A 144,179-nucleotide genomic window follows, 5' to 3' on the forward strand; every position below is an offset into this window, starting at 1 on the left:
TCTCTCTTGGTTGTTTTCAAGCTGTTTATGCTTTGTATCTCTTTTTGTTGTACTATGACCTTATTAATGTTACTAGCTATATTACTTACATCCTGTCTGTTTTATAGGATGGTTGTTTCTTGCATTACTCAATGTGTAACCAGGCCTCTGACAAAATTAATGATGACTAAACATCTTGAGGCAATTGATCACATTTATAGCTCTATATAAAATTAATTGTATGGGCTTCCCTGGTGGCACAGTGGTTAAGAATCTGCCTGCCAATGCAAGGGACACGGGTTCGAGCCCTGGTCCGGGAAGATCCCACGTGCCATGGAGCAGCTAAGCCCATGCGCCACAACTACTGAAGCCCATGCGCCTAGAGCCCGTGCTCTGCAACGAGAAGCCACTGCAGTGAGAAGCCACGCACTGCAAGGAAGAGTAGCCCGCGCTCGCCGCAACTAGAGAAAGTCCGTGCGCAGCAATGAAGACCCAGTGCAGCCAAAAATAAATAAATTAATAAATTAAAAAAAATTAATTGTAATAGTGCAACTGTAGATATGGGAAGAAGCAACAAGGGAAAACATTTCCTCGTTGATAATAGACTTGTAAGACGGATGATCCAGAGAATTTTAGGTTATTAACAGGGTCTAATCCAGATACAGCACATGAATAGCCTATCACCGAGATCCTCACCTGACCTAGCAATGAGCCTTTCTAGCACCAGGGGTCAAATTGGTCATGAAATGCCTCTCAAACCTCGATAAGATTTATGCCCAAGGGGCATTGTAAAGAAAAAATGTTTCCCGTGATTCCAGTTCTGCAAGGATCAAGCCATTAGCTTGAGTCACCCACCAACAGTACATCCTAAGGGGAATTCAGGATGGAGAAAAACAGGAAGCATTCTGTGCTTTGGATATACTGACCCTGGGATAGTTATGTTGCATATCTAAGAAAAATTTCAGTGACCCCAGATTCTTACGTCTTCCCATACATGGAAAAGCACTAAAATCAGTAACTTGAGATGTCTGTTCTTTGTGATTAGCAGTAATCTTTTTTTTTCTTTGGCCATACGGCACATCTTGCAGGATCTTAGTTCCCCGACCAGGGATTGAAGCCATGCCCCTGCAGTGGAAGCACGGAGTCCTAACCACTAGACCGCCAGGGAATTCCCGGCAGTAATTTTTTTATGTTTGACTACATGTTTTTTCCAGCAAAAAAAAATTCATATATATCCTGGCTGTGCCCTTACTCTTCAGAGCAGTTCCTCAGAGCTCTCTGAGAGGCTGTCTCCTGGGCTATAGTCTTCAGTAAGGCCCCCGAATAAAAGTTAACTCATAACTTCTACATTATGCATTTTTCTTTCGGTTGACAGGGCCTTGAATGATTTATATTCTTTGAGATGGTCAAAGTGCAGCCACAGGTGGAGACAGGAGAGGCTCAGGAAAAAAAAAAAAAAAGCATTTTATTATACTCACACTGTTCATGCTGGTCTCAGCCTATGGTAGTGATGCCAAAATTTGATCAGCCAGGAATGCCTGAGATACTCACCTAGGCTTGTACTGCTTGTGGCGACCTGATAGACAATTCCCCACCTGAGTCAGTGTGGTTGCTGGACAGGCCCTTGTGGTTCTATCATGATGGTAAGATGAATCTCAGCAACAACCATCAGGGTTATTGGAAAAAACAAGATTAATTACTAACAAGTTCTGGGACCAAGGGTTGTGGGTGGTAGTGGGGAGCACACCAGGAGACTCAGACTTTATTGGGGTCCAAGGGCAAGGTAGCTAGGGTTTCTGGGGTTCACCCATTATTGGAGAATTTAAAACATAAGAGCGAGAATTAAAGCCCAGGGTCGGGGGGACTTCCCTGGCAGCACAGTGGTTAAGAATCTGTCTGCCAAGGTAGGGGAGGTTCGAGCCCTGGTCTGGGAAGATCCCCCATGCCGTGGAGCAACTAAGCCCGTGCGCCAAAACTACAGAGCCCGTGCGCCAAAACTACAGAGCCTGTGCTCTAGAGCCCACAAGTCACAACACAACTGCTGAAGCCTGTGTGCCACAACAACTGAAGCCCGCACGCCTAGAGCCCATGCTCTGCAACAAGAGAAGCCCCTGCCCTGCAATGAGAAGCCCGTGCACCACAACGAAGAGTAGCCCCCACTCGCCGCAACTAGGGAAAGCCCGTGCGCAGCAACAAAGACCCATCGCAGCCCAAAGTAAATAAATACATACATACATACAAACCTTGAGTATATTGAAAAAAAAAAAGAAAACAGAAAAACCCAGGGTGGGAAAAGCTGGGTGACTCAAGCGGTCAGTTGCCTGGGTCACCCAGGGCTTTCTAGACAGGGAATTCATGGATGGTGCAGCCTGGCTCTATCTAGTTGTGTAGTTGGCAAGATGGATGTCTTTGAAATGGATGCCTCAGCAGTCAAAAGCTTAAAATCAGGCACTTACGTTACAGTCAAAAATGTGCCTTATTGTCGGGCAGTTACACTACACCCGTCCTAGAGACAGGAGGCATGGTGTGCCACACCATCCCGTGCGGGGCCATGTGGGAAAGATACCAGGGCAGTCAGGAGGCAGAAGTCTGGAGGGTGGGAGTGGATAGTGTTTAGGCTACAGCCTTTCTTGGGGGTTTCTCCAGCAAAAGCAAAGCAGGGCAGAGTGAACAGTTTAGGATTGGCTAGTTTGAATAATTTTGGTGGGCTTTGGACTACAGGGGTGGTACCTCGTTGCCTGGTACCTGGCCCGGGGATGATGCAGGCAAGGGAATATTGCTGGGGACGGGGTGAGGGGGTGGGTACAGGCCGGGCAGAGGAGGTCTGGCTCTGAATTCGTTAGTTTGTATATCAAAGGCATGCTCCCAGCTGGGCCCTTCGCTGCCTCTTAAATTGCCTCGCCTTGGAACAGGACAGTTTCTCCCCAGACAGAAAGGTTTTGTAAGATGTCAGAACATCATAATACGCAGAACATTTTAGATATTTACGACGCAGTTGGTCCTCTGATGCTTTGACATATTAAGGAAAGTTTGGGGTGATGATAGATTGGTAAAGATTTTAAGAGAGTAGGGCATAAGTGGCCCTAAACAGCATAGAAAATAATTTATTATGAGAGTAAAGGAGGAATACAACAGAAGTACAAGGAGTGACCTCAGGCCAGCCCATAATTAAGGTTCCCATTGTATGGCATTAGCTAAAATCAATCTGAAATTGTGTGTGTGTGGGGCTCTAATATATCTTGGTGGAGTTGTGAACTGTGCTTAGGAATATGCTTAGGTCAAATTATGTTGTTGAAGGTGTCGATGGAAATTATAAATAATCTATAATAAGAATAGAAAAGGGGCTTCCCTGGTGGCGCAGTGGTTAAGAATCCGCCTGCCAATGCAGGGGACACGGGTTTGATCCCTGGTCTGGGAAGATCCCACATGCCGCGGAGCAACTAAGCCCGTGCACCACAACTACTGAGCCTGCGCTCCAGAGCCTGCGAGCCACAACTACTGAGCCCATGTGCCACAACTACTGAAGCCCACGCGCCTAGAGCCCGTGCTCCACAAGAGAAGCCACCACAGTGAAAAGCTGTGCACCACAATGAAGAGTGGCCTCCACTCGCTGCAACTAGAGAAAGCCCATGTGCGGCAACAAGGACCCAATGCAGCCAAAAATAAATAAATTTATTAAAAATGTGAACATCCGGGCTTCCCTGGTGGCGCAGCGGTTGAGAATCTGCCTGCTGATGCAGGGGACACGGGTTCAAGCCCTGGTCTGGGAGGATCCCACATGCTGCAGAGCAACTACGCCCGTGAGCCACAACTACTGAGCCTGCGCGTCTGGAGCCTGTGCTCCGCAACAAGTGAGGCCGCGATAGTGAGAGGCCCGCGCACCGCGATGAAGAGTGGCCCCCCTTGCCACAACTAGAGAAAGCCCTCACACAGAAACGAAGACTCAGCACAGCAAAAATAAATTAATAAAACTCCTACCCCCAACATCTTCTAAAAAAATAAATAAATACTCAGTCTCTAAGTATCATTAAAAAAAAAATGTGAACATCCATTTAAAAAAAAAAAGAAAAGAGTTTTATTCAAGCCCAACTGAGGACTGTAGACCAGGAAACATCTCTCAGTAGCTCTGCGGGGACTGCCCCAAAGAGGTAGTGGAGGAGCCAGGATATATGTGAATTGTTTTGGCTGGGAAATACATGTAGACAAGCATACGTCTTGGTGAAAGATTACTGCTCATCACAAGGAACAGATATCTCAAGTTAATGGTTTTAGTGTTTTTCCATCTGTGGGGAGATGCAAGAATCTGGGGTCATTGAAACTCTTCCTTAGTACATATCTTAACTATCTAGGAGGCCATATATCCAAAGCACAAAATGCTTCATCCTTTATTCTTTAATAGTTTCTTTAATAGCTAAAGCAGATGTACATTGTATGTTTGACAGGCCCTAAGAGTATTGTAGTTAGCAAAAAGTTCAAGTTAAATCATGTATAAGCCAGAATGACTTCCCTATACCTCAGTATGTGAAACTTTCTTCCATTAGAGGGTATGAAATAAGTTAGTACGTGTAACTTCTGTAAAGATTAGTGGTATTTGTATGTAATTACAGGAAAGGAGTGGTTGTGGAGATCATGGTGGAAAGCTGGAGGAGAGGAGTAGAGGAAAGCACTGAGGAGTGAGTGGTTCTCTTACCAGGGGGTCCAGGGGTTGTCTGGTAAGAGGCAGGTGCCTCCTGGGGAAAGCAGTGGTCTCCATTAATTTTCAGGATGGTGCAGATAGTAGTAACCTTTGCCAGATTTCCCTTTAGGCATGGGCGTGTAAGGGGTGTCCATTTTAGCAGAGAGCAAGGAGTATACCAGGATCATGGGCTAAGCAGACAGTGAGCCCAGAAACATAACACAATTCTTAAACGAAAAAAAAAGCAATAAATGTCCTGTGTCCAATCTGTGCTTTAGGAGAGACAGTATATAGGGTCACTGAGGCAGAAGTTTTAGTGTCGGGATGAAGTTGTCTCCAGTGCAGGGGGTGAAGTCATTTCCAAAGGCAAGTCTTGGACAGGGGCAATGTCATTTGAGGCAGTGTCCTCTCCAGTGGTGACCTCTGTCAACCAAAAAATAATGCAGGAGGCTGCAAATAAGAAAAGAGTTTATTTGGTGTCTTAAGAATTGCAGTTCACGGACTTCCCTGGTGGCACAGTGGTTAAGAATCCGCCTGCCAACGCAGGGGACACGGGTTCGAGCCCTGGTCTGGGAAGATCCCACATGCCGCGGAGCAACTCAGCCCGTGCATCACAACTACTGAGCCTGCGCTCTAGAGCCCATGAGTCACAACTACTGAAGCCCGTGTGCCTAGAGCCTGTGCTCCGCAACAAGAGAAGCCATTGCAGTGAGAAACCCGTGCACCACAACAGAGTAGCCCCTGCTTGCCACAACTAGAGAAAGCCCGCGTGCAGCAACAAAGACCCAACGCAGCTGAAAACAAACAAAAAAAAGCAGTTCAGGAAGCACAGATTTGGGTAACCTCAAAACAATGTTCTGGAGAATAGAAAGAGTCAGGGACTTGCAAACACAAAAAGCCATGAGGCTGTTAAAAGTTCCTGGTGAGAACTGTGATTGACTCTGACTTGAAATTTCTGAGTCAGGATATATTTGTCCTGTTGCTATATTAATCAACAGGAATCACTAGTTATTTTAGGGTAGGGGTCTGATAAATATCTTGAGTTTCTGGCAGATGTTCTGGTGACTTCATTAGGACAATAAGTGGTCAAAAGGTCAGATTTCATCCAGACTGAGATGTGCATAAGTCACAGTGCCTTAATGGCCTCCCGCTTCCATTTTAGAGAGCAATACCAACTCCATTTTTATTTTCCTTTCACAACTCTGGGCTATGGTGATGTTGTCTGGGATATGGGACTGGAGTATCCCTTCCAAGTGGATCCCCACCAGTTGATACGTATCTTGACATTTGCCATGTTTAGTTGAAACAATGGCCACGTTTAGTTGTAGGCTCTGGACCTTCAGGTTGTAAACCAGTGAGAAAGCACCCAGACCAATAGTAATAAGGCCGATAGTCCATAGAATGGTGTGCAGCTGCACCTGACAGGGTGTTTTGTGTTTGTTTGTGAAGTCTAGGCTCAGATGGTTCCCATACCAGAGGAGTAACTGTCTGGCCCTTGGATAATTTATGGTTGATGGGTCCCAGGAGAGTGTGAGCCCTGGATCTGGCCTCCAGCCTTATGGAATGGGGGCAAGATTGAAAATTCATGAAGATGGGTTAAGGCCGGGTAGGGTATTTCTAAAGATGGGTTAAGGCCGGGTAGGGTATTTCTAAAGATGGGTTAAGGCCGGGTAGGGTATTTCTAAAGATGGGTTAAGGCCGGGTAGGGTATTTCTAAAGATGGGTTAAGGCCGGGTAGGGTATTTCTAAAGATGGGTTAAGGCCGGCTAGGGTATTTCTAAAGATGGGTTAAGGCCGGCTAGGGTATTTCTAAAGATGGGTTAAGGCCGGCTAGGGTATTTCTAAAGATGGGTTAAGGCCGGGTAGGGTATTTATAAAGATGGGTTAAGGCCGGCTAGGGTATTTCTAAAGATGGGTTAAGGCCGGCTAGGGTATTTATAAAGATGGGTTAAGGCCGGGTAGGGTATTTCTAAAGATGGGTTAAGGCCGGGTAGGGTATTTCTAAAGATGGGTTAAGGCCGGGTAGGGTATTTCTAAAGATGGGTTAAGGCCGGGTAGGGTATTTCTAAAGATGGGTTAAGGCCGGGTAGGGTATTTCTAAAGATGGGTTAAGGCCGGGTAGGGTATTTCTAAAGATGGGTTAAGGCCGGGTAGGGTATTTCTAAAGATGGGTTAAGGCCGGGTAGGGTATTTCTAAAGATGGGTTAAGGCCGGGTAGGGTATTTCTAAAGATGGGTTAAGGCCGGGTAGGGTATTTCTAAAGATGGGTTAAGGCCGGGTAGGGTATTTCTAAAGATGGGTTAAGGCCGGGTAGGGTATTTATAAAGATGGGTTAAAGCCAAGTCTGGCTCTGGATTGGTTGGCTTGCATATCAAAAGCATGCTTCTAGGTGGACCCTTTGCTATCTCAAGAAGTGGCTGACCCCAAGGGTCAGTCTCTCCCCAGCTAGAAAGACTGATGTCAAAACATCATAATATACAGGAAATTATAATTAGTTACAGTACGAAACCATTGTACAAAATCTACTTAGTGAAGGAGTAATTATCATTATCCCCAGTGCTTCTCCTTTGAACAGCCAGATTTGGCCTTTTCTTAAACCTGGAAAGAATGAATGACACCTCGCAGTGGATTGCTGCAAACTTGAGGCTCTGATCTCACCAAATAAGCCCCTATTCCCAGTCCCCAGCATTATGGACATTACTGACTCCATCCACTCAGCAACGGGTAAATATCCTGTTATCACAGATTTGTCTCAGTGTTCTGTTCAGTGCGTATTTCAGTGACTCTTAGATACACCTTTATCTGGTTACCCTCAGGGAACCTAAACGCCACTGCAGCCTCTGCAGGCAAGACTTGAACTACAGACACCTGCTCCAGGAGCAGAGGTGTGACATTACATTAATGACGTTCTCCTCTGAGGACATTCGTTTCACATTCACTCAGAACATAAAGATATTCGGAAAAGATATCCCTTGCCTTCTTTCTGATGTTACCAGGAGAAAGCTTCTAGTCTCTCATCAACTATGATGTTAGCTGCAAGTTTCTTATGGATGTTTCTCCTCAAGAAGAGAAAGTCCCCTCTATCCTACCTTGCTCTTATAAATGGATGTTGGTTTTTAAAAATACTTTTTCATTTTCATTAACCGCCCCCCCTTCCATTTCTAAGATTAGTAATTTCTGTCTTCCCTCTTTTTTCTCAGTTAGCTTGACTAGATGTTTATCAATATTATTAACCTCAAAGAACCAGCTTTTGGTTTTATTAATTATGCCTTTTGATTTCCCTCAATTACACTGTTTTCTAATTTTTTGGTATATGAATTTTATATTATTACTTTGGGTTTCGTGATATTTTTAACCACTTTATATATATATATAAAGTATATATGTAAAGACGCCATCATGTTTATGTTTTATCAGCCAACGTGTTTTGAGTTCTTTAGCAGATGGAGAGCACTGTTTTCCATAGATAAATCACCATCTTTGGTTGTACACACCTACTCTAAGAAAAACTGCACAGTAAGTTGAACACAGTCATATTTCATTATATCTTATGCCAGTTACTATTTTCCATGAAAGAAAAACAGAACCAAATCTCAATTATACTGTATTTTCTCCCCTCAACAGAGACTGTCTGCCTGTGGATCCAGACCCATCTCTCTGTGATTAGGTCACACAGTTATTAAATGCATGCCATTCTGGGCATTTTACCAATTGCTTTACATGGACCTTCTACCTGAATCCTTACACCACCACAATGAAATGGAATTATTATTATTAAAATTAGGTAAACGATGAAACGGAGGCATGTAGAAAGGTAAAGCAACATATAAATACACAGAACACATATTCTTTGAAAAATTTATCTGAAAATGTTGTTTGGTGGTTATAAGAAGGAAGAATAGGCAGGTACAGTAGTAACATATTGTAGATTAAAAAACTAAGGTTGATTGTGCATTCAGGATAAGAAATCCGACATTTCCTAGATCTTTGTACATACCGTGAAATATTTAATTTACCCCTCTAAACCACTTGAATATTTATAAACAGTGAAACCTACCTTATGTGACTGTTGTGAGGATAAATCAGAACACAAAGTATGAAGTATTTAATATGGTTCATCGAATCAAAAATATTTAGTTATATTGTTACTATTTCATTTATCCATTCATCCAACAAACATTATTGAGGTGCTACCATGTTGGAGATACTGCACACATGCTGGGGCCATAGGTGTGAATATCCCAATCGCTGTTATCACAGCTTCAAAGCCTTGCTTCTCAGAGAGTGGTTCATGGGTCATCAGCATTACCATCACTTGGAAACTTGATATAAATACAGAATATCAAGCCACATTCCAGACCCACTAAATCAGAATCTGCATTTTAACAAGGCACTAGTGTTCAGCGTAAACATTAAACTTTGAGAAGCACTGCTTTACAAGATGGGCAAATAGTGATACAAAGCAGCGCTGTCAGTTCTATGATATTTGAAATGTGTTTCTCTAAGAGGTGAGACAGAAAGTCACTGATGTATATCATAGCTGCCAGTCCTCAGATATACTTAAGCATAGGGAGATATTAGACTCTATCTAAAAGGAATTCCTTAATCAGAGAGAGATGGTCACAAAGGCTTGCCAGGTGATGATTTTCTTAGTGTACCTTGAGGAATATACGTGAAAATCAAGCAAAGGGACCAGAAATGGAGTAGGTTTAAGAATGGAGGAGGGGAACTTCCCTGGTGGCGCAGTGGTTAAAAATCTGCCTGCCAATTCAGGGGACATGGGTTCGATCCCTGGTCTGGGAAGATCCCACATGCCGCGGAGCAACTAAGCCCGTGCACCAACAACTACTAAGCCTGCGCTCTAGAGCCGAAGAGCCACAGCTACTGAAGCCCGTGCGCCTAGAGCCCATGCTCCGCAACAAGAGAAGCCACCACAATGAGAAGCCCGAGCACCACAACAAAGAGTAGCCCCCGCTCGCCGCAACTAGAGAAAGCCCGTGAGCAGCAACGAAGACCCAATGCAGTCAAAAATAAATAAATAAAAATAATTAAAAAAAAAAAAAAAGAATGGAGGAGGTTCATACGGGGGAGACAGTTGATGTGATAGATGTCAAATATAAAGGCATATTATATTATTTATCCATATTCCCTATATATGGATATACTAAGTATATATAGATATGTATATATCCAGACTAATGAGTATATGTGTATTAATATATATATACACATATAATCTATATAATGTACATACTATATAGTATACTAACAAGTATATATATGGGTATATATATTTCTACACAGGTTAACTGATACACACACATATGGATACACATATACAAAATAAGTATTCATATTGTAGTTTGGGATTTAAAATTCATGGTAGTGTTTGTGTCTAATAATGCTAAGAAAATGTGGTATTTATACACATCCTTTATTATTTATAATTAAGATTCCTTAAGATAATAATGCAATAGGGACTTCCCTGGTGGCGCAGTGGTTAAGAATCCGCCTGCAAATGCAGGGGATACGGGTTTGGGCCCTGGTCCAGGAAGATCCCACGTGCCATGGAGCAACCAAACCTCTGTGCCACAGGTACTGAGCCTGCACTCCACAACCACAACTACTGAAGCCCGCGCACCTAGAGGCCGTGCTCCACAACAAGAGAAGCCACCACAATGGGAAGCCCGCAAACTGCAACGAAGACCCAACACAGCCATAAATAAATAAATAAATAATAAAAAAATAATGCAATATATCTTATTAAAGGAAGACTAACAAATGATATGACTGTCATTTAAATTAATGTTCCTGCCCCTGATGAGTAAACCAGAGAACATATTGATTCTTCGGATTGTCTCCATTTTCAAAGAAGTTATAAACCTCTTAGGTAATTTTGTCTCTAATTGAAATTTGGATCATATCCCATAGGATTCTTCATAAATTATATTGGGATCTAAAAAGAACTGTATATTCCTTCTATAATTAATGAACTCACAAATGAATAATGTGAATAAATTTGAAAAATTGAGAAATATTGTTGGCATTCACTTGATATACAAAATAGAAGGGTTAATAAATATTTGAGAAAGAAAGCACTTTATTCAAATGTTATTATCTCTATATTTACCCTTACTCAGTGTTCTAATTCTTGACATGTAATGGAAAGTCTCACACAGGTTAACTAAGAGGATGAATCAAAAGACTATTCTACTTAAAACAGGTGTAAAAATTTGAAATTAAGTTAGGATATATTGTAATAGATGTATAAATTGGCAAGTTGCTTCTGTTTTAAATGATCTCTGTTGGTTTCCCACAATTACATTTTCTAATTTTTGTTATTTTTCCTGCATTTACTTAGATTTAATTCATTTTCTTTTTGTAGTTTCCTTAGGTAGACACTTACATTATTTTTTTTTATAAATTTATTCATTTATTTATTTTTGGCTGTGTTGGGTCTTAGTTGCTGAGCGCGGGCTTTCTCTAGTTGTGGCGAGTGGGGCCTACTCTTTGTTGCGGTGCACAGGCTTCTCATTGCGGTGGCTTCTCTCATTGCGGAGCATGGGCTCTACGTGCGTGGGCTCAGTAGTTGTGGCTCATGGGCTCTAGAGCGCTGGCTCAGTAGTTGCGCATGGGCTTAGTTGCTTCACGGCATGTGGGATCTTCCTGGACCAGGGCTCGAACCTGTGTCCCCTGCACTGTCAGGTGGATTCTTAACCACTGTGCCACCAGGGAAATCCAACCTTGTATTTTTAAAATTTATTTTATTCAGGTATAGTTGATGTACAATGTGTTAATTTCTGCTGTACAGCAGTTAGTTATACATATATATATATACATTCTTTTTCATAATCTTTTCCATTATGGTTTATCACAGGATATTGAATATAGTTCCCTGTGCTATACAGTAGGACGTTGTTGTTTATCCATTCTATATATAGTAGTTGGCATCTGCTAATCCCAAACTCCCAATCCATCCCTCCTCTACTCCCACTTCCCGCTTGGCAACCACAAGTCTGTTCTCTATGTCTGTGAGTTTGTTTCTGTTTCATAGATAAGTTTATTTGTGTCATATTTTAGATTCCACATATAAATGATATCATATGGTATTTGTCTTTCTCTTTCTGACTTACTTTGCTTAGTATGATAATCTCTAGGTACATCCATGTAGCTGCACATGGCATTATTTCATTCTTTTTTAATGCCTGAGTGTATTCCACTGTGTATATGTACCACATCTTCTTTATCCATTCATCTGTCGTTGGACATTTAGGTTGTTTCCATGTCTTGGCTATTGTGAATAGTGCTGCTATGAACATAGGGGTACATGTATCTTTTTGAATTAGAGTTTTATCTGGTTATATGCCCAGGATTAGGATTGCTTGGTCATATAACAGCTCTATTTTTAGTTTTGGGGTTTTTTTTTTTGGCAGTGCCGCACGGCATGCATGATCCTAGTGACACAACCAGGGATTGAACCCTCGCCCCTCACAGTGGAAGCGCGGAGTCCCAACCACTGGACTACCAGGGAAGTCCCTATTTTTAGTTTTTTGAGGAACCTCCATACTATTTTCCATAGTGGCTGCACCACTTTACATTCCCACCAACAGTGTAGGAGGGTCCCCTTTTCTCTACACCCTCTCCAGCATTTGTTATTTGTAGACTTTTTAATGATGGCCATTCTGACCGGTGTGAGGTGGTACCTCACTGTAGATTTGATTTGCATTTCTCTAATAATTTAGACGCTTACATTATTGATTATAGATCTTTTCTACTGTATGCATTCAGTGGTATAAATTTCCCTCTAGGTACTGAATTTGCTGTATCCCACAAAATTTGATAAGTTGTATTTTCATTTTTATTTAATTCAAAATAATGTTTAAAAAAAAATAATGTTTAATTGTTCTCAAGACTTCTTTGATTCATGTGTTGTTTAGAAGTGTGTTGTTTAATCTCCAAGTGTTTGGGGGTTTTCCACTGTCTTTCTGCGATTGATTTCTAGATTAATGCCAGTGTGGTCTGAGCATATTTTGTATGATTTTTCTTTTTTTTTTTTTCAAATCTATTACGGTGCATTTTATGTCCCAGAATGTGGTCTGTCTTGGTGAATGTTCCATGTGAACTTGAGAAGAATGTGTATTCTGCTGTTGTTGCCTGAAGTATTCCATAGATTACAATTAAGTCCAGTTGTTTCATCGTGCTGTTCAGTTCAACTTTGTCCTTCCTGGTTTTCTGCTTGCTGGAATTTATAATTCATGATAAGGGGGTGTTGAAGTCTACTGCTATAGTAGTGGATTCATTTCTCCTTGCAGGTCTATCAGTTTTTAAAAAAAATAATTGATATATTTATTTTGGCTGCACCAGGTCTTAGTTGTGGCATGTGGGATCTTTGTTGAGGCATGCAGGATCTTTTGGTTGCAGGACACAGGATCTTGTGGTTGTGGCACACAGACTTCTTAGCTGCGGCATTTGGGCTATTAGTTGCGGCATGAGGGCTTTTAATTGTGGCATGTGGGATCTTAGTTCCCCAGCCAGGGATCGAACCTGGGCCCCCTGCATTGAGAGTGCAGAGTCTTACCCAGTGGACCACCAGGGAAGTCCCTCTGCCCGTTTTTGCCTTGTATACTTTGCCCCTCTGTTGTTACACACATACACATGAAGGATTGCTATGTCTTCTTGGAGACGTGGCCCCTATATAATTATGTACTGCCCTTCCTCATTCCTGTGAGTTTTCATTGCTCTGCTGTCTGCTTTGTCTGAAATTAATATAGCTATGCCAGTTTTCTTTTGTTAGGTGTTGGCATGGTATATGTTTCTCCTTTTACTTTTATCTATCTCTGTGTTTATATTCAAAGTGTGCTTCTTGTAGACAACATATAATTAGGTCTTATTTTATTATCTACTATGACAGTTTGTGTCTTTCCATGTGGTGTTTAGACCATTGATGCTTAAAATGATCATTGATACAGTTGGATTAATATCTACCATATTTTTTACTATTTTCTTACTATTTCTTTATTTACTTTGGCTCCGCCAGGCCTTAGTTGCAGCATGAGGGATCTTTAGTTGTGGCATGTGAACTCTTAGTTGCAGCATGCATGTGGGATCTACTTCCCTGATCAGGGATCGAACCCAGGCCCCCTGCATTGGGAGTGTGGAGTCTTAGCCAGTGGACCACCAGGGAAGTCCTCACTTTAAAAATTTTATCCTGCTTGGTATTCTCTGAGCTTCCTGAATCTGTGCCTTTGGTGTCTATCATTAATTACGGGAAGATCTCATTAATTAACTGAGATCTTCAGTTATTTCTCCAGTTCCTTTCTGTCTTCTCCATCAGATATTTCCATTATGTTTATGTTACACCTTTTGTTAATTGTTCCAGAGTCTGTTCTTTTTGATCTTTATTTTCCCTTTGCATGTCATATTAGAAGATTTTATTGGCATTTCTTCAAGCTCACTGATTGTTTCCTCAGACATTTCCAGTCTACTGATGAACCCCTCAAAGGCACTCTTCATTTCTGTTACAGTGTTTTCTATTTATTGCATTCCCTTGTGATTCTTAGGGTTTTCACCTCAGTTTACATTACCCATCTGTTCTTTTTTTTTTTTTTTTTTTTTTTTTTTTTTTTTTGCGGTATGCGGGCCTCTCACTGTTGTGGCCTCTCCCGTTGCGGGGCATAGGCTCCGGACGCGCAGGCCCAGCGGCCATGGCTCACGGGCCCAGCCGCTCCGCGGCATGTGGGATCTTCCCGGTCCGGGGCACGAACCCGCGTCCCCTGCATCGGCAGGCGGACTCTCAACCACTGCGCCACCAGGGAAGCCCCTTTTTTTTTTTTAAACGTCTTTATTGGAGTATAATTGCTTTACAATGGTGTGTTAATTTATGCTTTATAACAAAGTGAATCAGTTATACATATACATATGTTTCCATATCTCTTCCCTCTTGCGTCTCCTTCCCTCCCACCCTCCCTATCCCACCCCTCTTAGGTGGTCACAAACCACCGAGCTGATCTCCCTGTGCTATGCAGCTGCTTCCCACTAGCTATCTATTTTACGTTTGGTAGTGTATATATGTCCATGCCACTTCTCACTTTGTCACAGCTTACCCTTCCCCCTCCCCATATCCTCAAGTCCATTCTCTAGTAGGTCTGTGTCTTTATTGCTGTCTTACCCCTAGGTTCTTCATGACCTTTTTTTCCCCCTTAGATTCCACATATCTGTGTTAGCATATGGTATTTGTTTTTCTCTTTCTGACTTACTTCACTCTGTATGAAAGAATCTAGGTCCATCCACCTCACTACAAATAACTCAATTTCATTTCCTTTTATGGCTGAGTAATATTCCATTGTATATATGTGCCACATCTTCTTTATCCATTCATCTGTTGCTGGACACTTAGGTTGCTTCTATGTCCTGGCTATTGTAAATAGAGCTGCAGTGAACATTTTGGTACATGACTCTTTTTGAATTACGGTTTTCTCAGGGTATATGTCCAGCAGTGGAATTGCTGGGTTTTATGGTAGTTCTATTTTTAGTTTTTTAAGGAACCTCCATACTGTTCTCCATAGTGGCTGTATCAATTTACATTCCCACCAGCAGTGCAAGAGTGTTCCCTTTTCTCCACACCCTCTCCAGCATTTATTGTTTGTAGATATTTTGATGATGGCCATTCTGACCGGTGTGAGATGATATCTCATTGTAGTTTTGATTTGCATTTCTCTAATGATTAATGATGTTGAGCATTCTTTGATGTGTTTGTTGGCAATCTGTATATCTTCTTTGGAGAAACGTCTGTTTAGGTCTTCTGCCCATTTTTGGATTTTTGCTTTTGGGTTGTTTGCTTTTTGTTATTGAGCTGCATGAACTGCTTGTAAATTTTGGAGATTAATCCTTTGTCAGTTGCTTCATTTGCAAATATTTTCGCCCATTCTGAGGGTTGTCTTTTGGTCTTGTTTATGGTTTGCTTTGCTGTGCAAAAGCTTTAAAGTTTCATTAGGTCCCATTTGTTTATTTTTGTTTTTATTTCCATTTCTCTAGGAGGCGGGTCAAAAAGGATCTTGCTGTGATTAATGTCATAGAATGTTCTGCCTATGTTTTCCACTAAGAGTTTGATAGTGTCTGGCCTTACATTTAGGTCTTTAATCCATTTTGAGTTTATTTTTGTGTATGGTGTTAGGGAGTGTTCTAATTTCATTCTTTTACACGTACCTGTCCAGTTTTCCCAGCACCACTTACTGAAGAGGCTGTCTTTTCTCCACTGTATATTTTTGCCTCCTTTATCAAAGATAAGGTGACCATATGTGCGTGGGTTTATCTCTGGGTTTCTATCCTATTCCATTGATCTATATTTCTGTTTTTGTGCCAGTACCATACTGTCTTGATTACTGTAGCTTTGTAGTATGGACTGAACTCAGGGAGCCTGATTCCTCCAGCTCCATTTTTCGTTCTCAAGATTGCTTTGTCTATTCGGGGTCTTTTGTGTTTCCATACAAATTGTGAAATTATTTGCTCTAGCGCTGTGAAAAATGCCAGTGGTAGTTTGATAGGGTTTGCATTGAATATGTAGATTGCTTTGGGTAGTAGAGTCATTTTCACAATGTTGATTCTTCCAATCCAAGAACATGGTATATCTTTCCATCTATTTGTATCATCTTTAATTTCTTTCATCAGTGTCTTTTAATTTTCTGCATACAGGTCTTTTGTCTCCTTAGGTAGGTTTATTCCTAGATATTTTATTCTTTTTGTTGCAGTGGTAAATGGGAGTGTTTTCTTAATTTCACTTTCAGATTTTTCATCATTAGTGTATAGGAATGCCAGAGATTTCTGTGCATTAATTTTGTATCCTGCTACTCTACCAAATTCATTGATTAACTCTAGTAGTTTTCTGGTAGCATCTTTAGGATTCTCTATGTATAGTATCACGTCATCCGCAAACAGTGACAGCTTTACTTCTTCTTTTCCGATTTGTATTCCTTTTATTTCTTTTTCTTCTCTGATTGCTGTGGCTAAAACTTCCAAAACTATGTTGAATAATAGTGGTGAGAGTGGGCAACCTTGTCTTGTTCCTGATCTTAGTGGATATGGTTTCAGTTTTTCACCATTGAGGATTATGTTGGCTGTGTGTTTGTCATATATGGCCTTTATTATATTGAGGAAAGTTCCCTCTGTGCCTACTTTCTGCAGGGTTTTTATCATAAATGGGTTTTGACTTTTGTCGAAAGCTTTCTCTGCATCTATTGAGATGATCATATGGTTTTTCAATTTGTTAATATGGTGTATCACGTTGATTGATATGCATATATTGAAGAATCCTTGCATTCCTGGAATAAACCCCACTTGATCATGTTGTATGATCCTTTTAATGTGCTGTTGGATTCTGTTTGCTAGTATTTTGTTGAGGATTTTTGCATCTGTGTTCATCAGTGATATTGGCCTGCAGTTTTCTTTGTGACATCTTTGTCTGGTTTTGGTATCAGGGTGATGGTGGCCTTGTAGAATGAGTTTGGAAGTGTTCCTCCCTCTGCTATATTTTGGAAGAGTTTGAGAAGGATAGGTGTTAGCTCTTCTCTAAATGTTTGATAGAATTTGCCTGTGAAGCCATCTGGTCCTGGGCTTTTGTTTGTTGGAAGATTTTTAATCACAGGTTCAATTTCAGTCGTTGTGATTGGTCTGTTCGTATTTTCTATTTCTTCCTGGTTCAGTCTCGGCAGGTTGTGCATTTCTAAGAATTTGTCCATTTCTTGCAGGTTGTCCATTTTACTGGCGTAGAGTTGCTTGTAGTAATCTCTCATGATCCTTTGTATTTCTGCAGTGTCAGTTGTTACTTCTCCTTTTTCATTTCTAATTCTATTGATTTGAGTCTTCTCCCTTTTTTTCTTGATGAGTCTGGCTAATGGTTTATCAATTTTGTTTATCCTTTCAAAGAGCCAGCTTTTAGTTTTATTGATCTTTGCTATCGTTTCCTTCATTTCTTTTTCATTTATTTCTGATCTGATTTTTATGATTTCTTTCCTTCTGCTAACTTTGGGGTTTTTTTGTTCTTCTTTCTCTAATTGCTTTAGGTGCAAGGTTAGGCTGTTTATTCGAGATGTTTCCTGTTTCTTAAGGTAGGATTGTATTGCTATGTATTGCTATAAACTTCCCTCTTAGAACTGCTGTTGCTGCATCCCATAGGTTTTCGGCCGTCGTGTCTCCATTGTCATTTGTTTCTAGGTATTTTTTGATTTCCTCTTTGATTTCTTCAGTGATCACTTGGTTATTAGGTAGTGTATTGTTCAGCTTCCATGTGTTTGTATTTTTTTTACAGATCTTTTCCTGTAATTTATATCTACTCTCATAGTGTTGTGGTTGGAAAAGATACTTTATACGATTTCAGTTTTCTTAAATTTACCAAGGCTTGACTTGTGACCCAAGATATGATCTATCCTGGAGAATGTTCCATGAGCACTTGAGAAAAATGTGTATTCTGTTGTTTTTGGATGGCATGTCCTATAAACATCAATTAAGTCCATCTTGTTTAATGTATCATTTAAAGCCTGTGTTTCCTTATTTATTTTCATTTTGGATGATCTGTCCATTGGTGAAAGTGGGGTGTTAAAGTCCCCTAATATGAATGTGTTACTGTCAATTTCCCCTTTTGTGGCTGTATTTGCTTTATGTATTGAGGTGCTCCTATGTTGGGTGCATAAATGTTTACAATTGTTATATCTTCTTCTTGGATCAATCCCTTGATCATTATGTAGTGTCCTTCTTTGTCTCTTCTAATAGTCTTTATTTTAAAGTCTATTTTGTCTGATACGAGAATTGCTACTCCAGCTTTCTTTTGATTTCCATTTGCATGGAATATCTTTTTCCATCCCCTCACTTTCAGTGTGTATGTGTCTGTAGGTCTGAAGAGGGTCTCTTGTAGACAGCATATACATGGGTCTTGTTTTTGTATCCATTCAGCCAGTCTGTGAGTTTTGGTGGGAGCATTTAATCCATTTACATTTTTTACAAGGTAATTATTGATATGTATGTTCCTATTCCCATTTTTCTTAATTGTTTTGGGTTTTTTATTGTAGGTCTTTTCCTTCTCTTGTGTTTCTTGCCTAGAGAAGTTCCTTTAGCAGTTGTTGTAAAGCTGGTTTGGTGGTGCTGAACTCTTTCAGCTTTTGCTTGTCTGTAAAGGTTTTAATTTCTCCATCAGGTCTGAGTGAGATCCTTGCTGGGTAGAGTAATCTTGGTTGTAGGTTTTTCTCCTTCATCACCTTAAATATGTCCTGCCAGTCCCTTCTGGCTTGCAGAGTTTCTGCTGGAAGATCAGCTGTTATCCTTATGGGGATTCCCTTGTGTGTTATTTGTTGTTTTTCCCTTGCTGCTTTTAATATATTTTCTTTGTATTTAATTTTTGATAGTTCGGTTAATATGTGTCTTGGCGTGTTTCTCCTTGGATTTATCCTGTATGGGACTCTCTGTGCTTCCTGGACTTGATGAACTATTTCCTTTCCCATATTAGGGAAGTTTTCAACTCTAATCTCTTCAAATATTTTCTCAGTCCCTTTCTTTTTCTCTTCTTCTTCTGGGACCCCTACAATTCGAATGTTGGTGCGTTTAATGTTGTCCCAGAGGTCTCTGAGACTGTCCTCAGTTTCTTTCATTCTTTTTTCTTTATTCTGCTCTGCAGTAATTTCCACTATTTTATCTTCCAGGTCACTTATCCGTTCTTCTGCCTCAGTTATTCTGCTATTGATCCCTTCTGGAGTTTTTTTTTTTGTGTGTGTGTGTTACGCGGGCCTCTCACTGTTGTGGCCTCTCCCGCTGCAGATCACAGGCTCTGGAGGTGCAGGCCCAGCGGCCATGGCCCATGGACCCAGCTGCTCTGGGGCATGTGGGATCTTCCCGGACTGGGGCATGAACCCGTGTACCCTGCATTGGCAGGAGGATTCCCAACCACTGCGCCACCAGGGAAGCCCCCTTCTAGAGTATTTTTAATTTCATTTATTGTGTTGTTCATCATTGCTTGTTTCCTCTTTAGTTCTTGTAGGTCTTTGTTAAATGTTTCTTGCATTTTGTCTATTCTATTTCCAAGATTTTGGATCATCTTTACTATCATTATTCTGAATTCTTTTTCAGGTAGACTGCGAATTTCCTCTTCATTTGTTAGGTCTGGTGGGTTTTTTATCTTGCTCCTTTATCTGCTTTCTGTTTTTCTGTCGTCTTATTTTGCTTATCTTACTGTGTTTGTGGTCTTCTTTTTGCAGGCTGCAGGTTCTTAGTTCCTGTTGTTTTTGGTGTCTGCCGCTAGTGGCTAAGGTTGGTTCAGTGGGTTGTGTAGGCTTTCTGGTGGAGGGGAGTAGTGCCTTTTTTCTGGTGGATGAGGCTGGATCTTGTGTTTCTGGTGGGCAGGTCCACATCTGGTGGTGTGTTTTGGGGTGTCTGTGGCCTTATTACGATTTTAGGCAGCCTCTCTGCTAATGGGTTGGGTTGTTTTCCTGTCTTGCTAGTTGTTTGGCATAGGGTGTCCAGCACTGTAACTTGCTGGTCGTTGAGTGAAGCTGGGTTTGGTGTTGAGATGGAGATCTCTGGGAGATTTTTGCCGTTTGAAATTATGTGGAGCTGGGAGGTCTCTTGTGGACCAGTGTCCTGAAGTTGGCTCTCCCACATCAGAGGCACAGCAGTGACTCCTGGCTGCAGCACCAAGAGCCTTTCATCCACACGGCAAAGCACCTGAAGGATACCAAGAAATAGGTGAAACTCAGAGGGTCCCTGCTTGTACAAAGCACTGGTTTGGGGTAGACTCCAGGTGTCCTCTGGTGGGTGTCTCTCATATCCTGTAGACTGCAAAGTAGGGAGTCAACCACGGAGGGAGCATCCAGAAAAGCAAGGCTCTGTGGTATAAGAAAAAAACGCCCTGGACGAGCGCCCCTCCTCAGACACTGGGGCGCAGACCGGGAGCGCTTGTCTCCGGCAGACATAACCACATGCAGGCACTGTGGTGCTTTCTCCGTTGGTCCAGGAGAAAAAAAAATCTCTTGACCTCAGGGAAGAATGGCCACTGAGCATGGCGGTGGGTTGCGCCCCATGACATGATTTCTGTCACTGCTTGTTCTGCCCTGTCAGCTCACAGCCACCTGGTGTTGCTGCAGAGAAATTTTCGAGTGGGACAGACCTGGATTTCTATAGATGCTTCCCACTCAGCAGACATAGTAGGTTTCAGGTGGGACTTAGAACTAGAAATACCCTCAAGATGGCCCTGGAAGACATGATACCGATGCCCAGGAAACAGTATGTCCCCAGGCAGAGCCCACTTGGGGAGAACTGTGGGGTAAACCTTTGTTTTAGACCCCTGCCTTCCCAGAGATCTGCCTGAAGAATCTTACTTAAAGTCAAAGGCAGATCCTGGGAGCCCTCTCACTTCTCTCCAGTTGTGTGTATAGGCAGTGGGCAGGTGCAGCCCTAGAGGGCATTTCCTAATTAAGATGGGATTGCAAGAAAGGCTTGTTGGGCACTAAGTCCTTCCTCTCCAGGTCTTCAATTCTTCATACTATTGTTAAGCATATTTATGAGTTTTCACAAATTTATACTAATACTACCTCCAAAAGATGGAGAATACTCTATTACCCCCAAAGAACACCCCTCTGGTGCCCATTTGTACTAACTCTGTCCACCTTTAATCCCTGATCTATTTTAGGTCCCTATAGGTTTGCCTCTGCCTTTTCCAGAATGCAGTATCAGTAGAACACCATGTCGTCACGTGAGCCCTGTTTGTAAACTTTGATTCCATTTGTAAAAGTGCACAATTGTGCACTGTTCTCCTGGGCATAAAAATTTTGACAGTGCCTAGTATGGCTGGTGGCACACATTAGGCCTTTAAGCTGAGATTCCATTATTATGAGCTCTGAGTTTGCTAAGACCCTGTTCTCCCTGTGTCTGACTTTCATTTGTAACACAGGAGGCCAAAAAAGACTGTGCTTCCACTTCAGGCAGCACAGGTTGGATGTGTGGTCGGGGAACCAAGATCCCACATGCTGCAAGGTGTGGCCAAAAAAAAAAAAGATGGGAGGAATACTTGGGGAAGGGGCGGAGCAACTGAGAAAAATAATTATGAAATCACATCTATACCATGCATAGAAGACATAAGTTAGTACTGAAAACATGGAGGAAGTTTAGACTTCTTTTGCTCTTTAATGAAACACAAAGCTGGTAATCCCTCCCCCTCTCTTTTTTTAAAAAATAAATTTATTTTTTAAATTTTTACTTATTTTTGGTTGCATTGGGTCTTTGTTGCTGCATGCGGGCTTTTTCTCTAGTTGCAGTGAGCAGGAGCTACTCTTCGTTGCAGTGAGCGGGGCTTCTCATTGCGGTGGCTTCTCTTGTTGCGGAGCATGGGCTCTAGAGCGCAGGCTCAGTAGTTGTGGCACACGGGCTTAGTTGCTCTGCGGCATGTGGGATCTTCCCTGAGCAGGGCTTGAACCCGTGTCCCCTGAGTTGGCAGGTGGATTCTTAACCACTGCACCACCAGGGAAGCCCCCCCTCCCTTTTCATAACATGTGCTGGAGGTCTAAAACTATAGGAATAACACCTATGAACAGCAAAATGGGCTTTGTAACTCTGTGGACCATTGAAACAAAAAGCTTCCAGTTCTCTTCTTATAAAAGGCATTAAAAACTTTCCATTTTGAGGATGTCAGACGTACCTCCTTTCCCACTAACTTGGGATATTACTGAAGAGGATAGCCCTCTGTCTGCAGCTCACTTCACTTATTCCTTGGATGACTGCCCCCTAAACATCCGTAGCTCTTTTTAGTGTTTCATGTTGGACTTGCACAGATATCACTCACAGGAAAACCCATGACTGGCTACAAGTGTGCAGATGACCAGAACCCTTCCTCAAACTTGGAGGACCAGAAAGGCTTCATGGAGTCACTCCTTCTGTGTAGCAACAAAATTATAATGGAAATATAAAAGGCAATTTATTTTTTTTACAATTTTTGGCCGTGCCCAATGTCATGTGGGATCTTAGTTCCCTGACCAGGGATTGAACCTGCATCCCCTGCATTGGAAGCTCAGAGTCTTAACCAGTGGACTGCCAGGGAAGTCCCTAAAAGGCAATTTAAATCTTTTCAAATGATGTTAAATACAAACATAAACACCAAAACTACTCATGGCCCAAAGTAATGGGAATGGGGAGTCTCAAGTCTTGGATAATCCATGTCCAAACTCATGATTACTATTACATGCAATAAAACTTTCAACTGTGGCAAAGATGAAGATGAACCATGTCTACATCTTTATGGGAAACCATTATGGTTGATCCCAGGAATGCAGGGATGTCTGTATTGCTCCCCAGTATTGCTCCCCACTTCTTATATCTGCACCCAAGCAGTTCCTCAAATAGTGTTTAAGACGCAAGATTGTGTAAATAAAAAGTGATCAGTGATGACATCCTCACTCATGAGGCCCTGACCTGCCACAGACACACAATTCCAGTCTCCCTATTACCTCATAGCATTGTTTACTTTCTTCAAAGCTCTTATTTCCATCTTATAAACCCAGATTGTGCTATTTGTTAATCACCTCTTCCCACAAAAATGTAAGAGCCAGGACTTGAAGAACTTGTTTCACACCTATATATCCAGAGTGTGTAGTGCCCTATTTATGCTAAATTGTGTATGATTTGAGTCTACAGTGCCTAGTAGAAGAGGGATGCTGAAAAATTAGCATCAAGAGTAGCTTCTGAGCAAGAAAGCCTTGCTTGGAATAGTAACCCTGTCTTTGTCCCTTGCCAGGTTTGTGTTCTTGACAATTTACCTAAACTCAAAGCCTCAGTTGATTGGAAAAGGAGGTACTACCTAACACAAGTCCAAATCCTGTAAGACCTTTTGGACAGTCTCTTACTGATATGACCCATTATCATTTATGGTTTGTGTTCATCCTTATTATGATTCGTTATGCCCCTCTATTTGTTGTTGTTGTTGTTTTTACATTGCTTTTTCTGATCCATTTTTCAAAAAAATTTTTTATTGTAGTTATGTACAATGTTGTGTTAGTTTTAGGTGTACAGCAAAGTGAGTTAGTTATACATACATTTACTCTTTAGATTCTTTTCCCATATAGGCCATTACAGAGTATTGAGTAGAGTTCCCTGTGCTATACAGTAGGTTCTCATTAGTTATCTATTTTATATACAGTAGTGTGTATATGTCAACCCCAGTCACCCAATTTATCCCTCCCCCACGCCCCTCTATTTGAATACAAGCGTGAACCTGGCAGTTTTGGGCAAGAAGGCAGTAACAAAACCATGATTTAAGTTTTTAATTAAGAACAAATGAGAAATCCGTTTCATGACAAAAATTCTAACTATGAAAAAAAAATTTGCCTGAGGAAGAATATACATGGTAATACTGAATCAAAATGTATGATGATTACCTTGAAAAAAAACCACAAAGTTGATCTAAAAATCCACAATTGCAATGGAATGTTTCAATACATCCTATTAGGAAATGGAAAAGATAATATTTGTTAGTATACAAGTTTTTTTGAAAGAGAAGCATTTGACAAAAAACCATTGTTTTCAATCACATACAATCAGTCATAACTGAAAATGTACTGAGGAATTATGTTCAATTGTGAGTGATTGGAAATATCCATAATCTATCCGATAAGAGGAAGGTGCTAATTCTCACATGGAAGGATTGGGCCACAGAAGTCACTGCACAGTGCAGTAGAGGAACTCACTACAGGACCACGTGCTTTCTTCTGACTGCACCACTGTAGCTGCTATAGTGGAATCAGGAACACAGAGTCCCTAGCAATATCAACAGAACAATGTGTTTACTACACAAATTAGACCTCATACAAATACAATATAGAGAAGAGGTGAGTCAGTGCTTCACAAAACGTTCTCAATCACAGCAGTCTAAATTTGTTGCCTGGTGGACACATGAGGACTTGCAGGAAAATCCAAACTGTGAGGGATCTTTGCTGTGGAACTTGTGGAGGCATCTGTGGAAACCAACAGGTCTGAGAAAATGGAAGTCATGTAGCTGGTGGTAATGAGGCTACTTTGGACTGGCAGGGCAAAGAATCAGGAAAATGGGCTAGAACCAGGTATATGTGAAACTCCTGTGTGGCTCAAGAACTAAGGCCTTCTTCACTTTGCCTTCCAAGTGTCATGCAAGGGAGGCTGGTGGTGAATTCTAACATGGAACCATGAAAAGAACAGGTTCTAGAAAATGTAGGTCACAACATATTACCCATGTTAACATAACACATTTCAGGAGAGCATCTCCAATTCTACATTTTCGTGTCCTGTAACAGGTCTCTTTTCTTTTTGCAAATATAAAGACTTATTGGTCCATTAACATACAAGGTTATTACAAAAATGAATCAGAGCTTAAATGTTAATAACATTTTAAATATAAACATCACATTTCTAGCTACTTTTTAATCTCACTGACTTGCAATGTGAGAGCAGTAACCACATCAGTTATGTTCACTGTTGTATTTACGGCACAGGCACATAGTAGGTGCTCAATATGAATGAAGGGATGGTAATACCACTAGTTGACTTCAGTGATATAATTATTCTAATTGCATTATGGGTAAAGAGACACTAACTGGTGATATCAGAATAATGTAGGAGAATTTTTAATGCATTGGTGGGGGAAAAAAATGTTGCTTCAGTGCAAAGGTATTGTAGCTATGAATTTAAAATAATTGCACTTGCAAACAATGTAAGGTTGCTTTGTTTAAGTATGCAGTTGATGTCAACATGGGTGTCTTAAAGTCTCTTACCCAAATCACAGTCAGATGGAATGACAAAGAGTAAAGAGAAAATGACAGAGTAAAGAGAAAAGATGTAAATACTAAGTCAAATGAGATTATACTCTGTGTTAAACTTCACATAATTACAAATTTATGCCAACTATTTATTAGCAAGGAAATGGAAGAAGGCTCTTCTGACAAAAGAAAAGCTTTCCTAATAAAAGAGGCATATTTACAATGGGTAAAAAATATCCAGTACCTGCCACATGAAGCCAATAGGAAAATCCCAACAACTACCACCAGAGTGTCATTAGTCCATGCCCCCTTTACTTACAGAACTTAAAAATTATATATTTTTGGCGCATTATATAATATTGGCACATTACAATTATATTCCAGTTCACTCATGGATCCCACAGATTTCAAAATGGAAAGACAAAAATTCTATAAGCTAATTTAAGGAAAAATACTACCTACTAAGCTTATATACTATTGCTTAAAGAGTACTTACAGAATTGTTTCAACTCAGTGTTGTGTTCATTTGCAAAATTAACAAGTAGAATCCATAATTAGAGATTGAGTTTCAGAATAAGCCACTGATAAAGATATATTTTTTAACTTTTAAAACATTTATTTCATGTTACGAATTTTTTGGAGCATTATGTGACTTAATCTACATCAGGCTTTCCCATATTATTTACATGTTATAGCATTTCTCTCCAGTAGAGTTTTCATATGACTTTGAATGTATTGGGTTGGCCAGAAAGTTCATTCTTCTGTAAGATGTTATGGAAAATCCCGAATGAACTCTTTGGCCAGCCCAGTATTTGTTAAGATAGGAAACTCTTGTATTTATCACTTATATCCAGTGTGCATTCTCATGACATGTTTATGTAAGGATGTGGGCCAATTGAAGGCTTTCCCACAATGCTTACATTCAAGTAGTTTCTCTCCAGTGTGAATTCTTTCATGGCTTCTGTATGAACTGGGTCGACTAAAGGCTTTCCCACAGTCTTTACACTTATACGGTTTCTCACCAGTGTGCATTCTCATGTGACCTCGAAAGGTTGTGCGGTAAATGAAGGCTTTCCCACATTCCTTGCATTCATAGGGTTTCTCTCCAGTATGAGTTCTTTCATGTACTTGAACATAACTGGAACAACTGAAGGCTTTACCACATATTTTACATTCATAGGGTTTCTCTCCTGTGTGAGTTCTTTCATGTATTCGAAATGAACTGGGACAATTAAATGCTTTCCCACATTCCTTACATTTATAAGGTCCATCTCCAGTGTGCGTCATCATGTGTCTTCGAAAGCTTGTGAGAGAAACAAATGCTTTCCCACATTTCTCACATTTATAGGGTTTCTCTCCAGTGTGAGTTCTTTCATGTATTTGCAAACCTAAAGGAGAACTGAAGGTTTTCCCACATTGCTTACATTCGTAGGGTTTCTCTGCAGTGTGAGTCCGTTCATGTCTTCGAAATGAAGTGGGACAACTGAGGGCTTTACCACACTGCTTACATATATAGGGTTTTTCACCAGTGTGAGTTCTCACATGGACTTGAAAAGTGGTGAGCCAATGGAAAGCTTTTCCACATTCCTTACATTGATAAGGTTTCTCTCCAGTGTGAGTTCTTTCATGTGTTCGAAAGGAACTGGAACAACTGAAGGCTCTACCACACTGTTTACATTCATAGGGTTTTTCTCCAGTGTGAGATCTTTCATGTATTCTATATGAACTGGGACAATTGAATGCTTTTCCACATTCTTTACATTTATAAGGTCCAACTCCAGTATGTGTTATCATGTGTCTTTGAAAGCTTCCAAGAGAAATGAAGGCTTTCCCACATTCCTTACAGTCATAAGGTTTCTCTCCTGTATGAGTTCTCTCATGTTTTCGAAGAGAACTGGGACAACTGAAGGCTTTACTACACTTTTTACATTCATAGGGTTTTTCTCCAGTATGAGTCCTTTCATGACTTCGAAAGGAACTTGGACAACTGAGGGCTTTACCACATTGCTTACATTCATAGGGTTTCTCCCCTGTGTGAGTTCTTTCATGCGTTTGAAAGGTTTGATGATATCGAAAGGCTTTCCCACATTGTTTACATTGATAGGGTTTTTCTCCAGTGTGAGTCCGTTCATGTTTTCGAACAGATTGGCGATATCTAAATGATTTCCCACATTCCTTACATTTATAGGATTTCTCTATACTATGATTACTTTCATGTTTCTGAAAAGGCTGGAGATAACTGAAGGCTTTTCCACATACCTTACATTTATAAGGCTTCTTTCCACATTCCTGATACCTGGATGGTTTGGGTGCAGTGTGAGATCTAACGTGCCTATTAAAGGATGAACGACTCATGAGGACTTTTCCACACACGCTGCACTCCCATGGTTTTACTGCAGTAGAATTCTTGTTCAGATTAAGATTTGGAATAAGGCTGATATTTTCGCCACACTGACTACCTTCTTCACTTTCACAGCATCTCCGTAATGTATGGCTTCTGTTAAAAAAAATTAGAAGCACACTGTTAATGATTTCTTTGTTAATGATTTTACAGTAAATATTAGTATTACATTTTTATCATTTATCAGGAAAGTGTTAGGTTTTTCTGCACCATGTAAATTGTTTGAAAGTGAATATACTGAATGATCTACAAGAAAGCTCAACCACTGCTATTTTCATAGTGATATTCATATATGCAGTCTCTGAATATGTTTTAAAGTAAACTATTTGGGAAACAACATCCATGACACACTTAAGAAAACATTTTTTTGGTAAAAATTTTCTGAGAATAAATAAATTTGAAGCTGGGCCCTTTTGTGTCTACTTGTTTCTAAATTTCATGACATAAGAAGATTCTGTGGGACACTGCTTTAAACTGAGAGTGCAACTCACCTCAGATTTATTCCCTGGTTTTTGTACTGATCTTCAGTGTTACGGTCTTCCCATTTTTCCCCTGAAATGCAGAACCAAAAAGATCAGTAAATTATAGGACAATTATTATTTCACAGGTCTATGATGACCTCAAACTATGATTTACTTACAAAGTATTCCCTTTCCCCATTCCACATCTTAGAACAACATTGATGGGCAGGAAACACTTGTTCTCTAATTGATTAAGTGAAAGAATGTCATCATCCTTACCTATTGAGGCCAGGTTCCTCAAGGTTTCCCGCATCACATCTCTGTAGAGTTTCTTCTGTGAAGGCCCCAGCAGAGCCCACTCCTCCAAGGTAAAGTTCACAGCCACATCCTCAAAGGCCACTGGGTCCTAAAACATCACAAATATGTGTACAGGAAGATGGGTGACATGGACAGTAGTGGGAATCTGTAGTCCATTCACAAGTTCACATATGATGCTGTTAGTTAAATATTTATTCTGTGACTTGATCATCAAAATCCTTATTCTCTATATGACCACTTCCTCATATTTAACAGCATCATGTACACATGGAAATCATTTTTACTATGATCACTTAAGTCTTATCATTCTCTAACAGTAGGATCCAGAGCATGCTGGAGAAATGTGAACTCCAAATGAAAGAAATATTTCCAGATCATCAACTCCTCGTAAGAAAAATCCATCTCCTTTAATACCCACCATATCTATCACATAGCACTCCATGAAACACAGGGTCACATTTACATGAAGTTTTTTTTTTTTTTTTAATAACTTAATTTTGGGCTGTGTCGGGTCTTCGTTGCTGCGTGCGGGCTTTCTCTAGTTGCGGCAAATGGGGGCTACTCTTTGTTGTGGTGTGCAGGCTTCTCATTGTGGTGGTTTCTCCTGTTGCAGAGCACGAGGCTCTAGGTGTGCGGGCTTCAGTAGTTGTGGCGCATGGGCTTAGCTGCTCTGTGGCATGTGGGATCTTCCTGGACCGGGGCTTGAACGCATGTCCCCTGCATTGGCAGGTAGATTCTTAACGACTGTGCCACCAGGGAAGCCCCTTGCATGAGGTTTTAATGGAAAAAAACACAGTGAACTGGAAGCTTTTTCTTCCATTCCCATCACCAAACGTGACAAGGACAGGAGACCTGTGGAAATTCAGCTTATCACTAGGCCCAGCTGGCCATATTGTCCTAAAGTACCCCAGGCTATCAGAAGTAGTCAGATGCAACTGGCTGAATAAAAATAATCTTGTGGAAAAGTATTAAGTTTAACTTGCCTGTAAAAATATGACAGATAGTTACTTTTTATCTCTGTCCTATTGCATGAGGCTAGGAAGCTATTCTGAAGTTAGTACTCAGGCATGAGAAAGAAGGCATGACAACTCAGACCTCCACAAAATCCCTATATTCGTGGGCCTCAGAGTGGCTTCTCACCATCTTTACCACATATATGTGCATATACTGAGAAGATAAATGCCAGAAGAGCATTTTCCGGCAAAACCATAACAGTGTACCCTGGACCTTGCTGACCTTGGGGAACTGAGTAAGAATTGCAGTTTGCACCAGAGTCCCCTGAAGACCACGATGGTTTGATGGTGAACGTGCCCATCATTATAAAACACAAAGGGTCCAGCAGTGCTTTCCTCTAAAAAACATAAAACTTCCCTTCTCCAATTACAGGAGGCAGTGATTCTCAACCAGCCACTTGAGAGGCTGCCTTTCCACTTCTCTCATTTCCATGCCTCCATGTGGTGCACAGAAACATGACAGCGCAACGTCTGGGCATAGGAACCCCTCAACCACATAACTTCCCTAAATGCTGGTCTCTGTAAAAGATCACTAACCTACTGATGTCCACATGCAGGGGACAGAGAAAAGGTTCCCCACACAGTAATTACAATGGTAGAATTTATCTATTCAGTTAAGGAACAGAAAAAGAAATCCCCAGTTCTTGAGAAGTTTTCTCACAGGAATCGATGGTCTTAAAATGGAAATATTTATTTGTATAGCATTTCTCTAATTTTTCCAATGTGCTCTGGACCCTACCATTAGAGAACAGTAAGACTTTTAAGTGATCATAGTAAAAATGTATAATTTCCACATGTTCACGATGCTGTTAAATTTGTGAGGAAGTAACCACTTCCTGCTTGAGCTACTTGCATCAGCTCTAATTACACTTTCTATGGTGTATCTGTAGCGCTTGCTCCTAACAATGTCTTACTATGAAGTGTGCAGAAGAGAGTTACTAGTAGGTCTGAGATCGCTGATTCTTAGGAATGCCTGCTCACCATGTTTGTCCTTTGTTGGTATCTGGGAACTGGGATTTATGAGTGACCCCACCAACCTGATAAGAGTGGCTCAGTGTGTCTAAACTGTTTATGGTACATTATAAACGCTTTTCATTATGAGCGTCTGAACTTTCATTACGCTTAGGCAGAGTTCCTATGTGATCTGCTCCCCAAAATCACTCTGGGTATTGAGGCTCTAATGAGCTTCTGTGGAAGACAATTATTTTATATGTATTGTCACAACCTGCTGCTTGTAGGCTTGAGCCCTTCCTATGTGATTACACTAGGAAAGACCATCTGGAAGTTTGCATCTGGCTCCCTCAAATTTAATTCGGTACTAAAGAAGAATGAACAAGATATTTAATGATCCTTATGGGAAAAATTTTAAATTTTTGTTGGGTAACATTAAAGGAGAATGAGATAAATGAAAATACAAAAGATGTTTTTAGAAATAACCCAACATCACTAAGATGTTACTTCTCCCCAAATATATCTCTAACAAAATGTTATCTAACTGGGAAAGACATTGTATTCCCCTGTATTCCACGGGCAATAAGCCAATTCATTATAGATTGAAACGTGAAAGAAAAAACTGGGACACTTCTAGAAGTCACAAGTAAATGCTTCATTGATCCAAAAATAGAATTTTCTCATTTAAGAGGAATAAGCCCTAGAAGCAAGAAGAACTACAATCCTGCAGCCTGTGGAACAAAAACCATATTCACAGAAAGACAAGATGAAAAGGCAGAGAGCTATGTACCAGATGAAAGAACAAGATAAAGCCCCAGAAAAACAACTAAATGAAATGGAGATAGGCTATCTTCCAGAAAAAGAATTCAGAATAATGATAGTGAAGATGATCCAGGACCTCGGAAAAAGAATGGAGGCAAAGATGGAGAAGATGCAAGAAATGTTTAACAAAGATCTAGAAAAATTAAAGAACAAACAGAGATGAACAATACAATAACTGAAATGAAAAATACACTAGAAGGAATCAATAGCAGAATACCCGAGGCAGAAGAATGGATAAGTGACCTGGAAGACAGAATGGTGGAATTCACTGCTGCAGAACAGAATAAAGAAAAAAGAATGAAAAGAAATGAAGACAGCCTAAGAGACCTCTGGCACAACATTCAACTCAACAACATTCGCATTATAGGGATCCCAGAAGGAGAAGAGAGAAAGGACCTGAGAAAATATTTGAAGAGATTATAGTCAAAAACTTCCCTAACATGGGAAAGGAAATAGCCACCCAAGCCCAGGAAGCACAGAGAGTCCCATACAGGACAAACCCAAGGAGAAACATGCCAAGACACATAGTAATCAAATTGGCAAAAATTGAAGACAAAAATTATTGAAAGCAGCAAGGGAAAAACGACAAAAAACATATAAGGGAACTCCCATAAAGTTAACAGCTGATTTCTCAGCAGAAACTCTACAAGCCAGAAAGGAGTGGCATGACATATTTAATGAAAGGGAAGAACCTACAACCAAGATTACCCAGCAAGGATCTCATTCACATTTGATGGAGAAATCAAAAGCCTTACAGACAAGCAAAAGCTAAGAGAACTCAGCACCACCAAACCAGCTGTACAATAAATGCTAAAGGAACTTCTCTAAGTGGGAAACACAAGAGAATAAAAGGACCTACAATAACAAACCCAAAACAATTAAGAAAATAGTAATAGGAAATACATATCGATAATTACCTTATACGTGAATGGATTAAATGCTCCAACCAAAAGACACAGGCTTGCTGAATGGATACAAAAACATGACCCATATATAGGCTGTCTACAAGAGACCCACTTCAGACCTAGGGACACATCAGACTGAAAATGAGGGGATGGAAAAAGATATTCCATGCAAATGGAAATCAAAAGAAATCTGGAGTAGCAATACTCAGATAAAATAGACTTTAAAGAATGTTACGAGAGACAAGGAAGGACACTACTTAATGATCAAGGGATCAATCCAAGAAGATGATGTAACAATTATATATTCACCCAACATAGGAGCACCTCAATACATAAGGCAACTGCTAACAGCTCTAGAAGAGGAAATTGACAGTAACACAGTAATAGTGGGGGACTTTAACACCTCACTTACACCAATGAACAGATCATCCAAACAGAAAATTAATAAACACAAGCTTTAAATGGCACAATAGACCAGATTTTTTTTTTTTTGCGGTACGTGGGCCTCTCACTGTTGTGGCCTCTCCCGTCGCGGAGCACAGGCTCCGGATGCGCAGGCTCAGCGGCCATGGCTCACGGGCCCAGCCACTCCGCGGCACGTGGGATCCTCCCAGACCAGGGCACGAACCCGTGTCCCCTGCATCGGCAGGCGGACTCTCAACCACTGCGCCACCAGGGAAGCCCGACCAGATAGATTTAATTGATATTTATAGAACATTCCATCCAAAACCAGTAGATTACACTTTCTTCTCAAGTGTGCATGGAACATTCTCCAGGATAGATCACATCTTAGGTCCACAAATGAAGCCTCAGTAAATTTAAGAAAATTGAAATCATATCAAGCATCTTTTCTGACCACAACGCTATGAGATTAGAAATCAATTACAGAGAAAAAAATGTAAAAAACACAAACACATGGAGGCTAAACGTAATTAAATAACCAAGAGATCACTAAAGAAATCAAAGAGAAAATCAAAAAAATACCTAGAGACAAATGACAATGAAAACACGATGACCCAAAACCTATGGGATGCAACAAAAGCAATTCTAAGAGGGAAGTTTATAGCTATACAAGCCTACCTCAAGAAACAAGAAAAATCTCAAATAAACAATCTAACCTTACACCTAAAGGAATTAGAGAAAGAAGAACAAACAAAATCCAAAGTTAGTAGAAGGAAAGAAATCATAAAGATCAGAGCAGAAATCAGTGAAATAGGAACAAAGAAAACAATAGCAAAGATCAATAAAACTAAAACCCGGTTCTTTGAGAAGATCAACAAAAGTGACAAACCATTAGCCAGACTCATCAAGGAAAAGAGGGAGGGATTCCCTGGTGGTGCAGTGGTTAAGAATCCACCTGCCAATGCATGGGACATGGGTTCGAGCCCTGGTCTGGGAAGATCCCACATGCTGCAGAGCAGCTGGGCACATGTGCCACAATTACTGAGGCCCAGGTGCCTAGAGCCCATGCTCCGCAACAAGAGAAGCCACTGCAATGAGAAGCTCACGCACCGCCACGAAGAGTAGCCCCTGCTCGCTGCAGCTAGAGAAAGCCCAACGCAGCAACGAAGACCCAAAGCAGCCAAAAATACCTAGAAATAAACCTCCCTAAGGAGACAAAACACCTGTATGCAGAAAACTATAAGACACTGATGAAAGAAATTAAAGATGATACAAACAGATGGAGAGATATACCATGTTCTTGGATTGGAAGAATCAACATTGTGAAAATGACTCTACTACCCAAAGCAATCTACAGATTCTGTGCAATCCCTATCAAATTACCAATGGCATTTTTCACAGAACTAGAACAAAAAAATTTCACAATTTGTATGGAAACACAAAAGACCCCGAATAGCCAAAGCAATCTTGAGAAAGAAAAACTTGAGAGAGAAGCTGGAGGAATCAGGCTCCCTGACTTCAGACTGTACTACAAAGCTACAGTAATCAAGACAGTATGATACTGGCACAAAAACATAAATACAGATCAATGGAACAGGATAGAAAGCCCAGAGATAAAGCCCACGCACCTATGGTCAACTAATCTATGACAAAGGAGACAAGGATATACAGTGGAGAAAAGACAGCCTCTTCAATAAGTGGTGCTGGGAAAACTGGACATCTACATGTAAAAGAATGAAATTAGAACACTCCCTAACAGCATACACAAAAGTAAACTCAAAATGGATTAGAGACCTAAATATAAGACCGGACACTACAAAACTCTTAGAGGAAAACATAGGAAGAACACTCTTTGACATAAATCACAGCAAGACCTTTTTTTGATTCACCTCCTAGAGTAATGGAAATAAAAACAAAAATAAACAAATGGGACCTAATGAATCTTAAAAGCTTTTGCACAGCAAAGAAAACCATAAACAAGACGAAAAGACAACCATCAGAATGGGAGAAAATATTTGCAAACAAATCATCTGACAAAGGATTAATCTCCAAAATATATAAACAGCTCATGCAGCTCAATGTTAAAAAAACTAACAACCCAATCCAAAAATGGGCAGAAGACCTAAATAGACATTTCTCCAAAGACATACAGATGGGCAAGAAGCACATGAAAAGCTGCTCAACATCACTAATTATTAGAGAAATGCAAATCAAAACTACAATGAGGTATCACCTCACACCAGTTAGAATGGGCATCATAAGAAAATCTACAAACAACAAATGCTGGAGAGGGTGTGGAGAAAAGGGAACCCTCTTGCCCTGTTGGTGGGAATGTAAATTGACACAGCCACTATGGAGAACAATATGGAGGTTCCTTAAAGAACTAAAAATAGAATTACCATATGACCCAGCAATCCCACTACTGGGCATATACCCTGAGAAAACCATAATTCAAAAAGACACACGCACCCCAATGTTCACTGCAGCACTATTTACAATAGCCAGGTCATGGAAGCAACCTAAATGCCCATCGACAGACGAATGGTTAAAGAAGATGTGGTACATATATATAATGGAATATTACTCAGCCATAAAGAGGAACGAAATTGGGTCATTTGTAGAGACGTGGACGCATCTAGAGACTCATAGAGTGAAGTAAGTCAGAAAGAGAAAAACAAATACCGTATATTAACACGTATATGTGTAACCTAGAAAATGGTACACATGAACTGGTTTGCTTAGCAGAAATTGAGACACAGAAGTAGAGAAAAAACGTATGGGCACCAAGGGGGGAAAGCAGCAAGGGATGGGGGTTGTGGTGTGATGAATTGGGAGTCTGGGATTGACATATATACACTGATGTGTATAAAATGGATGACTAACAACAAACAAAAATTAATTAAAACAATCCCCCACCAAAACAAAAAAAGAAGAAGCCCTAAAGCAAGAGCCTGACCAATTCAAACATATTAAAACTAAGGGAGTTATAAGACAAACAACAGGTGGAAAAAAATACATGCGATGTTAAAGGGTTAGTGTGTGAAGTAAGATGAACGGACACAATAATTAAGGGGGAAAAAAAAGGGAAAATAACCAAAACATGTTTAACAGAAGATGTGAGATCATGTATGAGAAAATATCTGTCTGATTGGTAATAGGAAGTAATGAAACAACATGTCAAGCAGATTACATTTCACACTGATTAGGACAAAAATTTAGTCAATTTAGTAATCCCAAGTGTTGATGACCATAGGTGACAAGTACGTAAATTATGCACGAATGGAGGAAGCATCAACTGATGCACTCCACTGCCATTTCCTGTACACTCGAACTTGATCACTATCTACAGCTTAGCAATTTTTCTCTAATGTCCAGAGGATTTATGTACTTGGAGACTAATGCAAGAATATAGAAAATGTATTTTTAAGGAGATTAAAAATTAAACTGGAGAGAATTCCCTGGAGGTCAAGTGGTTAGGACTCCGTGATTTCACTGCCAAGGGCCCAGGTTCAATCCCTAGTTGGGGAAGTAAGATCCCGTAAGTTGTGTGGCACGACCAAAAAAAATTTTTTTAACTGGAAAAAGCTGAACCCTATAACCACTGCGATGGATGAGTACCTTGACTGGCCCGTAGCCTCAGACCCTAGATGTGTATGAAACATACTTCTGCAAAGAACCAACCAGAGAACATTTTGACTGTAATTTCATTAATACTCATTTACTGAAAGGTCAAAACAGACAAAACTAAAACAACACTGTGTAGTGAAAAGAACAGATGGTAAAGGTATGAATAACTAAACAATCAACAGAGATCATCTACGGGGCAGCACAGAGATGAACAAGGGAGCAGAACATCATGAGACTCTAAAAACTGCCTAACGGCCCAGTTATGATTCTTGATGATTACAAAGATGTTTATGCTGTTATTATTACTAGATCTTCCAATAAAACATTTTGTATGGGCTTCCCTGGTGGCGCAGTGGTTAAGAATCCACCTGCCAATGCAGGGGACACGGGTTCGAGCCCTAGTCCGGGAAGATCCCACATGCCGCGAAACAACTAAGCCCATGAACCACAACTACTGAGCCTGCGCTCTAGAGCCCGAAAACCACAACTACTGAGCCTGCACTCTAGAGCCTGCGTGCCACAACTGCTGAAGCCCAGGCGCCTAGAGCCCTTGCTCCGCAACAAGAGAAACCACCGCAGTGAGAAGCCCGTGCACCACAATGAAGAGTAGCCCCTGCTCGCCGCAACCAGAGAAAGCCCGCACACAGCAACGAAGACCCAACATAGCCAAAAATAAAAAATAAAATTTATATTAAAAAACACTTTGTACATTCTTTTTTGAATATATGTGATGATAAAATAAATAAGGAATTAATGAAGTTTGGAGAAGGACATAATTTTACTATGTTTGCCCTGTGATGTGGTAACCTGAGTTTTAATTCACAGATTCTGGTAGCAAAAACTGGTAGCAAGACAAGTGTCTATTTTGAAAGAACTGGTTACATAATCTCACCCTCATATTCACTTTTTAAAAATAAAGGGTGAAGGGACTTACCTGGTGGTCCAGTAGTAAAGAATCCGCTTTCCAATGCAGGGTACGCAGGTTCGACCCCTGGTCAGGAAAGTAAGATCCCACACGCCACGGGGCAACTAAACCTGCATGCCACAACTACAGAGCCCACGCGCTCTGGAGCCCACATGCCACAACTACAGAGAAGCCCACACACCTAAACGAAAATCCCTGCACGCCACAATGAAAGATCCCGCATGCCGCAACTAAGACCTGACGCAGCTAAAAATAATAATTAAATTTTAAAAAAAGGGTGACATGAACTGGTATAAAAAGATGTGGAAGATTTTTCAATAGAATAATTTTTTTTAATTAATTTATTTTTTGGCTGCGTCGGGTCTTCGTTGCCATGCGCAGGCTTTCTCTTGTTGTGACGACAGGGGCTACTCTTTGTTGTGGTGTGCAGGCTTCTTTCTCACTGTGGTGGCTTCTCTTGTTGCAGAGCATGGGCTGTAGGTGCACGGGCTTCAGTAGTTGTGGCTCGCAGGCTCAACAGTTGTGGCGCACAGACTTAGTTGCTCCGCAGCATGTAGGATCTTCCCAGACCAGGGCTCGAACCCGTGTCCTCAGCATTGGCAGGTGGATTCTTAACCACTGCGCCACCAGGAAGTCCCTCAATAGAATAATTAAGCAGTGTGTTGCAATATACAGACCATGTTCCCTTTTCTTGTGGACCCCATCTGAGATTTGGCTCAGATGTGTAGGCTGACGACAGCACACACTCAATGCCAAGAGGGTATGAAGTTTTTTACTTCTATAATGGAAGTGTCTGGGGAGGGCAGGGCGGGCCTCTCAAGCAGGTGGGAAATGCCTTCAGAGAGCAAGGTAAGGAGCCTGGCTTGGGTTTTTTCATTGAGATTAGGGGGTGAGCTAGGGTGACAGTTTGCACACATGAGCAGGAACTTCCATGGACTTATTACTCTCTTACCAGCATCAAAGGAAGGAACACTCGGGCTTTCTTAGCGCTTTGTACAGATGTGGGGTACAAAGAGGAATAAGGAGGGATGAAAGTATTAAAGCTGTCAGCAGACAAAAATAAAAACTGAGGTCAGAGACTTCCGGTTCCTGATCTGGCATGTAAGGAGCTTAGAAGCTGGCATTAGCACCCTCATAGGAAAAAAACAACAAACTAAAAATTAACAATAGACCCATCAGAGAACTTAGGTCATGGGGAAACTGCTGTCTCCAAAATCAGCGAGACAAAAAAGTAGCCATGTCCAGAATACTCTGTTCTTAACAAGAATTGTCCTCAAAATAATCTATTTTGTAACAGTGCAACTGATCTGGGGCGTGCGTGTGTGTGTGTGGTGGAAACACCCACTTGAGACTCCTCTAGCCTCCCTGCTCTCCAAAGGTGGGGGTAGAGGACAGAAGCACTTGTGACAGTGTTTTCCCCTCCTTACGTCAAATATGTGGTGTCTTTTTAACACCACTGCTCCAACTCTGTCATCAAATATGTGTCAACCAGTTTGAGTCAATATGAATGCTACCTGGAGTTAGTGTCGGACCTCACAGATTAATAAACACTCACTCCCACAAGACTGCCCCCACTTCAGCTGCTGGCCACAAACAGGGTGCCTGGGCTACTGACATTTCTACCCAGCCTCCTACAAAGTCATGGATTGCCTTGACATTCCCTCAGGTTTGGTAATTTGCTAGAACAATTCTGAGAACTCAGGAAGACACTTGGCTTTACTATTACTGGTTTATGATAAAGGATACAACTCAGGAACAGCCAGATGGAAGAGATGCATAGGGAAAAATATGGAAGCAGGGAGTAAGGGGCTGGGGTCAAAGGAAACAAAAGCAAAAAGAAACAAATGGGACCTAATTAAATTTAAAAGGTTTTGCATATCTAAAGAAACCATTGACAGGCCTGGAGATTATCATACTAAGTGAAGTCAGACAGAGAAAGACAAATATCATAATATTGCTTATATGGGGAATCTAAAAAGACGTGATACAAATGAACTTATTTACAAAAGAGAAATAGGCTCACAGACTTAGAAAATAAACTTATGGTTACTAAAGGGGACAGGTGGTGGGAGGGAGGAATATATTGGGAGTTTGGGATTGACAGATACACACTACTATATTTAAAATAGATAACCAACAAGGACCTACTGCATAGCACAGGGGATTCTGCTCAATATTCTGTAACAACCCAAATGGGAAAAGAATTTGAAAAAGAATAGATACATGTATATATATAACTGAATCACTATGCTGTACATCTGAAACTAACACAACATTGTTAATCAACTATACAGTACTCCAATATAAAATAAAAAATTAAAAATTCTGTAAAAAAAAACTTGGTTAATACTACATTTAAAGTATTTTGTATGTCAATAAAATATCAATAAAAAGAAAAAATTTAAATACAGGCGAAAGTATGGAAAGGTATGTATACCAATAAACTTTTTGTGGTTAAAGAATAAGTAAATAAGCCATCGACAAAATGAGAAGACAGCACATCGAATGGGAGAAAATATTTGCAAATGATATGACTGATAAGGGGTTAATATCCAGAAGATATAAACAGCTCATATACCTCAGTATCAAAAAAAAAAACCTGATTAAAAAATGGATAGAAGACCTGAGTAGACATTTTTCCAAAGAAGACATAGAGACGGTCAAGTAGCATATGAAAAGATGCTCAACATCACTGCATCAGAGAAATGCAAGTCAAAACAACGAGGTATCACCTCAAACCTGTCTGAACATCTACCATCAAAAAGACCACAAATAACAAATGTTGGTGAGGATGTGGAGAAAAGGGAACCCCTGTACACTGTTGCTAAGAATGTAAATTAGTGCCAACTAATATGGAAAACAGTACTGAGATTTCTCAAAAAACTGAAAATAGAACTACCATATGATCCAGCAATTCCACTCCTGGGTATATATCTGAAGAAGATGAACACTATTTCAAACAGATACACACACCCCAATGTTCACAGCAGCATTATTTACAATAGCCAAGATATGGAGGCAACCTAAGTGTCCATCGACAGATGAATGGATAAAGAAGATGTGGTGCATACATACAATGGAATACTTCTTGGCCAGAAAAAAGAATGTAATTTTGCCATTGGCAACAACATGGGTAGATGAAGGGTATTATGCTCAGTAAAATAAGTCAACAGAGAAAGACAAATACTGTATGATTTCCCTTATATGGGGAATCTAAAAGAAACAAATGAATATAACAAAACAAAAACAGACTCACAGATAGAACAAACTAGCAGTTACAAATGGGGAGAGTGAAGTGGGGAGGGGAAAGACGGGTGGGAGATTAAGGCGTACAAACTACTATTTATAAAATAAAGCTACAAGCGTATATTGTATAGCACAAGGAATATAGCCAATATTTTGTAATAACTTTATATGGAGTATAATCTATAAAAATTTTGAATTATTAGGTCGTATACCTGAAACTGATATAATATTGTAAATCAACTATACCTATAAAAAGGTCAGTGGCCTAAAAATACAACAATTGAAGCCACATACTGTCATAGTGGATTTAAAAAAATTATATGTTGTCTGTAATAAAGCCGCATTCACAATAAAGACAGATGGATTAAGACTAAGGGATGGAAAAAGATGTTATCATGTTAACATTAAAAGATAAGTAGAATATCCATATTACTTTCTGACAAAGCACAGAGATAAAGAGGGGCAATGCATGAAGATAAAGGGGTCAAGTCTCCAAGAAGACAAAGTAATCCTTAGTGCTTACGTGTACAGCAACAACACAGTGGCAAAATACACTAGGGAAAAATGGATAGAATTACAAGGAGAAACAGACGACTCCACTATTACAGTTGGACTTCAACACCCCTCTAATAAATGATTACGAGAACCAGCAGGAAGAAATTCAGAAAAGCCACAGAGATGAATTGAACAGTGCCCTCAAACAACCGGACATAACTGAAAACTGTGTATTACTTCATCAAACAGTAGCAGAATACACATCCTTCTCAAGTTAACATGGGAAATTCATAAGGATAGAACACATTCTGGGGGAATTCCCTGGTGGTCCAGTGATTAGGACTGGGTGCTTTCACTGCCGTGGGGCCGGGTCTGATCCCTGGTTGGGGAACTAAGATCCTGCAAGCTGTGTGGCGTGGCCAAAACAAACAACACATTCTGGGACATAAAACACATATTAACTAATCTTAAGGGAAATCATACAAAATATACTCTCAGAACACAAAGGCGTTAACCTAGAAATCAATAATAGAAAGATATTTAAAAACATTCAAATACTTCAAGATTAAACAACACACTTTTAAATAACCCATGGATCAAAGAAAAAGTTTCAACAGCAATTAAAAATTACCTTGATTAAATAAAAATGAATGTACAATTTACCGAAACGTGTGGAATGCAGCAAAAATAGGGTGGGCGTAGAGGGAAATTTATGGCATTGAAGGCATATACTTGAAGAAAGAGATCTGTAATTAATGATCCTAAGCGTTTAGCCTTAAAAAGTAGAAAAAAGAAGAGGAAATTAAGCCCAAAGTAAGCACAGGAAGAGATGTAACAATTTGAGAAGAAATCAATGAAAGTACAAGAAATCATTGAGAAAAATCAACAAAACATCTGTTTTTTGAAGAGGTGAAATTCAGAAATGTCTATATAAGCTGAGAAAAAAAGAGAAAAGACATGGGAATTCCCTGGTGGTCCAGTGGTTAAGACTCTGTGCTTTCACTGCTGAGGGTTTGGGTTCAATCCCTGGTTGGGGAACTAAGATACTGCAAGCCACACAGCACGGCCAAAAAAAAAAAAGAAAGAAAGAAGAAAAGCCAAATTATTAATATGAGGAATGAAACAGGAAAAAATAAAAATGTAAAAGCATTTGAAAAAAATCCAAAATCCATTTATGATAGCACACTAGGAAGAGAGGAACTTCTTCTTGAGAAAGACCATCTACAAAAAACCTGCAGTTAACATCACACTTAATGGTGAGAAGCTAGATGCTTCCCTGGTAAGATCAGGAGGCAATGATGTCCCCTCTCTCACAAGTCCTAGTCAACACTGTACTGGAAGCTTACAGAATAAAAGGACATGTAAGGTATACAGAATGGAAAGTAAGAAATAAAACTGTCTTTTGTCATATATGACATGATTATGGAGAAAAAGAATCAACAACAACAAAGAAAACCCCTGAACTAATAAGAGAGTACAGTAAGACCAAAGGATAGTTAACATACAAAGTCAATGATTTCCTATAGATCCAAACAAATCTAGTCAATTCATCTTTGACAAAGGATCAAAGGCAATTTAATGAAGAAACGACAGCCTTTTCAACAAATAGTGCCAGGAAAACTAGATATCCACATTGAAAAAAAGAACGTCTAGACACAGATCCTACACCTCTTGCAAAAATTCACCCCAAATGGACCACAGATCTTACGTAAAAGGCAAAACTACAGAAATCCTAGGAGATAACACAGGAGAAAGTGAACCTATCTATGAAACAGAAACAGAATCATGGACATAGTGAACAGACTGGCGGCTGCCAAGGGGGAGGGGGTGGGGGAGGGATGGAGTGGGAGGCTGGGGTTAGCAGATGGAAGCTTTTATACATAGAATAGATGAACAACAAGGTCCTACTGTACAGCACGGAGAAACTATATTCAATATCCTATGATAAGCTATAATGGAAAAGAGTATTAAAAATGTATATATGTGTACAGCTGAATCACTGCTGTACAGCAGAAACTGACACAACACTGTAAATCAACTAGACTTCAAGTTTTTAAAATATTGAAGGAAAAAAGGTAACATAGGAGAGAATCTATATGACCTTGGGTTTGGTGATGAGTTTTTTGATTCAACGCACCAAAAGTAGGATTGAAGAAAGAAAAAAATTAGTAAATTGACTTCATTAAAATGACAGCTTGCTCTATGAAAGACAGGGTTAAGAGACTGAAAATAAGCCACAGACTGGGAGAAAATCTCTGCAAACCACTTATCTGATAAAGGACTACTATTTGAAATATCCAAAGAACTCAAAACTCAACGATAAGAAGACAGGCAACACTATTAAAAATGGACAAAATAAGACACATGGATGGTAAATAAGCATAAGAAAAGACACTCCACATCATATGTCATTAGGATTACAAATAAAAGAAGAATGAGATTATTACTAGATACTTATTAGAATACTAAAATTCAAAAAATTGAGAACAAACACCAAAGGACAGAGACAATGTACAGCAACAGGAACCCTGTTCCATTCTCAATGCTGGTGGGAATGGAAAACGGCATGTCTACTTTGGAAAACAGGCAGTTTCTTAAAATACTAAACCTATTCTTAACCATACAATCCAACAATCAGGCTCCTTTGTATTTTGCCACATTAGTTGAAAACTTATGTTCATAAAAAAAAACCTGTGCATGAATTTTTATAAAAGCTTTACTCGTGATTGCCAAGACTCAGAGGTAAACAAGATATCCTCAACAGGTGAATGGAAAAATCATCACTGGAACATCAATACAATGAAATATTTTTCAGTGTTAAAAGGACATGAGGGACCTTTTCCCTTCCTCTCCCCCGCCCCCCTCCCTGCCTTGCTATCCCGTCCCGACCCCTAAGGCCCTTTCGTGGGGTCTCCCTAGTCCCTGTCCTTCCCCCACCCCATCCCCATCCCACAGGATCCTGGCTCCCCAGCCGCAAGGGGTGCGCCTCTGCGAGCTGCGATGTTCGTCCTCTCAGAGCCTGTGGGCCTCCCTGCCTTCACTGCCCTCCGTTTCCTCCACACAGAAAAAAAAAAAAAAAAAAAAAGACATGAGGTATCAAACCAAAAAGACATGGAGAAACCTTAAATCATACTGCTAAGTGAAAGCAGCCAATATGACAAGGCTACACGCTATATTATTCCAACCATAGTTCTGGAAAGGAAAAAACTATGAGTAAGACCTTCAGCTGCCAGGGGTTTCGGGTGGGAGGGAGGAATGAATGAATAGGTGGAGCACAGGGGCCTTTTAGAGCATGAAAGAAGAATACATGATACAGAAATGATGGACACAACTCATTTTATGTTGCCAAAGCCCACAGACTGTCTAACATAAGAGTCAACGCTATTGTAAATTGCAGACTTTAATGCATCAGTATTGGTTCATCAAATGTAACAAATGTACCACAGTAATACTAGATATAAAAAATAGGGCAGGGACCTCCCTGGGGGTCCAGTGGTTAGGACTCCCTGCTTCCACTGCAGGGGGCGTGGGTCCAGTCCCTGGTGGGGGAACTAAGATCCCGCATGCCCTGTGGCATGGCCAAAAAAAAAAAAATACAGGGCAAACTATATGAAGGCAGAGGGGTTAAGTGGGAACTCTGTAATCAAGTTTTCTATAAACCTAAAACTGCTATAGAGAGAGAGAAAGTGTTATTAGAAAAAAAAAAGATGAAGTCAGATGCCTTAATATTCATCTCAGATGACTGATGGCTGAAAGAGGTCATCTTTCAATCAACTGATCTGAAGTTATTTCAATGAGCCATTTTGGTGCTTTTATGAGGCCTAGACTCTGAGACTTACAAGAGAGGGTTAAACTACACTGAATGCTGTGTTCCACAGTGCAGCACTGGATATTCTGAGAAGTGAAATGAGTGCCTTGGTTACTTTTAGCAGCGCCTGGAACTCTGACATGGACAGACGAGTGTTACCTTAATTTTTGTGTGTGTGGCTGCTCGGCATGTGGGATCTTAGTTTGCTGACCAGGGACTGAACCGGTGCCCTCTGCAGTGGAAGCACAGAGTCTTAACCACTGGATCACCAGGGAAATCCCTACCTTGATTTATATCGTGGGTATCTGTTAGGCAAGAGAGTCTCAGAATTCTTTTACCACAAAGGAGCAACTCTTAGACAACCATCCAGGGGTCTATAAACACATGCTGATAAAGTCAGTTGCTGATCAGGGCTCAGACGACAGCCTGATGTTTCGTCAGTTGTGCACCCTTGAGTCCCATCCTTCATCAGAATGTCCCAAATAAGGGATGAAAAGCAGCAACTCTGCCTGAGCTGGATCATGTATGATTGTGGTGATGCTGTCTCTAATGCCTAAAACTCCCACTGCTTTTCACTCAGAGAATCCTAAGGAGCTCCCCAAGGAGCCTAGGGGTCTGGGAAGGGGGTGACCTTCTTCAGAAAGGGACTGAAGAGAGGGTAGGCCACCCCTCCTGCAGGTAGGTTATGGCAGGGGGCCCAGGTTTAGCTGTATCTTGCCTGAAGGGGGTCTCCATAGCTGAGCTGAGCTCTTGGGGTGCTGTTCACAGGTCCCAAATCACAACGGGAATCTGGGTGAAGGGTCACATCCTCAGGGCTATCTGTGTTTAGCACAGCTCTGTCAGAAGGGATAACTGCAGCTCGAATGGCGTGGAGCCTAGGGCAGTTACTGATGGCAACTCCAGGGGCAGGAGACGAGGTCACTGAAGCCTCTACCGTGAATCAGTGTCTGATGGCACTAAGGGAAGTGCCTGTCATCTGGCAGTTCGACCTGAGTCCAGAGCCTTTTTGTTTTTTGTAGGGGGAATATTCAAGGTGGGTCGATGTACAAGTAATAGTATAAATGGGCTCAAGTAAAATTCATAAACAAGGTATAACATGCCTCCAGAACACCAGAAGAATCTAGACAAGGTTGTGGGTACAGAGAGGGACAACAGTTATTTCTTCACTGTGTCAGGGAGAGCGGGCCCCAGGTTACCAAATAATTGTTAGGGATTTAAGCTAGGTGGCAGGAACCTCACATCATATACCAGCAATGGCCTGTCTACTGTTTAGGAGCTCTTTTTGTCAATACTTTTATGTTCTGATGTCCTCAGAAAGAGGATGTCGTTGGTGTAATGTCACACCTGTGCTTCTGGACCAAGGTGGCTACGGTTCAGATCCTGCCTGCAGAGACTGTGCGTGGTCACAGTGGTGTTGAGGTTCCCTGAGGGTAAACAGGTAAAGGTGTACCATGCCCCTTCGAGGTGAAGGCCAACTGCAGCTGAGAAGCTGCTGAAATAGACACTGAACAGAACAGACTTAGCCAAATCTGTGGGAGCAGGATATTTACATTGCTGAGTGGATGGAGCCAGTAATTTCCATTATGTTGGGGGCTGGGAATTGGGGCTTATTTGGTGAAATCACAGCCTCAAGGTTGCTGTAATCCAGTGTGAGGTGTCATTCATTTTTTCCAGGGTTGAGAAGAGACCAAATAAGGCTATTAAAAGGAGAAGCACAGGGGGTTAATCACCTCCTCCCTATACAGATTTGTACAATGTTTTTCAATCTTTCAAAACCCTGTTAAATTTACACTGGGCCATATTTAACTAGGGGGTAAGGTCAGTGGTGTCTCATTTATCAATATAATTTGAAAGTGGCAAAGACTAAATTAAAATTTCATTTATAATTCACTGGATCAGACCGTCCTTGCTGGGTGTGGCTATTTTAGGACAGTGGGTGATAAGACCACAGGGAATTTAGGTAAGATGACACTTCTCAAAGTTAAGGCGAAATATACCTATTAGTCTTCTATATGATATCTAGTAACTCCCCGAAATTTATCAGAATATACCTATTAGTCTTCTATATGATATCTAGTAACTCCCCGAAATTTATCAGAATATACCTATTAGTGTTCTATATGATATCTAGTAACTCCCCGAAATTTATCAGAATATACCTATTAGTGTTCTATATGATATCTAGTAACTCCCCGAAATTTATCAGAATATACCTATTAGTGTTCTATATGATATCTAGTAACTCCCCGAAATTTATCAGAATATACCTATTAGTCTTCTATATGGTATCTAGTAACTCCCCGAAATTTATCAGAATATACCTATTAGTCTTCTATATGATATCTAGTAACTCCCCGAAATTTATCAGAATATACCTATTAGTCTTCTGTATGATATCTAGTAACTCCCCAAAATTTATCAGGGGTACCTTGCTTAAATTTAGTGGGATCCCAGGTATAACTGTAATTTGAGCCCTAGTATTTATTATTTGCATGAAAGTTTGAGAATTAGTGCCGCACAACAGATGGCAAAATTACTTCATAAACTATGTTGTTGAGGCACCAAAGCAAGTAGTGCCCTTTCATCTTTTTCATTGTGTAAATTCTGTATATTTTGGATTTCCAATTGGGTCAAATTGTGGACCTTTGTTTCATTATTTTTTTCATTTGTCCTCTCCCTCTTGTCCCCCCCGCTTTTGCTTTTTTTAATCACTGGTTATATTGAATACTTCGGGGGAGGGGGTATCCTCTGGTATTTATAAACTCTACTTCTGGAGAGCCTCACACATCAGTGCTATCAGGGTCACAGGCCTCCTCTATGACATCTGGCTGCTTTATAAAGTATAAGGAACTTGGGCTTAAATCAGGTTTGAAGGAAGCCCTTGGTTGTGCCACATGGGTGCCATGGTGTTGTCCCCTGTAACCCTGAAGGTCAGGATCTCTGTTGCAATAAAGGCAGCAGCAGAACTCAAGGGTCCTGGGGAATTCTCTGGAATTACGAGTGGGGACTCAGCCACCATCTAATGATTGCCTTTCCCCCTCTATTTTCTCTCCAGTAACTGCTCTGTCAGGAACTACCACCCAACTAGCCCAGCTCTTGCACAGGCTATTGTCTCTCTTTCCCACCTCTGCCTTACATGTTAAATCCCAGCAAACACACTGGCCCAAGACTAATTTAAGGAGAGCTCCAATCCCATACTGCTGCTCCCAAATGCCTAGGAGTTCTTAAAACTGACAATTCTGCTCGGCTGAACACAGAACTGAGTCCTGGTATGGTCAGCAATGCAACACAGGGCAGCACAGCTCACAGCTTGAGCTCCCCAGCACCCAGCAGCCCACAGCGCCGGCTGCCATCAGACAGCAGAGCAGGTGAGTGAGTCAGAGCTGGAGAAGACAGACAGGTGGTGATCATGTGTGGCCATGCCGCTCACAGTGCCAGCTGCTATGGTCACCTGCAGAGGTGTGGCTGAGGCTGTCACTGGTGTAGTACACACCCACCAAGAGGATAAGAAAAGGGTGACGACTCATAGAAGAGAGGTCTCGTGGGGGAGAGCGGGCCTGGCCTCTCATGTAGCTCTGAAATGGCTTCACAAACCAAGAAAAGGAGCCTGGCCCTGGTGTTCACTGTGGGTGGAGGGTGGGACTGAGGCAAAAATTCTTGCCCAAGGGCAGAAGCTTGTGTGGCTGGAACCCCCTGCCACCTCTAGAAGGGAGGCCACCCAGACTTCTCATCAGCTTGTCCAGGTCAGGGCACAAGGGGAAGAGGGAGGTGTTAAAAAGAAACAGTAGGCCCCAAATGGCATCATTTGTGCTAAGCCCATGTCACCAAACCAACACTTAATACCTAACCTAACTGCAAATACGACCTCCCCTAGGAATGTCATCTTAACCAATCTGGAATTTTCTGGTCAACACCAACGAGGTAATCTACCACATAGGTTTTTCCTTTTTAAAAAAAATATATATTTATTTGGCTGCACTGGGTCTTAGTTGCAGCACGCCAGATCTTCGTTGCGGCATGTGAACTCTTAGTTGTGGCATGTGGGATCTAGTTCCCCGACCGGGGATTGAGCCCGGGGCCACTGCATTGGGAGCACTGAGTCTTAACTACTGGACCACCTGGGAAGTCCCCGCATAGGTCTTTTTCTGTCCCTCAAAGAAAGACGAGATAATCCACTCTTTCCTTACCTCTTCCCCCTTCTGCCCATCTAAGCCTTCCATCTGGACACCTCTCTACTTGCTAGATGCGATGCTGTCCAATTCACCACCAATCACTTAATAAAGCCAATAAGACCTTTAACATTTATTTAGTTGAATTCTTGTTATTTTAACAGATTGGTGAGGCTTTAACTGTGAGCAAACATCAAAAAATGCGGAGTCTGGGGACTTCCCTGGCAGTCCAGAGGTTAAGACTTCACGCTTCCACTGCAGGGGGGCACAGGTTCAATCCCTGTCGGGGAGCTAAGATCCCACAAGCCATGTGGTGTGGCCAAAAAACAGAAAGAAAGAAAGATATGCATTTGCAATTGCTTCCTTTTTGATAAAGAAAACACCAAATCAAGATGCTCAAGAAATGATCAGTACTGGTTATTGGGGGTGGCTGAACCAAGAGCACTTGAGGGGCCAGGGTGTTCTGGAGTGAGTCTACTTTAGATCTTATCTTTTTTCTTTTTTTTGGTACGCGGGCCTCTCACTGTTGTGGCCTCTCCCGTTGCGGAGCACAGGCTCCGGAAGCACAGGCTCAGCGGCCATGGCTCACGGGCCTAGCCACTCCGCGGCATGTGGGATCTTCCCGGACCGGGGCACGAACCCGTGTCCCCTGCATCGGCAGGCAGACTCTCAACCACTGCGCCACCAGGGAAGCCCTAGACCTTCTTAGCTTAACAGCCTTTTCCTAACCTTCGCATGATTATTTAAGATTAACTGAGTAATCTGCATAAACCGTATTTTTCTATTTAACAGGCTTTACTTTTAATTAACTTGCTTTTAATTTTTAAATTTTAACTTATTTTTTACTTTTCTATGGAGGAAACCATGCTAAGATTTACTCCTTTAAACATTTAACACTTATAAAAAGCATAAAAAGTGAAAAGTTTCATATCTCCTTCTAACTAAAATTACAAGAGAGGCATTATAGTTTCTCCTTATATCTCACTCTGGGGGTTATTTCAGAAATAAGTAATGTGTCATGCACTAGGAATTTGGGTCTAATCCATTAAATATACTAGGATTTTCAATGACTTAGCTAAGTTTTGAATAGTTTTCCTCATATCAATTAAAGGAATTCATTTGCTTCAGTAATATTGCAGCACTTAAAATTTCAAAGCTCTCTAAGGACATGCACATACAAAAACTGACTTACAAATGTAAAAACCATCTGAGAACTCAAATACACCCATCTCATATCTTGAGGATCTCTTGCCTAAAAGGAACAAATACTCTGTTTGGTTCCAAAATTCTTGGCCTTACTCCCACTGTCTCTCAATCAACATACATTTAAAGCCTGAGACCTATAAATATTATACACTCACACAGTAAATTATATCACAAACCATTAAGGGAAACTAGAGTTAAGAGCTGCAATAGTCAATATATAAACATATACAAGGAAAGAAATGCAAATATTTCAATCAGTGAGATAAGCAGCCTGTTTCCCTACAGTTCAGAAGGAAACCCAGATTTCCAAGCTTGAGGTCCAGACTCCCCCAGTGGGGATACAACCCCTAGAGTGGGTCAGTCCCTGGTGATGGAGGGTAAGGACACCTGAGCAGCCATAGAAATAAACTCTGGAGGCTCCAACATAATGCAAATGCTCCCTTCTCAGGCTTCAATTCTTACAAGTGAGAAAACTCTTGGCCAGATTCAATTTAAAGTTCTAACTGAAATGCACTCCAAAACTCATAAACTCTTGTCCAGGAGACAGAACACATGACCTTCACAGACTTTCTCAATGTACTCATATTACTCTGAGTGCACCTACACTGCAAAAGCGACTCAAACCTGTATCTCAAAACAGGCACCAAGAAAATCAGTTACAGCTTCAAAAAGGGCATCACTCCCCATCCCCAACCCACCATCACAGGTGCATCCCCAGCTTTCCAGGGGTCTGTATCTTCTTACTATAAAGACTCCTTCCACAGTGGGTGCAAGCAGGTAGGACACTTACAGGGGGAGGCTCCCCAGCAAGAACAACTGGTCCTCTGAGTACTTCCCTTTGCAGGCTTAAGGGGGCCTGAGCTTAGAAATACTGACCACAGGTCTCGGTTCCCCACTGTTGTTGCCTTGGACACCACTGATATTTTAAATGACACAAACCCAGTGTTTGAATAATCCAGCACAACCATTTTCTAAACCAGGATTTACGTGTAAAGGAAGGAAGAAAATTGTAAGGCATTTTTCTAGTTCAAGAACAAAACACACAAATGTCTGTTCCTTTCTGAAAATAAATGTCAGTTAATTATTATTTCCATGGCAAGGAACTGTTTGGAAATAATCATAATTGAAGAAAAGAAAAAAACAGATCTCCGAATGTTACACACAGTCACTCATGGGACCAAAAAAAAAAAAAAAAAAAGAAAAATTTTAACTAATGGAATGGTATAATAGAATATTTTGTTTTATTTTTTCTGAAATTCACCTCTTTCTTCCCCTTTGGAAATATTTTATACTCTCTTTCAAGATCTATTGATTAAATACATTTACAGTTACCAAAAACCGAGACTTAAAGTGAATAAAGTCACAAACTCAGGGAGGGGCAAGGCTGACCTGGAACTATGATAAAAAGATTACCCAGGGGGCTTCCCTGGTGGCGCAGTGGTTGGGAGTCCGCCTGCCGATGCAGGGGATGAGGGTTCGCGCCCCGGTGTGGGAAGATCCCACATGCCGTGGAGCGGCTGGGCCCGTGAGCCATGGCTGCTGAGCCTGCGCGTCCGGAGCCTGTGCTCCGCAACGGGAGAGGCCACAACAGTGAGAGGCCCGCGTACCGCAAAAAAAAAAAAAAAAAAAAAAAAAAAGATTACCCAGGAGTCTCCAAAGAGGAACCTCCACCCAAAGGGCTCAAACAGGATGTCTGTGCCCAGCAAAAGTACTGGGGGGGAAGCGCAAGACTTATACAATGTAGTTCCAGGTAGTTAGTCTCTGATTTCTTCTCATGGAAAATATACACAGACAAAAAAATGTATCTTTAAAAAAAGCCATTCATGGCTCTGTGGAGAAATGATACAATTAAAATACTGCGTAGTCTGAAATGCACCGCGGAAGACAAATAGTTAATGATGAAGCTATGCACTGGAGAGGGGAAGATGGCGTTTGGGAACGTGGGGAAAGATCTGGAAATCTAGGCATTTACTGCCTGCCCTGGGAAGATCTAGGGTACAAGAACAGGGTCGTGGATTTGTGACCATGTTTCTCAAAAGTTGGGAAAGTGAGGGGGAAATGAGTCCCCCCACCCCGGGGAGAAAGGAGGGACTGGGGACCCCAAAGACCACAGCTCCTCCAACGCAGGAACCCCGGATACTGAGTCACGATTGTCCCCTGATCACCCTCCCCGTGGACACCACACAATCTGGAGTAGACCCGGCCACTGCAGTGAGCGGAGAGGCCGCCCTGGGTCCCGACTGCCGGCCGAGCCCCAACGCTGCCTGCCGCGCCGGCTGTGGACTCGGGTCCGCAGGTCCGGAGTTGACCGCGGGGAGGCCCGGGTCCCACAACGGCCAGTTCCAACTGGTCCCTCCGCCCCCGTCTCCCAACACCAGGCTCCCCAACTCACCATTTTTCGGTTTCTCGGCTTCCCTGTCGTCCACCCCACAACTGCCGCGGCAAGTGCAGGTCTCAGCGACAGAGGATGCCGCGGAGCCACCGGAGCCCTTTAAGGGCATCGAGAGGGGACGTGCTGCGCAGGGGGAGCAAATGAGAGTGAGCAAGCAGTCCACGCCACACACGCACGTCACTGGAGCATCGCCCACTGGCGCCCACACGTACGTAACCAGCGACTCTCCTGATTGGACAGTTCGCAAGGCCCCGCCTCCCGTGCCTGAGTGACAGGAGGCCGGAGTTCTTGTCTTTGCGCCGACCTTGTCCTGGCAGGGGCCCAGAACTGTCCCCTCCACGGACACTGCACTGAACCATGAGGCCGCGAGGCCCTCACGGAACTGTGACACTTCTTCACAGACACGGAGACTTAAAAGTGACCTCACCATATTAAATGAGTCTGGCTCCACTTTTATCTTTGACCATTTCCTGTGAGAGACGCCCATCCATCCCTACCTACCCCCACTCATTTGGTACTTTAAAAGCCCGCCGGCCTCAGGGGCACTTGGCTCTGGTGGGAGTATGAACCCCGCAGTCCTAGACCAGCCCTGAAACCTCAAACACTAGCATGTGTGAAACACTGAGAAAGAGAAACCACCGGAAAACCTTTTCAGTGTAATTCCTTGTTTGTTGAAAGGTCAAAGGAGGCAAAACTGAAAGACCCCTGCTGAGTGAAAACTGACAGATAGCGAAGGTATGAAGGATAAACAAAGAATCACAACCACCGTCATGTATGGGGCAGGACCGAGATGACTGAGGGATGGGAACGTCAGGACACTCACCACTGCCCACAGGCCATTTATGAATCTTCATGAAGATTCCAAAGATGTTTCAATTATCACTAAATCTTGCCACAAAACATTTTGTATATTCTTTTCTGAATAAATTTGCTGATAAAAATTTCAAGCAGTAATTAAGTTTGGAAACAAACATAATTTTTGTATGTTAGTTTGTCCTATAATGTGGCAATCTGAGTTTTCACTCACGGTTTTGGCAGAAAAATCAGCAAGAAGCCAACTGTCTGTTGAAAAAGAATGGGTTCCATAAATGCATCATCATATGTAGTTTTTAAAAACAAAAGGTATTGCTATGAAAAGATCTGGAGGATTTATCAATAGAGCAAATAAGTGCAGTGTATTGCAATATATATACCATGTTACCTTTTCTATAACCTTCGGAGACAGGTGGACCCTCGACACCACCCCCCCCACACCCCAACTGCAAGCGTTGGTTGAGTAGTGGAGACTAACACACACCTACCAAGAATATACGAAAGGGTTAGTTACTTCTGAAACTGAGGTCTCTGGGGAGAGCAGGGCGGGCCTCTCAAGCCGGTGGGAAATGGATCGAGAACAAGGAAGGGAGCCTGGCCTGGGTTTTTTAAACTGAGGTCAGGGGCTGGGCTAAGGTGGAGGTTCACACACAGCCTTTCTTATCACCTTGTACAGATGTGGGGCACAAAGGGAAGAAGGAGGGGTAAGACTCTAAAGTTGTCAACTGTCAAATAATGGAAAATACATATACTGGTCTCTGCCCCTGGTTACTGGCACCCAGCTCCTAAAAGCTTGTAAATTCCTAAAGGATAAGAGCACTAGGAACAACTCTTGTTCCGCTGAAGCGACTCTGGGTGGGCTCCTGGACAGCTGCTGGGTGGGGGCTGGTCACCAGAAAGAGCAAGCCATGATCAGAAGCTTGGAATTTTCAGCCCAACACCCTCGTCCTCCAGAGAGGGAATAGGGCCTGGAAATGAAGTTAATAATCAATCATGCCTACGTGAGGAAACCTCCGTAAAATCCCAAGGGTATCCCAAGGGTATGGGGTTCGGAGAGCTTCCAGGTTGGTGAGCACATCCATATCGGGGAGGGTGATGCACCCCAACTTCACACGGACCCTCCAAGACCTCACCCTTTGTATCACTTCATCTGGCTCTTCACTTGTATCCTTCATCATATCATTTAATAAACTGGGAAATGTAAATTAAGTGTTTCTCTGAGTTCTGTGAGCCGCTCTAGCAAACAGAACCCAAGGAGGGGGTTGTGGGAACCCCTGATTTGTAGCCAAGTTAGACAGAAGTTGTGAGTAACCTGGGGACCTACTCCTTGTGATTGGCATCTGAAGTTGGGGGGCAGGAGTGGCTGCCTTGTGGGACTTAGCCCTTAACCTGTGTAATCTGATGCCGTCTCCAGGCAGACAGTGATAGGATTCAGTTAAGCTGTAGGACACCCCACTGGTGTCACAGAGAATGTACTTATTGTGGGGGGAGGCCCTCACATATTTGGTGACCAAAAGTGTCAGGAGTGAAGTGTTCTGGGTAAAAGTAAAGGAGAAACACAGGCAGGAAGAACTGGATTTTCTCTACTCAGGAAAAATACTGAGTTTTCCCAACATATCAGCAGTCAAACATTAAAAGATGGAGTCAGAGACCTCTGATCTGGCAGATAAGGAGCTTAAAAGGTAACAGTCCCATCCTCAACAAACTTTTTGTAAAAAGCAAACTGAAAAAATCAATGACTCTTCTTATATCTATCAAAGAACTGAGGTCACAGGGCAAAGTGCTGTCTCCAAAATTCAGAGAGACTGAAAAATAGCCATTTTGAAATATGCCCACAAAATTCCACTCTTCTTAACAAGTCCTGTCCTCAAAAGAATCTGCTTCATTAGAGGCTAACCAACTGGGATTCTACCAGTGCCTAAATGACATGAGGGGTGGGAAATAGGCAACTTGAGTCCCCTCTAGCCTTTCTGCCTGACCTCTCAGCAAATACTTGGTATGTTTTCCAAAACTATGCCAACTCTCCAGCACCAACTGGGTGTCCTGCAATTCAATTCAAGTCTAACACAAACTAATCCGAGTTAACATCAGACTCCACAGTTTACAGGTTCAATCCTGTAAGACTGCCCCCATGTCAGATGCCAGCTGCAAACAGGGCAGTGGGCAGGTTACACACATTTCTGCATGGCCCGCTACAAATTCAGAGGTTCCCTGGACAATACCTCATCTTCGTTAATTGGCTAGAAGAGCTATCAGAAAAGCACTACTTATTATTACCAGTTTACTGTAAAAGATACAAGTCAGGAATAGCCAAATGTGAAGGGTGCACAGGGCAAAGTGGTGGTCGGGGGGTAGGGAGCTTCCATGCCCTCTCCTGGCATGACAGCCTCCCAGCATGGTGATGTGTTCACCAACTCAGATTTCTCTGAATCCCGAGGTTTAGGGGTTTCGATGGAGTTCCCTCATGTCGACCACTGGTGAATAACTCAATCTCCAGTCCCTCTTTCCTCCCCAGAGGCTGGGAACTGGGCTGAACATTCTAAGCCTCTAATCAAAGCTTGGTCTTCCTGGTGACCGACCCATACCCTGAAGCCATCTTAGGGGCCTGGAAGCAGTTGCCTCATTACAACATAAGATGCTCTCATCACTCAGAAAGTCCAAGGGCCTTAGGGGATCTTTGATAAGATCTATGGACAAAGACCAAACATTTTTATCATACCACAGAAGGTCACAGCCCAAGGACACACGCTCATTAAAATACTGAGACCAAATCACGGGACGCTAGAACATTTCCTCTCCACCCACAACATGCCACTACACCAAGCAGACTCCTGTTTCATCACAGTGGGAAACACGGAAAGAACAGTATGTTTCAGAACTTATTTACAAGTCTCTACAGTACCCCAGAGGTGACATGGGAGACAAAAGCAAGGACACCTGAGGAGAGTTTACCCCTGACAGCTACAACAAATAGTCGACACAGCCTAAGGCTAGTCAGATAAACAAAAAGCCTCACATTAAGGTCTATTTACCTCAGTTCCTTTTCACACTACATCACTTCCAGTATTCAACAAAAAATTCAAAGGCACAAGAAAAGACTTAAAAAACACACCTTCAGGAGACAGTGTAAGCAGCTCTTTGCAGGAAACGGCCCTCAGCAGGAAGTCCCTTTCCTTGTCACTTTAGCAAAGTTGTAATGTAACTAACTTTTAAACCAGGCACCCCCATGCTCTACTCATCTCCCGCCCAAGCACACCTTTCAAATCTTTTCATCACACAACACCTTGCCTAGCCTGTTGGTTCAAAGAAGTAGAAATGAGTAAGTAGAATAAGTAATTAACAGATGACCAGATCTCTTCCCTAGCTTCCCTTTCAGTAACCTCGTGAACAAACTGTGTGATTAACATCTGGAGGAAGATCACAAGTTGACGAGCCTGCATGCAGTGGGGGGCAGTGATGACTGTGACCCCCTATTTCAATGATTGAGATTACTTCCCTCTTTCCCTTTAAAACTTTCATGGCCGAGCAGGCCCTTGGGAGGTGGTTTTTTGGGTCCACCATCTTCCTGGATTGCCCGCACTCTGATTAATCAAAGACAACTTTCCTTTCTATCAACATTTGTGAATTTGATTTTGTAAGCTGCGAGCAGCGGGCCCTGATTTGATAACAATAGGACAAGGAAAAGAAACTGATTCAGATGTAGTGGGTATGCTGGAATTATCAGACCAGAAATTTGAAGCAACCATGATGAATATGCTAAGGACTCGAACAGAAATAGTGGATGAGGGACTTCCCTGGTGGTCTGGTGATTAAGACTCCACGCTCCCAATGCAGGGGGTGCAGGTTCGATCCCTGGCCGGGGAGCTACGATCCCACATGCTGCAGGGCATGGCCAAAATAATAATAAAAAAAAAGAAATAGTGGGTGGCGTGCAAGTACAGATAGGTCACGTACGCGAATATGGAAACACTTGAGAAAAAACCAAAAGGGAAATACAAGAAATAAAAAACAAAAGCACAGAAATGAATTATTCCTTTGGCAGGATGGGGGTGAGGGCACATCAACACAATGGAAACATGTGAGGAAAGAATCACTGAGTTTGAGGAAACGTCAAGAGAACCTTCCAAAACTAAAATGCAAAGAGATGAAAAGAACAAAAAAGGGAACAGAAATCCATGAACTTTGAGACAATTATAAAAAGTGTAACATACACATGATGGGAATACACGAAAGAGAAGAAAGAAGGGCACAGAATAAGTGAAGCTTATGGGGACTGAGATTTTCCCCAAATTAATGACAGTCACCAAACCACAGATCCAGAAAGCTCAGAGAAATGAGATTAAAAACTGAAAAACGCACATCTAGAAATACCATATTCAAACTTGAGAAAAATCAAAGACAAAGAGAACATCTTAAAAGAAGGTAGAGTGAGAAAATATTAGGTATAGAAAAACGAGGATAAGAATGAAATCAAACTTCTTTTCAGAAACCATGTAAGCAGGAAGAGAGTTTCATGAAATAAAGTGCTGAAAGAAAAACCACCCAACTAGAATTCTGTGTCAAGCGAAATTATCCTTCCAAAGTGAGAGAGAAATCAAGACTTTCTGAGACAAACAAAGATCAAGGGAATTTGTTATCAGCACACCTGCTTTGCAAAAACTGTTAAAAGAAATTTGTCAGGGACTTTCCTGGGGGTCCAGTGGTTAAGAACTCCATGCTCCCAATGCAGGGGGCCCGGGGTTCGATCCCTGGTCTGGGAACTAGATCCCACATGCTGCAACTAAAGATCCTGCATGCCACAATGAAGATCCCACATGCCGCAACTAAGACCCAGTGCAGCCAAATAAATAAATAAACATTAAAAACAATTTTGTCAGGAAGAAGGTAATGATGAAGAAAGGAAGAGTGTTAGAGAAGGAATAAATGAAGGTAAAATAAAATGATTTATTTCTGTTATTTTTATGTATTCTGACAGAAAACACTTTGTTCAAAATCATAACAGCAACTATATAATTATAGCTTATAGCAAGTAATTATAGCTTATGGTTAAATGAAATGAATGATAGCAATGGTACAAGGGCAGGGAGGAGGAATTGGAATACTCTGTTATGAGAAAACTGCACATCCATTTAAGTGATGGTATACTGTTACTTCAGACAGGACAAGGTTAGTTGTAAATGTATATTGCAAACTCATGGGCAACTACTGAAAAATGTATAATAGTAAGCTAAAAGAGGAGAAAAAATGGAACCACATAAAATGCTCATTAAAAGGTAGAGAAAGAAGAAAGGTGGAAGAGAATGAAGAAACAAAGAACAAAGGTAACAAATAGAAAAGAGTAGAAATATGGTAGATATTGATCCACTCTATCAATAATCACCTTAAACATCAATGGTCTAAATACAAGAAATGAAAGACAGAAATTGTCAAGTGAATAACAAAATAACAATTATATGTTGTCTGCAAGAATCAGTTTAGATATAAAGACACAGATAAATTAAAAGTAAGGACCTTCTTTAAGATCCTCTCTGGTCGTCCAGTGGGTAAGACTCTGTGCTCCCAGTGCAGGGGACCTGGGTTCGATCCCTAGTCAGGGAACTAGATCCCGCATCCCATGCTGCAGTGAAGAAGCCCATGTGGCGCAGCTAAGAGCCCGCATGCTGCAACTAAAGATCAAGCATGCCACAGCTAAGATCCAGTGCAGCCAAAAAGAAAAAAAAAAGTAAAGGGTGGAGAAGGATATACCACGCCAACACTAAACAAAAGAGAACTGGCATAGCCACATATATATTTCTTTTAATTTTACTGAAGTATATAGTCGATTTAGAGCGCTGTGTTTAATTTCTGCTGTACAGCAAAGTGACTCAGTTATACATATATATTCTTTTTCATATTCTTTTCCATTATGGTTTATTACAGGATTTTGAATATAGTTTCCTATGCTATACAGTAGGACCTTGTTGTTTATCTATCCTATATATAATAGTTTGCATCTGCTAATCCCAAACTCCCAATCCTTCCTTCCCACCGACCCCCCGGCAACCAGTCTGTTCTCTGTATCTGTGAGTCTGTTTTTGTTTAGTATGTTCATTTGTGTCATATTTTAGATTCCACATATAAGTGAGATCATATGGTATTTGTCTTTCTCTTTCTGACGTACTTCGCTTAGTATGATAATCTCTAGGTCCATCCATGTTGCTGCAAATGATATGGCATAGCTATATTAATTTCAGACAAAGCAGACTTCAGAGCAAGGAAAACTCACACTGATAACGAGGAACATTACGTAATGTTCAAAGTGTCGGGAATTCCCTGATGTTCCAGTGGTTAGGACTCGGCACTTCCACTGCTGTGGCCCCGGGTTCAATCCCTGGTCAGGGAACTAAGATCCCACAAGCCGCTTGCTGTGCCCACCCCCACCCTGCGAAAAAAAAACCAAAACAAAAAGCCCAAAGTGTCAATTTTCCAAGAGGACATAGCAATACTTAATGTCTACATGCATAACAACACAGGGCAAAATATACGAGGAAAAAAATACTAGAACGGCAAGGAGAAATAGATGAATTCACCATTATAGTTGGAGACTTCACATGCCCTCATCAGTAATTAAGAGTTCCAGCAGGAAGGACATATTTAAATTAAACAGCACAATCCAACAAGTGGATTTAATTGAAATCCATGCAATACTTCATCCAAACACAGCAGAATACACATTCTTCTCCAGATCATATGGAACATTCACCAAGACAGACCACATTCTGGGACACAAAATTCGCCTTAAATTTGAAAAGAGAGAGATCATACAAGATATGCTTGCAGACCACAATGGTATTAATCTAGAAATCAGTAACAGAGAGATAGTTGGAAAACTCCCAAATACTTGGAGATTAAACAACACGCTTTTAAATAACACTTGGGTCCATAAGAGAGTGACATCAGCAGGATGGTGGAAGAGGAATTTTCTACTGTCATCTCCCCACAGTGTACTGATTTTGACAACCAGTCAAGGATGAGAGTACCTTTGTGGAAGTCAGGGAGCCCAGTGGAGAAGTTCCAGCACACCAGTGGAGCAAAAAAATCTGAGAACAGACACCACAAGAAAGGTACGAAGAACAGTCTCACTCCTCCCCAAAGGTGGCATAGCTCAATGCTAAGAGTTCTCCGTGGCCCAGGATTCCTCCCATGGGAAAGTGAGAGTGTAGTGACTGAGCACTTGGCTTCCCGAGTGGTGTGAGATGCTGCCCGAGAGGCTCAGTGATTTCTCATCTCACCAAGAATACTAAGGGAGTCAGGACAGCTAGAGGGCTGGGAGCAGGGAAGAGTTGCAAGGACCCACAGAAATCAAGGCTCAGAACACAACAAATGGCTGCAGATCCTACTAGTCCCTCACAGACTCCATCAGGAGGCTTGCATTTCGGCCACTTGGGATATGATGTCTGCAGACACTCCTGTCTGGTGCATGGGCACACCCAATGCTCTGCACACCTGACTCCCCCACCCTCCCACCCCATCCATAGCCAGCTCCATGTATGTACTCCAGACAGCGAGGGAAAGCCTCTCCCCTGTCTTGTAAGCACATGCATTCAGATGGCTCAACTCAGTGGCACTGGAAGAAGACAAGCATTTCAGGGGACTACATCTCAGGAAAACAAATGGGAGGCTCTCAGTACCCTGCCTGGTTGTGAGGGATCAAAAGAAGGCATACAGGGAATTCCCTGGTGATCCAGTGGTTAGGACTCCACGCTTCCACTGCAGGGGGCACAGGTTCAATCCCTGGCTGGGGAACTAAGATCCTGTATGCCGAGGGGTGCAGACAAGAAAAACAAAAAAACAAACGAAGGCATACAATCTTAAGAATTCCTGCTAAAGAGGGAACAAGAGGTGTGAGGCGGGTGCATTCATAGATAAGGTCTGACAGAATCACAGAATTCCCAGCTGGGCTGACTGGTGAAAAGTGTTTCTTTCCCAAAACCAGTCAGTGGAGGAATTGACTGCTCCTTCACATGTGAACACAGCAGTGCAAAACCTCAAGGAATGAACACACAAACACACACACACACAGAAAAATGACAACAAGGAAACTCAATAACTTTCTGGGAACCTATTCCACAGAAATGGAGGTCTAGAAATTGCCTAATGAAGAATTTAAGATAATTGTTCAAAGGAAGCTCAGGGAGCTTCATAAGAATACATACAGTCAACTCAACAAAATAAACAATACATGAACAAAAGGAGATGTTCGACCGATAGATAGAAATCACAAAGAACCAAACAGAAATTCTGGTGCTGAAGAATACAATAAATGAATTGAAAAATGAAATACAGCTTCGAGACCTGACTTGATCAATCAGATAAAAGAATCTGTGAACCTGAAGACTGTTCATTTGAAATTATTCAGTTAGAGGAGAAAAGAGGAAGAAAAAAAGATGAAAAGGAATGAAGAAAGCTTATGGGAATTAGGGGACACCAGCAAAAGAAATAATATACGCATATGGAATGTCTATAAGGAGAAGGGTAGAAAGCCTATTTAAAGAAATGATGACTGGAAACTTCCCAAATAATGGGAAAGATATGGACATCCAGGTACCTAAAGCTCAAATATCCCTAAACAGGTTAAACCCAAAGAAGACTTCATAAAGATGCATTATAATCGAATTATTAAAAATCAAAGAAAGAGAATTTTGAAAGTAACAGGAGGAAAGTGATACATCACATAAAGGGAACCCCAACAGACTATCAACAAATTTCTCAGCAGAAACCGTGAGGCCATAAGAGAGTGGCATGACGTATGCAAAGAGCTGAAAGAAAGAAACTGCCAACTGAGAAAGCTTTACTCACCAAAGCCGTCCTTCAGAAATGAAGGAAACAAAGACTTTGCAAACAAACAAAAGCTGAGGGAGTTCACCACCACACCTGCTTTACAAGAAATGCTATAGGGATTTCCTCAAACTGAAATGAAAGGATGCTAATTAGTAACGTGAAAACACATGAAAGTATAAAACTAGTCAAAGTAACTAAGAATTGGTTGTTTGAAAAGACAAACCATTAGCTAGACTAAGAAAAACAAGAAAAGATTCAAATTAATAAAATCAGAAATGAAACAGGATAAATTATATGGGGTACAACAGGAATATAAGGGATCATAAAAAATTACTATGAACAGTTATATGCTAATAAATTGGATAACCTAGAGCAGCGGTTCCCACCCTTTTTGGCACCAGGGACCGGTTTCATGGAAGACAATTTTTCCACGGGCTGGGGGCAGGGGGGGATGGTTTCAGGATGATTCAAGCGCATTACATTTATTGTGTACTTTATTTCTATTATTATTACATTGTAATACATAATGAAACAATTATACAACTCACCATAATGCGGACAGGAGGCAGAGCTCAGGCAGTAATGTGAGCGATGGGGAGCAGCTGTAAATACAGATGGAGCTTCGCTCGCTTGCCTGCCGCTCACCTCCTGCTGTGCGGCCCGGTTCCTAACAGGCCACGGACCCATATCAGTTCGTGGCCCGGGGGGTTGGGGATCCCTGATGTAGACATATTAGATAAATTCTTATAAACGTACAACCTACTGTGACTGGATCACAAAAACAGAAAATCTGAACCGCTAAATAAGGAGTAAGGTGGTTGAATCAGTAATCAAAAGCCTCGCAACAAAGAAAAGTCCAGGACCACACGGCTTCACTGCTGAATTATACCAAAGATTTAAAGAAGAATTAATACCAATTCTTCTCAAACTCTTGCAACAACCTGGAGAGAAGGGAACACTTCCAAACTCATTTTATGAGGCCAGCATCACCGATACCAAAGCCAGACAAGGACACTACAAGAATAGAAAATAACAAGCCAATACCCCTGATGAACATAGATGTAAAAATCCTCTACAAAATAAAAGAAACCAAATTCACAGCACACTAGAAGGCTTATACAACATGATCAAGTTGGATTTATCCCTGGGATGCAAGGATGGTTCCACATACGCAAATCAATAAATGTGTTACACCAAATTAACTAAATAAAGGGAAAAAATTATATGATCACCTCAACAGACGCAGAAAAAGCATTTGACAAAATTTAACATCCTTTCGTGATAAAAACTCGAAGCAACTTAGGTATAGAACGAATATACCTCAACATAATAAAAACCATACATGACAAACCTATAGGTAACATAGTGAATGGTGAAGAGACCTCTTCCAGAACGGTGGCATCTAGAAAGGGACTGAGGGGGTGGGTGCCCCCTCCTGAAGGCAGGCTGTGCCAGAGGGCTCAGGTTGCACTCTGCCGTCATGTCTCAAATCTCAGTAGACATGCTGAGCTCATGGGGGGCTGTTTTCAGGGTGGAGGGTCACATGCTCAGGTCCTGGGAGATCCTCTGTTTTCAGGAGAGCTCAGTACCTGGTGGTAGTTACAGCTCTAATGTCATAAAGTGTGGGCCAAGGAGGGGAGTTTCTTGCATAGAAGTAAAGTTTGTAAGGAAAGAATATGTTGCCTTCCAAGCACCAAAACAACCTAGGAGATGCTGTGAGTGCTAAGAGGGACAACAGCTATTTCTTCATGGTGTCAGGGAGAGAACAGTCCCTTGTTTACCATGTAATTCTTAAGAATGTAACCAGTGTCAGGGCCTTATTTATGGATGGGCTAATGACCCATCCACTTGCCAGGAGCTCCTTTTTTCAGTATCTGTATGTCCCCAAATGAACTTCCTCAGAGGAGAATGTCATTAATGTAATGTCATACCTGTGCTCCCAGAGCAAGGTCGATACAGCTCACATCCTGCCTGCAGAGACTGTGTGCAGTGACAATGGTGTTCAAGTTCCCTAAGGTTAACCAGTTAAAAGTGCATCACATCCCTTAAGAGGTGAAGGCCAACTGAAGCTGAGAGACTGTTGAAACAGGCACTGAACACAACAGACTTAACCAAATCTGTGAGAGCACGATATTTACCAGCTGCTGACTGGACAGAGTCAGTAATTTCCACAATGTTGGGGACTGGGTACAGGGGTTTGTGTGGTGAGACCACAAACTCAAAAGGTAATCCACTGTGAGGTGTCATTCATTCCTTTTTTTTTTTTTAATTTTACTGGAGTATAGTTGATTTACAACGTTGTGTTAGTTTCAGGTGTATAGCAAGGTGATTCAATTATACATATGATATATTCATTCTTTTTCAGATTCTTTTCTCATATAGGTTATCACACAATATTGAGTAGAGTTCCCTGTGCTCTACAGTAGGTCCTTGTTGGTTATCTGTCTTACATATAGAAGTGTATGTAAATCCCAAGCTCCAGATTTATCCCTCCCCCCAACGTTTCCCCTTTGGTAAACAAATTTGCTTTCAATATCTGTAAGTCTGTTTCTGTTTGGTAAATAAGTTCATTTGTATCATTTTTTTAAAAATTAGATTCCATTTGTATCATTTTTTAAAATAATGACATTTGTCTTTCTCTGTCTTACTTCACTTAGTATGATAATCTCTAGGTCCATGCATGTTGCTGCAAATGGCATTATTTCATTCTTTTTTTATGGCTAAGCAATATTCCATTGTATATATGTACCACATCTTCTTTATCCGTTCCTCTGTTGATAGACATTTAGATTGCTTCCATGGCTTGGCTACTGTAAATAGTGCTGCAATGAACACTGGGATGCACGTATCTTTCTGAATTATGATTTTCTCCAGATATGTGCCCAGGAATGGGGTTGCTGGATCATATGTTAGTTCTACTTTTAGTTTTTTAAGGAACCTCCATAATGTTTTCCACAGTGGTTGTACCAAGTGCTATTCCTTCTTTTCATGTTTTAGAACAGGCCAAATTCAGCTGTGTAAAGGAGAAGCACTGCAAGTAATCACCTCTTCACGAAATAATTTTTTGTAATGATTTTCAATTCTTCAAAGCCCTGTTTAGTTTACTTTGGCACACATTATTCACCTGGGGGATAAATCTGTGGGGTCCCATTTTGTCAAGCCAATTTGGAATTGACAAAAACATTATTTAAGGACTTCCCTGGTGGCGCAGTGGTTAAGAATCTGCCTGCCAATGCAGGGGACACGGGTTCAAGCCCTGGTCCAAGAAGATCCCACATGCCGTGGAGCAACTAAGCCCATGCACACAACTACTGAGCCTGCGTTCTAGAGCCCGCGAGCCACAAGTACTGAGCCCGCAAGCCACAAGTACTGAGCCAGCGTGGCACAACTACTGAGTCCGTGTGCCACAACTACCAAAGCCCATGTGCCTAGAGCCTGTGCTCCACAATGAGAGAAGCCACTGCAATGAGAAGCCCGCACACCACAATGAAGAGTAGTCCCCACTTGCTGCAACTAGAGAAAGCCCACGTGCAGCAACGAAGCCCCAAAGCAGTCAAAAATAAATAAATAAATTTATTTTAAAAAATTATTTAATTTTAAATTGTGAATCATTAGTTCAGAGCTTTCCTGTTCACTATAGCATACTTTAGGACAAATGAATCCTATGACCATGGGGTCTTTAGGCAAGTTGGCTGATGGTTAAGGTGAGACATGCTTATTTGTCTCCTATTTTATTTTTTTTATATTTATATTTTTGGAATAATGTTTTTATTGCAAAAAATACATAGAATTATAAAGGAAACAAATTATGTAGAAATACAGTTATCAAAATATTTTTAAAATGTGCGATATAGCACATGTAGTTTTTATTAACATAGTAAAGTTTACTGTCTATCGGTGGGTCTTATAGCTTTGATAATTTTTTTTTTTAAATATGGAAAGCTTCACGAATTTGCGTGTCATCCCTGCGCAGGGGCCATGTTAGTCTCTGTATCATTCCAATTTTAGTATATGTGCTGCTGAAGCAAGCACTGTCCCCTATTTTATATTCAGTAACTCCTCTAAGATTATTGGGAATCTTAGATCATCTTAGAGATTATCTTACCTTGCTTAAGTTTAGTGGGATCCTAATATAACTGTACCGTGAGACCCAGTATTATTATTATTATTTTTTGCGATATGCAGGCCTCTTACTGTTGTGGCCTCTCCCGTTGCGGAGCACAGGCTCCGGACGCGCAGACTCAGCGGCCATGGCTCACGGGCCCAGCCTCTCCGCGGCATGTGGGATCTTCCTGGATGGGGGCACGAACCTGTATCCCCTGCATCGGCAGGCGGACTCTCAACCACTGCGCCACCAGGGAAGCCCGAGACCCAGTATTATTTGCATGAAGGTTTGTGAATCAATGCAATATAGCAGATGACAAAATTAATTCAGAAACTATGTTGTAGAGGCCTCAGAAACCAAACAGTGCCCCTTTATCTTTTCTGTTGTGTAAATTCTTTTTACTATATTTTAGATTTCCAGTTGGGTTAAATTGTGGACCTTTGTTTCAGTATTTTTTCACTTATTTCTTCTCTCCTGTCCTTCCCTGTTTTAGTTTTTCAGTCACTGTATATACTTCGGGGGAGAGGGTGACCTCTCTACCCTGGTATTTATAAAATTTTTCCCTCCAGAGGGCCTCACATTAATGCCATGAGGAATAGGGGTCTCCTCCAGGACAACAGGTTGCTTTATAGGGTTTAAGGACCCCAGGTTTAGGTCCATTAGAACTAATCCCTTGGCTGTGCCACAAGGATGCCATGGGTGTTGCCCCCTGTAACTCTGACGGTCAGGAGCTTTGTTGCAGTAGAGACAGGGGCAGCAGCAGAGGTACTTAGGGGTCCTGGTGCGCCCCCTGGTATTAGGAGGGCGGATTCAGCCTGCCATCTATTGGCTGTCTTTCCCCCTCTTCTCGTTTTCTGTCTTTTTAAATGACTGTTCTTTCAAGAGCAACACTCAATGGAGCCACCTCTTGCACAGGGCATAGTCTCTCTCTCTCTCACCCTCACTGGGGTGTGTCGGGGCCAAGCCTGCCTCTGTCACAGCTTCACTCTAACACACAGATAAATCCTGGCAAAGATATCAACCCAGGACTAATACAAGGAGGGCGCCAATCCCATACTGCTGCTCCCCAAAGCCTAGGAATTCTTGAAACTGCCAACTCTCGTCTGCTGAATCTAAAACTGAGGCTTGGTATGGTCAGCAATGCAACACAGGCAGCACAGCTCACAGCACGAGGTCCCTGGCACCTAGCAGCCCACAGCCCCGGCTGCCATAAGACAACACAGCAGGTGGGCGAGTCAGAGCAAGAGAAGACAGACCCACAGGTGGTGGTCACGTCTGGCCAGGCTGCTCACCACACCAACTGTTCTTGCCACCTGCAGAGGTGTGATTTCCATGTTGAGACTGATGCTGGTGTGTCATGCAAACACACACACACTCAGGGTAGGAAAAAGCCTATGACCGGGACTTCCCTGGTGGTCCAGTGGCTAAGGCTCCGCTCTCCCAATGCAGGGGGCATAGGTTCGATCCCTGGTCAGGGAACTAGGATCCCGCATGCCACCCGGCGGGGCCAAAAAAAAAAGGTCTATGACCCACGTAATTGCACTCTTGGGGGGAGGGCAGGGCTGGCCTCTCAAGCAGCTCTGAGAAGGCTTCAGAAAGCAAGGAAAGGAGCCTGGCCTGGATTTTTATCATGGCTAGGGGATGTTAAAGGAAAAATATTCAGTGACACTTGTCAAAGAGGTAAAGCAGATTTTATCCAGAACCCCTGGGACAGGTACAGAGACCACTGCGATGGGATTTCACAGCCAGGGGGAAATGAGACTAGGCTCAACTCTGAATACAGCACGTGGAAGTGGGAATTCATGGCCAGAGAGCAGGGTGGGGGGCGTCAGTGGATGGAAAATTACTAAAAGAAAAACCAGGGATTGGTGGGTCTGGATAAACTGACCTAACAGGATTCTTACTGAAGGGCCAGGGTGATCACACATCACCTGAGCAATGGTGGGAGTGTAGGAACCCAATCAGATACAGAAGGCAATCAGACATGGGCAGCTGGGGAATTCGGTTTAACTGATGCAGCAGGGTTTCTGGTAAAACTGGATTTCACGAGGAACTACGCAGATAGGCCCAGGAGAAGGTTTAGGGTCAGAACCAACGATTCTCTGGTCAAGCAAAGAATCTTTGTCAGGGGTTGGGCCAGGATAAGAGTTCTGCACACAGACAGGGACTTGTGTGGCTGGAATGTGAAACTAATGCCAGAGGACTACAGACTTTGTTATCGGCTTTTCCGGGAGTGGACACAAGGGGAAGAGAGAAGGGAGGCGTAAGCTGTCGGTAAACATCAAAAAACGTGGAGTCCGTACAAACACAGAGAACAGACTTGTGGTTGCCAAGGGGGAGGGGGGCTGGGGGAGGGAAGGACTGGGAATGTGGGATGAGCAGATGCAAACTGTGATATATAGAATGGATAAACAACAAGGTCCTACTGTGTAACACAGGGAACTATATTCAATATCCTGTGATAAACCATAATGGAAAAGAATATGAAAAAGAATGTATATATGTATAACTGAATCACTTTGCTGTACAGCAAAAATTAACACAACATTGTATACCAACTATACTTTCATCAAGTTTCAAAAATGTGGAGTCTGACTACTCATTGTAAGGACAAACTTGGGTATGAAAAATATGAATTCACAATGGCTTGTTTTTATATAAAGAAACATTAACAGGAAGCTCAAGAAATGATTAAAACTGTGTATTTGCAATGGCTGGAGTAACAATGCTGGAGGGGACCAGGATAGGTGGGCAGTGACTTTGCTTAAGTTAGGCTTTTGTATCTCACAGGTTTCTTGAAAATAAGCAAAGTATATACACCCTGTGTTACCATTTAATAGTCTTTCTTTAATTTTAACTTTTGTACACAGGAAACTATTGTTAAGATCTAATTCCTTTGAACACTAATGGTTACAAAAGTATAAACCATAATTTTCAAATCCCTTGCTAACTAAAATGACAAGGTGGATCCTAGTTTGTCCCTTCCCTATATCTCATATGGGGGAGGGTGGTATTTTCAGAAATCAATATAACATTATAATGCAACAGGGGTTTGGGTTTAGTTCTTTAAATGCAGTGGAATTTTCAAAGATGTATGTAAGCTTTGATTAGCTGTCCTCACATCAATTGCTTTAGCTTTTTTTTTTTTCTTGGCTGTGCTGCACGGCTTGCAGGATCTTATTTCCTTGACCAGGGATTGAACCAGCAGTGAAAGCCACGAGTCCTAACCACTGGACTGCCAGGGAGTTCCCTGCCTTTTAAATTTCAGTATTCTCTAAGGACATGCACACACTGATGTAAAATGAAACACATACCTGAAAACGTAAACACATTCATCTCACATCTTGAGGTTCTCTTCCCTAAAAGGAACAAAAATTCTATTTAGTTCCACAATTTTCTTGCCTTACTGACATCATATCTCTCAATCAACTGAGATTTTTCTTTAAGCCCAAGAAACTAAAAATGTTATTTCCCACACAGGGAATTAATTACAAAGTGCTAAGGGAAACTACAGCCAAAGGGCTGCACTATTCAATGGATAAAAGAATCCAGAGGAAAGAGACACAAATATTGGAATCAGCACAGATAAGCAGTCAGCATCTCACAGGACAGAAGGAGCCTGTTTGAAAGTTTAACACCCACTAGCCTCTCCTGGTTGAGATAGAACCGCTGGACCAGGTCAGTCCCTGGTGAAGGAGGGTGGGGGCACCTGAGCAGCCACAGGGATGGACTCTGGGAGCGCCACACGCCCTCCCCTCCCTGGGGAATAATGGAACCACTCCCTTTTTCAGGCTTCCATTCCCACAGTGAGAAAACTCTCAGTAGAATTCAATTTAAGATTCTGACCCAAAAGAACTCCCAAATTCATGACCCCTAACCCAGGACACAGAACTCCTGTCACAGACTTTCTCAATGTAAACAAATTACACTCTGAGCGCAGCTACACTGTGGATGTAAAACTCCAACCTAGGGCTTCCCTGGTGGCGCAGTGGTTAAGAAACCACCTGCCAATGCAGGGGACAAGGGTTTAAGCCCTGGCCCGGGAAGATCCCACATGCCGTGGAGCAACTAAGCCCATGTGCCACAACTACTGAGCCTGCACTCTAGAGCCCGCAAGCCACAACTACTGAAGCCCACATGCCTAGAGCCCGTGCTCCACAACAAGAGAAGCCACCGCAATGAGAAGCCCGTGCACCACAACGAAGAGTAGCCCCTGCTTGCAGCAACTAGAGAAAGACCACACGCAGCAACAAAGACCCAACTCAGCCAAAAAATAAATAAATAAATTTATATTAAAAAAAAAAAACCCAACAACTCCAGCCTATACCTAGAAACAGACCCGCGGGAACCACGGTTACAACCTCAAAAGGGGCATCACCATCCCATCTCCCCCCAAACCCTTTCTGCCATGTGCAGTTGTTATCCCCAGCTTTCCAGGGCTCTGTAGCTTCTCTCAGCTTAAAGGCTCCTTCCATGGTGGGTGTGAGCAGGTAGGACACCTGCTGGGCTCTCCAGGAAGAACCAGCTGGGCCTTCAAGTACTTCCCTTTGCAGCCTCAAGGGGGCCTCACCTTGAGTCACTGACCTCAGGCCTCTGCTCCCAGTCACATTGCTTTGGACCACACGATGCTATTTTAAATGACCCCAGTGGCTGAAGAATCTAGCAAAATCACACAAACCTAGTGTTTATGTAGAAAGGAGGGAAAAAGTGTAAGGCTTTTTTCTAGTTCAACAAGAAAACGCATAAGTATCTATTACTCTCAGAAAATAATGATATTAATTAATTATTTCACAGCAAGAAATTGTTTTATAAAAACATAATTGGGGGGTAAATTAGGGGTTTGGGATTAAAATATACACACTACTATATATAAAACAGATAACTAACAAGGACCTACTGTATAGCACAGGGAACTATACTCAATATCACTAACCTGTAATGGAAAAGCATCTAAAAAGTATATATACATATATTCACATATAAATATACACGTATATATGTATATATATGACTGGATCACTTGACTGTACATCTGAAACTAACACATTGTAAATCAACTATATTTCAATAAAAATTTTTTAAAAACTGTACTTGAACACCTCAAGCCTAAGCCCTGGAATTGCATTTGAACAACCCCCCACCCCCCCAAAAAAAAAACCCCAAAACAAAAAGAACAGACCTCAGGATATTACTATGCCTGCTCAGGGAGGGAAGAAAAAAGAAACAAGAATTTTTAATGCAATGTAATACAAGAATATTTTCTTTTTTCTGAAACTCACCTATTTCTTGCCTCTTTGGAAAATGCTATCGTTCAAGCTCCACTGCTTACATAAATTTTAATTTTTTGAATAACTGAGGCTCACATACACGAATAAATCTTTCCAGGGTGACAAACCCAGGGAGGGGAAGTGATTACAGGAGAGAACACCCAGGAACGTTTCCAAAGAAGAAACTCTACCTAAAGGACTACCCATAGGATGTCTGTGCCCAAGAAAGATCCTCGAGGAGAGGCACAAAGATTTCACACAATGTAGCTCTGAAACAGGAGGGAAGGGGACACGGCACAACCTTTAAAAGAATGACATAGCCTGAGGACATGACATAAACTGATTAGAACAGAATAGGTCCAAGATGGCGGACAAGTTGACTTCCACTAGACCTTGAGCCTCAGTATACACTCACTGTAACACACTCACAGGTGCCATGACAGTTCCAAGGCCGAGCATAAAGGTCAAAAAGTGGGCGGTGGCCCAATTCCTGGAAATCCCCACCCCTTCTCCAAAATAGCTGGAATACCCCTCCCACTCATTAGCCTATGAAATTATCCACCCCTATAAAAATGGCCAACCCCACACCCCGGTGCCACTCTCACCTTCTGAGATGGCCCACACTCTGTCTGTGGAGTGTGTCCACTTCTTACCTATCGCTTTGTCTCTCACTGAATTCTTTCTGCGATGAGACATCAAGGACCTGAGCTTCATTAAGTCCTGAGACCAGGTGTGAGATCTCAGTTAAAAGACCGTGGGTTCAAGCCCCAATCTGAGTTACACGGTTTCAGTTCCAGGTGGTTGGTGTCAGTTCCTGGTGGTTATTCTCAGATTTCCTCTCATGGAAAATATCCACAGCATGTATAAATCCTTAAAAAAGAGCCACCCATGACTCTTTAGAAAAAGTATAGGGACTTCCCTAGTGGCGCAGCGGTTAAGAATCCTCCTGCCAATGCAGCGGACACGGGTTCGAGCCCTGGTCCGGGAAGATCCCACGTGCCGCGGAGCAACTAAGCCCGTGCGCCACAACTACTGAGCCTATGCTCTAGAGCCGGCGAGTGACAACTACTGAGCCCGTGAGCCACAACTGAAGCCCATGCGCCTAGAGCCCATGCTCCGCAACGAGAAGCCACTGCAATGAGAAGCCCGTGTGCCGCAACCAAGAGTAGCCCCAGCTCACCGCAACTAGAGAAAGCCCGCGTGCAGCAATGAAGACCCAACACAGCCAAAAATAAATAATTTTTTAAACAAAGAAAAAGGATAAACAATTAAAATACTGGGTCTGTTTGAAATACACCAGGGAGAACGAAGAGTTGATAATGATGCTCTGAATTGAAGACGAAAAGTTGGCTGTGGGAATGAGGGAGGGATGTGGAAATTTAGAGATTTATTGCCAGTTTTAAGAAGAGCTAATCTGGAAATTAGTCTGGACCCTGGATTTGAGACCCTGCTCTCCAAACATTTGGAAAACTCAGGAGAAAACGAGTGCCCCCTGGGGAGAAAGGAGAGACTGGGACCCCACAGACCACAGCTCCTCCCACGCACGAACCACGGAGACGGAATCACGATTGTCCCCTGATAACCCTCCCCATGGTCACCACACTTTCTAGAGGAGTTGCGGGGCTGTGGGCGAAGAGCTGCCCAGAGAGACTCCAGGCTTGTCACCGCCTGCAGTGACGGGACAGGACGCCCGGGGTCCCGGCTGCCGACCCAGCCCCGCCACTGCGACAGCCGGAGGGAATGAGGTCTGAACGGCGCCCCCTGCGATTTTGGGTCCGCAGACTCCTGAGTTTACCGCGCCGGGAGGCCCACGTCCCGCCACGGCCGGTTCAGACTGTCCCTCCTCCCTGTCTTGGGACACCTGGCCCAGCACACTCACCATTTCCCGGCTTTGGGCTCCTCCGGCGTCTTCCCATAGACTCCCGCGGCCCGTGCAGCACGTATTTACGTTGTAGCAGACAACAGCAGTCTCCACCTGAGACACGTAAACGCAGACGAGATTCCACGCAAAGCGTGGCCACGAGCGTCCACGCAGTTTGCAGAGCGTGGCCCACCCACTTTACCCTGCTGCGCCCCTGATTGGACAGTTCGCAAGCACCCGCCCCCCCCCTTTCTCCTGAGTGACAACGGGTCAGGAGGTCACATGATTGAGCAGAACCAGTTTCCACAGGTGGGCAGGAGCTTGTCCCTTCCAGCGACGTTTGCCTTTTTTTTTTTTTTTTTTTTCTCTCGGTACGCGGGCCTCTCACTGTTGTGGCCTCTCCCGTTGCGGAGCCCAGGCTCCGGACGCGCAGGCTCAGCGGCTATGGCTCACGGGCCCAGCCGCCCCGCGGCATGTGGAATCTTCCCGGACCGGGGCACAAACCCGCGTCCCCTGCATCGGCAGGCGGACTGTCAACCACTGCGCCACCAGGGATGCCGCAGCGACGTTTGCCTTTAAACCACACTTGTCACTGGCCCTAGAGGGACAGTGGCGTCTTCCTCAAATCTTTCAGAATGTGGGGACACAGGTGTGCTCAGGGAATTCCAGAGTAAGATTCCGGAACAACCGACGTCCTTATCCAAAGCAAGAGGGGCGCCCTGGTCAGGCCAACTGGGAAAAGAGGGTTTGCGGTCCTCCACGGGGCAATACTTGGCATAGACTGTGAGGCCACTCAGGATACTGTGACCCTTGTTTACAAACACACTGAAAAATGACCTCACCATGTGTAATAAAGAGTCTGGCTCCATTTTTATCTTTGTTGACAGCGTTGAGGCCGTCACTTTTCCCTCTCCACACATGTGGTATTTTAGTTAGAGAATCCCCTGGCCTCCCAAGCACTTGACTCTGGTGGGAAGTTTGAACCCTGCAGCCCTTGCCTGGGAACAGGGACTCTTCTCCCACCAATCATAATTTGCGAGATGTGTTCAACAATACTCTCAGGTATACATTTTACACTAGAAGGAAATTTATTTTAGTTTCAGAGTGTGTGCCTAGAAATTTTGAAATGTAAACGGCTATGATATCCCTAAGGCAATCCAGTTACTATTTTTTTATAAATTTATTTATTTATTTTTGGCTGCATTGGGTCTTCGTTGCTGCGTGCAACTAGGGAAGCCCCTAGTTACTATTTTTACCAATATAACAAAAAACAATACGTTTTGGGGGCTTCCCTGGTGACACAGTGGTTAAGAATCCACCTGCCAATGCAGGGGACACGGGTTCGTGCCCCGGTCCGGGAAGATCCCACATGCCGCGGAGCGGCTGGGCCCGTGAGCCATGGCCGCTGAGCCTGCGCGTTCAGAGCCTGTGCTCCGCAACGGGAGAGGCCACAACAGTGAGAGGCCCGGTACTGCAAAACAAAAACAAAACCCAAATCAAAAAAACCCCAAACGAGGTATAATTGACATTGAACATTATATATATATGAAACACAATAAGTTTTGAAAATGTGGGATATACTTGAAAACTTTTAATATTCTTAACACATTGATTCAAAACTTCTAATGCATTTATTTATCTGAATAGTTTTATTGAGGTAAAATACACATACCATACACTGCATCCCTTTAATGTGTACAAGTCAATGTTTTTCAGTACATTCACAGATATGTTCAATCAGCACCACAAGTTTTGAACATTTTTTTTTTTTTTTTTTTTTTTTTTTTTTTTTTTTTTTTTTTGTGGTATGCGGGCCTCTCACTGTTGTGGCCTCTCCCGTTGCGGAGCACAGGCTCCGGACGCGCAGGCTCAGCGGCCATGGCTCACGGGCCCAGCCGCTCCGCGGCATGTGGGATCCTCCCGGACCGAGGCACGAACCCGTGTCCGCTGCATCGGCAGGCGGACTCTCAACCACTGCGCCACCAGGGAAGCCCCCAGTTTTGAACATTTTTGTCACCTCTAAAAGAAACCCCGGTACCCTTTAGATATCACTTCCCTATCTTCCCATCTTCCTTCTCCAAGCCAGAGTTGTAGGCAACCTCTAATCTTTCTGTTTCTATACATTTCCCTGTTCTGGAGTTATATACGAATGGAATCATATGAAATATTGTCTTTGTAATTAACTTCAGTTGCTTAGCATAACTTTTTCAAGGAACTTCTATGTGGTAGCATGTATGGATACCTCATTCATCTTTATGGCTGAATAATATTCCACTGTATGCATAAAACACATTTTCTTTATTTACTCATTTCTTAATGGACATTTAGTTTCTTTCCACCTTTTGGCTATTATGAATAACGTTGCAATAAACTTTCGTGTACAAATTTTTGTTTGGACATATTTTCATCTCTATTGGGCATATAGCTAGGAATGAATTGATGGGTCCTATGGTAATTCTAGGTTTAATTTCTGAGGAATTGCCAGATTTGTTTTCCAAAGTTGTTGCACCATTTTATATTCCCACCGGCAGTGGTTGAGGGTTCCAATTTTCCCATATCATCCACAAAACTTTTATTATCTCACTTTTTAAACTCTAGCTATCCTAGTGGTTGTGAAGTGGTATCTCATTTTTAAAAATATATTTATTTGGTTGCACCAGCTCTTATCTGTGGCAGATGGGCTCCTTAGTTGTGGCATGTGTGGGGGATCTAGTTCCCTGACCAGGGACTGAACCCCAGCCCCCTGCATTGGGAGCATGGAGTCTTAACCACTGCACCACCAGGGAAGTCCCTCTCATTGGGGTTTTGATTTGAATTTCTCTGATGGCTAGTGCAAGCATCTTTTAATGTGTTCTTGACCGTTTGTACATTTTCCTTTAAAAATGTCTATTTACATTCTTTCATATTGTAAAATTGGGTTATTTGACTTCTTACTGAGTTATTAGTGTTCTTTATATACCTTCAATACAAATCCCTTAGATATTTTATTTGCAAAACTTTCTTCCATTCTGTGGGCTGTGTTTTCCTTCTCTTGCTTTAAAATTTTAACTTTTAACATATACTATGAAGTTTACATCTTAAATGTCCAGTTCAGTAGTGAGAAGTACACTGACATTGGGAAATCAATCTCAGAAGTGTTTTCATCTTTCAAAGCTGAAAATCTAAACATATTAAACAACATCTCCCACTTCCCTTTCCCCCGGGCCCTACCAACCACCATTCTACTTTCTGTCTCTATGAATTTCACTATTCTAAGTACTTCATACAAGTGGATTCATATAGTAGTTGTCCATTTTTGACTGGCTTATTTCACTTAGCATGATGTTCTCGTTTCACCCATGTTACAGCATATGTTAGAATTTCCTTTCTTTCTAAATCTGAATAAAATTCCATTCTATGTATATACTAAATTTTGTTATCCATTCATTTTTGATGGACACATGAGTTGCTACCACCTTTTGGCTCATGAATAACATTCCGGTGAACATGGGTGTAGAAATATCTGAGTCCTGGGAGTACATACCCAGAAACAGTATTGCTGGATCACATGGTAACTTTGAATATAATTTTTGAGGAACTGCTATACTGTTTTTTTTTGTTTGTTTTTGTGGGGATTTTGTGTGTGCGTGTGTGTGTGTGTGTGCGCGCGTGTGTGTGTGCGCATGTGTGTGTGTTTTGGTCGCATCGCCCGGCTTGCAGGATCTCAGTTCTTTGACCAGGGATAGAACCAGGCCCCAAGCAGTGAAAGCGCGGAGTCCTAACCACTGGACTGCCAGGGAATTCCCATGCCATACTGTTTTCTAAAGTGGCTGCACCGGGCTTCCCTGGTGGCACAGTGGTTAAGAATCCGCCTGCCAATGCAAGGGACACGGCTTCGAGCCCTGGTCCGGGTAGATCCCACACGCTGCGGAGCAACTAAGCCCGTGCGCCAGAACTACTGAACCCGAGTGCCACAACTACTGAAACCTGCGTGCCTAGAGCCTGGGCTCCACAAGAGAAGCCACCACAATGTGAAGACCACACACCGCAACGAAGAGTAGCCCCTGCTCGCTGCAACTAAAGAAAGCCCGCGAACAGCAAGGAAGACCCAATGCAGCCAAAAATAAGTAAGTAAATAAATTAATTAAAAATAAATAAATAAAGTGGCTGCACCATTCTATATTCCCACGATAGTAAACTTGGGTCCCAATATGTGTTTTCACCTTTTTGATAGTATACTCTTAAGTACAAAAGCTAATAATTTTGATTAAATTCAAGTTGTCTGTTTTTTTGGTGTCATCTTGAATAATTTTGTGCCAAATCCGAGGTCATGAATATTTTCCTCCATATACATATATATTTTGGCCGCGCCACTGGTCATGCGAGGATCTTAGTTCAAGGACCAAGAATTGAACCTGTGCCCCTGCAGTGGAAGTGCAGTGTCTTAACCACTGGACCTCCAGGGAAGTCCCTACGTTTTTTCTAAGAGTATTAAGGTTTAACCTCTTATGTTTAGGTCTTTGATCCATTTTGGTAAATTACTGTATGTGGTGTGATGTAAACATCCACTTCATTCTTTTGCATGTGGCTATCCACTCGTCCCAGTGCCAACTTTTAAGAATAATATTCTTTTCCCATTCTTGGCATTGTGTTTGAAAACCAGTTGACCACAGACGGATGGGTTTATTTATGAAATCTCATTCTATTCCAATGATTTATATGTCCATCCCCATGTCATTACCACACTACCTTTATTACCATTGTTCAGCAGAAAGTTTTGAAATAAGGAAATGTGAGTCCTCCTACTTGATTTTTGCTTTCATTGTTTTGGTTATTCCGGATACCTTGCAATTCTATTTGAATTTTTGAAACAGTTTAACAATTTCTATAAAGAAGTCAGTTGGGATTCTGACAGAGATTGCACTCAATCTGTGGATCATTTGGAGGAGTATTGCCATCTCAAAATATTGTCTTCCAATGTACGTACATGGGAGGTTATACCATGTAATTAGATCTTTAACTTTGCTCAACAATGTTTTGTGGATTTCAGAGTTTTTGCTTGGTATCTTTTTGTTGAATTTAGTCCTAACTATTTTATTCGTTTTTATTGTGGTACAGTTGATTTACAATGTTGTGTTAGTTTCAGGTGTACAGCAAAGTGAATCAGTTATACATATACATATATCCACTCTTTTTTAAGATTATTTTCTCATATAGGCCATCACAGAGTATTGAGCAGAGTTTCCTGTGCTATACAGTAGGCTTTTATTAGCCATCTATTAAATGTCAATCCCAATTTATCCCTCTCCCCTATTTTATTCATTTTTACGCTCTTCTGAATGGATGTTTTCTTAATTTCATTTTCAGATTTTTTGCTGCAAGTGATTAGAAATAGAATGTATTTTTATATATTGATCTTGTACCCTACAACCTTGCCAAACTCGATTATCATTTCTAATGTTTTTTTTAAAAAGTGGATTCCTTAGAGTTTTCTATTTACAGGATACATCATCTACACGTAGAGACAGCATTACTTTCTCTTATCCAACCTGGATTCATTTTATTTCCTTTTCATTGATTTATTCATTGCACAATTGTCCTGGTTAAAACCCCCAGGGTATTGTCAAATAGAAATGATAAGAGCAGATATCATTGTTTCCTTCCTGATATTCAGGGGAAAGCATCCAGTTTTTCACAATTAAATATAATATCAGCTGTGATTTTTTTCATCGATGCTCATTTTCATGTGAAGGAAATTTCTATCAATACCTGGTTTGCTGAGGGTTTTTATCATGAGAGGGTGCTGTAGGTTGTCAACTACAGCTGACCCTTGAACAATGCAGGGGTTAGAGGTGCTTTCCCCAGGCAGTCAAAAATCTACATATAACTATTGACTCCCCCAAAACTTTATTAATAGACTACTGTTGACCAGAAAACATAAACAGCTGATTAGCACATATTTTGTACGTGATATGACTGTATAATTACAAGAAAGTAAGCAAGAGAAAATAAAATATTATTAAGAAACTCATAAGGAAAATACATTTACAGTACTGTACTGTATTTATCAATACCATAAGTTTGTCTTCAGTTTACAAGATGAATTGTCTATCAGTACCTCCATCAATATTGTCTTATATGATACAAAACGCCGTGATGTTATATGTATTACTAACATGACATCAAAAATGAAAAGATAATGTGAAAAAGAAATTCATAATTATAATGATTGATGCACTGATAATGAAGAAATGGCAATATGATTGCTTTATGGTAGCCTCGTGTAATGGATACAGTTGCTTCATGGTAGCCTAGCCTATAACTAATGAATGAATCATTATAAAATGTTTATCATGTATTATGGTCATATTCATAATACAGTATTGAAAACATTGTTCCATTTTTTGAAAAAACCACTTACCTGTGATCATAGGCTGATATGCAGTTTCTCCAGTTACGAGAGAGAAGCATACTGTATGGTAATGTAATTCTTTGAAAGCAAAGTTATAAAACAGTAATAAAATTTACACATCACTAATTTTGTATTAAATATCACTCACTTTATACCTAGGTAAGGATAGGCTTTCCACTTCCATACAAGTCTTGCAGATGATAATAATTAAGAGATGATGACAATAATGACACAAAAACATCTCATACAGTTCTTGCCACAGTTATTAGATTTTCACATGAAGACATTCACACACATATACAATAAAGATTAACTGTACAGTATGATGAATATTTACTATTCATTAAGTAGAAGTGAATCATCATAAAGGGTCTCATCCTTGTCTCCACATTGAGTAGACTGAATAGGAGGGGGTGGTCTAGCTCTCTGAGGGATGGCAAAGGTGGAAGAGGTGGAGAAGGTGGAAGGGAAGGCAGGAGAGGTGTAATTTTATGGAAATACACTGTAATTTCTGTCTGACTCTTTTGCTTATTCATTTCTCTAAAAATATTTCATTCATTTCTAAAAAAATGTTTCTATAGCACCAATTCTTCTTCCACCATTTGCTTTAGTTTCAGTGCCTGTATCATAGAAGGGTCCATGTCAAAAAGAAGTCAAAAGCAGTCTTTTTTTTTTTTTTGGCTGTGTTGGGTCTTTGTTGCTGAGCGTGGGCTTTTCTTTGGTTGTGGCGAGCAGGGGCTACTCTTCATTGCCGTGCGTGGGCTTCTCAATGCAGTGGCTTCTCTTGTTTTGGAGCATGGGCTCTAGGCATGCGGGCTTCAGTAGTTGTGGTGTGCAGGCTTAGCTGCTCCGCAGCATGTGGGATCTTCCCAGACCAGGGATCGAATCCGTGCCCCCTGCATTGGCAGGAGGATTCTTAAGCCCTGTGCCACCAAGAAAGTCCAAAAGTAGTCTTGAATAACTGAAACTCTTTGATTGTCTAATGTCAGTTTTTTTCTGGCACTGCTTCTATATCTTCATCGTCTGGCAATGATTTGGAAGCACTCAGCTCCATCAAGTTATCTGTTAATTCCTCTGGTGTGGTGTCTACTAGATCTCGAATTTCTCCAAAATCCGTATCTTGAAACCCTTCACCGCCCCCCCCCCGAATTTTTTTTGCCATACCCACAATCTCTTTCATGATTTCCTTGATTTGCTCTGTCGCAAATCTTGTGGGGTCATACAAAACATCTGGACACAGTTTTCTCCAGCAGGAATTTATTGTTTGGGATTTCTCAGCTTTTTCTATAACAATGATGGCATCTTTGATGGTGCAATACTTCCAGGCTTTCATGATGTTCTCTCTTTTGGAGTTCTCTTCCATAGCATTGACAATCCTTTCCATAGAGTGGTGTGTATAATGAGACTTAAAGGTCCTTATGGGGACTTTCCTGGTGGTCCAGGGGCTAAGACTCCGTGCTCCCAATGCAGGGGGCCTGGGTTCGATCCCTGGTCAGGGAACTAGATCCCACATGCCACAGCTAAAGATCCTGCAGGCCGTAACTAAAAGACCCTGCATGCCGCTATGAAGCTCCTGCATGCCGGAACTAAGACCTGGCACAAATAAATAAATAAACATTAAAAAAAAAAGTCCTTATGACTGCCTGATCTAGAGGCTGAATTAGAGACCTTGTGTTTGGGGGCTAGTAGACCACTTTGATGCCTTCAGTGTTGAACTCGTGGGGTTCTGGGTCATCAGGGGCATTCTCCAATACCAAAAGAACTTTAAAAGGCAGTCTTGGGACTTCCCTGGTGGCACAGTGGTTAAGAATCCACCGGCCAGTGCAGGGGACATGGGTTCGAGCGTTGGTCTGGGACGATCTCACATGCTGCGGAGCAACTAAGCTCGTGTGCCACAACTACTGAGCCTGAGTGCCACAATTACTGAAGCCCATGTGCCTAGAGCCTGTGCTCTGCAACAAGAGAAGCTACCACAGTGAGAAGCCCATGAACGGCAACAAAGAGTAGCCCCTGCTCGCCACAACCAGAGAAAAGCCCACGCGCAGCAACAAAGACCCAATGCAGCCAAAAAATAAAATAAAATACAATAATAAAATAAATTTTAAAAAAAGTATTTCATAAAAAGTGCAAGATTTCCATACCTGCTGGCATAGTGGCAGCAATGGCTTAAGGAATACCCTTCTCTCTCTTTTTTTTTACTATGGTCCTTATGTTGGACTCATTTATCTTGAAATGGAAAGCAACTGCAGCTACAGACCTAAATTACAATATATATCAAGCAATTCAACTTTTTCTTGTAATGTCATGATATAATAGGGAAGAACAAATCTGACTCCATATTGGATCTGTTTCTTTTACTTTTACCTTGCTATTCTATTGCTTTTGCTACAAGTTAATCACTAAAGGGATGTTGCCTACAAGCTTAAAGTATACATAATGGTCCATCTCTGGGAACCCTGCGTCCCATGTAATGAGCGTTAAGCTAAAATACCTTTATTTAGCTCACAGGAAACATCCTGGTGAGGCTTACCTGTGAATGGATGCAGGAAGGAAGAAGTTAACACATTCCCTTCAGAGTCTGACTGGAACCAGGAAACGTTTGAATTTATCCCCTTCCCTTTTCGTGTAAAAGAAGCCTGAATTCTAACTCAGGGAAGATGGTTCTTTGGGACACTAGTCCACCATCTTCTTGGTCTGCTGGCTTCCAAAATAAAGTAGCTATTCCTTGCCCCCACAACTAATCTCTTGATTTGTTGGCCTGTCTTTTAGCAAGCAGTATGAGCTTGGACTTGTTAACAGTGACTTTTCTCTGCTTCTTGGGAGCACTTCCAGCATCATTAGTGGCACTTTCCATGGGTCCCATGGTGTTATTCAAGGTTTACAGTATTGCACTGAACACGATGAAAAATACTCAAGAACCAAAAAAGGACACTTTTTACTGCCATATGCAATTCACTGGAGAGACAAACTGCACACGTGGAGATGATTAGCATCACATAAGTTTTTTTATTTTTGGCTGCACCATGTGGCTTGTGAGATCTCAGTTCCCTGACCAGGGATTGAACCCAGACCATGGGTTCAATTCGTTGCAATGCAAGCAACGAATGCTAACCACTAGACCACCAGGGAACTAGCATCACATGACATTTTATGGATACTCACATTACTTGAGCTCAGCAAAATAGCATCAGGAGGTGGCTACAAAATTATTCAAATAGTAGAGTATATACTACAGTTAATTTTATGTAGTTTTAATATGGCATGTTTCTGTTTGTTTACATTTCTCTCAATTGCAAATGGTGCTATGTATGGCTGTGTGTGCATAAGGTTTTTTTTTTTGGTATTACTAGTCTTTTAAAAAAAATTTATTGGAGTATGGTTGATTTACAATGTTGTGTTACTTTCAGGTGTACTGCATAAGTTTTGATAAGTTTTAACATTTTATAATAGATGTGTGTATATTTTGTGGTAGTAAATGATAAAATAGACTAGTATCTACATTTAATAGATTCGTGACATACCTAGCTTTTCCTTAATTTTTTCAATATTTCCAGGCTACGTGGTTCATCTGCAAGTTTTTTCAAATTGTTGCAAATCTCCAAAGTTTTTTCCAATATATTTTTTGGAAAAGATCTGCATATAAGTGGACCTGTGCAGTTCAAACCTATGTTGTTCAAGGGTCAACTGTACTTTCTATGAGCCTACTGAGGTGATCATGACATTTTTGCTTATTACTGTATTAATACATTATATTGCCTAAGTTGATTTTGAGATATTAACTCAACCTAGCATCCCTGAAGTAAATCCAACTTAGTCACGCTGTATATTTGTGGTTAGATGATGCTGGATTAGGTTTTCTAGTATGGTTGATTTTTTTGGCATCCATTTTCACAAGGAAAATTGGTTTCTTCATTTTTTAATAATACCTTTGGTTTTAAAGTAAGAGTAATACTGGTCTGATAGAATGAGTTTGAAGTGTTGTGTTGATTCTATTTGTGGGGAGGGTTTCTGAAGAATCATATTAAACCTATGAATGATTTGGAGAATTCTATGGTGAAGCCATTTGGGCCTGGGCTTTCCTTTTGAGTAGTTTTTGCTTAGTAATTCAACCACGTCACTCATATAGTCAGAAACTCTATTTTTTTCTTGAGTTATTTTCTGCAGGATGTATATTTCTAGGAGTTTGTCTATTTCATCTAAATTATCTAATTTGTTGCCATACTGTTCATTGAATTCCTTTATAATCCTTTTTATTGCTGTAAGGTTGGTGGAATAGTCTTTCCTTCTGTCCGATTTTCGGAATTTGAGTCTTCTTTTTCTTTCAGTCAGTTTAGCTAAAGATTTGTCAATTTTATTAATTTTTTTCAAACACCTCACTTTTGATTTCACTGATTTCTATATGCTGTTTCTATTCTCTATTTTCTGCTCTTTTTTATTTCCTTCATCTCATTGGGGGGGGTGTGTTGGTGCCCATCCTTTCAAGTGTGATAAGGTGGAAGGTGAGATTATTGGTTTGAGACATTTCCTCACTTCTGTATGGATTTCTTCTTTGACACATTGGTTATTTACGAGTATTTTTTTTCATATTTGTGAATTTCTCCAGTTTTTCCTAAGTTATTGATTTCTAATTTCATTCCATTGTTGTCACAGACCATAAAAGTATTTATTCTTAGTATTTTAAATTTAGTGAAGTTTATGTCCTAGCATTTGTTCTACCCTGGAGGTTTCATATGCACTTCTGAAGAATATATATTCTGTTGTTGTTGGGTGCAGTGTTCTGTAGACACGTAAGGTGTACTTAATTTGTAGTGTTTTACAAGTCTTTTATTTCTGTGTTGATATTTTGCCTAGTTGTGTATATAATATTCAAAGTGAGATACTGGAGTCTCCATTTACTGTTGTTTTTCCCTTCATGTCTCTTTTGCTTTATTTATTTTGGCACTCTTATTAAATGCACATATAAATGTTATAGCTTCCTGATGAATCGACCTTTTTTATGATACAGCCTTCTATATCTCTAGTAATATTTTTTCTTTTAAAGTCTTTTTCCCTCCTGGTATTAGGAGAGTCTCTCCAGCTTTCTGGTGGGTGTATTTACATATATATCTTTTTCTGATCCTTTTACTTTCAGTCTTTTTGCATCTCTGAATTTTAAAGCATTTCCTATGGAGAGCATATAGTTGCCTCTTTTTTTTTTTCGTCTTAAACATACGGTGATAATTTCTGACTTTTTTTTTCTGACTCTTGATTGGATTATTTTACCCATTATATGAGTATTTATATTACACCTGCATTTTACCTTTTTTTCCCCAACAGTTCTCATGACATTTCAGTCCCAATTTCGCTTCTTTATTGATTTCTTTTCCATTAGGTTGAATATGTTGAATGTAGTATTTTACTTTTTAAAATAAATTTTTCGTAAACAAACAATAGGACAGGCTTCACATAGTCCCTGAGGCTTAGGCCAGTGAGTGGGGTTGCAAGGTCTGGAGAGAAGAGGTGAGGAGGTAGGTAAGCCAAGCCTGGGGACCAAGTCTAGAGACAGCCTTAGAGTCAAAGGCACTGCTTTGGAAAAGGTCCTTTATGAACACAGGAAAATGGACAGATTTAGTGCTGTAAACAAGGAGGAAAGAAGCTTAGGGCTTTGTGGCATTTTAGAGTCCAATGGGGTCTGTGCAGTCCTGTGGATTTTCCCCCATGTTTTATTATTGTGGTAAAATACACATAACATAAAATTTACCATCTTAACCATTTTCAAGTATATAGTTTATTGGCATTTACATTTATACTGCTGTACGACTATCACTACCGATCTCCAGAACTCTTTTCATCTTCCAAGATTGAAATTCTATGTCCAGTAAACAACTACCCCCTCCATTCTGCTCGCTCCCCTGCAAACCACCATTCTACTCTCAATCTCTATGCATTTGACTTCTTCAGGTACCTCATATAAGTGGTATCATACAGTATTTGTCTTCATATGAATGGCTTACTTCACTTAAAATAATGTCCTCAAGCTTTATCCATGTTGTAGCATATGTTGGAATTTCCTTATTTTTTAATGTTGAATAATATCCCATTGTATGTATATACTACCTTTGATCACCCATTCATCAGTCTATGTACATTGGAGTTGCTTCCACCATTTGCCTAGTGTGAATAAATGATGCTAAAAAGATAGGTTTACAAGTATATCTTAGAGATTCTGCTTTCAACTGTTTTGGCTATATACCCAGAAGTGAAATTGCTAGATTATATGGTGATTCTGTTTTTAATTTTTTGAGGAACTACTTATCTTTTTCCATACTGATTATACCATTTTTATATTCCTACCAACAGTGCACAAGGGTTCTAATTTCTCCACATTCTTTCCAACACTTCTTATTTTCTGTTTTAGTGTTTTCTTATATTACTTATCTTAATGTGTGTGAATATACCTTTATTTGAATAGGAATCATTACTGTTGCCCTCACAAATGCTGAATGCTGTCTGTATCACACCTACTATTTATATTCATACCTGAGCAATTCCTGAAACAGTGTTAATTTAATTTGTATTAGACGGTGGAAACATAAATAATTCCTGATGACATCCTTAATCATGGAGGCCTCTACCCTCCATAGAGGAAATACACAACACACCTCTGGTTCCCCTGTTATCTTACATTTATTGTGAACTTTCCTTCAAAGCTCTTATTTCTGATTGACTGGATGCTGTTTTTTTCTTTCCTTTATTATGCTTCCATGAAAGGGAGAGCAATAGATACAAATAAGGCCATGTCTATAAATCTAAAGACAAATTGAACTGGCTCCAAAAATTCATTTTAATGACATTGCAACAGAGTCAGATGTTCAATGGGGCCATAACAGTCCATCTACATGTTTTCATAAGGTTTTTGCCCAGGGCTTGAAATGGGAGAAAGAAAATATCACTGGTTTTAACAATAAATCTCTTCCAAATGTAACTTCTTTTTTAAAAAATTAATTAATTAGGTTGCATCAGGTCTTAGTTACAGCAGGCAGGCTCCCTTGTTGCGGCTTGCCAGCTCTTTAGTTGTGGTATGCAAACTCTTAGTTGTGGCATGCATGTGGGATCTAGTTCTCTGACCAGGGATCAAACCCCAGCCCCCTGCATTGGGAGCACGGAGTCTTAACCACTGTGCCACCAGGGAAGTCCCACAAATGCAAGCTCTAATTCTCGCTTTTTTTTTTTTTTTTTTTTTTTTTTTTTTTGCGGTACGCGGGCCTCTCACTGTTGTGGCCTCTCCCGTTGCAGAGCACAGAATTCGGATGCGCAGTCCCAGCAGCCATGGTCCATGGGCCTAGCCGCTCCGCAGCATGTGGGATCTTCCCAGACTGGGGCATGGACCCGTGTCCCCTGCATCGGCAGACAGACCCTCAACCACTGCGCCACCAGGGAAGCCCTAATTCCCTCTTTTAAGTAGCAAAAGGTATTATCTCCTTTTACTTTCTACTCCTAACCAAAAATATCTAAACAAGTTGTAACTACTGATAACCCCAACTGTATCATGCAGACAGACAATGCAATGACAAAATCCCAGCATCCACAGAAGCTTCTGAGCAAACCAGGTTCTTCCTCACCCTTAAATATACACAGACCCTCACAAGATGTTGCCAAATGTCAAACGTTATATGGGAGTCAGAGTATGTTACTTGCAAATAGGAAAAGAGATGAGGCAAAATATTAAAAATGAATATTGTATGTGGGGATACTGAATCTTTTAATATCTTACTTCTGATTTATAAACCAAATTTTATTGTTTGTTAACAGTATTTCTTTCCCCACAAACCTAAAAGCACCAGAATTGTAAGAACTTGTTTCATGCTACTATATCCAGACCACAGAGTGCCTTGATTAATTTTGTGCTTAATTACGTAAGTTTTGACGCTAGAGTGCTGGGTAGAAGAGGGATCATCAAAAGTTAATATTAAAGACTAAGTCCCTCAGCACTGGACAGCTATACATAAAACAATGAGATTAGAACATTTCCTCATATCATATACAAAAATAAACACAAAATGGATTAAAGACCTACATTTAAGATCTGAAACCATGAAACTCCTAGAAGAGAACATAGGCAGAACACTCTCTGACATAAATTGTAGATATATATATATATTTTTGGATTTGTCTCTCAAGGCAAAAGAAATAAAAACAAAAATAAACAAATGGAACCTAATTAAACTTAAAAGCTTTTGCACAGGAAAGGAAACCACCAACAAAATGCAAAGACAACCTACTGAATGGAAGAAAATATTTGCAAATGATATGGCCAACAAGAGGTTAATATTCCAAATATATAAACAGCTCATACAACTCAGTATCAAAAAAACCCAAACAACCCAATCAAAAAATGGGCAGAGGAACTAAATAGACATTTCTCCAAAGAAGACATACAGATGGCCGAAGGCACATGAAAATATGCTCAACACCAGTAATTATTAGAGAATGCAAATCAAAACTACAATGAGGTACCACCTCACACCAGTCAGAATGGCCATCATTAAAAAGTCTACAATAACAAATGATGGAGAGGGTGTGGAGAAAAGGGAACCCTCCTACACTGTTGGTGGGAATGTAAGTTGGTGCAGCCACTATGGAAAATAGTATGAAGGTTCCTTAAAAAACTAAAAACAGAGCTACCATATGATTCAGCAATCCCACTCCTGGACATATATCCAGAGAAAACTCTAATTTGAAATGACACACATACCCCAATGTTCATAGAAGCACTATTTACAATAGCCACGACATGGAAATAACCTACATATCCATCAACAGATGAATGGATAAAGAAGATGTGGTACATATATACAATGGAATACTACTCGGCCATAAAAAATGAAATAATGCCATTTGCAGCAACATGGGTGGACCTAGAGATTATCATACTAAGTGAAGAAAGTCAGAAAGAGAAAAACAAATACCATATGATATCACTCATATGTGGAATCTAAAATATGACACAAATGAACTTACCTATGAAATAGAAACAGATTCACAGACATAGAGAAAAGACTTGTGGTTGCCAAGGGGGATGGGGGTGTGGAGGAGGGATGGATTGGGAGTTTGGGATTCGCAGATGCAAACTATTATATATAGAATGGATAAACAACAAGGTTCTACTGTATAGCACGGGGAACTATATTCAATATGCTATGATAAACCATAATGGAAAGGAATGTCAAAAAGAATATATATTATATATAAAACTGATTCACTTTTGACTTTTGGTGATTTCAGCAGAAATTAACACAACATTGTAAATCAACTATACTTCAATTAAAAAACCCCAAAAAACAAAAAAACAAACCCCCCAAAGAAACAGCCTGCTTTCCTCAGCTACCGCTAAGGTGGCTCAGCCCTTCAGAGGAAGCTAAGGTCCGCATTGGGGACCAGCAACTAGCATCACGCCAGGCAGTACCACACCTAGCACTCACTTGCACTGTGGCCTCCACTGCCTTGTAGCCCACCTGCACCTACTCCTGCACCTACCTACTCAGCCCTCATCCTGCATGACAATGAGGTGAAGATCACGGAGGATAAGATCAATGCCCTCATTAAAGCAGCCGATGTAAACGTTGAACATTTCTGGCCAGGCTTGTTTGCACAGGTTCTGACCCATGTCAACATGGTGAGCCTCATCTGCAATGTAGGGGCTAGTGGACCTGCCCCCTCCACCACTGCCGCCCCAGCTGAGGAGAAGAAAGTGGAAGCAAAGAAAGAATAATGTGAGGAGTCTGATGATGACATGGGCTTTGGTCTTTTTGACTAAACCTCTTTCGTAACATGCTCAATAAAAAGCTGAACTCTTAGAAAACAACAAAAATAGCACAATCAAAAAATGGGCAGAAGATCTGAACAGACATTTTCCCAAAGACATACAGATGGCTAACAGGCACATGAAAAGATGCTCAGTATCCCTAGTTATTAGATAAATGCAAATCAAAACCAAAATGAGATATCACATCATACCTGTCAGAATGGCTATTGTCAAAAAGTCTACAAATAACAAATAGGATGTAAAGAAAAGGGAACCCTTGTACACCATTGGTGGGAATGTAAATTGGTGCAGCCATCATGGAAAACAGTATGGAGGTTCCTCAAAAAATTAAAAACAGAGTTGCTATATGATCCAACAATTCCACTCCTGGGTATATATCCAGAAAAGACGAAAACACTATTTTGAAAAGATACATGCACCCCAATGTTACAGTAGCACTGTTTAAAGTATGGAAGCAACCCAAGTGTCCATCAACAGACGTATGGATAAAAAAGATGTGATATATATATATATATATATATATATATATATATATATATATATATAAAATGGAATATTACTCAGCCATAAAAAGAATGAAATTCTGCCATTTGCAGAAATATGGATGGACCTAGAGAATATTATCCTTAGTGAAATAAGTCAGATAAAGACATATACTGTATGATATCACTTATGTGTGGAATCTAAAAAATAATACAAATGAACGTATATAGCAAAACAGAAACAGACTCACAAATGTGGAAAACAAACTAGTGGTTACCAGAGGGGGAGGAGAGGGGGGAGGGGCAACTTAGGGGTATGGAATTGAGAGATACAAACTACTATGTATAAAATAGATAAGCAAAAAGTATGTATTACGTAGCAGAGGGAATTATAGACATTATCTTATAATAACTTTTAATGGAATATAAACTATAAAAATACTAAATCACAATGCTGTACACCTGAAACTAATGTAATATTGTAAATCAACTATACCTTAAAAAAAACCCACTAGGTCCCTCAGCAAGAAAGGCCTGATTTGAACAGTGGTCAGTCTTTGTCCCTTGCTAGCACGTATGTCTGACATTTAATCTAAACGCATACACCTCAGTTGACTAAATGTGTTAAAATAATCAAAGAGAACAGTTTAGTTGATCTAAGCAAATTTATTTCATACATCATGAAGCAGGTGGTCTCTACTCTCAAGAGTCCAGAGAACTGCAAACCAAGGAACAGGGCTGCAAGCTTTTGTAGAGAAAGGCATTCAGGGAATAAGGAAAGAGTATGTGTGTTCAGTTCATTGGCGGGGGCTGCATATCTGAACTTATATGGAACAAAGTAATTGTTATAGATTCTTGGCAGTTAGACATTGGCTGGCTGGCTGTACTGCATTTCCAGTCAGGTAGTGCATTTACAGGAACAGGAAAGTTATCTCAGTCTTGGTTTATGTTTTGAGGTGGCAGCTCCAAATTGGGCCTAGAAATTTACTTCCACAAAACATAATGAAAGTACTATGGAGTCTGCTAAGGAGTGAATTTGTATATTATGACCAAGCTACTGTTTGGAAACAGTTAAAAAGCGTCAACTACACAGTAAGAAACGTCTAAATGTTTAGATAACATGTAAGAAAGGAAAAACAGCACTGGACTGGCCCACTCAACAGTAAACCAAGTCTTACTCTGTTGAAGGGAAAAAAAGTCACAAACCTCCACCATCAGACAATGCTGTTGTGTGACCATGCTTGATAAAACAAGATCAAGGAAACTTTATAATCATTTCTCTAAAATGGTAAAAGAGAACATAGTTATCTACAACAAAGATGACCAAATTCTCAACGATTATGATCACCAATCACAGAATTACATTTACCTTCTCACAGCATCCAACAGAGAGCAACGTCTGGCTTCATCAAACATCAAATCACTAACACTAGTCCAAATGCTATAAGGGTGCTCAAGGCACCCTCTTACCTGTAAGCCCAGTCATTTATTGGTTGTGGTCATGCCTATTACTACAAGTCAACACATAACTCTCTGTGACTACAGGTGTGTCCTGGTTTTCTTTGGCAAGAGGGTACTGACAGAAACGTGTCTGTGATATTAGGAGTGAATGAGAAGTTAGGTTATCACAAAAAGTTAAACTATATAAGAACAAAAATAAATTTTCCTGAGAATAAATTTCCCGAACTTGTATCACATACTAGTACTGACTCAGAATGTATAATGATTAAATGAAGAAAATTAGAGTGGATCTTAAAATCCATAATTGAAGGGGGATATTTCAACATATGCTCCCAGTAAGTGAAAAATAAAGATAACATTTGTTAGTATACAGTAATTTGTAAACACAGCTAATAGAATATTTATAAGAAACATCCACACACGGTTTCGACCAAAAAATTGCAGGTTGTTATTGGTGTTTTTACAGTATGAGAGGTAAGTTGAATTACTCTTATGATTTTGAATTTTGTCCCATGCTTTTTAAAGTTTTTTCTTGCATTTTTACTTGTTTATTTATTTACTTTTACTTTTTTTTTTTTTCTTTTTTTTGGCCACACTGTGTGGCATGTGGGATCTTAGCTCCCCAACCAGGGGTTGAACCCATGCCCCCTAACCATTGGACCGCCAGGGAAGTCCCTCAGTCTTTTATGTTTGCAGCTTATCTGCTTATAACGTTTGAAGCAGATATACATTTTCTCTTCAAATGCAGATGTACATATAAAATGTCTATCTTTAATACTCAGATCCAACACTTACCCGTCTTCTGGTTGAAATTCCAAGGTTCAGATAATGTCTGATCAGGGAACTTGAAATTTGAATACTGTTTATGGAAAATAAGATGAATATGGTTTATGGAAAAATGAAACCAAAATGATTTTAACAAAGTGAAACCAAGATGTTTATGGTTTATGGAAAAATGAAACCAAAACAATTTTGACAAAGAAGTGAAACCAGGGAGCACATGTTATTTAATTTCCACGTTTCTCAATTTTCACAAGATTTGAGGTAAATAGGCCTTCAGTGTGACATTCCTTTTTTTTTAAAATAAATAAATAAATAAATAAATAAATAAATTTTTGGCTGCGTTGGGTCCTCATTGCTGCGTGCAAGCCCTCTCTAGTTGCAGCGAGTGGGGGCCACTCTTTGTTGCGGTGCGCAGGCTTCTCATTGCGGTGGCTTCTCTTGTTGTGGAGCACGGGCTTGGTTGCTCCATGGCATGTGGGATCTTCCCGGCCCAGGGCCCGAACCCGTGTCCCCTGCATCGGCAGGCAGATTCTTAACCACTGTGCCACCAGGGAAGCCCCCAGTGTGACATTTCTTAAATAGGAATTTTAATGTTTGCCCTAGCTGTAGGTTGGGGGCTTTAATATCCTCCAGTGTCCTTGTGTTTTTCTTCCCTGCTGTGTCTGGGTATCTCTAGAAACTCATTAGTAAGTAGAGTCTGGGTCTTGCATCTGTGTTTTTAATCCACTGTTTTTCTACTGGAGCCTTGTTGATATGGTGGGAAGGTATGCGGGTGGGAAAAGGTTCTTTTATGTTAGGATTAAATCTGTAATGTTTTGGTGGGACAGAATCCCTGGACTATGAACTTCAGAACAGGCTCTTAGCATGTATTCCTCCTTTTTGTCGGAGAAGAAGCCTGAAGGGTCAGGGAGTTGTCTGACTGCTCTTTCTCCAATCAGATTAGGCACTGGCAAATCAGTTTCCTTTGAGGAACCACATAAGTTAGAGAATGGAACGCTTTGTGAGTATATCAAAATGCTTCCCTCCAATTCCTGCATGAGACAATTTTTGCCAATCTTCTCAGGAGAACCTATTTGGACTCCTGCAAGAAAAATTCACGAACTTTGTGTGTTGGGGAGTGGTCCCTTAACTTCCTCCTCTTAGAGCTCAAGCTAGTTCATATTGTGTCCAGCAATTTATCTATTACAGTTTATACGTTCCCAGAGGATGCTGGCTCCAGTGGCTTCTCTTCTCAGTAACGTAATTCTCTATATCCACCAATCACTTGTTTTTGGAGCTCTGGTTTGCCATATAACTTCAAATATCTCATGGATATATGAAGAGGTGTTGATTTTCAGTTTCTTCAGCATTTTTTCTTGTTCTAAAGATGAGAATGTTGACTCCAAGGTCTTTACTTATCAGAACAGAAACCATCCATTCACTTGTGTTGCTCTGTATTTTTCTCTTGTGAGATGATACCATTTTCACATAGACTGTACTGCAAGTGACCACGTGGGTGGTTTCCTTTGTGATCAATGCATTCAAAAACATTATCACACTGGGATCTCCGCATTTGGATGTCTTATCCTCATCTTCTCAAAATTCCCTCTCCTGTCACCTCTGCATCAATAAAGACATTTTCCATGGGTTACCTTCCATTTTACCATTGTCCTTTCGGGGGGCAGGATTAATACCCTACTGAAAATGTCACCACATGCATCAGGGTAATAGAAATATGTTTATTACTCAAAGGTACTTACTAAGGAGAGTAGGGCAAGGGTAAGTGGGTTGAGGTGACTTGTGCAAAGGTTAATGGCTTGGCCCTTTAAGGTGTATAGGGGTAGAGGCTACAGGTCTTCACTGTTTGACCCTCATACTCACTTACACAAAAATAAAAGGGGTATGGGTCACTTTTCCTAATTTGTTTACCCCTTGTGGGCCAAGCAGGGCGAGCAGGTATCTGGAGCCAATTAAGAGTCAAACAACAAAAATGGGGTCAGGGTCTTTATTAAAGTTCACTCTTAGCTTTGTTGACTGAATGATGCCACATCTCATTTAAATGATTTTGAATCTGAATATTAATTAAAAGTACATTAATATGTACTTGTATAAAGCACAAGTACATATTACAATTAAGATGACAAAACTTCAAAAGAACATTTGAATCCAGTTGTCCCAGTGTACTGGAGAGATCCAGTAAAGTGTTCAAGTATGATTCCAGAACTACATTCAAATATTTTCATAAGGTTATTTAATTTGTCTCACTTGTTGTGTTATTAGTGGCACCTTGCCAGTGTAGCCAACATACACACTGCAAGCAGCCCTTTTAGGGCAACAGAATTCTCTGGCTAATAAACAGTCCAAAGCCAAGTGTTCATCAGCTACCATGGCTGCCAGAGAGCTGTCCTTCATGGAAAACATCTCAAACATTACCTGTATGCTACAGGTATTTTGAATAAGTTTTGGACATTTCACGATTGGCATTAACAATGTATTTGATATCATGTGTGCATAGGTCAGTACCAGTGACTCCCATGACATTGAGCATGTGAGTACAAATGGTAGGAAAACAGCACATTTGTGTTGGATGGGCCAGAGTAGTTTTAAAGGAGGGTGCCCAAAATGAAATACTGACCTGCAGGGTACACGATACAGGTGATGTTGGGAGTGGGATATAAATGTGGTGGCCAGGGTGCACTATTACAATAAAACAAAGACAGAAATGTCTAGTATAGAAGGGCCTCTACTTCTCTACTTATAAGGTGCCAGTAATGATCAGAATGAAGTAGTTGGCTCCAAAGACTTGGGATTGAATGTAACTAAAGCCTAGCACAGCAGAAAGACCTATTTAGAAGTAAGATTTGTCTAGGTAAACTATTAGGCCATCTTCTGAGGGTTGTAGCTGGGGATCTTAAGAGAGGTACAAGGTCCACTGAATACTTTTTTCAAGAGCCCAGTGCTTTGTATTTTGAAAAAATGAGTTGATACTATCAGTATTTTCTAGAGTGTCTTGGTGAGTCCTTACGTTTTGGCTTCAGCAGGTTATTTATAATAGAATGATTTGTCTATATACAGTTTCTTAAATGGTCCCATCATAGCAAGTAGTCCAGCAAAGGGGGTAAGGGGCCCTACAAAGTCTATTTGCTGTCAGCTGTAGGGAACACTTCCTCAGCCTGGACAGTAGATGCATCAAAATTATATTAGCAGTGGTACCTTTTCTTTTATTGAGGTAGAGTTGATTTACAATGCTGTGCCAATCTGCTGTACAGCAAAGTGTCAGCAGTGGTGACTTTTCCTACATCAGGTGCATTAGTCAGTCACTAAGTTAGCCATGGCAAAGGAGGGAAGTCCCTTGAATTTTTATTTATTTAATTTATTTATTTTTGGCTGCGTTGGGTCTCCACTGCTGCACAAAGGCTTTCTCTAGTTCTGGTGCGTGGGCTTCTCCTTGTGGTGGCTTCTCTTATTGCGCAGCATGGGCTCTAGGTACGCGGGCTTCCGTAGTTGTCGCTCGCGGGCTCTAGGCGCGCAGGCTCAGTAGCTGTGGTGCACGGGCTTAGTTGCTCCGCGGCATGTGGAATCTTCCCCAACCAGGGATCGAACCCACGTCCCCTGCACTGGCGGGCGGACTCCTAACTGCTGCGCCACTAGGGAAGTCCCGTCCCTTGAATCTTGCTTAAACTTTATGCTAGAGACCTCTAAATGGTTAATGATTACAGGAGCTCACAGGGCCAAGATTAATACCGTAAGATCTCAGGTGTAGGTATGTGTCTCAGAAATATGAGTCAATTTGTCATCCTGAACAATGAAATGAGCCTCTGCAGATTAAGGCAGTATGTGTAGCGTAAGCAGTGACCTTGATTTGTACTTAGGTATTTGAGGTGATATAGTCCCAGAGTTCTTTTGCTCAAAAGGGTGACCTTGGATAAGTTGTTGCTATTGGATGGATGAGACAGCTAGATCATTGTCAATGGCCAAAGAATCTGTAATAATGTGCAGATGAGTTTGATTCTTGGCCAGGGAATTCTCTAGTGCTAGTGCAATGGCCTGGAGCTTGACTAATCCATCTGATGCTTGGGTCCAGTTTTTGATCACAGGTGCCTGTTTGATCTAAAGACATTGAACACAGCATCTCTGTAGTAGACTGCATCAGATTTGGTGGCAGCACAATGTCCATAAAAATATGAACTCCATGGTACCTCATGTGCTTCTGACTGATTCTCAAAGACACCAATATATCTAGAAAGGTGACAACTTCCAGAATGGATTACATCAATCAGAGGACAGGGGAACACACATCCTCTTCAGGTGGGATTATGTTGGAGGTGCCAATTTTGGCTCTGTTTTGTAAGTATCAGTTTATGTTCAGTGAAGAGGCTTCTGGTTAGAAAGCGTGAGGGGTCCTGCATTCATGATCCAAGGACAAGTGAAAAGCTGACTTTGGAGGATCAACTCCGTTTACAAAAAGACTCTGTCAGTTGCTAGTAGTGGCTTCTGTACTTGTGTGCAGCACTGGCTGAGAACAGTTTCTGGTACAAGAATGCCTTTGGCAATTTAAATCCACCATGGGTGATTTAAAGACTCTTAGATGCATAACAGGAGGCTGCAAAAGCCTCTATGGTAAAGGAGTGTGGGGAGGGAGACAGGAATGAACTGTGAAGTTTGAAAAATACTAGAGCCATTTATTTCCCAACTGTAAGTGTTTGTGAATAAGTAAGCAAGCAGATCTGATAAACATGCGATGCCTGTGGTCTCTGTGGCTGATGGAATGTGCCCATGACATGGTTCCTGCCAATTGCTTCTGTCACCCTCGCAACTCACAGCCCCAGGTATTGCCTCAGATAAATTTTCCAGAGTGGAATACACATGGATTTCTAAAGATGTTTCCAAGTAAGCAGGCACAAGTAGGCTTGAGTTGGGAAACGATGATAAGGAAACGGTCTATGGATGGCCAAGGAAGGAAATCATGCTGGTTTACACGAATGAGGATGTCCCCAGGCAGATCCCACTTGGGACACACCTTTATGTTTCAGAACCACAGTATTTCCAAAGATCTGTCTGAGGAATCTGACTTACTCAAAGATAGATGCAGGAGCCCTCTCTCTTCACTCTTAGTTATGTGATGAGGTGATGAGAGGAGGACGGGTGCAGCCCTAGTGGGTGTTAAGACAGGGTTGTAAGAAAGGCCTGTTGTGGCCCATGTCCTTCGTCCCCAGCCCTTCAATTCTTCCTGGAAGGATCCCAGAATGGTGGGAAAAAAGGCTGAACACATAATCAAAGTTCAGGAGAGTTTAACCGTCTCCTAGCATACGAAGGCATTTGTGTTATTCATTTCCTCCCTCCCTCCCATCTATCAATCTATCTATTTTACATATCACAGCTATTACTTTTTTAAAATTGAGGTATAGTTGATTTGCAACGCTGTGCCAATCTCTGCTGTACAGCAAAGTGACCCAGTTATACACATATAGACATTCTTTTCCATCATGGTTTATCACAGGATATTGAATATAGTTAGGACCTTGTTGTTTATCCATTCTAAATGTAATAGTTTGCCATCTACGAAGCCCAAACTCCCGGTCCATCCTCACAGCTATTACTTTTGTCTCCTACTCTTACACAACACATGCTGGAAGTCTAAGCATATGGAAATGAAACCTCTGAATAGCAAAATGGGCCAATGGATCACTGATGCACAAGACTTCCAACCACTCCTGCAATAAAAAGACATTGGAAAATTTCTCATTTCTCCTTTTATACTAAATTAGGATATTACCCAAAATAATACCCCCTCTCTACAGCTCACCTCAACTATTCCTTGGATGACTGCCTCTAAACATCCACAGCTTTTTTTCATGTTTCCACTGGGAAACCACAGCAGACTTGCACAGTTATCACTCTACTCATAGGATAAACTCAGGATGGGCTACAACAGTGCAGATGAATGTGTTTCCCTAAATGGGAGGAACTCCATGATTTTATGGGGTAAACATTGTGTTGCTTAGTGTGTAAAGGAACAAAATGAAAATGCCAAATACTGTAACATTTTAGAAAATGTAAAAGTAAATGAAAATTCCCTCAAATGACGTGGCCCAAATCAATAGGAAGTTCCAAGATCCAGGTGACAATGTCCAAACTCATGAGCACATATTCTATAAACAAAATGTTTAACAGTTACAAAAACAAAGATGAACCATGTCTGTATCTTTATCTTTATGGGGAATCTTTACTGTGAATCACAGGAATGCAGGATTTCTATACTGGTGCAATCTATTTAATTACACAGCCAAGCAGTTCCTGAAAGAGTGTTTAAGATGTATTATATGGTAGAAATTCAGTGATCAATAATGACATCATCATTCACTGAGGCACCTACCCTCAGAGAAAAGATATATACACATCGCAGGTTCCCTATTTTCTCACATTATTGCCTTACATTCCATCAAAGCCCTTATTTCCATCTATAAACCAAAGCTTCACCATATCTCTTTTCCCACAAAAATATAAGCGCCAGGAATGCAAGAACCTGTTTGTTTCATGCTGCTGTATCCAAATCCTACAGTACCTTGATTATTTGTGCTAAATGGGGTACGCTGACTCTAAAGTGCATGGCAATGGGGGATGTTGAAACATTAGCATTAAGAGTATAGTCGACCCAGCAATCCCACTACTGCACATATACCCTGAGAAAACCATAATTCAAAAAGACTCATGTACCACAATGTTCATTGCAGCTCTATTTACAATAGCCAGGATATGGAAGCAACGTAAGTGTCCATCAACAGATGAATGGATAAAGAAGATGTGGCACATATATACAATGGAATATTACTCAGCCATAAAAAGAAACGAAATTGAGTTATTTGTAGTGAGGTGGATGGACCTAGAGTCTGTCATACAGAGTGAAGTAAGTCAGAAAGAGAAAAACAAATACCGTATGCTAACACATATATATGGAATCTAAGAAAAAAAAAAAGGTCATGAAGAACCTAGGGGCAAGATGGGAATAAAGACGCAGACCTACTAGAGAATGGACTTGAGGATATAGGGAGGGGGAAGGGTAAGCTGGGACTAAGTGAGAGAGTGGCATGGACATATATACGCTACCAAATGTAAAATAAATAGCTAGTGGGAAGGAGCCACATAGCACAGGGAAATCAGCTCGGTGGTTTGTGACCACCTAGAGGAGTGGGATAGGGAGGGTGGGAGGGAGGGAGATGCAAGAGGGAAGAGATATGGGGATATATGTATAGGTATAACTGATTCACTTTGTTATAAAGCAGAAACTAACACACCATTGTAAAGCAATTATACTCCAATAAAGATGTTAAAAAAAAAAGAGTATAGTCTCTGAGAAAAAAAGGCTTGATTGCAACAGTGGTCCTGTCTTTCTCTCTTGCTAGGTATGTGTTCTCTCACAAATTACCTAAACTTACAAATATCAGTTGAGTCATAAATGAGATATTAAAAAAGACTTGAACTTTATAGTAAAGGGTGTCTAATACACTGTAGGAAGTACACCAGTGTTTGGATAACAAGTAGGAAAGGCAAAAGCTGTTCCAGAGGACAGGGAACTGGCCTGCATTTTTTGCAAGGCCAAGTCTTTTCCTGGTGAAGAGAAAAATGTCACACACCACCTTCATCAAAGGTATTCGTTGACTATGATGGACCAAGACAAAAATTAGGGTATTTTGTAACCGTATCTCTAAAATTGATAAAAGATAAAGCTCCAAATAATAAAAATGACCAGTATACCCCTCTTCTTTCTAATGTAACTGGGGCTTCTTACGAATTAAGTTTAGTTCCACTACACTGTTTTTGCCTTCTAGAAAACAAGGATTATGATAACCAATGAAAGAATAAAGTTACCCTCCTCACGGCATCCAATACAGAAAAACGTCTTGCTTTCTTGGGTAGCAGTCAAATCCTCTAAAGCCAAACTCCTATAAGAAGTCCTTCTGAGCATCCTGTACTATTTATACCTCACATCACTTAATGGTTTGTGCTCATTCTTATTAGAATTCATTACACTCCCCTCTTTGACTACAAGTGCAATCCTGTAGGTCACTGACAAGAGGGCGCTTAAGAAAAAACATGATTTAAGTATCTGGTACTAAGAATAAATGAGAAATTAATTTCATAATAAATATCGTAACTACAAAAGAATAAAAAGTAAAATTTGCCTGAGGAAAACATACCTGAACTTGTATGTACATAAAATAGACTTAAAATATAAATGATTAAGTGAAAGAAAATTGCAAAGTTTATCTGAAAATACACAATTATAAGGGTATATTTTAATATATCCTGTCAGGAAATGAAATACACAATAATATTTGTTAGCATTGGACAGCTTAGAAAACAGTTAATAATATATTTCTATGAAAGAACTATAGAAGCATTCCTGTAACAAAAAATATACATAGTTTAATCACATACAATCAAACAAAATTGAAAACACTGAGGTATTACATTGAGCTCCAAGAAACAAGAAAAACTCAGTCTCCTGACAGGAGAAAGGTTCTTATTCTCACATGGAAAGACCAAGTGAAGGCAGCCAGTGAACACTGCAGTAGAGAAAAAACTCCCATGTCATTCTTTTTGATTCACCATTGCAGATGTCATGGTGAATCAGGAAAACATACTCACTAGGACTGTTAACAGCACAAGGTGTTTCCTACACAAATCAGACCTTATATGGATATAATCTAGAAAAGAGGGGAATCAAAGAATACTCCCAATCATGACAATCTGATTAGTTTCCTGGTGGACAAAAGAGACCCTGGAGAAGCTGGATTTTTGATGTGGATCTTGGGAAGACATCAGTTGAAACCAGAGCTCTCAGAAAAATTGATATCATAGAGTTATTTGTGGTTTTCAGGATACTCTTGACTGGAAGGGCAAAAAATATGGAAAATGGGCTGGAAGATGGTATACCTGAAGCTCCTGTGCATCTGTCTCTCTATATGTGAAATCTGACTACTGCCTTCCTCACTTCTGCCTTCCAAATCTCATGCAAGTCAGACTATTGGTGGATTCTAACAAGGAACCACAAAGGGGATGAGTTCTGGAAAATCTAGTTCCTAACATTACCTACAGGGGGAATAACTCCAGCTCTAGATTTTGTTGTCCTATCAGGCCTCTCTTCTTAATTCAAAGTCTATTCACCAAATTATAGTCAGAAGGAAGGACATAAAGCAAAGACCCAAATATGAAAATAATAATTCACATGGAAACTATATTCTTTTATAAGTGAGGCGAACATAAATATTTATTCAACTGTTTATTAGTATGGAAAATGGAAAAAGGCTCTTATACTCTTCACCCCCAAAAAGGAGCTTTGTCGGTAAGAAAGATAAATATATATTCTGGACTAGGATATCCAAGAACTGCCACAAGGCCATTAGGAAAATCCAAATACCAAACTGTCATTTTTCAGTGGCCCCTTAACACAGAACAAATAAAACATTATAAAACAATGTTAACCTAATTGCATTATTAGAAATATGCTTCAATTCACCTATGATCCAACAGGTTTCAAACAGGAAAGAGAAAATATTATTAACTGATTTAAAGAAAAAGCACTACCTATTACTCTTACGTACTGCTGTGGAAACATATGACTTATAAAATCATCTCACCTTGTATTCATTTCTGAGAGTAATTACTAGAAATCCACCGTCCAATGGTGCGCTCTAAGAAAAGAGGCTTGATAAAGACAATATATTTACAACTTTAATAACAACTCTTTCCTATTTTCTGGAATGTTATACATAGATTAGTTTCCATCAAGCTTTCTCATGTTACTTACATTTTATATTCTTTTTCACATGTAAAGATGTGGGCTCACTGAAATCTTTCCCAGGCTGTTTAACTCAAGAGTTTTTGTCCAGTGAGTTCTTTCATGCTTTCAGAACTGGGATGACAAGTCTTTCCAACATTGTTTACATTTATATGGTGTCTCTCCAGTGTGTGTTCTCACATGTCTTCAAATGGTTTGTGACAAATGAAGGGTTTACCACATTCCCTCCACTCTGATCTTTTGCACATCTTCAAAAAAAAAAACTCTGAAAACATCTGAAGGCTTTTCCACATTCCTTACAGTCACAGGGTTTCTCTTCACTATGAGCTCTTTTGCGCATTTCTAATGAAGTGTAATCTCTGCAGGATTTACCACATTGCTTACAAGGTTTCTCTTCTATGGGAGTCCTTTCATGTGTTTTCAAACTTTGAAAATACCTGAAGGCTTTCCCGCCTTGTTTACACTGACAGGCTTTCTCTCCAGTGTGGCTTCTTTCATGTTTTCAAAGTGAAGTTGATCAACTAAAGGCTTTTCCATATTCCTTATTCACAGAATTTCTTCTCAGTATGAACTCTTTTGTGCTTTTGGAAGGAAGTGTAATATCTGAAAGCTCTACCACATTGTTCACATTCATAGGGTTTCTCTCCAGTGTGCAGTCTCATGTGTACTCTTAAGGTCTGGTGATGGGAGAGGGCTTTCCCGCATTCCTTGCATTCATAGGGTTTCTCTCCAGTATGAGTTCTTCCATGTGACTGTAAGGAATTGTAATAACTGAAGGCTTTACCACATTGTTCACATTCGAAGGGTTTCCCTCCAGTATGAATTTGTTTGTGTTTGTGAAAGGAAGGGTAATATCTGAAAGCTTTACCACATTGTTTACATTCATAGGGTTTCTCTCCAGTGTGCAGTCTCATGTGTATTTTTAAGGTTTGGTGATGGGAGAGGGCCTTCCCACATTCCTTGCATTCATAGGGTTTCTCTCCAGTATGAGTCCTTCTGTGTGATTGTAAGGAATTATAGTAACTGAAGGCTTTACCACATTGTTTACATTCATAGGGTTTCTCTCCAGTGTGAATCCTTTGATGTATTCGAAAAGAACTAGGAGAAATGAAGGCTCTCTCACATTCCTTACATTTATAAGGTCCATCTCCAGTGTGAGTGATCATGTGTGCTCGAAGGCTTGAGAGACCTCTGAAGGCTCTCCCACATTCCTTACATTCATAAGGCTTTTCCCCAGTATGAATTCTTTCATGTTTTCGAAAAGAACTGGGACAACTGAAGGCTTTACCACACTGCTTACATTCATAGGGTTTCTCTCCTGTATGAGTCCTTTCATGTGTTCGAAAAGTATGATAATATCTAAGGAATTTTCCACATTGTTTACACTGATAGGGTTTCTCTTCACTGTGAGTTGTTTCATGTGTTCGCAATGAAGAGGAACAATTAAAAGCTTTCCCACATTCCTTACATGTATATGGAGCATCTCCAGTGTGTGTTACCATGTGTCTTCGAAATGCTGTGCTCCACATAAAAGCTTCCCCACATTCCTTACATTCATAGGGTTTTTCTCCTGTGTGAATCCTTTCATGTGTTTGAAAGGATGCGCGGGAATGGAACGCTTTTCCACATTCCTTACATTTATATTTTTTCTCTCGATTGTGATTTTTTTCATGCGTCTCCAAAAACTGGAGATAGCTAAAGGCTTTACCACATTCCTTACATTTATATGGCTTCTCTCCATGTTTCTGATACTCATATGGTTTACGTTCAGTGTGACAGCTCATGTGTCTCTTAAGGGATGAATGACGTGTAAAGACTTTTCCACATATATTGCATTCACGTGGTTTCACTCCAGTAGTTTTCTTGTTCAGATTGAGATTTGGAATAAGGCTGAAGTTTTCTCCACATTGACTACCCTCTTTACTTTCACAGAGTCTCTCTACCACATGACTTCTGTAAAAAACAAGGAGTATATTATCAGTGAGGTCTTTATTAACAATTTTATACTCAATAGTAGGATATTTGAAGTACATTTTTATCACTGATAGCAATAGTGTAGGTTTTATGCCTTGTCTGAATTGTTTCAAGTTGAATATAAGAAATGCTCTTGCAATAATCAAAACAGTGACATTCATATAGAGTTTATTTATAGTGTTGAACTATTTTGCAAACACTGAACATCTATGTCACATAAGAAAGTAATTTTGGTGAAAATTTTCTAAGAATAACTAAATTTGGAGCATGCATTATTTCTTTTATTTCCTTCTTTTAAAACTGCATAACATAACAGGATACTCAATGAGGCACTATTTTATATTGTGAGTGTGACTTACCTTAGTTTTCTCCCCTGGTTTTTGTACTGATCTTCAATGTCATGATCTTCCCATTTTTCTCCTAAATTGCAGACCAAGAAAAATGATTCCAAGATATTAGAAGTTATAGGAAAACTATCTAAGTCCATTGTTGGCTGTGACCATGCCTAGATTATTTAGCAACATCCTGCATTTCCACATTCAACATCTTGGAACAATGTTAACGAGCAAGAAACATGTGTTCTCTAATTGACAAAGTAAAGGTAAGTTGTCATCCTCACCTACTGAGGCCAGGTTCCTCAACGTTTCCCGCATCACATCTCTGTAGAGTTTCTTCTGTGAAGGATCCAGTAAAGCCCACTCCTCCAGGGTGAAGCTCACAGCCACATCCTCAAAGGTCACTGAGTCCTAAAACATCCCAGATATGTGTATAGTAGGATGTGTGAGACTAACAGCACTGGACATCTGTACACCATTTATACGAAGGTTACGTATGATTCTGTCATCTCCAAACATTTATTCTATGACTTGGTCATCAGAAACTTACTCTCTGTCCACACTTCCTAATAAGTTTAACAGCATTGTGAAAACATGCAAATTATTTACATAGTTTTATTGTGATTTCATCACATCTTATTTCTCTCTAATTGCAGGGTCCAGAGCATGTTGGGAAATGACAGAAATGCTACACACATGAAACAAATATCATTTTAAGATCATGGATTCTTCGTGAGGAAAACTCTTTTCTCGCCCTTCTTATTACCCACCATTTACAGCACACCATGAGCCAAAGGGTCAAATCTGCATAAGATTTTACTAAATAAAAACATAGTGAAAACTAAAAGCTTTTACTTCTATTCCTATCACCAAACATGAGAATCCAGAACACCTGTAGAAATCCAGCTTTTAATAAGGTCCAGCTGGCTATTTCATCCCTAAGTACTCCAGGCCTTTAGAAGTAGTGTGGTATGATGTAGCTGGTGGAATGAAAATATCCTTGTCAGGAAGTATTGCTTTTAACTTGTGTAATACTTACCACAGGCTCAGTTTTCCCTTTCTCTCTCTGGTTTGATGGACTAGAAAGTTATTTGGAACTTAGAGTTCAGATACTAGGAAGAAGATGTCACAACTTAGACCACAAAGTCCCTATACTTGTGCGCCTTGGGGCTGCTTAGAGGCACACAAAGTGCTGTAGTATGCCAGAAGAGCTCTTTATGGCAGAACCAGAACACTGGGCCCTGTGCCTTGTTGACCTTGAGGAACAGCTGCAGACTGCAAGTGTGTTCACTGAAAATCACAATGGATTCATGGCTAATTTGCCCATAAAATATATGAAGGATTCAGCAGTGCTTTCCTCCAAACAACTCTAAAATCTCCATTTTCAAACAGCAGGAAGAAGTGTTTCCCAACCAGCTATTCTAGAGGCTCTTCTCCCAATTTCTCTAATTCCCAAGCTCCTATCTGGTCTACAGAAGTATGATGGCTTGACCTCTGAGCATACGAATTCCTTAGTTGATGACACCACATACTACCAATAGTGAATGAAAGGGTTTACTTCCATAATTGAGGTCTCTGGGGAAAGTAAGGCATACTTCTCCAGCTGCCATGAAATGGCTTGAGAGAAACAAAAGGTGCCTGGACTTTTTTTTTTTAATTGAGGTTAGGGGGTGGGTTTGGGTGAGGGTTCACACACAAGAACAGGATCTTATGAGGACTGACTGTTTTGCTACTGCCAAAGGAAGGAGCACCAAGGCACTCTTATCACTTTGTATAGATGTGGGTCAAAGAGAAATGAGGGGGGATGAGACTTTAAGGTTGTCAGCAGTCAGTCATCAAAAACTGGAGTCAGAGAACTCTGGTTTCTGGTTTTGGATGCCATCATTCCCAACCTCAGAGAAAAAAGTGAAAACACTTGAAATCAACAACTCTTCTTAGTTCCATCAGAGCTCTGAAGTCACAGGAAACCACTGGTTTCAAAATTGGGAAACAGAAAATAAAGATACAAGGCCTATACTGAAAACAATCTATTTCACCAGAAGCTAGTTCAAAGACAAAAAAGAGCAAACAATGCAGAACACAATATCCATTAACTGTAGGACAATGAAAGAATGTTTAAAATACACACAATGGAAATACCTGAAGGAAAAGAAAGACAGAAAGGAACAGAAAAAATAAGTGAAATAATAATCACAGATTTTTTTCAAAAATTAATCATTGATGGCAAACCACAGATCCAGGAAGCTCAGAGAACACAAAATGAAAATGCTAAAAAATGTACACCCACGATGCAGTGGTTAAGAATCTGCCTGCCAGTGCAGGGGACACGGGTTCAAGCCCTGGTCCAGGAAGATCCCATATGCCGCGGAGCAACTAAGCCCATGCACCACAACTACTGAAGCCTGAGCGCCTAGAACCCATGCTCTGCAACTAGAGAAGCCACTGCAATGAGAAGCCCATGCACCGCAACAAAGAGTAGCCCCCACCCGCCACAGCTAGAGAAAGCCCGCACAGAGCAACAAAGACCCAATGCAGCAAAAAAATAAATAAAATTAATTTGAAAAAAAGCACACTCAAGTATATCATATTCAAACTGAAGAAAAAGAATATATTGAAAAGAGCTAGCAGAAGAAACACCTTAGTGAGCTGAGAAAAAAAGATTAAAATTTTTTTTATTTTATTGAAGTATAGTTGATTTACAATGTTGTTTTTTTTTTTAAAGACTAGTCCTTTGTTTTATAAATTTATTTATTTTTTCTGTGTTGGGTCTTCATTTCTGTGCGAGGGCTTTCTTCAGTTGTGGCAAGCGGGGGCCACTCTTCATTGCGGTGCGTGGACCTCTCACTATCACAGCCTCTCTTGTTGTGGAGCACGGGCTCCAGACGAGAAGGCTCAGTAGTTGTGGCTCACGGGCCTAGTTGCTCCGCGGCATGTGGGATCCTTCCCAGACCAGGGCTTGAACCCATGTCCTCTGCATTAGCAGGCAGATTCTCAACCACTGTGCCACCAGGGAAGCCCAATGTTGTGGTTTAAAATATATATATATATATATTTATTATATTTATTTAGGCTGCACCGGGTTTTAGCTGTGGCATGCATGCAGGATCTAGTTCCCTGACAAGGGATCAAACCCGAGACACCTGCATTGGGAGCTCAGTCTTACCCACTGGACCACCAGGGAATTCCCTACAATGTTGTGTTAATTTCTGCTGTACAGCAAAGTGAATCAGTTATACATATATATTCTTTTTCATATTCCTTTCCATTATGGTTTATTACAGGATATTGACTATAGTTCTGTGCTATACAGTAGGACCTTGTTGTTTATCCATTCTATATATAATAGTTTGCATCTGCTAATCCCAAACTCCCAATCCATCCGTCCCCCACTCCCTCTTGGCAGCACTAGTCTGTTCTCTATATCTGTGAGTCTGTTTCTGTTTCGTAGATAAGTTCATTTGTGTCATATTTTAGGTTCCACATGTAAGTGATATCATATGGTATTTGTCTTTCTTGTTCTGACTTACTTCACTTAGTATGATAATCTTTAGGTCCATCCATGTTGCTGCACATGGCATTATTTTATTCCTTTTTATGACTGAGTAGTATTCCTGTTTTTTTTCGTATGTGTGTGTGTATATATATATATATATATATATATATATATATATATACACCCCAATCTTTTTCATTCATCTATTGATGGACATTTAGATTGTGAATAGTGGCTTGGCTATTGTGAATAGTGCTGCTATAAACATAGGGGTGCATGTATCTTTTCTAATTATAGTTTTGTCTATATGTCCAGGACTGGGATTGCTGGCTCATATGGCAACTCTATTTTTAGTTTTTTAAGGAACCTCCATACTGTTTTCCATAGTGGCTGTATCAATTTACATTCCCACCAACAGTGTTGGAGGGTTCCCTTTTCTCCACACCCTTTCCAGCATTTGTTATTTGTAGACTCTTTAATGATGGCCATTCTGACCAGTGTCAGGTGGTACCTAATTGTAGTTTTGATTTGCATAGAGAAAAAAAGACTTGAATTAAATCAGACTTGTTTTCAGAAACAACACAAGGAAGAAGACAGTGGAGTGAAATACTGTACAGGCAGGCATACTTCATTTCATTGTGCTTCACTGTATTGTACTTTGCAGATTTTGTGTATTTTACATATTAAAAGTTCGTGGCAACCCTACATTGCCAGATGACAGTTAACACTTTTTAGCAATAAAGTTTTAAAATTGAGCTATGTAGATTGTTTTTTAGACATAATGCTATTGCATACTTAATAGGCTACAATATAGTATAAACATAACTTTTATATGCACTGGGAAACCAAAAATAAGTGTGACTCACTTTATTGTGGTGGTCCTGAACAGAACTCCCAATCTCTGAGGTATCCCTGTATTTAAAGTTTTGGGGGAAAAAAACCACTCTCTTGGGACTTCCCTGGTGGTGCAGTGGTTAAGAATCTGCCTGCCAATGCAGGGGACACGGGTTCGAGCCCTGGTCTGGGAGGATCCCATATGCCATGGAGCGACTAAGCCCGTGCACCACAACTACTGAGCCTGCGCTCTAGAGCCCGTGAGCCACAATTACTGGGCCCGTGTGCCACAACTAATGAAGCCCACGCGTCTAGAACCCATGCTCCACAACAAGAGAGGCCACTGCAATGAGAAACCTGTGCACCGCAACGAGGGGTAGCCCCCACTTGCTGCAACTAGAGAAGCCCACACGCAGCAACGAAGACCCAACATAGCAAACAATAAATAAATAAAATAAATAAATTTTTAAAAAGGAAGAATAAAGTATGGTTCTTTAAAAAAAAAAAACCCAAAACTCTTAGTTTTCAAATCCCAAAGCTAGTCCTTTGAAAATATTAATTTAATAAAATTGATAAACATCTAATGAAGACAACTGAGAAAAGAAGAAAAACAGAAATTACTAAATCAGAAATAAAAGGAGGAGGAAATAACCATGAAAAAAGATTTGACACCATCCAACATCCATTTATGATAACAAACTAGAAATTGAGCGGAAGGCTCTCTTCTTAAAAAAGAACAACTACACAACACCTGTAGGTAAGATCATACTGAGTCGTGAGAAGCTGGATGCTTTACTGTTAAGAGGGGAATAGGGCGGCAAGGAAGTTTCCTTTCACTGCTCCTATTAAACAATGTACTGGAAGCCCTAGCCAATGCAGTAAGGTAAGAAAAAGAAATAAAAGGTATACAGAGTGGGAAACAGCAAATAAAACTTTGTTCCTTATGACATGATTGTTTATGCAAAACATCTGATAGCATCCACAACAACAGCGATAACCCCTGGAATTAGTAACAGTGTATAGCAAGGTTGAAGGATACACAAGTCAATTGGTTTCCTATAGACCCAAACAAATACAGTCAATTGATCTTTGACAAAGGAGTAAAGGCAATTCAACGGAAAAAGTAACGTCTTTTCAACAGTGCTATAAATAATGGATATTCACATAGAAACACACATGAGCATAAACAAAATGAAAGTCGACACACACCTTACACCTTTCACAAAAATTAACTTAAAACAAATCATATATCTAAATGTAAAATGAAAAAGCAAAAACCTTCTAGAAGATAACATATGAGAAACTACAGGTGACCTTGGGTTTGGTAATAAATTTTTCAATAAGACACACACACAAAAATCCCCAAAAGAGAAAAAAAGCTAAGTTTCACTTCATTAAAATGAAAAACTCCCGTTCTGGAAAAAGTGTTTAGAGAATGAAAAGGCAAGTCACATACCAGGAGAAAATCCTTTGTAAAACACTTATCTGATAAATGACTGATACCCAAAACAACTACAGAACTCTTAAAGCACAACAATAAGATTACAGATACTCCAAATAAAAATGGGCAAAAGATGTGAACAGACAAGTCACCAAAGTAAGACAGATGGAAAATAAGGAATTTGAAAACATGCTCAACATACGTCACTGGGGGATTACAAATAAAACAATGAGTTATCATTACATACTTATTAAATGCCAAAAATTTTGAAACACTCAGAACACCAGCCATCGGTGAAGACGTGAAGCTATAGATAATCCTTATTCATTGTTGGTGGGAATGAAATTTGATATGCCTGTATTGGAGGACAGAATTTTCTGTCAAAACTAAATACACTCTTACGTCTCATACTAAGATCCAACAATCACACTTGTTGGTATTGACCTAAATGAGTTGAACTCACGATCTCACATTTTCACAAAACCCTACATATGAATGTTTGTAGGCGATTTATTCATACTTGGCAAGGGTTAAGAGTTAAGCAAGATATCTTTCAAGCGCCAAATGGATAAATCAGTGGTATATCCTTACAATGAAATACTGTTCAGTGATAAAAGGAAATGAGTTATCAAGCCATGAAAACACATGGAGGAACCTTAAAAGTATACTGCTAAGTGGAAGAAGCCAATCTCACAAGGCTACACACTGTATGATTCCAAGTCAATAACACCCTGGAAAAGACAAAACTATGGGCCAGTAAAAAGATCTCAGGCTGTGAAGGATTTGAGGGTTGGAGGGAGGGATGAATGAATAGGTGGGGCATAAAAGATGTTTAGGGAAGTGAAACTACTGTATGTGATACAGAAATGAAGGACACAGATCATTAAACATTTGCCAAACCCACAGATCTTATAACGCAGAGTCAATGCTAATGTAAACAATGCAATTTACTGTATCAGTATTTGCTGAGCAATTTTAACAAATGTACCAGTTAAACAAGAAGTAAAATATAGTGCAAACTGTGGATGCAGAGGGGTTATGTGGAAATTCTCTATACTTTCTGTAAACCTAAAACTACCCTAAAACAACTGAAGTGTATTAGAAAAAAAAAGATGAAGACAAACGAATTACAATTCACTCCTGATTTGACTGACTGATGACTGAAACGGGACACTTTCATTCAACTGATTTGAACTTATTCAATAAGGCAGTATGGTGCTCCATGAGCCTGAGACCAGTAAGAGAGGTAAAACTTCCACTGAATGCCATGTTGAAGAGAACTGCACTGCATATTCTGAGAAGTGCCATGGTTACTATCAATAGTGTCTAGAACTCCAACATGGATGAGAATTGTCCTGGCAAGACCGTGTGTTCTGGACCTAGGGCATGTTAGACGAGATTTACCTTGATTTATATTTTTGGTATCTCTTGAGTTCAAAGGTTCCTAAAATTCTTTTACCACAAAGGGGCAACTCTTAGACAATCGTCCAAAAGTCTGTGAATACAAGTAGATGAGGCCAGTTTTGGTCAGTAGGAAGACGACTGTCTGATGTTTGGTTAGTGTGACCCTGGGGTTTGGTCATTCATCAGGGATATCACAATTAAGGGATGAAGAGCAGCAACTCTCCACAGAGCTCATCATGTAGGAATGCATATTGTCATCCTTAAAGTCTGTACACACCCAAAAGCTGTGCATTCCGTCAATCCCAGGGAAGCCTCCATCTGGGGAAGTGGTGACCTTTTCCAACACCAAAGCAACTTTCAAGGGACTGAATAGGGAAGAGGCCACCCTCCTGCAGGAGGCATAGGCCAGGACAGGTTTGACTCCATCATGTCACATGGAGGTGTTGGTGGGCATGCCGACCCGATGGGGTGCTATTTCCAAGGTTAAAGGCATAATGGGCAGCTCAGCAAAGGATCACATGCTCAGCACTTGTGAGAGCCTCTATTTTCAAGAGAGCCCGGTACATGGTGATAATTGAAGTTCTAAGGCAGTTCCTTGCACCAGAAGCCTATAGATAACTTAAGGCCATCATGGGTAATTCCAAGAGGCATTAGCCTCTATACTGAGGGAGACTCCAAAGGAACTAACAGGAATGCCTGTTGTATGGCCATTTAAACATAGTCCAGAGCCTTCTGTAGTAGGGGTGCCCTCAAGGTAGGGGCCAATTTCCAAGTAATAGTAAAAATGGGCTCAAGTAAAATTCGTAAATAAGGAATATGCTGTCTCCCCAACACCAAAAGAACCTAGTAGATCTTGTAGGTGCTGAGAGGGATTACAGATATTGCTGAGAGGGATTACAGATATTTCTTCACATTGTCAGGGAGGGAACAGCTGTCTAATTACCAAAAAACATTCAGAAACTTAACCAAGGGGCTCACATATGTGTGGGGTCAATGGCCCATACACTTTTCGCAAGCTCCTTTTTTCAGTAATTGTATGTTCTGAATGAATGAGAAATGAATGTCTTCAGAGGAGGATGTCATTAGTGTGATGTCATACCTGTGCTCCTGGAACAAAGTGCATGCAGTTCAGATCTGCCTGCAGAGACTGTGGGATGGCCAAGCTGCTGAGGTTCCCTGAGGGTAACCAGGTAAACGTGTATCATGTCCCTTCAGAGGTGAAGGCAACTGCAGCTGAGAGGGTGTTGAAATAGGCACTGAACAGAATAGACTTACCAAATCTGTGAGAGCAGGATATTTACCAGCCGCCGATTGGATGGAGTAAGTAATTTCCATAATGTTGGAGACTAGGAATAGGGGCTAATCTGATGCAACCACAACTCGGGTTGCTGTAATCCACTATGAGGTGTCATTCATCCTTTCCAGGTTTAAGGGCAGACCAAATAAGGGTATTAAAAGAAGAAAATTGGCGGTAATCACTTCTCCCTAAATACATTTCTTATAATGGTTTTCAATAATTCAAGGCCTTGTTTAATTTAAATCACGCCATATGAACTAGTTTAACTGATAGTTAAGGTCTCTCTCTGGGGTCTCATTTTGTCGAGCCAATTTGGAAGTAGAAGACAATTAATTTTACTTGATGAGCCATGGGTTCAGAGCTTTCCTGCTCACTATGGGACATTTTGGGACAACGGGCGATATGACTACGAGAAATTTAGGCAACGTGAGAGTTCTGCTGCTGAAGGCAAATTATACCTATTTGTCCTTTATATTATATTCAGTAATTCTTCCTAAGATGATGAGGTAAATTGTTTAAATTTAGTGGGATCCCCAGGTATACCTGTAATTTGAAACCTAGTTTGATTAATTACATGAAGTTTTGTGAATTAGTGCAGTACAGGAGATGTTAATATTAAATCAAACCCATATTATAGAGGACCAAAAGCTACGCAGGCCCCTTCCATCTTTTTGCTATGCAAATTTTTTTAGCATATTTTGGATTGACAATTGAGTGAAATTGTGTTCCTTTGTTTCAGTACCTTTCTTCTCTTGTTCCCTCCCTCCAGTTCTTCCCTGTTTTGCATTTTAGGTCACTGGATATACTCTGGGGGAGAGGGTGTCCTCTCTTCTCTTGTATTGATAATTTTTTTCCTCCAGAGAGCCTCACCCCAGTGCCATCAGGGTCAGAGGCCTCCTTCATGATAACTGGTTACTTTATAGAAATTAAGCACCCTGGGCTTCCCTGGTGGCGCAGTGGTTGGGAGTCCACCTGCCGAGGCAGGGTGAACCCAGCCTCACACCTTCACTCCAAACACAAATAGGTTCCATCCACGCCATGGACTCAGGACCACTATAAGGAGGGCCCCAGGGCTCCTGCTCCCAAAGGACAAGGAATTACCAAAACTGCCTCTGTATATAGAGCACAGGCTTGGTGGATCAGCAACGCCACACAGGGCAGCACAGCGCACAGGAGGAGACCCCAGCAGACAGCAGCTCACAGGGCAGGAGCCTCCAGGCTTTCGTATCAGCCTGTCCTGATAAGAAGCACTAGGGGAAAAGGGAGAGGTGAGGCTTATCTTTCAGTAGTCAAACATCAAATATGTGGATCCTGACTACTCATTATAAGAACAAACCCAGGGCTTCCCTGGTGGCACAGCGGTTGAGAGTCCACCTGCCAATGCAGGGTACACGGGTTCGTGCCCCGCTCTGGGAAGATCCCACATGTCGTGGAGCGGCTAGGCCCGTGAGCCACGGCCGCTGAGCCTGCGCGTCCGGAGCCTGTTGCCCCCGCAACGGGAGAGGCCACAACAGTGGGAGGCCCGAAAAGAACAAACCCAGGTAAGAGAAACACGCATTCGCACTAGCTTCTTTTTATATAAAGAAATATTAACAAGATGATCAAGAAGTAATCAAAAACTGGTAATTTGAGAGTGGGTGGAGTAAGAGTACAGGAATGGAGGAGGATATGTAGGTAGGGAGTCTTCTTAAGTTTCTTATTTTAGGAATATTTTTTAACCCTCATGTGCATCATTTATTTAAAATCAGGAGAGAAATTGATATACGTCATATTTTCCTATGCTTAATCATTATTTTAAATTAATTTTTGCTTTTTAAAATTAATTTTAGGGCTTCCCTGGTGGCGCAGTGGTTGAGAGTCCGCCTGCCGATTCAGGGGACACGGGTTCGTGCCCCGGTGCGGGAGGATCCCACGTGCCGCGGAGCGGCTGGGCCCGTGAGCCATGGCCGCTGAGCCTGCGCGTCCAGAGCCTGTGCTCCGCAACGGGAGAGGCCACGACAGTGAGAGGCCCGCGTACCGCAAAAAAAAAAAAAAAAAAAAAAAATTAATTTTAACTTTTCTACATAGGAAACCACTCCAAGATTTAATCCTTTAAATGCTAACAGATATAAAACTGCACACCGTCAAAGATTTACAAATCCCCTTCTAACTGAAAGGACAAGAACATTATAGTTTGTCCCTCCACTACATTTCACACTGGGGATATTTTCAGGAATGAGTGGCATAATGAAAAATATTAGGGGTTTGCAATTAAACCCTGAAATAGACTAGGAATTTAAAAGATGTATATAAGCTTTAAGGTATTTTCTTTATATCAACAGAAATATAATTCAATTGTTTTTTCCTCACATCCATTAAAATGACTTTATTTGCTTTAGGAATAGCATGACCTTTTTAAATGTCAAAGTTCCCTAGGGACAGGAGGGCATTACGCTAAATGAAATAAGTCAGAGAAAGATAAATACTTAATAACTGTAAATGGAGTATAACCTTTAAAAATTGTATAATAAATAAATAATTTTTTTTAATGGAAAAAGCACCTGAGCACTTAAATACACCCATCTCATGTTGAAGTTCTTTTGTCTAAATGGAACAAAATTCTAATTGGTTCCACAATTTTCTTGCTTTACTCACATCGTATCTCTCAATCAACTTACACACTAAAAGCCCCAAAGCTAATGGAAACTAGAGTCAAAGAACTGCAATCTTCAGTTGAGAAAGAAATCCAAAGAAAGAAACACATATTTGAAATGACTGTGTGATTTTGAGGATTCCAGTATTTATGTGAAAAATTTAACAATTTTTGCAAAGTACTTGGAAATTGATATTGGCTTATTAAACCTCCTTAAGGTAGAATTTTAAAGCTTTGCATGCATTGGAACTCCACCTGGTTTTGGACCAACCCCAGAACAAAAGAGAGCCACCTCTTACACACACACACACACACACACACACACACACACACACACACACACACACACGACTGCAATAAACCTGGAGAACTTGCATGAGGGAATTCACCTTAAAAGGAGAAATTGTATAGTTTTAAAAATTGTATAAAATAAAATCGTTTGTTCTGCTATAAACCACCATTAAAAATCACAGTGTTTTAATTTGGTACTCAAATACCATTTCTGGATCAAAAATTGTCATGGAAGTAACAAATGATTCCAACAACAACAAAAAAAACACAAATACTGGAATCAACACAGATAAGCAGCCTTCTAGCTACAGTTCAGAAGAAAAACCCACTTTCAGAAAGATGACCAAATTCCCAGACTTGGGGCCTAAGATATAACCCCTAGAGTGGGTTAGTCGCTGGAGAAGGAGGGTAAGGACAGCTGAGGAGCCACATGAATGAATTCTGAGAGCTCACAAGCCCTCCCGCGTCCTGTAAGCATGGAAGTGCTGCCTCCACTAGGTTCTAGTCTCACAAGTGAGGAAACTCTCAGCCTGATTCAGTTTAAGGTTCTGACCCCAATTCATAAACCCTTTGTCCACAAGACAGAGGATGTGATTGTAACAGACTCTCTCAATGTGCACAAATCACACTGTGGATGTACAACTCAAACATGACGTCTAGAAATGTCTAGGCCTATGGAACCACAACTACAACCTCAGAAAGGGAATCAATTCCACCTCCTTGCAGGTGCACCCCCAGCTTTCCAGGGCTCTGTAGCTTCTCTCAGCAGAAGTCTCCTTCTGTGATGGGTGTAAGCAGGTAGGACATCTGCAGGGGAGGCTCCCCAGGAAGAACAACTGGGCCTGCAAGTCCTTCTATCTTTACAGGCTCAAGGAAGCGTGGATCACTGACTATAGGCCTCTGCTCTGCACTGGAGTTGCTTTGGAACATGGCTGATGTTTTAACTGACACAAACCTGGTGTTTGAACAATCCAGCAAAATAATTTAAACCCATCGTTTATAAGGAAAGGAGATAAGAAAATTGTAAGCCACCGTTACTAGTTCAACCAGAAAACACAAAATATCTACTCGTTTCAGAAGAAAAGATGTCAGTTAATGATTATTTCCAAAGCAAGAAACTGGTTTGAAAATAATTAATCTCACTTGAACACTTGGTCTGCAAGTCTCAGCAGACACCACACAATCTGAGAATTTCATTTGAAATCACCCAAGAGTAAAGAATAGTCCTCAGAAACTTACTACACACGCTTGGGGGAAGAAAAAAAGCAAAACAAGAATTTGTAAATGGAATGTAATCCTGGAATATTTTATTTTTTCTGAGATTCACCACTTCTGCTTCTTTGGAAATATTTTATACTACTGTCTTTGAAGCTGTATTGATTAAATACATTTTATCTGATTGAAAAACGATGCTTAAATACATGAATAAATCTTTTAAAAGTGACAATCCCAGGGAGGGCCAACGCTGACAGCACATATCACCCAGGAAAGTTTTAAAGAGGAACCTACACCCATAGGATGTCTGTGCCCAGGAATGAGGCTGGGAGGAGAGGCACAAGGATTTTGAACAACCTAATTCCAGGAGGTTATTCTTTGCTTTCTTCTCATGGAAAACACCCACAGACAAAAGTAAACTGAAAAAAAGGGCCATCCAGGGCTCTGGGGGAAAATGATAAAGTTAAAATACTGGGTCTGTTTGAAAGGTACCACGGAGGACAAATAGTTGATAATGATGCTGTGAATCAGAGAAGGAAAGATGGCTTTGGGAATGTGGGGTGGATTGTGAAAATTTAGGGGTTTATTACCAGCCCTAGAAAGAGCTAGGCTGAGGGGACAGGGTCGTGGACTTGAGACTCTGCTACCCAAATAACTGGAAAACTCAAAGAGAAAACGGGTGCCCCCCTGGGAGAAAGTAAGGACTGGGGACCCCCCAGACCACAGCTCCTCTCACGCACGAACCACGGAGACCGAGTCACGATGGTCCCCTGATGACCCTCCCGGTGGTCACCACACAATCTGAGGCGGACGTGGGGCTGCGGGGCCGGGGCCGAAGCCGCGGCTTGCAGTGACGGGACAGGACACCGGGGTCCCGGCTGCCGGCCCCGCCCCCACGCTGCCGGACGGAGGGGACCGAGGTCCGAGCGGCGCCACTCGCGTCCTCAAGACTCCGGAGTTGACAGCGGGGAGGCCCGGTACCATCACAGCTGGTTCGGATCAATTCCAACCAACGCCTCCTTCCCTCCCGCTCCAACTCCGCACCCTGGTAACCCACACTCACCATTTCTAGGTTTCCTGGGTCTCTCTGAATCCTTCCTACGACTCCCACGACCACCGCAGGTCACAGCGCGACAGACTCTGAGGCACTGCCACCTCCGTCATTGTAGGATAGGAAACCGGATCGCTAGCCTGGCCTGAGGGAGTGAAAACGCCCGAGCTAGAGCAGTGCGTCGCCCCACCCACCTGCCCAAGCGGCGCCCCTGATTGGACAGTTTGCAAGGCCGCATCCCCCAGTGCTTGAGTGACAGCTGGGCGGGAGGATGTGTGACTCTTGGAAACTAGCTTCCGCCCCGCCCCTGCCCCGACCCGTGCTGAGGGCAGCGGGTGGGGCGGAAACCTGACCCAGCCTGATTCCTTTGCGTTGAAACAGAACTTTTTCGCCCAGCTCTATATGAACACACGAGCGCAGGGAATTTCTGACTGAGTTTCCCAATGGAGCAACTAAGCACAGAGCATGAGGGTAGCCCAGGCAGGTGTATGATCAGGCCACCCAAGATGGCTGTTCTCTTGCTCTCTGTACATCCCCTGCTCTACCAGGCCCTGCTTCACCTACACCCTATTCACATGACTGATCCTCCCTCTTAATCTTAGAGCCTAATCAGTAAATGCTTAGGTACTTGCCCCTGGCTACTGATTGTTCTAATCTTCACATCAGACTATCTCCACTTTCATAGCTTATCAAAGGGGTGGTGAGGTTTCATGGTAACTGATGAGCCAATCTGAGGTCAGTTTCCTCCATTATTGGTAACTCCCACCCAACGAAGACCGTTCTGCCTGACATCTGCTGTCTACAGTGAGGTGTAGCTCCAGCGGCCTTCTGCTTCGGACATGTAAGATCCCCTATCCGTTAAACCATTGATTTCTCTACGGCTGATTCCAGCCTCTTTCTTTGGTCTTGAGACTGGGCAGTTAATGGGTTTGCAAACCTGCAGGGTGCAACCCAACACCTGGCCACACTGGAAAAGAGGGTCTTGTGTTCTCTAGGGGCCAAGGGTGTCGACCAAAAAAATATTCACCACCTAAAAGTTGAGAGTTATGTTTTATTCGGCGGACATACTGAGGACTTCAAGCCTGGGAGGCAGCGTTTTAAGCAACCCTGAGAAGATTGCTCTGAGGAGGTGAGGGGGTAGCTAGGATATATAGGAGTTTTGCAACAAAGGGCAGGTAGTAGGAACAAAAGTTTACTGTTAATAAAAGAAAACTAGATATCTCAAGTTAAGGAATTTAGCACTTTTCTATCTATGGGAAGATGCAAGAGTGTGGACTCACTGAAATCATTCCTTTGATGTGTACCTCAGCTACAGTATCCTATGTTTTCACATCCTGAGTTTCTTCAGGGTTCACCACTGTTGGGAGTGGCTGCAGTCTGATGGCTGCTAGATGGCAGGTATTCTTTGTTTCCTTCCTGAGTTCCCTCAGGGCTCTCCAGCTCACTGCAGTTGCTGATAAATGTAACATCCTTTGTTTACTGACATGGCAGGCAGGCAGTATTTTATTTCTCAAGGGTTTGGTGTAAGGCTGGGAGGCCACTCATGGAACTGTGACCCTTTTTCAGAAACACAGAAACTGAAATGTGACCTCGCCATCTGTAATAAAGAATCTGGCTTCATCTTAATCTTCAGTTTTAAGTTATTTTTTTTTAATTTGGCTGCGCTGCGCAGCTTGTGGGATCTTAGTTCCCTGACCAGGGATTGAACCTGCACCCTCGGCAGTGAAAGTATGGAGTCCTAACCACTGGACCATCAGGGAATTCCATCCATTTTAATCTTTGATCCTTGACAGCGCTGAGCCTTCGTCCATCCATCCGTGGTCTAACCCCACTCATTTGGTACTTAAGAGACGGAATCCCGAGAACTTGGCTCTGGTGGGAAGTTTGAACCCTACAGTCCTAGTTGGGCTCAAGGACTCTTTTCAGTCTAAGCACAGGGTGTGAGATGTATTCATTAAATTCTCAGGTAAGGAAATTTATTTTAGATTAGTTTTTGCCTTTGTCCCTAGAGAACTTGAAATGTAAGCGACTATAATATCCCTAAGACAACTGATTCCTATTTCACTCATATAAGAAAACAATAAATCGTTATGTAAATTGGAGATGCACCTAGAACCTCTTCCCCCGCCCCCAGATTTGTTGAGGTATAATTGATTAATAAAATTGTCTATATTTAAAGATTACAATGTGATGATTTTCTGATCTACATATACTATATTGTACATTTGTTAAGACAGTGGATTAAGAATTCTCACCACACATACACACAAACAATGTGAGGCGATGGATGTGTTAACCTGGAAACTCCAAGTTGCTGAAGAGACTGGATTGCAAAACTCCTGCATTGCAAAGTGCTTAATGCATTTATTTACTTATTTCAACAGCTTTATTATGATATAGTGTACATACTATACACTGCACCGCTTTAAAGTGTATAATTCAGTGGTTTTTGGTATATTTACAGATAAACGCAATCATCACCACAATTTTTGAACATTTTGGTCACATCAAAAAGAAAACTGTCTCCCCTTTATCTGTCACCCCCAATTGTCCCATCTTCCTCCTCCAAACCCCAGCTTTAGGCAACGCCTAATTTACGTTCTGTCTCTATAAATTTCCCTTTTCAGGGTTTTCATATGAAAAGAATCCTAGTATCTATGGTTTTTGTGACTGACTTCATTGATGTAGCATAATTTTTTAAAAAGTGACAACCGTGTTGTAGCAGGTATCAATTGTTCATTCATTTTTGTGGCGGAAATATATTCCATTGGTTGGATAAAATGTTTTGTTTATATATTCGTCTGTTCATGGATATTTGGTATGTTTTCACCTTCTGGCTACTATGAATAACATTGCTATAAATTTCATGTACAAGTTTTTGTTCCAACATGTATTTTTCTTGGGCATATACCTAGGAGAGGAACTAATGGATCATATGATAACGTTAGGTTTAATTTTTGAGGAACTCCAAGACTGCTTTACAGAGTGGCTAACCAGTTTATATTCACACCATCAGTTTATGAGGGTCAAATTTCCCTCCATACCCCTGACATTTGTCATCTCACTTTTTGATTCCAGCCATCCTAGTGGGGTTTTTTTTGTTTGTTTTGTTTTTAATAAATTTATTTATTTTTGGCTGTGTTGGGTCTTCATTGCTGTGTGCGGGCTTTCTCTAGTTGCGGCGATCAGGGGCTACTCTTCATTGCGGTGCGCGGGCTTCTCATTGCGGTGGCTTCTCTTATTGTGGAGCACAGGCTCTAGGTGCACGGGCTGTAGGTGCACGGGCTTCAGTAGTTGTGGCGCGCGGGCTTAGTTGTTCCGTGGCATGTGGGATCTTCCCAGACCAGGGCTCGAGCCCATGTCTCCTGCATTGGCAGGTGGATTCTCAACCACTGTGCCAAGGGAAGCCCCCTAGTCATTTTGAAGTGGTATCTCCCTGGGGTTTTGATTTTCATTTCTTTGATAACTAATGATGTCCAGCACCTTTTCATATACTCTGGGCCATCTTTGTATATCTTCCTTGGAAAAATGTGTATTCAGTCCTTTGCCACTTTTAAATTGACTCATTCGACTTTTTATAATTAAGTTATAAGAGGTATTTAGATATTTTTGAGACAATTTTCTTATCAGATATATGACTTGCAGACTTTTCCTCCATTCTGTGGGTTGTGTTTCCATTCTCCTGCTTTAAAATTTTTACTTTTAATTCTGGTAACGTACACATGCCATAAAGTTTACATTTTCAACATTTTAAAACTGTACAGTTCAGTGGTGGGAAGTAAATTGACATTGTGAAACTAATCTCCAACTATTTTCATCTTGCAAAACTGAAACTCTTTTCCCATTAGAAAAAAACCCTCTTCATTATCCTGTTACCCCAGCCCCTGGTAGCGGCCATGGCTCACGGGCCCAGCCGCTCCGCGGCACATGGGTTCCTCCCGGACCGGGGCACGAACCCGTGTCCCCTGCATCGGCAGGCGGACTCTCAACCAGTGTGCCACCAGGGAAGCCCACAACCACTCTTTTTATTTCTATAAATCTGACGACTCTAGGTCCTCATACAAATGGAATCATACAGGGTTTAACCTTTTTTGACAGGCTGATTTCACTTAGCATAATGTTCGTAAGGTTCATCCATGTTGTAGCACGTCTGAATTTGCTTTCTTTTTAAAGCCAAGTAACACTCCATGGAATCTTAAGTGCCATGTTTTTTTTTTTAATTTTTAAAAAATTTTACTTTCTTTAGGCTGTGTTGGGTCTTTGCTGTGGTGCGCGGGCTTCTCACTGCGGTGGCATCGCTTGTTGCAGAGCATGGGCTCTAGGCATGCGGGCTGCAGTAGCTGTGGCACTTGGGCTCAGTAGTTGTGGTTCGTCGGTTCCAGAGCGCAGGCTCAGTAGTTGTGGCACACGGGCTTAGTTGCTCTGTGGTATGTGGGATTTTCCTGGACCAGGGCTCGAACCCCTGTCCCCTGCATTTGGCAGGTGGATTCTTAACCACTGTGCCACCAGGGAAGCCCCAGTGCCAAGTTTTTTTGATCCATTCATCTGTTGATGGACATTTGGGTTTCTTCCACCTTTTGGCTGTTGTGAATAATGCTAATAGACACACGAGTGGACATATATCTTTTTGAGTTACTGCTTTTAATTCTTTTGAGTACTTACCCAGAAGTAGAGTTGCTAGATCAAACGGTAACTCAGTTCCAAATTTTTGATGAACTGTCGTGTTGTTTTTCATCCTGGAGACACAATTTAATAGCCTTAGCAATAGCACATGAGGATTCCTAAGGATGTTTTCACTTTCTGGATGGTGTCCTTTTTCTTTTTTTGGCCGAGCAGCATGCGGATCTTAGTTCCCCAACCAGGGATCAAACCTGTGCTCCCTGCAGTGGAAGATCGATGTCCTAACCACTGGATGACGAGGGAATTCCTCGATGGTGTCCTTTGAAGCACAAAAGTCATTAATTTGATGAAGTCCAATTTACCTGTTATTTCCTATTCCTACCTATTATTGCTCTTGGTATCGTATCTAACAGTATTTTACCAAATTCAAGGTCATAAAGTTTTCCCTAGGTTTTATCAAAGTATTTTATTTATTTATTTATTAACATCTTTATTGGTATTATATTGTTTTATGTTTAGGTCTTTGATCTTTTTTGGTAAATTATTGATTATGGAATGATGTAACGGTACACCCTCTTTCTTTGCATGTGGCTATCTAGTTGGCCCAGCAGCAATTTATGAAAAGAATATTCTTTCCCCATTTTTGGTACCTTTGTCAAAGCTCAGTTGACCACAGATACAGGGGCTTATTTCTCAGTTCTCAGTCTGTTCCATAAATCTGTATGGTCTAGCCTGGTGTCAGCTTCACACTATCTTCATTACTTTTGCTTAGTATAATGCTTTTGTAACAGGGGAGAGCCAGATCTGACTACACGTGGGATCTATTTCTTTTACTTTAACCTTTGTTTTCCGCTGCTTTTGTTCACTAAAAGGATACTGTCTATACATAATGGCCTGCCTTGGGGAACCCTGCCCCTCTGCCTGAATGTTGAATCAAAGGGCCTTTGTTCAGGGAAACATCTGGAACCTGTCCACCTGTGGATGGCTACAAGGAAGAAGAAATTAACACATCCCCTCCGAGGCTGGCCATTCCAGGTGATATTTGCAAAACTTATGGCCTCTTTACTTTACTTCCTCATCTCCACCCCCTCTCTGTGTTATAAAAGAAACTGGCATCCAAACCCCAATAAAATGGTTATATTGAGACTTTGGTCTGCCATCTTCTCCATCGGCCGGCTTTCCAAATAGAGTCGTGTTCCTTGTCTCAACACCTCATCTCTGATTCATTGGCTGTCGTGCGGTGAGCAGAGAGAGAGCTTGGGCTCGGTAACACTTTGATGTCAGGAAATGTTAATACTACTACTTTGTTCTTCTTTCTTTTTTTTTTTTTGGCCGCACTGAGCAGCTTGTGGAATCTTATTTCCCTGATGAGGGATTGAACCCAGGTCCTTGGCAATGGAATCTCGGAGTCCTAACCATTGGACCACCAGGAAATTTCCTGTTTATCTTTCTCAAGATTGGTCTGGCTAATCTAGTTCCCTTGAAATTCCACATAAATTTATGAAACAGCTTGCCAATATCTATAAAGATTACAGCTGGGATTATGATAGGTATTGTGTTGAATCTCTAGATCATTTTGTGGAGTAGCGGCAATTCAACAATGTGAAGTCTTCTGAACCATGAAATTGGGAGTTTTCCCATTTATTTATACATTTCTTAATTTCTTTTACCATGTTTTGTAGTTTTCAGAGGATTTGTTTTGTACTTTGAGTTTAGTTTGTTGTTCTTTTTCTAGTTCCCTGAGGTGTTAGGTTGTTAATTTGATATCTTTCTTTCTTAATATAGATGTTTATCACTATAAACTTCCCTTTTACTACTACTTATACTGCATACGAGTGTCCTGTTTGGGTATCCCTAGAAAGCCTATCTTAAGTAGCCTGTGTCTAGCAACTCTCTGTTTCAATTCACTCTTTATACTGGAGCCCTGTTGATATGGTGGGAAGGTATTTGGGTGGGAAAACGTTCTTTTATGTTATGATTAAATTGTAATGTTTTGGTGGGACAAAATTCCTTGCCTATAAACTTCAGAACAGTTTCTTAGCAAAAGATTTATTCCTCATCTCTCGTAGAGAGGAAATTTGAAGGGTCTAGGAGTTGTCCTCTTTCCCCAATAAGATAAGGTTTTAGCAAATAAGTTTTCTTTAAGGAATGGTCTAAGTTACAGAGAACAGAATGCTTTGTGTGTTTATCATTTTCTGCATGAAGAATGAGGTCATTTTTTTCCAGTCTTCAAGGTGAGAACATGCTTCGGATCCTGCAGGAAAAATTGATGAGTTTGTGGGGTTCCTTAAGACTGAACTCACTAAAGCTTTTAACTCTCAAGCAAGTCCAATCTGGGTCTCCAGTAAATTCATTGTTAACAGTTTCTGTGCTCCTAGAGTTTGTGGACTCCAGTTGTTTCTCCTCCAGGTAAGTGGTTATTCTCTGTATTCACCTGTCTCTCATTTTTGGGAGCATTGTTATGCCATGTAATCTCAAGTCTCTCTTAAATCTAAGAACAGGTATTGCTTTTCAGGTTCATCAGGAATTTTCTTGTGAAGACAAGAATGATCACTCTGAGTTTTTTTTTTTTTTTTTTTTTTGCGGTACGCGGGCCTCTCACTGTTGTGGCCTCTCCCGTTGCGGAGCACAGGTTCCGGATGCACAGGCTCAGCGGCCATGGCTCACGGGCCCAGCTGCTCCGCGGCATGTGGGATCTTCCCGGACCAGGGCACGAACCCGTGTCCCCTACATTGGCAGGCGGACTCTCAACCACTGCGCCACCAGGGAAGCCCTGAGTTTTTATATATTGGAACAGAAACCATCCATTCACTTGTGAGACTACAGCATTTTTACTTATTCGTTCTACTGCTAGAGCCACGTAGGAAGCTTCAGAGGTTTTCTTTTGTGACCAATGCATCTAAAAACATTATCATACGTGGATATCTGTATTTGGATTTCTTTTCCTCGTCTTATAGAAATCCCCTACCCTGAATGTGTGTTTATAACCCCAAAGACATGTTCCATTGTAACCACCTTCTGTTTTATCACTACCCTTTGGAGGCAGGATCAACCCCCTACCTAAAATGAATCAGATGTTAAGACTGCTGTCACCATATGCATCAAGCCAATTTTTAAAAAATTATTACACAAAGGTACTTTCTAAGGAATGTAGGGTAAGTGGTTTGAGGTTGCTTGAGCAAAGGAGAATGGGTTGGCCCTTAAATGTGTACAGGGGTAGAGGCTGTAGGTTTTCAAGTTTGGACCATACTACCTGCTGACACAAAAAAGACAGGGGCATATATCAGCCTTCCTAACTTGTTTACCCATTGTGGGCCAGGCAGGGTGAGCAGTTGTCTCAAGCAGATTGAGTCAGATATGAAAAATGAAGTCAGTGTCTTTTCTAATGTTTACTCCTTGGGTTTACTGACTGAATGATGACACATCTCTGTAAAAAATTAACAAATAGAAACCACAATTAAAATAGAGGTGAGAGACCAGAAGGGGGAGTTCTCACACTCTAGGACATAGCCAAGCCCAACAGGAAAAAAAAAGACTCCTCTTGGTTCCTGGCAAGGACTCATTCAATGAAAAGCCATGGACTCTTTCTTTCCTACAGCCCTCCCATCTTCCTTTCCCTCTCTCTGAAAGTGTTCTGTCCTTGCTGTGTGGGGACTTGCCTATGGCTTGCCATAGTTCCAGACCCTGAATTGTGGTTCTCTGCTGATCCCAAATAGACCCATCTTTGCTGGAGAAATATGTAGCACAAGCAACATAATTCAGATGACAATACCTGAAGAAAATATTTGAATTCAGTCATCCCAGGGTGTTGGAGAGAGCCAGCAAAGTGTCAGTATACTTCCAGGATTCTGTTCAAATATTTTAGTAATGTAATTACTTATTTTATTTTTTGCCCTTTAAAATTTTTTTTGAATTTTACATTAGAGTACAGTTGATTTACAATGCTGTGTTAGTTTCAGGTGTCAGCAAAGTGATTCATTTATACATACACATATATCCATTATTTTTCAGATTATTTTCCCATATAAGCTATGACAGAATATTGAGTAGAGTTCCCTGTGCTATACAGTAGGTCCTTGTTGATTATTTTATATATAGTAGTGTGTATTTGTTAATCCCAAACCCCTAATTTATCCCTTCCCCCACCCCGTTTCCACTTTAGTAACCATAAATTTGTTTTCAAAGTCTGTGAGTCTTTCTGTTTTGCAAATAAGTTCATTTGTATCACTTTTTAAAGATTTCACACATAAACGATATCATATGATGTTTGTTTTTGTCTGGTTTACTTCACTTAGTATGATAATCTCTAGGTCAATCTATGTTGCTTCAAATAGCATTATTTCATTCTTTTTTATGGCTGATTAATATTCCATTGTATATATATGTGTGTGTATATATATATACCTCATCTTCTTCTTCCATTCCTCTGTCAATGGACATCTAGGTTGCTTCCGTGTCTTGGCTATTGTAGATAGTGCTGCAATGAACACTGGGGTGCATGTATCATTTTGAAGTATGGTTTTCTCCAGATATATGCCCAGGAGTGGGATTGCTGGATAATACGGTACTTCTATCTTCAGTTTTTTAAGGAACCTCCATACTGTTCTCCATAGTGGTTGTACTAATTTACATTCCCACCAACAGTGTAAGACGGTTCCCTTTTCTCCACACCCTCTCCAGCATTTACTGTTTGTAGACTTTTTGATGATGGCCATTCTGACCGGTGTGAGGTGATACCTCATTGTAGTTTTGATTTGCATTTCTCTAATAATTAGTGATGTTGAGGATCTCTTCATGTGCTTCTTGGCCATCTGTATGTCTTCTTTGGATTTAGATCTTCTGCCCATTTTTTGGTTGGTTTTTTTTTTTTTTTTTGATATAGAGCTGCATGAGCTGTTTGTGTATTTTGGAGATTAACCTCTTGTCGGTTGCTTCGTTTTGCAATTACTTATCTTAATTTGTTGTCTCATTTGTTGTGTTCCTAGGGCACCTTGCTAGTGGAGCCTGCCCACATGCAGCCAATAACGCTTTTAGGGGAACAGAACTCTCTCTGATGGCTAATAGTCAAAAGCCAAGTGATCATCAGCTACCATGACTGCCAAGGAGTTTTCCTTCAAGGAAAACATCTGAAGTATTAGCTGTCTGCCACCTATAATTAGAGTGTTTTGGACATTTCACGATTGGTATTAATGGTGTGTTTGTTGAATGATATCATGTGTGACCAGGTCAGTGCCAGTGACTTTCAGTACAACGAGCACCTGAGTGCAAATGGTAGGAAAACAGCACATTCATGTTGGATGAGCTGGAGGGATTTTGAAGGAGGGTGCCCAAAATGAAATACTGACGTGCAGGGTACACAGATTACAGGTGATGTTAGGAAGAAGAGCAGGGAATGAGATAAAACAGTGGTGGCCAGGGTGCACCATGACCATCAACTGAAGACCTGCATGAGTGACCAGTCTGACAGAAATGTCTGGTATAGAAAGGCCTCTACTTATAAGGTGCCAGTAAGTTTGATGATCAGACCAAGTTATTGGTCCCGAGGACTGGGGGAGTGAATCTAAGTAATGCCTCAAGCAGCAGGAAGACCTAACTCTAAGAAAGCAAGGTTTAAGTGGGCATTAAGATAACCTATGAGGGTTGTATACTAGGGTTGTAAGAGAGGTACAAGGTCTACCAAATGCCTTTTTCAAGAACCCAGTGTTTTGTTTTTCATAATTCAGTTGGTAATATCAATAATATATAGAGTGTCTTGGTGAGTCATTTCATTTCGGTTTCAGTAGGTTCACGTATGATAGAATGAGTAATTACTCTATACAAGTATCTACCATAGTCAGAGCATAGCAAGTAGTCAGTAGAGGGGGTGAGGGGCCCTAGAAAGTCTGTTTGACTTTCTGACTTCCCTGGTGGCGCAGTGGTTAAGAATCCGCCTGCCAATGCAGGGGACATGGTTTCGAGCCCTGGTCCGGGAAGATCCCACAAGCTGTGGAGCAACTAAGCCTATGCGCCACAACTACTGAGCCTGCCCTCTGGAGCCCGTGAGCCAAAACTACTGAGCCCACGCGTCACAACTACTGAAGCCCGCACACCTAGAGCCCGTGCTCTGCAACAAGAGAAGCCACCGCAATGAGAAGCCCGTGCACCGCAACGAAGAGTAGCCCCCGCTCGCCGCAACTAGAGAAAGCCCACATGCAGCAATGAAGACCCAACGCAGCCAAAAGTAACTAAATAAAATACATTTATAAAAACAAAACAAAACAAAAAAGCAATGGATCTCCATTTCCTTAAAAAAAAAGAAAGTGTGTTTGCCATCAGCTGTAGGGACCCTTTCCTTGGTCAGGAAAGTTATGTCCCTTGATTATATTATCAGTGTTGTGTTTGTTCACATCGAGTGTATCACTGGTCGGTCACTAAGTTAGCCATGGCAGAGGTATAATTGCTTTACAATGGTGTGTTAGTTTCTGCTTTATAACAAAGTGAATCAGCTATACATATACATATGTTCCCGTATCTCTTCCCTCTTGCGTCTCCCTCCCTCCCACCCTCCCTGTCCCACCCCTCCAGGTGGTCACAAGGGAAGTCCTTTGAATTTTGCTTAAACTTTAGAAGTCTCTACATGGTTATGGATTACAGGGGCTCACAGGGCCAAGGTTAATACCATCAGATCTCAGGTGCAATGATATGAGCCTCTGCAGACTGAGGTTTGATATGTGCAGTATAAGCAGTGGCACTGATTTGTACTTTCGTATTGTGAGGCAAATTATTCCCAGAGTTCTTAATGCCAAAGGGGGCGACCTTGTTGTTCTTGGTGAGACCAGACAGGTTGATCACGGCAATGGCCAAGCGATCTGTAACACTGTGCGGGTGAGTTAGATTGATTCTTGGGCAGTGACTTATCTATTGCTAGCATAGTTGCCTGGATTTTGACCAGTCTCATGTCTGGGTCCAGTCTTAATCATGCATGGCCCGTTTGATCTCGGGACAGAATGCAGCATCTCTGCAATGGAACCCATCAGAATTGGTTATGGCACATTGTCCATAAAAAATATCAACTTCCTGGTCATTCATCTGCTCCCAAGTGACTCCCAAAGTGGATAATGTGCCTAGAAAGTTGGCCTCTTCCAGAATGGATTGCATCAGATAATACGGGAACACACTTTCTTGTCTCGGTGGGATATGCCAGAGGTGCCATTTTTGACTCTATTCTGCAAGCACCAATGTATATTTAATGAGGAGACCTTTGGTTGGAAAGCCTGAAGGGTCCTGCATTCATGACCAGCCCCAAGACCACTGCAGCCCCGCAGCCTTCTGTGGCAGGACCCAGCCCACTCACTAGCAGGCTGGCACCAGCCCCAGGACTCCCTGGGCCCTGGCCCTGCCCACCAGAAGGCCAACACCAGCTTTGAGCCACTTTGGGCCCCTCATCCAGCTGCCACGGGATCCAGTTCCACCCACCAGCAGGCTGACACAAGCTTTGGAACACCCTGAGCCCTGCAGCCAGCTGTGTGAGGAACCAGCACTGCCCATCAGCAGGCTAACACCAGCTCCAGGACCCTCAGAGCTCTGCAGGCAGAATTCCCAGGATAGGGCTCTACCCACCAGTGAGCCAGCACTGGCCCCAGAAACCCTTGGGCCTTGGCCCTACCCACCAATAGGTTGACACCAGCTCTGGGACCCCTGGACCCTTCAGCCAGAGACTCCAGGATGAGCTCTGCCTGCCAGTGGTCCAGCACCAGCCCTAGGACCTGATTTCACCCCCCAGTGGATGGGCACCAGCGCCAGGATCTCCTGGGCACTAACCCCGCCCACCGGCGGGTAGACACTAGCACAGAACTACCATAGCCCTACAACATGCTGTAGCAGGGCCCAGCCCACCCACCAGCAGGCCAGCACCAGCTCTGAGACACCTCAGGTCCCTAAGCCACCCGCCCAGGGATCTGGTCCCACCACAAGCTGGCTGACACAAGCTTTGGGAAGCCCCAGACACTGCAGCCAGCTGTGCCACCAACTGGTCCTGCCTACCAGTGGGCCAACACCAGCTCTAGGATCCCCAGGGCTCTGCAACCAGAGTTCCTGGGACCTGGCTCTACCCACCAGTGAGCCAACACTAGCCACAGGACACCCATAACTATATCTACTTGCTTTAGACTGTCATATAAAGTCAAACATATTCTAAAAGATCTATTAATACATTTTTTACTGCCCTCCTCCACATTTTGTGATTTTGATGTCCTATTTTACATCTTCATGTTTACCCTTTTGCTGTTGATTGTAGTTATAATTGCTTTTACAAAAGGTTTTTGATGGTTTTTTTAATCTACGTACTGGCTTATTAAATGATCTTCAATCCCTTTGTATATTTGCCTTTCCTATTGTGATTTTCCCTTTCCTATAGATTCATGCTACTTTTCTATTTAGAAAAGACCTTTCAATATTTCTTTTAGGTTAGGTTTAGTGTTGCTGTATTCTTTTAGTTTTTGCTTGTCTAAGAAATTCTTTATTCCTCCTTCTATTCTAAATGGTAATCTTGCTGGGTAGAGTATCCTACGTTACAGGTTTTTCCTTTTCAGGATTTTGAATATATCATGCCACTCCTTCCTGGACTGAAAAGTGTCTGCAGAGAAATCAACTGATAGCCTTATGCAGGGTCCCTTGTAACTGACCCTTTGTTTTTCTCTTGCTGCCTTTAGAATCCTCTATCTTTAACTTTTGCCATTTTAATTATGATATGTCTTGGTATGGGTCTGTTTGGGTTCATCTTGTTTAGGACCCTCTGTTCTTCCTATACCTGGACATCTGTTTCCTTCTTTAGGTTTGCGAAGTTTGCGGCCATAATGTCTTCAAATACATTTTTCAATCCCCTCTCTCTCTTTCTTCTGGGACCCCTATGATACACAGGTTGGCATGCTTTATATTATCCCATAGATCTCATATGTTGCTTTCATTTTTTAAAATTTGTCTGTCTGCTGTTACGATGGGGTGATTTCCATTATTCCATCTTCCAGATCACTTATTCGTTCTACTGTGTTATTTACTCTGCTACTCATTGCTTCCAGATTGGTTTTTATCTCAGCAATTGGGTTGTCTAATTTTGACTGTTTCCTCTTTACAGTTTCTAGTTCCTTGCTACAGTTATCTGCATTTCTATAAGTAATCTTTCTTAATTCCTTCAGCATTTTTATTACCTCCTTTTTGAACTTGGGGTCTAGTAGACTAGTGAGATCTGTTTCATTATTTGTTGTTTTTTTTTTGTTTTTTTGTTTTTTTTGCGGTATGCGGGCCTCTCACTGTTGTGGCCTCTCCTGTTGCGGAGCACAGGCTCCAGATGCGCAGGCTCAGCGGCCATGGCTCACGGGCTTAGCCCCTCCACGGCATGTGGGATCTTCCCAGACCCGGGCACGAACCCGTGTCCCCTGCATTGGCAGGCGGACTCCCAACCACTGCGCCACCAGGGAAGCCCCATGTTTATTGGTTTTGCAGTTTATCTCTTTACAGTGTTTGAAGCATAAAGAAACCTATTTTTTCTTCAATTACTCAGCCATAAAAAGGAACAAAATTGGGTCATTTGTAGAGATGTGGATGGACGTAGAGTCTGTCATACAGAGTGAAGTAAGCCAGAAAGAGAAAAACAAATATCTCATATTAACGCATATATGTGGAAACTAGAACAATGGTACAGATGAACCTATTTGAGGGCAGGAATAGAGACGTAGTCATAGAGAACGGACATGTGGACATGGTGGGGAAGGGGAGGGTGGGATGCATTGGGAGATTAGGATGGACATATATACACTACCGTGAATAAAATAGATAGCTAGTGGGAACAAGCTATAAAGCACAGGAAGCTCAGCTCTGTGTCCCGTGATGACCTAGATGGGTGGGATGGGGGTGGGGAGGGAGGTCCAAGAAGGAGGGGATATAGGTATCCATATAGCTGATTCACTTCATTGTATAGCAGAAATCAACACAACATTGTAAAGCAATTATACTCCAATTAAAAAAGCTATTTTATGTTCTCTTCAAATGTGCATGTACATGGAAAGATATCTATCTCTCCTGCTGTCAAATCCAACATTTACCTGTTTTCTGCTTGAAATTCCCATTGGCTAATACCTGACCAGGGACCACGAGACTATGGAAAATATTCAAAATGCTTGCTTATGGAAAAATTAAACCAAAACAATTTTAGCCAAGAAGTGAAACCAGGAAGCACATATGTTATATAAATTCCAGGACTTCCCTGGTGGCACAGTGGTTAAGAATCCTCCTGCCAATGCACGGGACACGGGTTCTAGCCCTGGTCTGGGAAGATCCCACATGCCACGGAGCAACTAAGCCCGTGCGCCACAGCTACTGAGCCTGTGCCCTAGAGCCCGCGAGCCACAGCTACTGAAGCCTGCGTGCCTAGAGCCCGTGCTCCGCAACAAGAGAAGCCACCACGATGAGAAGCCCGTGCACTGCAACGAAGAGTAGCCCCCGCTCGCCGCAGCTAGAGAAAGCCTGTGTGCAGCAAAGAAGACCCAACACAGCCAAAAATAAATAAATAAATTCCAAATGAGTTTTCACAATAAGAGCTGAGGTAAATAGGTCTTTAGTGTGATGTTTCATGTTTCCTTGACTACGAATTAGACTGTTTTGTGTTTTTGTTTGTGTGTTTGTTTGCAGGATGTTCCCCAACTAGGGATTGAACCCAGGCCATGGCAGTGAGAGCACCGAGTCCTCACCACTAGGCCACCAGGGAAGTGCAGAAGTAGATTATGTTTAACATTTGCTGTAGTGGTAAGTGTCAAGGGCTTCAATATCCTCTAGTATCCTTGTAGTTTTCTCTGCTACTCTGTTTGGGTATCCCTAGAAATTCATTTATAGGTAGAGTCTGTGTCTGGTATTTGTTTTAATCCACTCTTTTTATACTGGAACCCTGTTGACATGGTGGTCAGGTGTGGGATGGGAAAATGTTCTCATGTTATGATTAAACCTGTTATGTTTTGCGGGGAGAGAATCCCTGGACTATGTATGTCAGAGAGGTTCCTGGCTTTTATTCCTCACCTTTTGTTAGATCAAAAACCTGAAGGGTCAGGAAGCTGTCTGGCTGCTCTTTCCCCAGTCAGATAAGACTTCGGCAAATTAGTTTTCCTTGAGGGATGACCTCAGTTACAGAGAACAGAATGCTTTGTGTGTGTATTAAAACGTTTCCCCCCCCAATTTCCTGCATGGAGCATGAGTCAATTTTCCCCAATCTTCCCACTGAGAACTTGCTTGGGCTCCTGTAGGAAAAACTAATGAATTTTGGGGGGGCTCCAGAAGACTGGCTCCTCTTAGAGCTTTTAACTCTCAAGCTAGTCTATACTGTGTATCCAGCAATTCTTCTATTAAACTTTATGACTTCCTAGAAGTTGCTGGCTCCAGTGCCTTCCGCTTTCAGTAATTCTCTATACTCAACCAACTCTCGTTTGGGGGGCACTGGTTTACCATATAACCTCAAGTATCTTATGGAGGGAATTCCCTGGTGGTCCGGTGGTTAGGACTCCACGCTTCCACAGCTGGGGGCACGAGTTCGATCCCTGTCAGGGAACTAAGACCCCACATGCCATGCGGCATGGCCAAAAAAAAAAATATCTTATGGATCTAAGAAGGGGTGTGGACTTCTGGTTTGTTCAGTACTTTTTTGTTCTAAAAAGGAGAAGGATGAACGGAATCCATCTACCCACCTCTGTTGCTCTATATTTTTCCCTTTTGAGACTAAATCATTTTCACTTATTGATTCTACTGTTAGTGCCCATGTGGTTGGTTTCAAAGTTTTTCTTTTGTGACCAATGATAAAACATTATCATTGGGATCTTTCTATTTGGGTTTCTCTCCTCATCTTATAAAAATTCCCTACACTGAACACCTCTTTGTCACCCAAAAGACATTATCCATTGGTTACTTTCTGTGTTACCACAGAAAGTATTTGGGGGCAGGATTAACACCCTACCTGAACTGGGATCTGTTGTCCACAGTCATGTTGTCACATTCATCAGAAAACAGAAAAAGGTTTATTACTCGAGTACTTTCAAAGGAGAGTAGGGCAAGGGTAAGTGGGTTCAGATGGCTTGTGCAAAGGAGAATGGGCTGGCCCTTTAATGCGTGTAGGGGTAGAAGCTGCAGGTTTTCAATGTTTGGCCCTCCTGCCTGCTGCCACAAAAATAAAAGGCTCACGTGTCAACCTTTGTAAATATTTAACTCACTGTGAGCCAGGCAGGGTGAGCAGGTATCTCAAGCCATTAAGACTCCAATATCAAGCTGAAGCCAATGTCTTTTATTAAAGTTCACTCCTGAGGTTTATTGACTGAATGATGAAACATTTCACTTAAATAAATTAGAATATTAATTGAAAAGCCATGCGTAAGGCACAAGAACATATTACAATTAAGATGACAAAGCCTCGGGAATTCCCTGGTGGTCCAGTGGTTAAGAATCCGCCTGCCAGTGCAGGGGACGTGGGTTCGAGCCCTGGTCTGGGAAGATCCCACATGCTGCGGAGCAACTAAGCCCGTGCACCGCAACTACTGAGCCTGTGCTCTAGAGCCCACGAGTCACAACTACTGAGCCCGTGTGCCACAATTACTGAGCCCGCACGCCTAGAGCCCGTGCTCTGCAACAAGAGAGCCACTGCAATGAGAAGCCCGTGCACTGCAACAAAGAGTAGCCCCTGCTCGCCGCAACTAGAGAAGGCCCACGCACGGCAAAGAAGAACCAACACAGCCAAAAATTAAAAAAGAAAGAAAGAAAGGTGGGACTTCATGGCGGTCCAGTGGTTAGGACTCCATGCTTCCACTGCAGGGGGCACGGGTTCAATCCCTGGTCGGGAAACTGAGATCCCACAGTGTGGCAAAAAAAAAAGAAAAAGAAGAAAGCAAGGTATAAGTAAGCCATTAGGCCACTATGAGTGTTATAACCTGAGGTCATTAGGAGAGGTCCTCTGAATGCCTTTTTCAAGAGCCCAGCGTTGTGTATTCCCAGAATTCAGTTGATAGTATCAATAATTTCTAGGGTGTCTTGGTGGCTCCTTGTATCTTGGGTCATGGTGAAAGCATAACAAGTAGCCAACAGAGAGCATGAGGGGCCTTATAAAGTCTGTTTGTCAAAAGCTGTAGGAACCCCTTCCTTGCTCTGTAAAGTAAGTCCATCAGTTATATTACCAGTGGTATGTTTTTCCACCTCAGGTGCATTGGTCAGTCACTAAGGTAGCTGTGGTAGAGGAGGGAAGTCCCTTGAATTTTGCCTAACCTTTAGATTAGAGGCCACTTGGAACTGCCCTGGTGATCCAGTGGTTAAGACTGTGCACTTCCACTGCAGGGGGCACGGGTTCGATACCTGGTTGGGGAACTAAGATCTCACATGCTGTGCAACGCAGCTGAAAAAACAAAAAGATGAGAGGCCACTAAATGGGTATAGGTTACCATTTACTCACAGGTCAAATTTAATACCATTAGAGCTCAGGCACAAGTATGTGGTCTTAAAGTTGAGTAAATTTATTACCCTGAACAGTGAAATGAGCCTCTTCAGATTAGGGTTTAGTATGTGACGAGTAAGGATGCCACTGATTTGTACATGGATTTTGTGAGGCAAGTTAATCTCAGAGTTCTTTATGCCAAAGGGGGAAACCTTGGATAAGGAGTTGTTATTGGTGTAATCAAACAGGTGGATCGTGGGCAGTGGCCAAAGGATCTGTAACAATGTACAGATGAGTTTGATTCTTGGCAAGGGAATTCTCTACTGCTAGCATGATTGTCTGGAGTTTGACTAATCCATCTGATGCCTGGGTCCAATCTTCCGTCTCGGATGGCCTGTTTGACCTAGAGACAAAACGCAGCATCTCTGCAGTGGACCCCGTCAGGTGTGGTGACGGCACACTCTAGATAAAGTATGTGAATGACCTGGTCACTAATGTGATCCCAGGTGACTCGCCAAATGGCCAATGTGTCTAGAAAAGAAGTGACCTACTTCAAAACAGATGGCATGCATTAGAGAACAGGGCAACACACTTCCTCCTCTGGATGGGATATGCCAGCAGCCCCATGTTTGGCTCTAGTCTGTAAATACCAATATATGTTCAAAGAGAAGGCCTCTGGTTAGAAAGCCTGAGGGGCCCTGCATTTGTGACCCAATGCCAAACGGGAAGCTGACTTGAAGCGATCATCAGTCAGGCCCTGGGAGGTCCTCCATTACACAAAGACTCTCAGCTGCCAGCAGTGGGGTCTGTATTTGTATGCAGTAACAGCTAAGAATAGTTTCTGGCATAAGAATGCCTTAGGTAACTTATGTCCACCATGGAATGTTTAAAGACTCTTGGATGCATAATAGTAGGCTGCTAAAGCCTCTGTAATAAAGCAATGTGGGGAGATAATGTTGAGTGTTATTTCGAAAAATACTACAGCTACTTGTTTCCCACTTCGAGGCCAGTTACTTTTTAGTGTTGTACGAATAAGTAAGCAAGCAGATCTGGTAAACATGTGATGCCTGTGGTCTCAGTGGCTGATGGAACGTGTCTGTGACGTGGGTTCTGCCAATTGCTTCTGTCACCCTCGCAACTCACAGCTCCCCGGTGTTGCCTCAGAAGAATATTCCAGAGTGAGACGTGTGTGAATTTCTAAAGATGTTTCCACGTAAGTAAGCACAGAGTAGGCTTGAGAGGGGGAAAGGGTCTATGGATGGCCATGAAGGAAATGATGCTGATGCACACGAATGAGGATGTCCCCAGGAAGATCCCACTTGGGATACACCTTTATGTTTCAGAACCACAGTATTTCAATAGATCTGTCCGAGGAAGCCGATTTAAACTCAAAAGAGATCTGGGAACCCTCCCACTTCACTCCTAGTTATATGCATGAGGTGACGGCAGGTGTAGCCCTAGGGGGTGTTTTTTCAATTAAGACAGGGTTGTAAGAAAGCCCTCTTGTGGCCCATGTCCTTCAATTCTTCCTAAGAAAGATCCCACAGTGGTGGAAAAAAAGAGTTGAACACATAATCAAAGTTCAGGAGAGTTTAACATTCTCCTAGCATATGAAAACGTTTGTTATATAATTTTAAGTATACTTGTTGAGTTTTCACAAATGTATAGTAATACTGTCATCAAAAGATGGAAAATATCCATCACCCCGGAAAGAACACTCTTGTGGTACCCATTTTAATGAAACCCCTTCAATACATAAGGTAACATTTTTTTTTTTAAAAAAGGAAAAGATTGAATTTCCTTCACTGTTTTAAACTTCGAAGCTGTTACTGTTGTTTCCCACCTGTGAATAGCAAAACAGCCTATGGATTGTGGGTCACTGAAACAAAAGAACCCGAGCCACCCGTGCAATGGAAAGACACGGAAAATTTCCCACTTCTCCTTTTAGACTCATTTAGGGTATTACTTAAAATGATATGCTCTCTCTCTCTGCAGGTCATCTCAATTATACCTTGAACGATTTCCTCTAAAGAAGCACAGCTCTTTTTGGTGTTTCCACTGAGAAGTACAGTGGAAACCTACTCATAGAATAAACTCAGGATGGGCTACAATGGTGCAGATAAATATAACTCTTTCTCCAATTGAGAGGAACTCCACAGCTTAATGGGGTGTAGACACTGTGTTAGTCTGTACAGCAGTAAAATGAAAATGTCAAATAGTACAATATTTTGAATATTTATATAAAAATGAAAACCCTCTCAAATGATATTAAACACAACCCTAACCCTAACCCTAACCTAGACTGGATGGTGGAAGTATCTGTGCCCAAATCAACAGGAAGTCTCCAGTCCCAGATAACAATGTCCACACTCATGACCACATATTATACAAACAAAATTTGTAATGACTGCAAAAATGAAAACGAACCACATCCATATCTTTATCTTTATGGGGAATCTTTATGTTAGTCAAGGAAAGCAGGATGTTCTATGTTGCCCCCTCTACTTCCACACTCAAGCAGTTCCTGAAGAGTGTTTAATATGTATTACACGGCAGAAACATAAGTGATTAGTAATGACATCTCCATTCACTGAGCCCCATACCAGGATAGAAGAGATACGTATACACTTCAGCCTTTTATATCACGTCATTTTTCACTTTCCTTCAAAGCCCTTATTTCTATCTTATAAACCAAAGCTTTACCATTTGTTAACCATCTCTCTTTTCCCACAAAAATATAAGCAACAGGACTGCAAGAAGTTGTTTGTCTCACACAGCTATAACCAAATCATACAGTGCCTTGATTATCTATGCTAAATGAGGTACCTTGACTCTATAAACTGCATGGCAATGAGGGATGTTGAAACATTAGCATCAAAAGTATAGTCTCTGAAAGAAAAATACCATATGATATCACTTATATGTAGAATCTAAAATATGACAAATGCACTTATCTACAAAACAGAAACAGACTCACAGATACAGAGAACAGACTTGTGGTTGCCAAGGGGGAGGGAGTCGGTGAGAAGGGAAGGATTGGTGTTTAGAATTAGCAGATGCAAACTATTATATATAGAATAGATAAACAACAAGGACTTACTGTATAGCACAGGGAACTATATTCAATAACCTGTGATAAACTATAATGGAAAGGAATATGAAAAAGAATGTCTGTGTGTATACATATATATGTATATATGCGAATAACTTTCCCGTACAGCAGAAATTAACACACTGTAAATTAACTATACTGCAATAAAATAAATTCAAAAAGTAAAATTTCCTTAGTATATGAAAATAAAAAAAGAGTACATTCTCTGAGAAAGAAAGACGCGACTGGAACAGAGGTCCTGTCTTTCTCACCTGCTAGGTTTATGTTCTCTCACAATTTAACTAAACTTACAGGTCTTAGTTGAGTCATAAAGGAGATAGTAAAAATATTATGTGGTATACTAAGAAGTGAATTCATGTGTTTTAACTGAGGTGCTTTATAGTAAATGGTGTGTGATACACTGTGGGAAACACATCAATATTTAGATATCAAGTAGGAAAGGCAGAAGCTGTTCCATAGGACTGGGAGTTGGCCTGCATTCACTGCAAGGTCCAGTCTTATCCTGTTGAAGAGATAAGGTACACAGTGATCATAACAAATCAAGACAAGAATAAGGGTGTTTTGTAACCATGTCTCTAAAAATGATAAAAGTGACAATTCCAAATTATAGAAATGACCGATATATCCCTCTTCTTACTAATATGACTAATTAGGGCTTCTCATGAATTAAGTTTAGTTCCACTACATTGTTTTTGTCTTCTAGAAAGGTTTACGATTACCAATGACAAAATAAGTTTACCTCCTCATAGCACTCATACAAAAAAACATCTTGGTACCTTGAATAGCAATCGAATCATCCAGTATGAGCCAAAATCCTTCAAAACTCCTAGCAATCTTTTATGTTACACCCCGCAGTCATGTGTACTTGTGGTCATTCTGCTTATTAGAATTCATTACACCCGCCTCTTTGACTTTAATTATGATTCTGAGGATCAATGGAAGGATGACACCGAAAAAAACCATGATCTATGTTTTTGGTATTAAGAATGAATGAGAAATTAGTTTCATGATAAAATTAACTATAAAAGAATAAAAAATAAAATTTGCCTGAGGGGAAAAAATACTTGAACTTATATGTAAACAATAATATTGACTCAATGTATAATGACTAAATGAAGAAAACGGCAAAGATCATTTGAAAACCTATAATTAAAATGAGATATATTAATATATCCTCTCAGGAAATGAAAATTTGTTAGCATATTATGGTTTAGAAAAGTTTCATTTCCCGAGAGGATATATTAATATATCTCATTTTACATATGTTTGGCATTTGTTCGACAAAAAAATGTACATACTCTTAAGCACATACAATCAAACACAACTGAAAACATATTGAGGGATTATATTTAGCTATAAGTAACAGAAAACACCCAGTCTTCTCCATATGAGAAAGATGCTTATTCTCACACTGAAGGACTGAGTCAAGGCAGCCACTGCACAATGCAGCAGAGAAACAAACTCCCATGTCGCTCTTTTTGGCGGCACCATTGTGAATGTCATGGTGAATCAGGAGAACATACTCACTAGCACTGTGAACAACATAAGGTGTTTCCTATACAAGTTAGACTTTCCACAGACATAGTCTAGAGGACAGGGTAAATACTCCCAACCATGAAAGCCTGAATTAGTTTCCTGGTGGATACATGAGGCCTTACAAAAAAAATCCAAACTCATGAATCTTTGAGGTGGAACTAGTGAAGACATCAGTGGAAAGCTACACCTCTTCGAAAATGGAAATGAAATAGCTGGTCATCGTTTTGAGTACACTCTTCACTGGAAGGAAAAAGAATCTGGAAAATGGGCTAGAAGATTGCTTTCTCAAAGCTCCTATGTATCTGTCTCTCCCTCTGCTGGCTACAAAGTCTGAGTAATGCCTTCTTTGCTTCTGCCTTTCAAATCTCACGCAAGTAAGGCTATTGGGAAATTCTGACAAGGAACCATTAAAAGGATGGATTCTGGAAAATCTAGTTCCTTAAATTACTCTGGATATCTCCAACTCCAGATTCTTTGTCCCATCACAGGCCCTCTTCTTTTTTTTTCTTTGCCATGCTGCATGGCTTGTGGGATCTTCGTTCCCTGACCAGGGATTGAACCCAGGACCATGCCTGGGTTCACTCAGTGAAAGTGCCGAGTCCTAACCACTGGAGCACCAGGGAATTCACACAGGCCACTCTTCTTAATTCAAAGTCTATTCACCAAATTATAGTCAGAAGGAAAGATATAAAGCAAAGGCCCAAATATGAAAATAATAATTCACAGGAAACTATATGCTTTCATAAATGAGGCATACATATTTATTCAACTGTTTACTAGTACGGAAAATGGAAAAAGACTCTTATACCTGTCACCCTAAAAAAGGAGCTTTTCAGTAAGAAAGGTAGACTATACCTAATAAACTAGAGACACCAAGGAACTTTCACAAGGCCAGTAGGAAAATACCAACAAATACCACACTGTCATTTTTCAGTGGTCACTTAACACAGAACAAATAAAATGTTATTAAAAAATTAAACCTAACTGCATATTGGAAATACACTTCAATTTACCCATCAGTTCAAGAGGCTTCAAAATACAAAGAGAAAATATCATTAACTCATTTAACAAAAAAGAACTACCTATTAATTTTATGTATTACTATTGACAGGCAACTCACAGAATTACCTCACCTCAATCACCATTTCTAAAAGTAATTGGTAGGCAGGTATAAAATAAGCTACAGGATATATGGTACAAACAAGGAATACAGTCAGTATTTTATAATAACTACAAATGAAGTATAACCTTTAAGAATTGTGAATAACTATATTGTATGCCTGTAACGTATAATATTGTACAGCAACTATACTTCAATAAAAATAAAAATAAAATAATAAAAACAATAATTGGTAAAAATCCACAGTCCAATGATGTCCTTTAAGAAAGAGGCTTAGCAAACATATTTAAATTTTTATAATTCTTTCATATTGAAATTTTTCTTATGCTTTATACATAGATTAATTTCCAGCAAGTTTTCTAATGTTACCCACATTTTTTTTTTCTTTTCCATGAGAGTTTTAACATGTAGGGATGGGGTCAAATGAAGTCTTTCCCACGTTGTTTACATTCAAGAGTATCCAGTGACTCCCTTCATGCCTTTGGGATGAACTGGGACCACTAGTCTTTCCCACATTCTTCACATCTGTATGGTATCTCTCCAGTGTGAAGTCTCATATGTCTTTGAAAGTTTGTGTGATAAATGAAGGCCTTCCCACATTTATCACATTTAAAGGGTTTCTTTCAGGACTTCCCTGGTGGCACAGTGGTTAAGAATCCACCTGCCAATGCAGGGGACACGGGTTTGAGCCTTGGTCCAGGAAGATCCCACCTGCTGTGGAGCAACTAAGCCCGTGTGACACAGCTACTGAACCTGCACTCTAGAGCCCACGAGCCACAACTACTGAAGCCCACACACCTAGAGCCCATGCTCTGCAACAAGAGAAGCCACTGCAATGAGAAACCCGTGCACTGCAACGAAGAGTAGCCCCTGCTCGCCACAACTAGAGAAAGCCCACGTGCAGTAACAAAGACCCAATGCAGTCAAAAATAAAAATGTTTTAAAAAATAAATAAATAAAATAAAGGGTTTCTCTCAAGTATGAATTCTTTCATGTACTTGCACATAACTGGAACAACTGAAGCCTTTACCGCATATTTTACATTCATAGGGTTTCTCTCCAGTGTGTCTCCTTTCATGTATTTGAAATGAACTGGGAGAAAAGAATGTTTTCTCACATTCCTTACATTTATAAGGTCCATCTCCACTGTGAATGATCATGTGTGCTCGGAAGCTAGAAAGAGAAAGCCTTTCCCACACTGCTTACATTCACAGGGTTTCTCTCCTTTGTGAGTCCTCTTGTGTGTATGTAAGGAACTCTGGTATCTGTAGGCTTTCCCACATGCCTTACATTGATAGGGTTTCTCTCCAGTATGAATTCTTCCATGTCTTTGAAGAGAACTGGGGCAGCTGAATGCTTTGGTACGTTTTTTACATTCATATGGTTCCTCGCCACTGTGATTTCTTTCATGTATTTTGAAACCTAGATGAGAATTGAAAGCTTTACCACATTCGTTACATTTGTAGGGTTTCTCTCCAGTGTGATTTCTTTCATGTATTTTTAAACCTCAAAGGGAAATATAAGCCTTACTACATTGCTTACATTCATAGAACTGCTCTTCTGTGCCAGTTCTGTCATGTGTTTGATATCTATAGGCTCTTCCAGAGCGTTTACAATGATAGGGTTTCTCTTCAGTGTGAGTTCTTTCATGCACTCAAAGTGTAACTGGAGGGCTTCCCTGGTGGCGCAGTGGTTGAGAGTCCGCCTGCCGATGCAGGGGACATGGGTTCGTGCCCCGGCCCGGGAGGATCCCACGTGCTGTGGAGTGGCTGGGCCTATGAGCCATGGCCGCTGAGCCTGTGCGTCCGGAGCCTGTGCTCCGCAGCGGGAGAGGCCACAGCAGTGAGGGACCCACATACCGCAAAAAAAAAAAAAGTGTAACTGGAACAACTGAGGGCTTTCCAACATTCCTTACATTTATAAGGAGCATCTCCAGTATGTGTTATCACATGTCTTCGAAGGGTTTTGAGACACATAATAAAAGCTTTCCCACAGTCTTTACATTTATACATTTTCTCTCCATTGTGATTTTTCATGTTTTTTAAAACACTGCAGATAACCAAAGGCTTTCCCACATGCCTTACATTTATACGTCTTCTCTCCATATTTCTGATACTCATATGGTTTGTGTTCAGTGTGACATCTCATATGTCTATTAAGGGATGAATGACATGTAAAGATTTTTTCACATGCACCGCATTCATGTGGTTTTACTCCAGTAGTTTTCTTGTTCAGACTGAGATTTGGAATAAGGCTGAAGTTTTCT

The 144,179-nt window shown here is 41.2% G+C and overlaps 2 protein-coding genes, 3 non-coding genes and 1 pseudogene across 8 annotated transcripts; 1 reads left to right on the top strand and 5 right to left on the bottom strand.

The window, feature by feature from the left end:
• Positions 1–13,177: 13,177 nt before the first annotated feature.
• TRNAE-CUC lies at positions 13,178–13,250 on the bottom strand. Its single transcript has one exon. It is a non-coding gene; the product is annotated as a tRNA-Glu (tRNA).
• Positions 13,251–23,931: 10,681 nt separating this feature from the next.
• Positions 23,932–73,565, bottom strand: LOC116751957 (zinc finger protein 791-like). 3 transcript variants are annotated; one of them, XM_032628467.1, is made up of 6 exons: positions 73,439–73,565; positions 69,607–69,651; positions 52,555–52,677; positions 28,555–28,681; positions 28,306–28,366; positions 23,932–27,910 (listed from the first exon to the last, which is right to left on the bottom strand). In XM_032628467.1, the coding sequence occupies exons 3-6, from the start codon at positions 52,555–52,557 to the stop codon at positions 26,254–26,256; spliced, it is 1,848 nt and encodes a 615-aa protein (XP_032484358.1). In that variant the 5' UTR covers positions 52,558–52,677; positions 69,607–69,651; positions 73,439–73,565; the 3' UTR covers positions 23,932–26,253. The 3 variants fall into 3 exon arrangements, with proteins under 3 accessions (XP_032484358.1, XP_032484357.1, XP_032484359.1); XM_032628466.1 differs by lacking the exon at positions 52,555–52,677; XM_032628468.1 differs by lacking the exons at positions 52,555–52,677; positions 69,607–69,651 and having other exon boundaries at positions 73,439–73,561.
• Positions 59,677–59,749, top strand: TRNAG-UCC. Its single transcript has one exon. It is a non-coding gene; the product is annotated as a tRNA-Gly (tRNA).
• LOC116752368 lies at positions 66,116–66,219 on the bottom strand. The gene has a single exon (XR_004349453.1). It is a non-coding gene; the product is annotated as a U6 spliceosomal RNA (small nuclear RNA).
• Positions 73,566–100,728: 27,163 nt separating the features above from the next.
• On the bottom strand, positions 100,729–118,286 carry LOC116750496 (zinc finger protein 709-like). Of its 2 annotated transcripts, none has more exons than XM_032625212.1 (4): positions 118,103–118,286; positions 104,717–104,843; positions 104,457–104,517; positions 100,729–104,076 (listed from the first exon to the last, which is right to left on the bottom strand). In XM_032625212.1, the coding sequence occupies exons 1-4, from the start codon at positions 118,103–118,105 to the stop codon at positions 102,666–102,668; spliced, it is 1,602 nt and encodes a 533-aa protein (XP_032481103.1). In that variant the 5' UTR covers positions 118,106–118,286; the 3' UTR covers positions 100,729–102,665. The 2 variants fall into 2 exon arrangements, with proteins under 2 accessions (XP_032481103.1, XP_032481102.1); XM_032625211.1 differs by lacking the exon at positions 118,103–118,286 and adding an exon at positions 112,880–112,993.
• Positions 118,287–142,887: 24,601 nt separating this feature from the next.
• Positions 142,888–144,179, bottom strand: part of LOC116750661 — a 13,294-nt pseudogene continuing 12,002 nt past the window's right edge.

The sequence above is a fragment of the Phocoena sinus genome, chromosome 3 (assembly GCF_008692025.1).
Source record: "Phocoena sinus isolate mPhoSin1 chromosome 3, mPhoSin1.pri, whole genome shotgun sequence".
Taxonomy (NCBI): Eukaryota; Metazoa; Chordata; class Mammalia; order Artiodactyla; family Phocoenidae; genus Phocoena; species Phocoena sinus.

What these genes read in the sequence shown, in the direction of transcription:
- LOC116750496 (XM_032625211.1), bottom strand. Translation starts at nt 112,939, where the DNA reads ATGGAAATTACTTACTCCATCCAATCGGCGGCTGGTAAATATCCTGCT. An exon ending in ATCCTGCTCTCACAGATTTG is followed by an intron (nt 104,844 to 112,879) that starts GTAAGTCTATTC and finishes GGGATGTTTTAG; the next exon opens with GACTCAGTGACCTTTGAGGA. An exon ending in AACCAGGGGAGAAAACTAAG is followed by an intron (nt 104,077 to 104,456) that starts GTAAGTCACACT and finishes TGTTTTTTACAG; the next exon opens with AAGTCATGTGGTAGAGAGAC.
- LOC116751957 (XM_032628466.1), bottom strand. An exon ending in GAGGAACCTGGCCTCAATAG is followed by an intron (nt 28,367 to 28,554) that starts GTAAGGATGATG and finishes TCTGCATTTCAG; the next exon opens with GGGAAAAATGGGAAGACCGT. An exon ending in AACCAGGGAATAAATCTGAG is followed by an intron (nt 27,911 to 28,305) that starts GTGAGTTGCACT and finishes TTTTTTTAACAG; the next exon opens with AAGCCATACATTACGGAGAT.